A 143734-nucleotide genomic window follows, 5' to 3' on the forward strand; every position below is an offset into this window, starting at 1 on the left:
TTAAAAACAGGTTAGAGAAATACATGTCAGGGATGGTTTAGGTATACGTAGTCCTGCCTCAACATGCGGGGATGGAGTAGATGACTTCTCAAGGTCCCGTCTAGCCCTGTATTTCTAGGATTCTGTGATCCCAAATCCTGACTTTTCTAAATGCATTTTTGCCTCCTCAAAATGAAGGCTTCAATAACCCTTTCTAGGACTAATCCCCAGGAAACAGGAGACGGGTGCATAACATAAATGTGTGCACTTTATGCTGTCAGTTTGTCTTCCAAATATCTGGGAGAACGGAGACACATTTGCATCACTTTCAGCCCCACATTCTCAGTACCTGAATCCTAGAAGCCTGATTTTGTTTTGGTTACTCATCCAAACAGCCAGGATTCCAAGACCACTGTAGATGTAACTAATTTTTTTAGATCTGTCTCTCTTCACTGTTAGTTGGGAATATTGGGGAGTAGTCTTAGTGTGTGCTAGTGTCCTTTTTTATAATCAGTATTTTAGTGTTAAATTATTAATACACCTGTTTTGATCAAAACTAATTTCAGGATGTGAAACAAGAATTAATAAAGGTGGTGAGGGCAGCAGGATTTGCAGCACCTACAACTCATCATGGATGGGATGGAAACGGAACCACACAATCCCTTTCTCTTCAGGAAATAGCCCTTCTTAAAGCTGTGCTGACTGCAGGGCTATATGACAACTTGGGAAAGATAATGTATACAAAGTCTGTAGATATCACAGAGAAATTGGCATGTATGGTGGAAACTGCTCAAGGTAAAGCACAAGTGCATCCCTCCTCAGTAAACAGAGATTTGCAGACATATGGATGGCTGCTCTACCAAGAGAAGGTAAACCTCTTGTATTTGTATCAACTCTTTGGGGAAGACGTATGTTTTATCTCAGTGTAAAACATTATACAGCAATTATTTCACGTGTTTGTCATCATACCAATGGACATTTATTGCAAGGGAGCACCAAGCTACATATTGATATTTAATGCAGCACATATATATGGCACATTCCAGATAGAGCAGACAGCACTTCCTGCCTAGGGAGCTTGCAGTATAAAGCAAGGTGCAGTACAACAGCTAAAATTAGAAAGGGAATTGACAGGCTGCTGAGAACAAATTAGGAATAGTTACTGAAAGTAACAGATTTCAAGAAATGGGGAGAGAGTGCTTTGTTAATGAGAAATATAAGACTTGCCAACCCTAAAGTACAGATGAGGAGAAGAAACAAAGAGAGGGAGAAGAGGAACCAGGCATGTCAGTGGGAGTGGAATTATCAAGGGAAGAAACCTTGTTCAGTAACTGTTACCGGATACATTTTATGCAAACAAAATACTGCTCATCAGGGTTAATACATTTCAGACCTATGAATGAATAGTCCCCTCAATGGCTCAGAGATTAGAACAGTGTATATTATGATTGCTTTTATAAAAGCATTCTAAAAATCTTCTTTATTTTTTATTTATATTATGAAAATTTCAGTATGGAAAGCCTGATTGCATTAATACTAATAGGGTTTTTTTGCACTGGAAATGTTCATTGTATTAGGAAACAATTTCTGACAAGCAATATTGACCCTGGCTTGACTGAAAAGAAATCAGTAGTACAGCGTATATAGACTGCATCTCTAAGTATATATGCATTAAACTAATTTGCTGATTGTGCCAGCTGATACTTTCACACTGCAACAAATTTCCTTTTCAGACATCGTGCTTTCAGCTGTATGTTCCTGGCCCTTGTACTATCTTCTATAGGCTACCATTATCTTTTGTTTATAATCTTAACTACATAATTGTGGTCTTCCTGTTAATCCAGTGCTCTTTAAAATTCACCTCTGAAGGATCATGAAAGAAAAATGTATCCCAATGGCATAAGCCTTTTTCCCTTTCTTAAAGACTAGCAAGCAGATTTTTAGATCTCATACAAAGTATATGGCAGATAATTGGGCATAGGGTACGTTCTTTAACTGTTTACTAACACAAGTAGCAAAAGTATGAGGCCTCAAACAGAAAAAAATTGACTTCTTGCTTCATGACAGTAGCATTCAAGTTCAGCATTGTCTTTTTAAATGCTTTTGTTTGTGTGTATTTATATGCAGATAAGATATGCCAAGGTGTACTTGAGAGAGACTACTTTAATTTCCCCATTTCCAGTTTTACTTTTTGGTGGAGATATAGAAGTTCAGCACCGTGAACGCCTCCTATCTGTTGATGGCTGGATCCATTTTCAGGTACATATGTGTTCCGGTAATTTCTTGTGCCTTTAATGGCTGTGCATTTTGTACCTGAAACATATAATTGAAGTGTGAGTTTGAGATAGTTAAGGGAAATAATGGGAATTTTGTTAAATATGTGAAACTCAGGTGCTTCCAAGTGATAGTACTAAGAGTAATTTGATAGTATCCTATTTTTAAAAAACAAATGTTTGCCTTTGTTCATGGAGAAAGATTGAGGTATTTTAAGTATAGATACTATTGGAAACGCACACATTTACCTGATTTGGGGGAAGAGGAAATACTGAAATCAAGAAAGTGTCATAACTGAAAATGTGTTAAACTGGAACATTTTAAACTCATAAATCCTAATCCTGCAAACCTGCTTAACTTTAAACCCATGAGTGATCCCACTGATTTACAACTCAGATGAGATTCATCTTGTGGCTGTGAAATGAGAAACATTTAAGACTTAAAACAAACTCTCTCTCTCTCTCAATTCTAAACACATTTGCTGAATGCGTTTAATTTTAGGATGAAAATGAAAACTGGCCACTTGCTGCATTTCTTGGTAAATGCTACCAAATAACAAGGAGTATGGAAGTTGCTCACCTGCTGTCAAATTGGCTACATTTTTCTTCTAGCTGTGTTCAGCTGCACCCCATGCTACACCTTAGGAAAAGTGCATGTTACTAATTTTGTGTGAACATTCCCTGAAATACAGAAATGGCATACAAATAATGTTACATGGAAATTCCAGTTAATGACTGAAAGCACTTGCTACTCAACACACAGGATTTTTAAGATCAGCCTTCCTTTGCAGGAAGAACACATAACATAACTTTGTGGCTCTATGAATGAAAGAAATGAGAGACAACCATATGTTCTTATCAGCCAACTCAATTTGAAATCCACATTTTATTTTGCAAATCAGTTTACATTTTTTAAAACCTGCAGATGATAGTTTGAATACGGGGGGAAGGGAGTATTAAATATCTACCATATCTATTATGTCTGTAATTTATTCTCTTGCTCCCCCTGTTCACTCTATACATTTATGCTGATGGTCTATAATCTACAGGCAGAGATATTAAGTCCCTGGTCACCACTTTGAGCTACTTCAGGCCTTGATTCTAATGAAGTCAGTGAGACTGCTCACGTGTTTAACTTTAAATACATGCCTAGTCCCACTGATCTCGTTAGGATTATGCAAATATTTGAATTAAGCACGTGCAGAACTGTTTGCAGGATTGAATCCTTAGCCTCTTGTATGATGGGTAACCTTTAATCTTGGGTTTACTTAATAAGAAACTGCTTTGAGAAAAATGTAAATGTATTAATATTCTCATCTGCTTTCTACAGGCCCCTGTAAAGATTGCAGTAATTTTCAAGCAACTGAGAGTTCTCATTGAGTCTGTTTTAAAGAAAAAGCTTGAAAATCCTAAAATGTCACTTGAAGGTAATTTTATTGCTGTACTATCAGCATAAAAAATGTGTATTAAATATACATTGTGTATGTACAGTGTGTGTATAATTCTTTAAACAAATATACAGTACTAGTATGTTTCATCCTTGCTCAAGAGACCACATTGTAGCCATGGTGTGCCTAATTCAACTCTCCTGAGATGCAGAAACCCAAAAGATCTTACTGAACCTAGTTCTTCTCCATGGCATCACCCCAAAAATCTGGGGCTATTTGGGAATGTTTGAGGATGTCTTTGACATAGACTGACTTCTCTACGGTCATAACAATGGTAGCAGTAATATTGCTTAGTTTCCATTTGTCAGGGTGTTCTTGTGGGCATGAATGAATTCTAACATACTCCCCACCCCCAGAGCTGGGCCACAGCTATAAGACAATGTATAATGTACTGATAACCTTATCAGTAAATAGGGTGGGGGAGACTACATGACAACCCCTAAAATAAGGGATAAAAGAGCATACATAATCCATGCTTCTAAAACTTCAGAGAAAAGTCAAGAAATAAAGTAAATCCTAATTGGAGTGAAGCATGTTCAAATGTATCTATGGAGGTCCTCTTCTCTTGTCTTCCTCCAGCTCCCATATGAAATGCTAGTGAAATGCCAGCAGGCAATTAATTGGTAAACAACGAGCAATATAAAAATCCCCAGCATGTGTATGGATAATTTCTTATCTATGTATTTGCTGGGGAGAGGGATGGGATGTACTCTTGTCTCACCATTGAGTCTGACGCAGCTAATTCATTAAGGCTTTCCTTGTTAAATTGCTGAGAGCTACATTCCCTCTCTCTCTTTTTGGGGAGGTTAAATTTAGGTTCTTTTCCACTCACTTCTATATTTTCCTCCCTAGATGACAAGATTTTACACATCATCAAAGAATTGATAAAAACAGAGAGTGCCAACTGATCCTGGAGTTCAGTAACAAACTACAAAGCTTCAATAGTTGCAGGAAAAAAATTATGCTTAAAAAAGACTGTGTCTAAAGTATTTCTGCACTTAAAATGTGGTTGATACCAGCTATAACTTGGAAACACTGCATGAACTTAGAAGTAATTTTGTAGTCATTTTTAATTATGAGTATAAATGTATTATGTTTACAATAAATTTTGGTGCCATTTATTTGGATGTATAAATGATGGTAGTAATTCAAACCTTTTTCAACATAAAAATGAACATGACAAATTAAAATTTGCTTTGTTTCAGTTTAAGGTATTTATTAGTAATGTACTAGAAATTCAAGATTAGGTTCTGAATCTGTATGGAATAGCTTTTAACTGCTATACAAAATAGCTTGTCCTGTTTAGATATACTGCATACAAACTGAAAACAAAACAGATTTTTGTGCATTTGCCAAAACTCACTGCTTTATACCTTAAGATCTACTTTTATTCTGTAGCAGATTTAAATATTACATTTTAAGAATATTGTCATTTTTCTATATGACTCATGATGATGAGATGACAACCTGGAATCACAAACTCCAGATCAGTAATCTTTAGCTTGGGAATTTCACTGGGATTTTGAAACCCTTTCTCCTATTTACCTAACCCTGTTGAACCTGAACACAGTGTGTACAGACAGAGGACTAATGCTGAAGGTTTCTTCATTTAACAAATATCGATTCATGTTTCCGTGGGTTAATAGTGTTGCTTTTCACCTTAGAAGACAGGGTCATGAGGAAAACCCAACCTGCTCTTGAAAGATCCCACACTACAACATAGAGCAGAATATGCTAAGCCATCTAACGGACATTCATGGGTAGTAACAGCACAAATTTACAAAGCCATGTCATAAGAAAAAACACAGCTGTTCAAGACCACTAGAAGAAGAGGCAAGATCATCAGCCAAGTGTGTTAGTAAGATTTCTATAAAAGTAGCCAAATTCTCCCAGCTACACTTGCCTCTCCCTAGGTTGTAAAAAGGTTATTGATGTTCTGAGCTTCTAGGGAAGCTGGCAGTGCTGTTTTTTCCCCTTTCACCAGTATAAAGTATGCTGTTACCTTTCATAAAGAGCAACAGCTAATTCAATGTCCTATAATCAAAAGATCAGTTCTAACCATTTGTTTGCAGCCAGAATCAGTTTTCTAGGTGTATTCATACTTTTACCATCAGAGAGAGAATTCTATGCAGATCACTCTTTGTGCATGACACCACCTTTGAATACAAAAATTAAATGTGCAACCTAGCTGACCAAAGTTCAAGACCATAAAGAGTTCAGCTGAACCCTTCCTCTTGATTGCTTTGGTACAGATCTTACCTTTTTACATCTTTCTTGTTTTACATCTTGTTGAAATGCAAATAAGAAATTTATTTCAATAGTCTAATTACAGACAGGTGTGGGAGAAGCCAGTTTTTCTGTAATGTAGCATGTTACATGTAAATCATTCTTGTTTTTAAATGACTAAACTCCTACTAAAAGTCTTGGATAAACAAAGAAACAAAAATAAGGATAATGGTTTGTTAAGAATAAAAGTTTGCTAGTTATGTCTGAGAATGGTGGTGGGACTTCAAAATCCCCAGCAGTAGAAGGAGGTGGTCCTCATCCATCCTTTTATTTAACACAGTATGTTTCAAGACACAAAGTGGGTGAGATAATATCTTTCATTGGACCAACTGCAGGGGTGAGAGACAAGCTTTGGACCTTGCATTGAGAGCTCCTCTTCACCTGTGTAAGCTCCAAGGCTTGTGTCTCTCACCAGGAGCCTTTGGGCAAATAAAAAATTACCTCACCAACCTTGTTTCTAGGGCATATTGGGACCAACACTACAAGAACATTATTTATCTTATGTTTTGTCACATTTAACCAAGGGGACTTCCTTGTATTTTTTTTTTCAATGGGAGTAACTGAAATTCCTAATAGATCTTACCAATGAAAAATATTGAAAAGACTATCTACTAACAAAGATACTGAAGTCCAGAGGTACAGAAACTGCAAATGATTACAGAGGCCTTAGTCTATAAGGCCCTATAGTTTTTCTGATCCTTGATCCTTGATCCCCTGTAGACAGCCTTTGTCTGTGTGACCTTTTGATAAAAACTCTATTTCAGCCCTTTAACAGTAACTGATTTATTTAAAGCATTTAGCAGACATGAACTAAGACTGATACTAAGCCACAGGTCCAATAAAGGTTGCGATCTCACCCAGCAGTCACTGTGAGGCTCTGGAGAATATATTTTATTGGAAAGGTAGGCGTGCATTGTTCTCTGGGACCAGGAGACTCCCTGACCTTATCGCTCGACTAGGGAGAGCCTTCCTGCTGCGCTCGTTCGTTGCCTCAAGCTGTCTCCTTTTGGTTCCCCTTTCTTGAGCTGTTTTCTCCCCCACTCTCCCTCCTTTTGGAGTTATTCATTCACTGCCTGCTGCCTTTCCCGTCTCACACTAGGCGGGGTCAAATCACAAAATCCGGGTACAGTTGAGAGTAGGCGCTTGGCTCATCAGAACCTTATTGTTGGCTCTCAGTCTCCTTTCAATTGGTCCCTAAACGCAGACGCCCCCGTTTCCCTGCTCGGGCCCTTGGCTCTGATCTGGGAATAACGGTGTCAGTGGAATGTCTGGTGATATGAAAGATTTTTTTCGGAAATTCACCTGTCCTGGATATTTCTTTTGTATCCTCTGCAATAGCTTGAACTGAACTATAGGTGAGATCCCCTCGTGCAGGCTGGCAACAGGCGAACCTGAAAACCTGCCTCCCCAAAAGGTGGTGGGCGGAAGACATTTGCCTCAAAAACCTATCTCGAATAATGCCTTCACGCACAAAATCCCAGCACTTCGATTCCCCTGTGTTACAACGTTTGAAATGGTTCTCTGCTAAATGACGATGAATGAAACAGCCAGTGCGTTGTCATCAAAAATGGAGAAAACGTGAAGAAAAGTTGTCGTTTCTGGTAATCTAAATTACAATGATTCTCACGGACTATTCATCTTTTATATCGATGTGATCTATTGGAAATCTAGACTAAATATGATAAGTCATGCAGAGCCAACTGCAGCTATAAAGACTAGTTGGGGTCCCAGCTGTTAAACTCCCAGGAGTTTTTTGGTGGGCAGGAGTCATTCCCTTCCGAAACAACACAGCGGCAAAAACCCAACAACTTCAGCCGAAGGGGTTCGGAACCGGCTGTGTCTATTTCCCTGCCACTCCCGCGTGTTTAAACCACTCGCCTTTCCTCGCCGCGGACAGGCGCTGAGGTTTTGCGGGGAGTTTACCGGCGATGAGATAGACATTTTCGCCTCCTAACGCGAGACAGACCCGGATTCTCTTAACGTCCATCCTGCTGGTGGCTGCCTGCCCGCTTTGCACTGCTGTGCCGGGGGAAGGAGCGGGCCAAGCTGCAGCACCGGACCGGGGGAAAAAACTCATCCTCGTCCAACTCATTGGACATTTAGCGCCGTCGTTGTCTTCACTCTCCAGGCTTCTCTGGAGAGGTCGGGTCCTACCACACCCCCGGGCAGCCCCCCACCTCACCTCACCCCACCCCGGCTTCAACGGGCTCCCTGTCGTAAAACAGGCGCCAGCAGCTGTGTCCATCTGTCCGGCTGGCTACATAGCGTCTATTACCCAGGACGGTCACTCCCGTCATGGCCCAGCGTCAGCGCCAGACAGCGTGACCAACTCCCTGCCGAGGGGGTTTAGGTGCTCACTGACTGAGGGGGATCCATGGCCTGGGCCATGCCGCGGTGTGGTTACTAGCAGGCAGGGGCAGCCTACAGGGGCCGGCGCGGGCGCGGCTCAGCCTGGGGGCAGGCGCTGCCTGGGGGCAGGGCCTGGCCCCGCCTCGGCTGGCGGGGCGTGGGGGCCGGGGAGGCGAGTGCGCTGGCGGCTGAGCCCGCCGCCGAGCGGGTCTTTAGCCGGGAAAGCTCGGCGGCTGATGTCAGCGGGGCAGGGGCCGGGCGGCTGCTAAATAGGCGGGCGCCGCGGCCGCCGCCGCCGCACACGGCCCGGGCCCCGCAGCAGGCAGCGGGCAGCGCCATGGTCACACAGCCGCTGAGCCACGAGCGCCCCGGGCCGGGCGAGCCGCTCAGCCCCGCCAGCAAACGGCGGCGGGCGGCGGGCGCCACCCCGGAGGAGCGGGCTCGGCCCCTCTGCCGCAGCCTCCGGGCGCCGGTGAAGAAGAGCAAGTGGCCGCGCTGCCCCAGGAAGCGGCCGCTCGGGAGCGACGACTCGGGGCTCAGCTCGCCCGGCAGCCCCGAGCCCGCCGCCCGGCTAGAGCTGCAGGCCTTCCGCGACTACGGGGCCAGCTGGTACCGCTTCCGAAAGGGGCTGGAGGGCAAATTCCACCCGCGCGAGCCCCTGGCCCAGCAACCGCAGGTAGGACAGCGCGGGCTGGGCAGGGCGGCGGCCGACAGCGCCGGGCACAAGCTCAGACCCTCCCCCCGCCTCTCCCGCCCCGGGGCGCTGCCGGCTACCGCCCGGCCCAGGCCACCCGACGGGCCGCGCTCTCCGCGCTCCACTGAGCCGGGTCCGAAGCGCGATCCTGGCCATTCATGCTCTGTGCCGCCCTCCTGAATCTCCACCGACGTCGATCGCTGCCTGCCTGCAGCACAGACTCACCGCGCCGCGCGCTCCCCTTCACGCCCCGCCAGCCGTCGCCTCTCTCCGCACGCGCGGCACTCGCACCCGCGCTGGGCATTACGTGCACTCGAATCCCTTTCCATACCGTGGGCACGTCCCTCGCACGCTGTCCGCAGCCGAGCTGCCTGCCGCGGTCCGGACACGCTCATTGGCGCACTCTGTGCCGGCTGTCCTCTCCTCCTAGTCTCCCGCACCCTCATCTCACCAGACACCTTCATCTCAGTAGCTCCCGGGGCTGGATACCCATCGCTCTCACTCCCTCTCGCTCGCTCTCTCCAAACTTGCAGTGCATCACTGGGTGGCCTGTAGCTACACCTACGCTCGGTTTTGCTCTGTCTAGACTACGCCTGGTAAACTCCCTCCGGCTCTGTGCTGTGCGCCCAGATCCTTATCCTCAGCCTATAGCAATGCAGCGAAGGGTCTTGCCTGTGGCGCACTGGCAGCGAGGACGATTCATAACGCCGAGTACCACGGTCTCGCTCCTGGAGATCTGTCAGCGCTATGCTTAGCGGTCTGGACAGCATCCAGGAAACGGGCGGCAATTCCAGCCTGGCGGAGCTCACTGCCGCCTCCCCGGGTGTGGCGTCCGGCTTCCTGAGCGCTTCTCGTCCTTGCAGGTGACGGCGGAGGCCCGGTGCAAGTTGATCAGCTGGCTGATCCCAGTCCACAGTCACTTCGGCTTCTCCTTCGAGTCCCTGTGCCTGGCAGTGAACACCCTGGACCGATTCCTCGCCACCACCCCAGTGGCTGCCGACTGCTTCCAGCTGCTGGGAATCACCTCCCTCTTCATCGCTTGCAAACAGGTACTCGCAGGATGAGGCGTGGGCGGCGGGGTCCCGGTTCTCTGGGCTGCCAGTGACGGGAAGGGAGAATGAGCGCAGGACAAACGCTTCCAGGTTGGCCCTCATAACTCTAGAGGTGAACCGAGCTCTGAGAACAAGGCTGATGCCAAGAGAGATCGCTGGGGAAACCTCTCAGGCACATACCCCTGCTCGAGCCGCGCCAAGTTCCTCTGTGCTTTAAGGCTTCACGCCCACAGCGCTGGGTTCGTGTCATTTCACGTCGCTCTGTGCGGGGAAGCAGGGCGTTCAGGCAGCGGCCGTTTAGCGCTCTGATGCTGCGTGTCCTGTCTGCAGCTGATGCACTGCAAGGCGTGTGAAGGCAGGGCTGGCCTTGTCTCCTTTTGCTGGTACTCAGAGCTGCATTCTGCCCTGCTTAGAGCACGGGGGAGCTGGGTGCTCTCTGCCGGTGTAGCGATGCTGTACTGGTTTCCCGGGGTCTGCTTGCAGTGATGTTGCTGCTTGCCTGTCTTGCAGGTGGAAGTGCACCCGCCCAGAGTAAAGCAGCTTCTAGCTCTTTGCTGCGACGTCTTCTCCCGTCAGCAGCTCTGCAACTTGGAATGCATCATCCTAAACAAACTGCACTTCAACTTGGGGGCACCGACTATCAACTTCTTCTTGGAGCATTTCACCCACGTGCGTGTGGAGGCCTGCCAGGCAGATGCCAGGGAGGCAAACAATGCCAAAACTTTGGCTAAAGGGGTGGCCGAACTTAGCTTGGCCGACTATGCTTTTAACAAATACGCTCCCTCGCTTCTGGCCATATGCTCCCTGAGACTGGCAGACCAGATGTTGCACCACCAAAATCCACTGGACTTGCATATAAGTGGCTACCCGGAGGAGGTTTTACAGGACTGCACGGACAAATTGCATTTACTGGTGTCTTTAAACAGAGACTCTTTACCGCATGTGCTACCCCTGGAAATTTCTGAAAAGTGCCTGCCGCTGGGAAGTTAAGATAATTTAACAAAGTAAACAATGCACTTGAAACCCTCTTATGCCATACAAAGCAGCCGTGAATTTTAAGAGCAATTTGGTTCATTTTCATCAATGCATCATGTTGTTATAAACTAATAATTGCTATGACTCTAAAAATAACAGTATTCGCCTTATTCTCTTGCTTAGTTGACTAATCGGTGTATTATATTTGTATTTATATGTGCTCTACAGTGTTGGTTTAGAGTTTTGAAATATGACGAAAATTAAATCACATTTTGCACATTTCATTATTGTATGTTAATTGCACTGATATGGATTTTATATATCTACATTTAATGTATAAATAGTGTATACAATTTGAGTACTGTACAGTTTATTTATTTAGAAAATGGTTCAATTAGCACACTTTAACAGCAGCCACAGGAACAATAAAAGTACTATATAAATATTTCTTAATAAACTTTTTGTCACTGATCAATGATGGATTGTTTGCTTGTGATTTTGTACATGTTCCATAGAGTAAATTAATTGCCAAAGAATTATTAACTCTGACAGGTCTTAAAAAATTCCAACCTGTAGAAAATGATTCATTATTGTATTATTTTCCTTTAAAAATACATTTGCATTATATTGCTTATGTTCCATATCTGAAAAATTAGATGATGTAGCACAACAGGAAAAATAAACTTGATGCGTTATTAATTATGTCTTCCTAACATATTTATAAATCCAAATTCCTGCACTTAGATATCAAAGTGCAGATGCACTATACTAAGGGAAAAATAAGAGACAGGAAAACATAAATTATGCTATTGCAAAATATTTTATTTTCTCCTTAATTTTTATTGAATTGCTATTAGTTTAAAGTTCACAGAGATGACACCAAAATCAAAACACAGATATTTTAAATATATAATATTTATAAATTAGTAATAGTCTTCAAAATATCTGTCTTTTAAAGCAGAGCAAGATCTGTGTATCACATACTAAACAGGCATTAAACCAAAATTAAGGTTTTGTGTGACCAAACAAAAGCAGAAAAACTCCCTTGGAAGCCTCATATCTACTGTGTCCTGCAACACTTGCCAGAAACTTCAGTGAACCCAATGGCCCTACTCACATAGGTAAAGTTATTCATGTGTTTTCAGTATTTGCATGATAGAGCCCTAAGAAGTTAGGTATGGGATGTGCTTTATACCAAGTGTTGGATGACTAGGTAAATTATAAATCTCAAGGTATGCCTACACTACAGTGTAAACCTGGGCTGAGACTTGAGCTTCAACCCAGCCTCTGCTACATCTACACAGAAATCTCTCAGACTCAGGCTTGGACCTATGTCCTAGGACCCTGCAGTTATGGAAGGTCAGAGCCCTACTCAAGCCAGGACCCAGGGTTTGAGTCCTATTGCTTTGCAGTGTCGATGCTGCCCCTCTGCCTTGGGTCCTGGGAGTCTGCCAAATTATCCCACAAACTCATGGAACAACTTCCTTTGTCCTCTTGATCCCAAGAGTCTCCAATCGACTCCAGTGAAAACAGAAGTGTATTTGGGCTTTCAGAAAGCCTTTGCCCAAAGTCCCTCACCAAAGGCTCTTAAGCAAAGTAAGATTTCCCCCATAGATCCATCTTCTTTAATGTCACCTCCACTGGACACTGTGGATTTCAGTTCCCCTTTCAGCAACAGATCAGCCTTTAGCCCTTGTATTCAATGGTCACAAAACAATTCTCTTCCAAACTTGAAAAAGAAAGAAGATCCTCTCATGGATCAGTAACTGGTTAAGAGACAGGAAACAAAGTGTAGGAATAAATGGTCCATTTTCAGAATGGAGAGAAATAAATGGTGTCCCCTAGGGATCTGTACTGGGGCCAGTGCTATTCATCATAAGCATAAATGATCTGGAAAAAGAGGTTAACAGTGAAGTGCCAAAATTTGCAGATGATACAAAATTACTCAAGATAACTAAATCCGATGCAGGCTGCAAAGAGTTACAAAGGGATCTCACAAAATTGGATGACTGGACAACAAAATGGCAGATGAAATTCAGATGTTGATAAATGCAAAGTAATGCACATTGGAAAACGTAATCTTGACTATACATATAAAATGAGGGGATCTAAATTAGTTGTTACCATTCAAGAAAAAGATCTTGGAGTCATTGTGGATAGTTCTCTGAAAACATCTGCTCAATGTACAGTGGCAATCAAAAAAACCCAACCAACCAACCAACCAACGAAACAAAAAACAAAAAAACAAAACAAAAAACCCAACATCAGCCATAACAGAATGTTATCAATCATTAGTAAAGGGATAGATAATAAGATAGAAAATATAATAATGCCACTATTTAAATCCATGGTATGCCACACCTTGAATACTGTGTGCAGTCCTGGTTGTCCCATCTTAAAAAAGATATATTAGAATTGGAAAAAGTACATAGAAGGGCAATAAAATGATTAAGGGAATGGAGCAGATTCCATATGAAGAGAGATTAAAAAGACTGGGGCAGTTCAGCTTGGAAAAGAGATGACTAAGATGGGATGTGATAGAAGGCTATAAAATCATGAATGGTGTGGAGAAAGTGAATAGGGAAGAGTTTAATAAGAGTATCAGAAGTGATCATGTACACCAGCAAATAGCAAAGAAGCTGGCCGCATTGCAAAGATACTAGATAGATGACTGGCGCTGGGAGTGGAGTAAGCATCTGAAGACTGAGCACAAGAAATCCAGGGACCAGAACCACACCTCAGATAACTTGCCAATATCATGCCTATTTTATGAGGTGTTTGACTGGGTGCTGGGCACTGCACCCAGTATGGCACCAATGTTGGTTCATGATGACTGGTCAGCCAGGATGGCACCCTGTTGGCCCGACCCAGCAGAGCCATCCCTAGCTGGGACCCTGGCAGCAGCCTCCCACCCAATCCTGGTGCAAAGCCGGGACCCTGGCAGCAACCGTCCACCTCCCACCCGTTTCTGGCACACAGCCACCTCCCAGCTGGTCCTGGTACCAAGGGCGAGGCCCCCCAAAGTGTGGGCCCTGGGGCAGTTGCCGTGATTTGCCGTGCCCCAGGAACGGCTCTGCTACCCAGAATCCAGCATGGAGGGTGATGAGAGCCAGCAGTAGGCACAGAGTAAAGCTAGTGAAGTGACTGTTGCTGAAACTTGTTCTACAGGAGGCTCTTCTGCAAGAGCAGCAGCAGCACATCTGTAGAGGAGCTGTTTGATGCTACTCACCCAAGGAACAGCCTGCTCCGGAGCTTGCAACAGCCACAGATGGGCCAGAAGCCACACCAGAGCCTGGTAAGTTTCTGGTTCCATTATAATGCTTCTCAATATAAGAATAGCAGGGATTTCTCTTCTATGAACCAATTCAAAAGTTATTAGAAGCTCTGGCTAGCACCGTGTATCAGTTAATGGCACATTGTATCCCAGTGGTGTGGACTTCAAAATGGTGACTGGGAAATGCAAACAGTAAAAATGCCTTGAAAGTAATTTTGTTCTGGAAATGCACAGATTTTTATGAAGGAATTCCTATTTCTTAAAAGCAATAACCTTACATTGCCATACCTGTAAGTACGCTGCTTTGTAACCAGTCAGTGGTGTAAGGAGCTACTTGGAAGCGGTGAACTGTGGGGCGGGGGAGGTAGAAATGTGTTCCATTCAAAAATCTAGTCCATTTCAGGTACAGGTACTCCATGTAGTCCATAAGTGATGGAATCGTTTATCCCAAATTCAGCTAGAATTTGAAAATATGTCCCTAAATGTGCCAGAGAAGCGGAGGGCCATGGCTGTGAAGTTCTGGGTTTTTACATGCAATCATAACCAGCTACGCCATATAGAACCTAACACAGTATCCTGTTGATTCCCTCCTGAATTCAGACCCAATCCTAACTTCTGATAGATGCAAACTTTTCCTGAAGCAGGAACTCCAGAGAGGCAGTCACATTTGGGGAAGGGCATATTTTCCAGGGCTACCTTAGTAGTTGAGCAGACCACTCCACTCATAGATGTGCTGTTCAGCCACTTTACCTTTGAATAATTTGGCTGCATTCACTGCAGGTTTCCCAATTGGAATAACACCGACAGCTTGAAATAATATCTCCCTTTGCCAATCAGGCACCACAAGAACTGTTATGTCCTCCAAAATATAGAAGGCCTGAAACGATGAAAAAAGCTTTGTAGTAAGGCTACTGATAGCACCCCACCCCTCTTCCTCCCCGAAGTGCTTCTGCAGTTTTTAGAAAACAAAGAACAGCTTTGAATTTTTAACTCGCCATTGTCTCTGCACTTCTTTCACTGCCATTAACCAGGCTGTGTCTAGGGTGTCTTCTGTGGTCTGAAGCATCCCTCTCATTTTTTCAAACTGAACTTCAATATATTGCAACATTTTATGTCCTTTAAATTCCACAAGGATTTTTTTGTTGCTCCTGCTCTAAGCTATTTGAGACAGTAATCCTCTTTGTCTGGTCCTCTTCCAGACTCCTTGACCTCCGCCTGCTGCTGCACCTCCACAGCTCGCCCACTTTGCAGCACAAGCCTGGCCAAATGTGCCTTCACAGACCATTCCAAGAGGAAATATTTCTGTGATGAATTTATGGTTGAAGTCCTGGACAGGGCCAACAAGCAGATAAGTACCAAAAGCAGAGATACCATGGCTAGACAAAAGGCATGCTGAGAGGCAAGGCTGAAGCTGGCTGCACAGCTTAAGGATAGGATTTCAACGTGGGTGCAGGCACTTGCTCTATGGTTCCTGGAACAGGGACAGTGGCTAAGGGAGGAGGGCAGAGCTCAGCAGAAAGAACTGTTTGAGCAGCTGATATCAATAATGGCTGCAAGAGTACCTGGTCCTGCTGCATCACCCACACCACAGCCTGAATCTCCTGTATAGTAAATACCCTGGGATTCAGTCCAGAAACAGCTTGGAAAACTCCATGGCTGGGTGGCCCATGCATTCTGGCCCCATGAGTGACTTGGCAGGGCAAGTTAGCCCAGGGCAATAAAGGTCCTTGTGAGGGGCACTAGCTATGATAACACAAATAAAGACCCTATACAAATACAGTAGCTACCTGTCTGCTCTTTAAACTGTGAGGCACTTGTTAGCAAGTCCAGCTTGGTCGTTTTGCAAGACATCACATGCCTATCCATCATTACAGCTAGTTGGGTTGATTTCTGTGTACACAAGGTTGTGTACCACTCAGGGCTATTGCTGAAGTTTGTGCTATAGCGTTCAGAAAAGACTGTCTTTTCCAGATACCGGGGATTGTTTTGATCACTAACACACAAACATGTATAAGCCCAGCACTCTGCAGACCAGGGGAGGGGGGAGCCAGGAGAATACAATCTAAACGAGGGAGATAATACAAAGAACAAGACAAGGGGCCTTGGATTTAAAATTCCTTTGGAGCACGCCGTAGGACATCTACTGTAGGGCGGTATCCTGCATTGGCAGAGGGATTGTCCGATTCCTGGTGTCACCTCTGATTCCCAAGACTCTGGGATAGTGGCGTCTTTTTGTTTCGCCTTTGCCGGAGTCATCTTTTTAATGACTGCACAGGCTGAATTAGGATGTCCTGCACGGGGCCGGTCTCCAGCGATCGCCCAGGCGAGTTGTTCTATCGCTCAGCACCAGGCTGCCTGAGCCCCCCGTCTGTGACGTCCCAGCACCCCGCGCTTCTGCGCACCCTGGCGCGCTGGGACCGGAGAGCGAGGCCGAAGAGATTCCGGTTTGGGGCCGCGCTGAAGCCGGTTGGAGACGGCCCGGCGGCGGCGCCAATGTGCCCTGCAAAGGCGCAATGCTGCCTGTGCGGCGGGCTCCAGCAGATGGGGGGATGCCTGTTGCCAGGTCGGCCGTTAGCGCCTCTGCAGGGCGCAGATTGTGCCAAGGCGAAGGCGCCACCTCTGGCGCTCACTCAGCAGCCAGGCAGCCCCGCCCCGCCCCGCTCTTCATTCACCCTCCTCCTCCCCGCTCCCCCTGGACACGCTGCCCTGGAGACCGCTCAGGGCCCCTCCAACCGTGTCCAAACCAGCCCAGTGACGGCGATGTGCAGCCTCTCCGCCGGGCGCAGGACGGGTTTGCTTGCAAAGAGCCGGGCAGAGCCAGCCGATCGCCGGGACAGCAGCGCCCGAGGGAGCCGCTCCACCCCGAAAGCCGGAGCAATACCAAGCCCCCCGGGTTCAAGCCTCACCATGCAACACCGCAGCGGCCGGAAAGCCTTCGACAGCATCTGTCCCAACAGGGTGCAGGATCTGTCCGGCCGGCTCGGCAGAAAGCCCGTCAAGCTGGAGAGGAAGGTGCGTCGGGGAGATGGTTCTGCGCGGGATGCGGCGGGTTGGGCAGCTTGCTAAGCTGCTCACCCGGCTGTCTTTGCGGGGACCGGGACTGGTGGGGAGACGTTTCTTCGAGTGCCTTGTGACCACCGAGTGGTTTTTTCTTCCCTTAGCCCCTGCCGCGGAAGAGCTTCGCTAGCAGCAATCCAGTGGCCGTGTATCCGGACCAGCCTGCCGACCCAGTCGATTTAGGTGAACCGTTTTGAACGTGAATGTTAACTGGTCGAAACCTCTTTTCCGCTTGGGGTTAAAGCAGAAATCCCCGGCCCGGCTTGTTCCTCGCCACACGTCTGTGCAAGGCGCAGGGAAAGAGCCCCGCTTGTCAAAGGCGCTGCGGCGCCCCCTGCACCTGTCGCCTCCAACGAGTCCTTTTAACTCTGAGCCTGGTTGTCAATTTCTGCTTCTCTTTCCCCCTCACAGCACTTGCCACTATCGACTGGCAAGATCTAGCAGACTGCAGCTCGGTCTTTCAGCAGGAGGCTTCCAGCGTTGCAGCTGCCCAGCAGGTAACTGAGTCCTCGGCTCCCAATGGCCACCGCCTCGGGTCCCCAGCCTTCCCCTGCAGAGGACATCTACACCGCAAACCAGCTGTGTGCTGACCTCGCGTTAGCCCTGTGAGAGAAGCCCAACGGGCAGCCTGGGGCGAACCGGCACTGCTGGCCCAGGTGAAAAGCCGAGTGGCCGCGTCTTCCCTGGGGTTTTGCCCCGAGTTAAGAGCGGCCATTTGTTGCAGTGTAGACACAGTCTCCCCTCATTTAATTCCGATCCGTCTGTTAGCTTCATCTGGAGCCGGCGCTCGGAATGGAGGAGGAGACATTTCCACGCGCCGTCGAGCATCTTCTCTTACCGCCTTCCTCGCCCTTAGGCAAGCAGCGGCTATGCAGCCTTTCAATTAAGGGAAAGGTAGTTAAGCCTGCTGCTTTCTACACCCCAGGCCTTCGGAAATAAGTGATGGACAGGCTTAGTTAAACGCCCTCTGAGGAAAGATCAAGCCCTCCTTACATTCTGCTCAGTGTTTAACTTGTAATGAAAGATGCTGGGGCTCAAGCTTTTTTTTTTTTTTTTTTTTTTTTTTTTTTACATTCATAACCGACGCAGCGAGCCCAGAGATGTGGGGCTATGAGCTGCCACGCCTAGAGTTAAATTAAGCCCTGGCAGATATCAGTGCAAACTGAGGATGATCCTCTGAATATACTGAAGTACTTCTCCTTAATACAGCTGCCTTTGGTAATTCTCCTGCTGGTTTCTGGGGCAGTCCATGAAAAGTTAAGACGTAGCCATCTTCACAAAGCATCCCAAGGAGTCAGTGATTCCTTGGCTGCTGCAGGGGAAGGGAGCTGTTTAATTAGCTTGCTGTTTAATTAGCTTGCTGTTTAATTAGCTTGGAAGTCTCAAAGGCACGTCAGTTATGCCCTGAACGGCAGGCTCTGCACCGATAGCAAGGGGAGCCTGCCAAAAAACAAACAAGGACCAAGCGACCTTTGCTTTGAAAATCCGGAGTCGGACAAGACCAACTTCCTTCTGGTTCTAGCTAGGACCACCAAACTGATGGTTCCATCCCTGCATATAATGCCACTGCCTGCAAACTGGGTGTTGGTCCAGCTTCACCTCTGTGCTCTCCTATTTGTCCGACCCTCTCATGTTGTCGCGGTAGGGTTGATTTAGGAATGACTAGCAGCTGTGTAGCCTGTATAGCGAAGACAGAGGATCCAGTGCAGGAATGGGGGGGAAGGGTCGGGGGAGGGCGCACTTGGAGACGGGGGCACTCAGGGCCTGTGTTCTGGTAACAGCTGCTACTAAAGACAGAGACTGGTCTCTTTCTTACTTATCCTGGTGCTAATATAGGGCATGCGCCAAAGCCTATTGCAGTCAGTGGAAATACTCCCAGTGACTTCCGTGAGCTTTGGATCAGGCCCATACAGGCCCTCCAGAGAGTAAGGCAGAAACCTCTAACAGCAAATGAAATGCCTTGGATTTCAAAAGGGTCAGAAATCAGGGACTCCTGAAGCTGAGGATGACACTCTTCCTGAAACCCGATAAGAAATGGGTAAATTAGAATAAACATTGACTTGCATTTTGGAAGCAATCCATCAACATAGGTAGGCAGAGGTGGGAGATGGGGGGGCGGGGCGGAGGCTAATAGGGACCTCTGCTCTCTATTGTATCTGTTTATTTTGTCTTAGAATTTCTATTTTTAAGTTCACACCAAATCATTTAGCTCTGCTAGTTTATGCAACCATCTGTTTCCTCACCATTGTGCTTATGTCTCTTGCAATGTCTTACACCTCCTAGTACAATGGGGGATTTGATTGTGATTTGGGTCTCTAGATGCTATTGTAATAATATAATGGTACCTAACTCTTCCAGAACACTTTTCATCAGTAGAACTCAAGGTGCCTTACAAAGGAGGTCAGTATCATTATCCCATTTTACAGATGGGGAAACTAAGGCAGAGGGCAGGGATATGACTTGCCCAAGGGACCCAGCAGGCCAATAGCAAAGCAAGGAATATAACCCAGGTCTCCAGTCCAGTGCTCTATTCACTTAGCACTAGTCAATGAATGAAAACCCCTACCCTACTATTGCAAAGCTCCCTGCATTGGTTACACCATTTGAAACGTTTTGCAGCATGCTCTTTTTCAAAGATGAGCTGAATTACAGAGCCCTTGTGAAGAGGCATTTAGCTGAATTGCGCTTTCCCCTTTGACTTGTCAAAACACTGCATTTTGGGGGCAGGGATTGAAATGACGATAAAATGACTGTGATTCACTCCAGAAGTGCCAGAGAGCAGCAGAAGAAAACCCTCTGGTACAAATTTAGGAAAAGGGATTATTGATGGCAGTGCCTACTCATGGAGGGGGTTGGTGGTGGTGTGGTTACATCGCAGGACCACTGGGAGTCAGGAGATGTGCGTTCTGGTCTGTTATTCCCAACTGTGTGCGTTCTGGTCTGTTATTCCCAACTGTGACACAGACATCTGTTTGCAGCTCACTTACCCTGGAGGTTTCCCCATCTGTAAAATGGTCACAATGTCTGTCCAAGGCCCACCCCGTATCTATCTCTTTCTTCTTATGTTGCTCTCTTGAGTGGGGTTATTCTTATCATGTCTGTTGTGTGAACAGGGCTATTCTGCAGCCATCACTGTTGGGGCAATAGTTGCTCAGAGAGAGAGAGAGAGAGAGAGAGAGAGAGAGAGAGACTTCTTACACTATACCTTAAAGGGGACACATACTGCTTTCATCCTGATCTTCATTTCTAATGAGGGTCTCCTATCAGAAGTGTCTTTTCCCTAGGCCATATCTGTCTCTGTATTTATGATACACCCACTGACTTTGGTATCCAGATCAATAAAGCTAGGCTCTGAAAGTCATTAATAGCAGCATCCCTGTTGATCACAGTTGATGGGTGACGGAGAATGAGATGGTTTCACAGATAACTAGGCCTAACCCCATTCAGGCCTTGAAAGATTAGGATGAGGACCTTAACTGGATTCAGAACCTGATAACGAGAGCAGAGTGGTATGTCCTAGTTGCTCTGTCTTAGCTAGAAGTCTGGCTGCTGCATGTTTAAAAGATTAATACATAAGATCTGAAATAGAAATGGGAAATGTATATATGAAAGACAGATATACAACTAGTTATGTCCTCTGCAGTACCAGCAGGAACTCACTCATCCTCTGAATCTGGAAGGGAGGATGCCAGAGAACACAGGTGTGGCTTTTGTTGTGTCTTGAGCTTTATGTTGTGTAGGTGAACACACAGGTAGATGACAGATAGAATGTAGTAAGAAGACATTTTAAAAAGGTGCTGAAGTGTAACCATACTGCACAAAACCCTCTCCACCATACATTTTCCTTTTTTAAAAATCCTTAGGGAAATTCTCCATATAACATGAGTTGAATTACGGTGCACATTGTTTGCACAATTTTCTTTTTCTTGGTGTAGTCAACACCTGTGTGCAACTACGCACAAGCTAAGTTCATATTTTAAAGGACTGTTATTTGCCAGGATGCTGTTTGTCTACTCTTTGCTTCTGTCCACATTTACTGATATATTGTTCATACAAAATGCCATATGGGTTGCACAAGAACGTGTGTTTTCTTCCATCCATCCAAACTCAGAAGAAAGAGAGAGAGAGGAGGAGGAGAAGTATGCACTAATAAAGCGATCTGTAGGAAGGCTTCCAGAGGCTGTCTATGAGCAGACACCTGCCCCGGCGCACAGTGTCTGAGAGGTGTGGTGAAATGGTGTTATAGGAGAAGGGCACCGGTTAATCTTTCACTGACTTTGGAGGAATGCCCAGGCTGGACGCATATGGTTGGCTCGTGTTGCTAACCAATGAGAATAGAATAAGCACCCTATATGGGGGGGCCCGGGGCAGGCAGGTTGTAGCACAAGGCGTGCCATCGGGGTTGGCCGCATCTGAGGGTCACAGCAGCACCTGCAGAACTGGCCAAAGCTTCTAAGATGGTGAAGGGATCAGAGATTGCTCTTGTACTCAATTACTAGTCACCTCGCACGTTCACCCGCACTCACTGCTGCGCGTCACTTACCATGGCCGTACAAGCTTGTCATCTCCAGTGTCCAGCGTGGGGACCAGAGTTCCAGGTACGTGTGTGTGTGTAAACAATACAGCGTGCACACCGACAAGCAAATCACGGCAGCGCTCGGGACCCGTCACGGGCAGTTTTGATGGTCGAATCTGAACGCACTGATTCACTTGTATGTTTCCTTTACATGTTTCAGAGCCACTGCTTGCCAGCGGAACCCGAGTTCGATTTCCAGGAGTTCAGAGATGCTGTCGACAGCTTTATATCTGGCAAGTACTTTTCTTATTGACTATTAAACTCAGTTATTTATACAGAAACACGGGCTCCCTTTGGTCCTAGCTTCACACATTGCAGTTGGTCCCCTGACATGCCTTGTCTTTCCGAGGACAGGTTAATTTGCTATCAGGTTAGTCATTGGACATTACATGCAGTGAGTGACTGCACCAATCTCACATTCATTAAGAAAAGTGTGCTGCTGACATAATTGATTTTTTAAAATGTTGTCCAAGAAAAGCCAAGGAGATGCAAACGAAATACAAGTGTGTTTGGTGCATGCAAGTCCTGTGGTCTGTCAGCAGACTTACACTGCTGAATTAAAGACCAATTCAGATATTTCCGATCCATTGCGTGGGAGCAGCAAGAACTTGGGAGTCGCTGACAGGTCTAGCGGCGAAGGCGTAAAAAGTGATACGATCTCCCTCTTGTGATTTCCCCCATAGATCCATCCTCCTTAATGCCACCTCCGCTGGACACCGAGGGCTTCAGTTTTCCTCTCGGCGACGGATCAGCCTTTAGCCCTTGTATTCAACGGTCCCGAAACAATCCTCTTCCGCAGATGGGCTTGCAAAACCCTGCGGAACAGTACTGGAAAGACGTGGCAGACCAAAACCAGAAAGCGTTAGGAGATGCACTGGTGGAAAACAACCAGGTATGAAGGTAGAACGAACGCCCCTAAAATAATCCTGACCATGTATTTAATCAGACGGGGGGGGGGGGGGGGTCCTCTACGTTTCGTATTCCTTCCAAATGAACTGATCCTTGCCAGATAGCTGAGTAATTCCAAGTGTCACATATTTAGCACCATATATTGCTAGCTTGGTTGGACACAGTCGCCTCCGGAACACCCCCCCTGATCACTGATCAATACCGTGTGCAAAGGTAAAGAGGCTAATTCGGTTTGCGCACGTGGTGCGTGCACACTCGAGCGCCCGGGCACGCGAGGGAGCTGTCAATCGTGTGACTCTCTGCGGCGGAGGAAACAAACGTTCGATTTGACAACCGCTACCTTGTGGTTCCACAGCTGCACGTGACGCTAAGCCAAAAGCAGGAGGAGATCACTTCCCTGAAGGAGAGGAACGTGCAGCTGAAGGAGCTAGCCAGCCAGGCGAAGCAGCTGGCCTGCGTGCTCGATGTAAGTGCTCGGGTTTCCGCCCGCTTTGTTTTCTAAAGCGTTGCTCGCCGCTCTCCGGGTACGCCAGGGAGTGAGGATAATGGGATCGGGGGTAGCGGCGGTTCCCTTCACTGAGCGCCGGCCCTGCAGCCGGGGGACGCCCAGGGGGCGCTCTTAGGCCAGAAAGTCCCAGCCGCTGGTGAACTTCCACGCCCACGGGTGTCTTGCAACTCTCCGAGGCACCCCGTGGAGCTACCCACGGCGATCGGTTTAAAAGAGCCAGTTGCGTTTTGTTTCACCGACAGAAACTGATGATCCACCAGTCCAAGGAGGGGGCCGACGCTTTCCTTCCCTGCAACTCAGCTAAGCGGAGCCTGGAGCAGCTGTACGCGGCCAGGCAGGAGGAGCGCGCGGAAGTGGATGAAATCTTGCGGGAAATATCTGAGACGTGTAACGCCGCTCTGCAGACTATTGACGAGAACAGAGACGCGAAGCGCCCTCGGCTGCAGGCGGAGCCCGCCGGAGCCCCGGCCGGCAGGGCTATTAACATGTACGGAGCGTTCAATGGCCTGCAGGCTTGCAGCGGCCGGACTTCGGTGGATCTGAGCAACAGTGAGCTAGAGGAAGGAGGGTCTTTCAGGACCTCCATCAAAGATCACAGCACCATCCGGACACTAGCTTTCCCCCAAGGAAACGCTTTCACTTTCAGGACGGCCACCGGCGGCTACAAGTTTAGATGGGTACCCAGCTGAGCAAGGAAACGATCCGCTAACTACACTGGCCAAGGTCTCCAATGAAAACTTTGCACTGCCTGCACTTAAACCTAGCACTGTTCCGGCGACCCTAGTCATCCAAGGCGACTTCCACGTGGAGGACGCTGTCTGTTGCAGAACCTGGAAGCGATCGTGTTTGGTTTTGGTTTTTAAAAAAAATGCGTTCACCAAAATAAAGTTGTGGTGTGTTTTTTTTCTTCTTTTTAAGCCATTTTTGTTATCCTTCCTGCTTTTGAGCAGGTTCAGAGAGATACTCTGGATACTTAAAGGGACACTGTCAGTTTGGATTAAAAAAAAAACAAAACCAACAACTCTGACTCTGTAAATAGTATGCCTTGAAACTTAAAAGAAACCCATTAAAATGTGAATAAGGGGTTCTCTGCTCCCCTGTTGATGTTTACGAGGGTCTTTTCAGCACCTAACTAACTATACAGGGGAAACTGCGAAACTGACTATACACCCAACTAGTCAAATACATACCCCTCACGAGCTGGGGGGAAAAAAACCCATTTGCCTCAGCAACTTCCTTCAGTTATCGTGATGGAAGGCATTGTAACTAGAGCAGGTAGAACATTTTCAGACAGAAATGTGTCTTTCAAGTTGTTAGTGTCCCTTCAAGAACAATAATTATTTATGATCAGTAATATTACTGTTATTGAGATACCTTTGAAAGAAATGGTGTCTGGTTTCTCACACAGAAATGTATTTTACTTTACTAGAACAAATAATGATTATAGGTAGCATCTTTTGGAAATGTGCACACCCTTTGAAGGATATTAAGCATACTACACTTTACTATGACTGGAACTTTAAATCCGGAAAGTTTACACGATCACATTTTAGAAACTTACTTGTGTACAACTGTAAATACATTTTTAGACCTCCTGGAAGCACTACATGATTTTGTACATACAATTGCAATGAATTTAAAAAAATAATTTCAAGTAAACATTGTTTTGCATCAGGCATGTGTATTTACTTTGGTTTGTGTGTTGAGTAACGGTATCTTGCTTTCTGGAAGACTGGTTTTGATAAAACAGACAGCCTTGGACAAAAGAGACTGCCTGTGAACATCCAATAGAATTCTGTCTGGTAAAGAGAAGTGCAAATAGCAATTTCAAAGGTTGAATGTATACATTTAAATTGCAGCTACCTGCTCAAAGTTGTGTGTTTAGCTTCTGAACCGAACCCATAACATTGTGCTCAATATATCATGTAAGAAGTTTCCATTTCTCTGGTACTTAAGAGAAAGAAGATAACAATCAGGGACTCCTCTGCACATCCACCTGCATGGCTTAGTTGAGATTTTAAAGGCTCGAAGTCAGGAAATTCTCAGTGAAGATTAAGTATCGGCCTGCTGTACATAGCCATGCACGCTGGTAGAACTTTATAAATACATAACATGTAGGTGTGACTTGCAGATATGAAGCATTGCTCAGAGGAAGCTGTACTCTGATCTGAGTGGTAGGCTGCTTGGTAAATTTGCAATCTTGCATCCAGAGATCTTTGCAAACCACACTGCTGCTCTAAAGACTAGTCTATTGCAGTTAATTCGAATGAGTCGCGAATCGTAAGGTTAAGTGGCATTTTGGGCACTGAGGGTTTTGAATGACCTCCCAATGTAAGAGGTTCTGAGGCACCTCTAGAACTATGTGGCTCAGTGCTGGCACAATTCCAATCCGGTTCCCTCCTCAACGCATCCAAACTGAAATACCTTGTAACAGTGATGGCTCTGCTTTAGGCAGCAGAGGCAGAATCTGCTACACCCGTTTGCAATGTGTTTAAACAGCCCTCTTACCATAATTCAGCAGGGAATACATTGATAAAACACACCAAATTGCATCAAAACCTTCCTCCACCCGTCCCAAAGTGTTTATGAAAATACACATAAATATACAAGGTAAATAAATAATTTCATACTCACGTGTTTGCAAAGGCACCTTAAAGCCACCTTTTTGCCCTCCACTCCCATACAGGGATTGTCCCTAGAACAAATGAATGCATCTTTTTTATTTGGTTTTTGTCATTTGAGCAAAAGACTATCTTGTCCTACTTTTCTTATTTATTCTTGGACGGCATCTTCAGAAACCTGGACACAATATTCAACAGTTTTCTTTTCAGATGTAGCATCAACAGCACTAAGTAGGAATATATTTTTTCCTGCCTGGATGCTTGTAGCCATTATTGGTTTTTTTCTCACCTTCAGCCAAATATTTTGCATTAGTGTCAATGTGGATTTCAGTTTTTTCCTTCAAATTTCCTCTGTTTATTCACCTGTAACATCTAGTAGTGGAACTGTGAATTGAAATCTGCTTGGAGAAGCATACCAAGGAGAAAACGCTCCACTTCCTTGTTTGGATTCTTCAGTTTATGTTACATTGAAAATGATAGTGTAAGCCCGGTGGCCTGAAGCCCTACAGAATTGGGAGCTCACTATTGTCACCTGTTGGTTGAATGGGAGAAGAAAGAGGAGCTCAGAGCTGCTGAAGAACTGCAGATGGGCAGGGGCTCCATTAGCAAGGGGGCCCTCTGCCAGTACGTGTTGGAGAGCAAGGGCAATGAACTGAGTGCGCCAGGCCTCATTTGCATTTCCATTTTATGTGATGGTTTGAGGCGTTTTGCTTAAAACACAGTTATGTTTTGGATTTGGGGGGAATAAAATGCAATTGGCCCTGTTGGGATATGAAAAGGCAAAGGATCTCTACAGCACATGAACCTGGGGGTCACCCTGACCGATGCTGCAGTCAGGCACAGTTGGGTAAGGGAGACTGAACAGGTTTAAAAGAAAGAAGAAAGAAAATTCTATCTGCTGGGGGAGTGGACCTCTATTGTGAGGAAGATTCTATTCTTATCTTAAGAGTGGTGGCTGGTGACTTTTTTGACTGGTGAAACACAAACCCTAAAATAGTTTTTTTCACCCCTTGCCCCCCCACTCCCCCCCATGTATAGTTTAATAGCTATTAAAAACTTACCTGATTTATTGTGAAAAAGCAGCAGGTGGGCTCTGGAGCTGCCACCTTTGGCTATTTGTATACACGCACAAGGCTGGCTCCGTGGGGGAGGTGCAGGTTGCAGGCTCCATCCTGGCCCTCTGCAAACTTCCTGTTGCCTGGGCTTACCTGCTACAATCCTGCGGTGGCCTCACCAAGGAGTGGTTACCTCAGCGATGCCCTTATAAAGCAACTCTGGGGTGTGGTAAATTGCCAAGGCAGCCTTAGGAGGCACATTAGCTCTACCAAGATTTCAGCCTCACACAGCACTATCTATATCCTGTAACTTTTGTGCCTTTTAAAAAGTCCCATGAACCTGTGCAGATCTTCTCATGGTCCACCATCTCTGATAGAAGCATGGAGCCTGCACAACTCTTCGCTGTTGTCATGTGTTGCAAGCACAGGATGCACGATCCTTCAGTATTCGCAGAGCCACAAGAAGAACTGAATCAGTAGGGAGCATGATGATTTCTTGGAGGACAGACTACTGTGGAACACAGTGAGATCCAATTCAAGGTTGCTGGCATTCACTTTGCAGCTGCAGAGGGTGGAGTGCCACTTTTGGGCCAGAAAAAACAGCAGTGACTAGTGGAATCGCATTGTGACACAGGCTCGGGATGATGAGCAGTGGGTGCAGAACTTCTGGATGCCCAAGGCCACATTCCCAGATCTGTGTGCTGAACTCGCTCTCGCCCCCCCCCAGTGCAGGGACACCAGAATGAAAGCTGCACTGATAGCGGAGAAGCAAATGGTGATTGTACTGAGGAAACTTGCAACACCAGATTGCTAATGATCAGTGGTACATCATTTTGGAGCTACAAAAGCCACTGTTGACAGTTATTTGTCATGCAAGTGTGTGTGATCATTAATCAGCTCCTGCTACGTGGGACTGTGATGCTCAGCAACATGCAGGACTGTGGACGTGCCCCTGGAAGCAGGGAGCAGCGTCCGAGCTTCTTCCTCTGGGTCCTTCTCAGAGGGGGACCACCTCTCCCAGCTACCTCCCACCGGGAGCAGTCTTGAGCCCCTTTTCCGGGCTAGCACTCTTTCGCCCAGCCCTCCGGCAGGGCGGGCCAGGTAAGCAGTCTAGCGCCCGGCCCTCCGGCAGGGCGGGCCAGGTAAGCAGTCTAGCGCCCGGCCCTCCGGCAGGGCGGGCCAGGTAAGCAGGCCGCTCTCTGGAGCGGTATGGAGGGTGAGGCTCTCTCTCAGGGTTGTTAGGGAAGGGTGGAGGGGAACGCAGGCCCACCCATCTCCACTGTGTCCCAGCCCAGGGCCCTTGCAGTGGCAAAATGCACTTGCCACAGGGTCGGCAGGGCTCCTGCCGCAACACGCCACCTGGGTTGCCCCGAACTCAGCCACAAACTTGTGGCTACCCCTGGGCTTCTTCCTCCCTGAAACCTCCGGTACCTGCCTCCTTCAGGTCACTGGGGCGTGGTAGTCCGATGAGGCCCTCCTCATCCACGGGTGGCAGCTCTGGCAGCTCCATGGGTTGTCCTCGGGGGGCAGCTCGTCCAGGTCCTCCGGCCTCCAGGCTGCGGGCAGAGCTGGTAGGTTTTCCGGGTCCCAGGGCCTGTACTGCTCGGGTCGGCCCTCCTCCAGCTCCCAGGCAGCAGGGAACTCCGGTGGGCCCTCCTCCAGCTCCCAGGCTGGGGGTAAGACCGGCTGCTCCCTTTCAGGGTGGGTCTTTGGCCTAGCCTTAGCTGGGAGCCCAGGAGGAGCGGCATCCTTCTCTCTCAGCCATCCTCTCTTGACTGGGCTTGCAGGCCTGGGCTTTAAAGGCCTCGCTCTGCCCACCTGCTTCCGGTCAGGGGTTTTCCTTTGGGGCTCTATCAGCCAGGGTGGCTCTGGCTCCTCCTCTGGGTCCTTCTCAGAGGGGGACCACCCCTCCCGGCTACAAGGACATAGTGGACAGAATTGCAACAATGGGGTTCCTGAACTGAGGTGGAGCAATAGACGGCATGCATAGCCCTAGTTTGGCACCAGACCACCTTGTCACAGAGTACATCAAGAGAAAGGGTTACATTTCTATGGTTATGCAAGCGTTGGTAGATCACTGAGGACACTTCACCGACATCAGTGTTGGCTAGTTAGGGAAGGTGTATAATGCTCGCATCTTTAAGACTGTTCAGAAAGCTAGAAGCAGAGAAATAATACCAATAGTGATCCTGTAGGGGGGGCAGAGGCTCAGGAAGCTGTGCACTGGCCACCTGGACAGAACCAAAGAAGGAATTAACTGCCAGCTCAGTGGGTACAGAATGATAGTGGACTGGATGCTGGCATTGCTTACTCACAAGATTGAATCTCAGTGAAAAAGCAACCCAATGACTATAGCTGCTTGCTGTAACCTGCAGCAGTGAAGCAAAGGGGAAAACGTTGCTGCTGGGGTGCAGCCACTGTCTGCTGCGTTTGAACATCCAGACCCAAAGACTATTAGAAGAGCTCAGTGCAGAGCCATATGGCTCGGGGAGGCTTTGAAAGAGCACTTTCACTATTAGCCACTGTAATGCATTCTGGTATACTGGGCTCTATCTGGCTCTGGTGTTTTGGGGCCTGTTAGAAACTGCGTGGTGCTTGGTTTACATCTAAGAATTTAACACTGTCAATGCACCTATGAATTTGGCAGTGCTTGCTGTACATTTGTGATCGTTGCATTGTGTTTGTCATGATCCTATGAGCTGTGTCACACTGCCCAGTAACAGGTATGTAGGTGCTTTCAGAACTGCTAGGCACTCTGCAGCATATGTTGGGAACTAATAAAGATGAATTATTTTCCAAATAATAGAATTTTATTCAGTAGCAAAACCAGTGCAAAGAAAACTCTGTGCAATCTAAAAGCAAATACATTAATAACTTAAGAAATTAATGGAACAGAGTTTAAAGAAGAGGAAAGAACACTCATCCATTTTACCTACACATACAGCACATGTGCCTTTCACTGGTCCGTGTACGTGAAGTTGTAGCTGTCCTTAATGTCTCCGAGGGGTGGAGTGGTAGGGGGAGGGATGGAGATGCTGATGTCATATGGAATGTTGATGGCGAGGGGGAGGGGGATAGGGAAGTGCTGTAATGGAGTTTTCCATGGACTGCAAAGGCAGGTGAGCCCATGATTGTCGAAGCTGTAGATCAGGGGTGTCAAACATCTGGCCCGCGGGCCGGATACGGCCCACCAACCTTTTTGGTTTTGCCCCTGGTGGCAGCGCGCGCTGCCACGAGATCTCGCAGCATTGTGCGCTGCCACCAGAGAGTATGATGCCGTGAGATGTCGCGGCATTGTGCGCTGCCACCAGAGAGTATGACACCACACTGCTGCCGCCAGAGAGTACGACGCCATGAGATCTCGCGGTGTCGTGCACTGGCACGAGATTTGTGTACTCTGGTGGCAGCGCGTGGAACGCTGTGTGCATGAGACACAACACTCCAAAAGTGCCTAGTATTTCGATTTATGGTATGTATGGCCTACTTGAAGTACATGTAATTCAAATCTGGCCCGCCATAGCAAATGAGTTTGACACTCCTGCTGTAGATCTACAAGTCTACATCATCTACTTTTGCTTCCGGAGAAGTCGCCTTATGTCCTAGTGCATCTTCCTCTCTTTTTCCTGCTGGGCCTTTCTCCTGTCCCCTCTTTCCTTCTCTAGACAGTCTGCAGTGTTCACACTCCCAGCCCTTTGCTCCCGGTCTGATGCAGCACTGGCTTGCAGGATCTCACAGAACATGTCATCTGAGTCCTCTTCTGTCTCCTCTTCATTTGGCTCAGGTGTTCTGTAAGCCTGTAGTGCGAATACCTTCAGGTCACAGCAGCAGCAGCAGGAGATAAAAGACACAGAGGTACCATTGTCAGTGTAGTCATGACAGAGAGTGAAAGTTACGATTCAGAACTTCCCTTACTCCCCTAAAGTTTTAAACAATGCAGGCTTATAGACACTTCTGCTTCAGAATGCTTGAGCACAGTGCCACCACAGCACCAGCCATGGTGAGTCTGGCCTGCCAGAGGTGAGGGAAATGAGGAACGAATTGCTCAGTTGCATGAGACTATGAGTATAGGGCAATGAGGCTGAATACTGGCACCATTTTCCACAGGCGGTGGCGACTTTAGCGAATATCTCACTCCTGAAGGAAACTGAGACAGCACAGCTACTGCTAATGTTCTGAAGCCACCCAGGCCTGTATGCTGCTAGCCTGTTTACTGCAGTGGCGCATGCCAAAGTTATTGTTGACTGGCGTGGGAAAGTGTCCTACTGCAGAGGAAGAAATAAGGCTGCCATCCCTAGAAATCTCAGCAGAAGATTGCAAAGTACCTTCATGAAAGGAAGATTCAAGAGACATCGCTGTGTATATATAAACAAACTGCTCTCCTTCCCCCACTTGCTTACCTCTCCAGGGCAACGAAAATACTACCTCTTTGTTTCACTACTACCTCTTCTAGTATGAGTAAATTAATGCAAAGTCAATAGCTGTGTCCTGTTAAGTCGTGGGTGCCATCAGTACATTATTGTAATGGGAAATACAATTACACACCTACCTGAGTTTCCTTCCCCTGCATCAGGCTCGCCTGTCCTCGACTGCCGAGACTGAGTGGATTACGGTGGAGTCTCAAACAAGTACTGGCTTGCAGCATAGCTGAACCCCACTCAGTCACATATTCCCCATCCTCCTTCTCTTCCTCCTCCATCTCCGTGTTCTTCCTGTGAATGCCAGGGGCCTGTGGCTTGGGATCCTTGGAGATATCCATGGTGGTGTGGTCTCTACAGTATGGCATGCAGATCTTTGTACAAGTGGCAAGTCTGTGGCTTGGCATCAGATCAACTGTCGGACTACATGAGGCAATGCTTCTGGTCCCTGGTGTACCCCTTCTCCTGCATCCCCTGTGCAAGCTGCTCATAGACATCCATGTTTCTAGGGCTGGACTGTCACTGTGCTTGCACAGACCCTTCTCCCTCCAGCCCCAGGAAATCCAAGGTCTCCTGTTTACACCAAGCTGGAACATGTAGCTTGGCATGGTCAGTTGCACACAACAATGGAGAGCCGCTAGGTATGCTTGCCCCACTGGAGAATCAGGAAAAGGCATTTCAAAAATCTGCAGGGCATTGAACGGGAGTGGAGGCCTTCTGGTCTCCGTGACTTCTGGGCAGTAGAGTTCACAACTATGACCAGAGCAGTCAGTGTTTGGGCATTGTGGGACAACTCCTGGAAGACTGTTAGGGTTGAGACAAATAGCACCGCGTCTACACTCGTGCTGTATCAACCTCAGTACATCAGCCATGGCTCAGTGCTGCTTGGGGAGATGTGTTATTGTGTCACTGTACTTGGGCACTTACATGAGTGAGAGACAAATATAAATGTAGATGCATGCACAACTAAGTCAGTACAAGGCAACTTACGTCGACCTAACTCTGTAGCGTAAACCAGGCCTAAGGCCCGAATCCTCAGAGGAATTTAGGATCCTAACCTTCATTGAAATATCTAAATACCTTTGAGGGTCTGGGCCCAAGTGAAAACTGAGACTGGTCCTCAGGATTTGGTCTGATTTATTTTAAAGGAAATTACTCTTAGTAGGTGTGTATGAGTTGGCTCCGGGGCCTAAGCCTCCTTCAAGGTGCCAGGACAAGCAGGGGAATTGAGAGGATTTTAGGTGAGGGGTACAACGTTACAGCATAATAACTGGCAGATGCTTCCTTTATATGCAGTAATAACTGTCTTGGACTATGACATACTGGCCTTAGGGTTTGGAGTTCTCACCCAGGATACATTCATAACCTCACAAAGAGGAAGCACCTTCCATTTAAATAATCTAATTAGTTGTCACATATGAGTCTTTGGAATAAAATAAACCCCCTTTGTTTTGCTATTTGAGATGTTCAGTGGTATGGCAGCACTTAGTTTTACCATTATTTTCCAACCTTCATCAACTCATGTAACTACTTTTGTAACAGTATGAGATTTCCTTCTATATAGAAAGTGTTCTCCCTCCACCCCCACATTAACTGGATTGCTGTAAGGCCCTAAATTGTAACAATTAAGTCCTACTGCGGCCTTGATGTATGCATGTCAAGGCCAGCATACAGCCCAGGGAGTTGTTCTGTGTAAAGTAGCTCTTGTTGGTTTTGGCTTTTCTTCTTAACGTTACTGAAAGAAATGGAATTTTACTGACTTTTCCCCTCTTGTTTTCCTGAACGTTTTTTATGAAGTAAAATAGCGCCTAGCTCTAACATTGGAGAAAAAACAAACATTTTACAGACAGTTTAATATGACAGCAACAGCCCTCTTCATCTTTTCTAAACATTGACTTACTCCTGGTCAGTGGCCGTTATTTACATTGTGCATTGTACATTCTTGACAAACAGCTAAAGCTAGTGAGGTCAAAAGAGGCAGTGATTTACTTTGGCAGAAGTGTTTCATATGTGTACTAGAAATAGCCTTAAAGTCTCCCTTGCACCTAACACCTGTTCAAACTCTTATAGCTAATGACTATTTATTTTCAATATTTACTTTATACTTTGCAACAAAATACTAGGGGAAATCAGAATTAGTAAATGTCCTCGAGTTTATTCACATGGCTTGAGCTATTTTAGTAAAGAATCAGGATTGTTTATTAGGGATTGGCACGGGCAATGCAGTTATAATTAGAAATAATTGGTTTTAAATAACAGTGTGTGGAAGTTTTGAAACTGACTCTCTTTCAATCCAGGAAGCAGTCACTGCAATGGTGTGGTCTTTGTCCCCTAGAGTGTATAGGAGAACTTCTTCTGTGTAAATCTCTTTAAAGCACGAATAGATACATTTTGCCAGAGGATCTAGCCCTTTTCCTGGTGACTGAAGACACCAACTGTGACTGAGGATAGAATCCGAAGACAGTGGAGTATCCAAATGTCACTGGAGGCAGGAACTGAAGGCAATGGGACTTCACAAGAGCTATTAAAAGCAGAGTTTGATCTGGAGAATCTTTATTAGTGATGATGAGGCACAAGTCAGAAAAAACTCAGTTTGACTTTCCAGTCACAGAGTGAATTTGCAGGGCTAGCAATTAGAATATATTTAGAAAGTCACATTTCAGAGCCTCACTTTAAACCTCTATCACATGAGAATGAAGCCTTCCTACCCTTGCAGGAACTGAAGGACAAAACATGCATGTTGTATGTATGTTTCATGGGAAATTGTACACAGCATACAGGATCTCACATATACCTGGGTTTGTTAGACTATGGAATGATGACGTGAAGGTCACTGTTTAGAACATCTTACCTGAAATTGTTTATTGCCAGTACTAACAATCCTGGCATGTTCACTTAAAGTGGAGGGAAATTGGTAAATTTGTATGTTTGCCATGGATATAGATTCCATGAGGGCTATAGAGGAGCACTAGCTCTGTTACAGTTAAGGTGGAACATCACTTCTTTTTTAGAGGTGGACTAATCTAAAATCCATATACACTCTCAGATAGGCTTGAAATCTGTTGTATCTCCTGCTGGGTAGTGTTAGTGAACCAGATTTGGGGTCATGGAATAAGAGGGTCCTGAAATACAACTCCCTAAATAAATATCATTTTAAAAATAATTTGTTCTCCTACCTTTTTTGCACAAACCTGGGGCTCAAACTATGGCCTGATCCTCCCCAAAGAGACCTCAGTTGCTCAGGATTTACCTCCATTAGTGTCCAGCACCCACTGTCCCTTTGGAGAAGCAACATTGAAAAAGATAATCAGTTATAGTTAAGAACTCCAGGTAGGCACGTGCTAAACAGACATGCCTAAAATAATGAAATGCATATTTATATTTAAGACTAGGGCTCTGTTGAAGCAAGAGGGCTTTCTGGCAGTCTGTTGTCATAACAATGGGGTGGCTCAGTGTGACAGGCTGTGGTCAGTGAACCTGAACTACACTGTAAGGTTGAGTCCGTTAGCAGTTTTTAGAAAATGTGTGTTGTGCACATTCCTTACATTTTACACAGGCTCCTTGTGGAAGCTTTGCTCTGAGACCCAAATTTCTGGTTTAAGAATGATATTTAAAGTGTTCTAAAACCCACATGCAGACTCTGATTTTATTTGAGAAGTATTGTCAAGGAAATTAGCATTGATTAAACAGAGGGAAGATGAAAGACTGTAATAAGTAGCTAGGATAATATAATCATGTTTCCTAAGCAATGGAAATGAATGTGATCAAAGGAAAGCAAGTCTCTAGGTCATTTGATCAAGGGAGTCTTGGTACACAGACATGTACATGAGTCCATGTACAGATCTGAAAATGTTCTAATTTTTTTGGTGCAGAACTAGGGAATATGGGGGATTGGAGCAGTAGGAATTGTGTGTGTTGGAGTAATGCAGGGGGTGTGAGGGTAGGGGGAATGCAGGGAGGAGAGGGGGGATTAGGGTCTGGAGGAATGGGAGAGAAAGGAATGGAATTAATCAGAGGGGGATAAATAGGATGGGGTAGGAGGAGAGGGGATTATAGGGAGAGGAGGGCACGTGGGGTGTTTAGGACAGCAGGAAAGGATGGGAATTAGGAAGAGTGGGAGACTGGGAGGGAGGGAACATGGAGGTGGGTGGCAGGGGAAATTGGGAGGATTAGGGGTGAGGGCCCTGTCAGACTCACATTCTTTCCTCCTGTTTGAAGCTACACTTCCCTTCCCCCACTTCCATTGTCCCAGGTAGTGGTGGGAGATGCCTCCCATTCATAATCCCAACTCTCCAGGCAAAGGCTGGAGGGTGAAAAGCCTCACACAAAGAGGGAAGGGGAGTAATGAAGCAGCAGCAATCTCCAGCCTTAGGGATGGCAGAGACCCTGCATGTGTCAGCCAGGATCTAGTGGTCCCTGCCAGAGGTAGGAGGAGGTCTGAGAATATCCATTGAGATGAATGAAGCAGTTCACACCTCTTAGAGCTGTTGTTTCAGGCTGTATTCATCTCCAATGGGTGTTCTCATTCAGTTGAGATCACCACATTGAGATGAATGGGCCACTTCACCCCTCTGAGCCTCCTATGCGCCAATGGATGTATAGAGACCCTTCCCTATATGCCAGGCCCAGATTAGGGACAGGGACTCTGCATCTCCGCTCTTCTGCCTGTTTCTGCCTCCTGCTGGCACATGCATTCCTCAAGCCTCATCACCTTCCCACAGCCTGTCCAGGCTTACCAGAAGAATGGAGGGTCAAGAAAGAGGATGGAACTGGTGGGAGGGGGCACTTGAAGTGGGGACATTAGGGTGGTCATAACAATGACCACAATGGAGGGAATGTTGGAGGAGTTGGAGCAGAGTCAGGGCTGTGTGTGTGTGTGTGTGTGTGTGTAAATGATGAGGTTGAAGCAATAAGGGAGGCAGAGTTGCACAGTGGGTGATAATGGGAAGGCTTCATCTCCATCCCTCCCCCACAAATCTCCATATCCATGTCTGCCTTTGTCCATTAAAAATATGTCCACTCACTCTATGCTAGTCATTGCACTGTTTCTGGCTGTACCCTCTCTGTAGCTCCTCAATCTGTGCCCTCTGTGTAGCTCCTCATTCCCATGCCAACACCTGCCTCTCCAGGGGGAGAAGGGCTGAAGAGGTAGAACCAAGCTGAGCTGGGCAGGGGGAGAGACAGTAGGTGAGGAGATGACGCTGAGGCAGTGAAGGGGCCTGACATGCATCCTGTACATTCTGTGCCCTGGATAATCATTATCAGTGAGCCAGAGACAGTGGAAGGGCAGAGATGGACTTGATACATCAAGGTGCAGAACATATCAGAATAGCCATACTAAGTCAGACCAATGGTACATCTAGCCCAATATTCTCTCTTCTGACAGTGGCCAATGCCAAGTACTTCAGAAGGAATGAACAGAACAGGCAATCGAATGATCCATCCCCTGTCTTTCACTCCCAGATTTTGGCAATCAGAGGCTAGAGAAACTCACAGCATGGGATTACATCCACACACATCCTGGCTAATAGCCACTGATGGACCTATCCGCCATGAAATTATCAAGTTTTTTTTAACCCAGTTAGAGGCTGTGTTATGGGAGTGGTGTGTGCCTTAACTTTGTATTTCCTGGATTTCACTAGTTTAACTTTAGCTACTCTTTACATTCTGGATGGGCACAAGGCACTATGGGGCAATCTTAACTCAACTAACCAAGATCACGGACCTGTGTGCTAGACACTGTGCATGCACATTGTAGAGGACAGTTCTGAAGCTCTTGATTGTAAATAGACATGAAAGACAGAGTGATAGAAAGGGAGCATTACTGTACCCATTATACAGATGGGAAATAGAGGCACAGAGAGGTGAAGTGACTAGCCCAAGGTCACATGGGAAGTCTGTGACAAAACTAGGAACAGAACCCAGATCTTCTATGTCCCAGTCCAATGCCTTAACCACAAGATCAGCCTTCCTCTTAACCCCTCCACCAACACACACAGTTCTGGACATATTCCCTGTTGCCCTGTGATGGGGTGTGCATACCCCACACTAAGTGAGGAAGTGTTAAACACACACTATAGACGGCAGAAACCCCACATCCCAGTCTATGTTGGGCATGCTCCAACTGCTGCCTTAGCATATAAGGAAGCAGCCTAGCTGTTTCCAGGTGGACCACTGAGGAGGAAGGACACTTGGTGGAGGCTCCAAGCAGGGAGCTACTACAGCCCCCTGCAGAGGGAACCAGAGGCCCCGGAGACCATAACAGAGACCTGCTGCCCACAACTGACTGCCTGGCGTCAAGCATCCAGGGAGCTACCAGTGCCAGGGAACCTGAAGACCCCAACAAGACCCAGATGGCAGCATCAGGAGGCACAGTAGGAAATGGCCCAGGGGACGGGGTGAATGGTATCTCCCATCTGAGACAGGCCAGTGTGTTGTGGTGGGATCCCTGCTAGCCAGGGTGGGGACCACCCTCGCCACGAACAGGACCCTGAGCTGGGATGCAATGGAAATGGGTGGGCCCATGTCCCCCTACCCCAGCTGTCTTCCCCCCTTTTTTTGGGTGATGGTCACTGACTCTGACCACCAGGCCTCATAGCCCTGACCCCAGGGCCACTATCAACTCTGGTCCTTAGGCCACACCGCCTTGTCTGAGGGCCGGCCATCCCGACTCGGACTTTTGAGCCATATGGCCAGGAGGTCAAAGACACTCCAGTAGACTGTGTCTGCAGAGACACCCCGTCCATCCCCGAAGATGGGGTGTGCATACCCCATGACATGCCCCATGAGCTTTAGCTCCTCTTCACTTAGTTAGTGTAAGAGTTTGGGGACACATATGTATGTGTGTGTGTGTGAGAGAGAAAGAGCGAGAGAGCAGGCAGGGAAGGAATCAGACTGCACATAAAATTGTAGGCTTTGTAGTGGGTGGCCCAAAACACAGCTTCGGAGAACTCTAGACTTGTTTGAACTGGATCTGTATATAAGACACCGAGTCTAAAATCAATTTAAAAATTATTTGTGGACAGCTTTTTCATATTTGCTGCTAGTCAAATCATGATATTTGCCTAGATTCTCTGATTTTTTTTCAAATTTCTGTGGTATTGTATTCCAAACTGATTCTACTTGTTAGGTCATATATTTATGAACATGAACTATAATTAAAACAACATTTAGAAAAACTGAACATACTACTTTCCTATTAATAGAATCTTTTTGCAGAGGGGTATTTTTTTTCTGTACTCTATGCTGTATGTTTGTCTGATGTAACCCATCTTGTACCATAAAACACAACTCCTAGGACTCTTTAATTTTGTTCTTTTCAATAGCATTATTAAAATGACTAAGCAAAGGAACTGATAATCCAAAGGAAATGGCTGGACTTGCTGTTGTGCAGCATTACAAAACATGCAACTTCTGGAGGAAAAATATATATACGAATTAGCTTTATCTGTGAACAAGGTATCCCTGTCTGTCACACTTTCAGGAAAAAGATTATATGGGAGGTCACAAGGGCAAAGCAGACAGTATCCTCCTCCTGAACTTTACTGGAATTTCAGTTTAGCTTCATCGGAGCTTAAAGTGAGTATGTAGAGCAGAAAATAGAAGTGAGTGGGAGGAGAAGTCTTCTTATAAACCAGCTGTTTCAAAGGAATTCCCCCCCTCCCCCCCACAAGGCTGCATCATGGGGGGGCCTCTGAGCAACTTGACAGGGGAAGGATAAAGGATCTTTGCTCTTGTAGAGCTGTACAAAGGCTGCTCAAAATGATTTAAACAGGAGCAAGATCAAACCCAATAGCAGTTGCTGTACTCTGCAGTGCACTGGGGCTGCTTGCTTCAAGGCTCTGCTGAGGCATAAGACTCCAAAAATGGGTAGGTGTGAGACCAGGAAATGGCCATGTCCCCCTCACTGGGCTATGAAGTGGGACTGGTGAACTATGGAGCATTGCACTGCATCTTAACGCTCTTTTATGCTCCTAACCCTTTATCCATAAGCCACAATGTTCTGAAGGGGAAAAAAATGATTGGGCTTCATCTTCCTTATTTTTCAAGGTGTTTTAAAAGAGTGATACAAATATTTTCTTTCATAATCATTAAAGCTAGAATTAGCCTTTGAACAATATCTCTCATAGCTTTTTCTGGGGTCATGTTCTGGCCTCTGTTACCACCGTGCTGATGAATATGCCTTGGAGAAATATTGGCCCCATTGAAATCAATAGCAAAACGTCCATTCACTTCAGTGGATCAAGTGTTTAACCTGTGGTGTCTAGACATTATGGTGATGGGAGCATTAGAAATTTCTAGCTACCGCCCTTCTCTTAGACTGTATAGGCCCACAGATAAAACTCCTATTGATCCCAGAAATAATTTTATCAGAGTAATGACTTCAGGATTTGGCCCATTACACTTGCAAGATTATATGATTTATATAGTATTCGAAGTTGTCTTGTTAGTATTTATGTCTTTGAGCACCAAGCTGAGGTAGGCCAGGGGTCCTGGTTTAGATTTTACTAAAAACTAGTCATATAGTTTTGGTTTTGAAAGGCCAAAACCAAAGCCTTGGATTCATGCTCTTTAACAAGCAGGGAAAGGTCCCAGACCCCAGCTGAGGCCACTTATTTGACATCCTTAGAGCACTATTGTTATGTATTGCTTATATTGTGGTAGATCCTACATAAAGGTGGTGTACAGACCCATAGGGAGATGCAGTCACTGCCCTGAAGAGTTTATAATGTAAAAGACAAAAAACACACCAGCAGCAACATGTGATAGAGATGTAGTGTTTTGATTTAGTAAGGGTGCCCCACTGGTCATTGTGTGTTGTATCTCCTTCTGTGCCTGATCCAAAGCAGATGAGTCTGCTAAAGCTGCCAGTGAAGGGACTTAGACCCCATTTCAGCAAAGTATTTGAATGTGTACCTAACTTTAAGCACAGGAGTTGTCCCAATTACTTCAATAGGCTTTAATACCTTGGGGTCTTAGTCCCTGAGCTCATACTTTTGACTGGGGTACAAATGTTGGTGATGACCAAGATGATGGTCATTATATAAAGTATGACTAATTATGGGTGCATGGAGAGGCAATTGGGAATCGATTAGTATGGGAATATGATTCAAGGAAGAAAATGTACAGTTAAAGAGAAAAGTTCCAGAGGGGTAGCCGAGAGTCCTGTAGCACCTTAAAGACTAACACATTTCTGCGGGCATAAGCTTTCATGGGCCGCAATCCACTTCGTCAGGTTAAAGAGAGTAAATTAGTTAGTCTGAAAAGAGAAGAGTACATAGAAAGAACAGAATGGAAGTTAGTCTTATGAAAGCTGAATGACATATAAATGCTGCACTCAGCTGGAGTCTAGGTCCCGGTTGTCCCCTGAAACCTCATGCCTCACCACTCTATTAGAATCCTTTGATGGGGGTCAGCAAACGTGGATAAAGGTGATTCAGTGGATATACTGTACTCAGATTTTCAGAAAACCTTTGACAAAAATGGTCCCTCACCAAAGGCTCATAAGCAAAATAAGCAGTCATGGATAAGAGATTAAGTCTTTTCATGGATCAGTAACTGGTTAAAAGACAGAAAACAAACGGTAGGAATAAAGGGTCAGTTTTTGGAATGGAGAGAGATAAATAGTGATGTCCCCCAGGGATCTGTACTTGGACCAGTGCTGCTCATCCTATTCATAAATGATTTGGTAAGAGGGGTAAATAGTGAGGTGGCAAAATTTGCCAATAATACAAAATTACTCAAGGTAGTTAAGACCAAAGCAGACTGCAAAGAGTTACAAAAGGGATCTCACAAAACTGAGAGACTGGGCAACAAAATGGCAGATGAAATTCAATGTTGATAAATGCAACGTAATGACCATTTGAAAACATAATCAATTATATATACAAAATGATTTGGTCTAACTTTGTTGTTACCACTCAAGAAAGAGATCTTGGAGCATTGTGGATAGTTCTCTAAAAACATTCGCTCAATATACGGTGGCAGTCAAAAAAGCTAACAGAATGTTAAGAACCATTAGAAAAGGGATAGATAATAAGACAGAAAATATAATGCCACTATATAAATTCATGATATGTCCACAACTTGAATACTGTGTGCAGTTCTGGTCGCCCCATCTCAAAAATGATATACATTAGAATTGAAAAAGGTATGGAGAAGGGCAACAAAATGATTTAGGGTGTTGAACAGCTGACATCTGAGGACAGATTAAAAAGATTGGGCCTTTTCAGCTTGGAAAAGAGACAACTAAGAGGGGAAGTGATAGAGGTCTATAAAATCATGACTGTGGTGGAGAAAGTGAATAAAGAAGTGTTATTTACTCCTTCACATAACACAAGAACCAAAGGCCACCTAATTAAATTAATAGGCAGCAGGTTTAAAACAATCAATACACAGTCAGCCTGTGGAACTCATTGACAGGTGATAATATTAAGGCCAAAACTATAATTGGGTTAAAAAAAACTAGGTAAATTCAATGCCTATTAGTCAAGATGGTCAGGGATGCAACCCCATGATCTGGGTGTTCCTAGCCTCTGACTGCCAGAAGCTGGGAGTGGCTGACAGGGGTGGATAACTCAATGATTACCTGTTCTGTTCATTCCCTCTGAAGCATCTGGCATTGGCCACCATTGGAAGACAGGATGCTGGGCTAGATGGACCATTGGTCTGATCTAGGATGGCCATTCTTATGTTCTTCTTCTTATTTGTATAGTGATAACACTTAAAGGCCCCAATCGCCTAGGTGCTGTATGCACATAACAATAAGTCCTTGCCATAAAGATCTTACAATATCAGCATGAAATGAGAGACACCAGGTGATAAGACAAATTAGGATGACAAGAAACAAGTTAAACAGTTTTGAACCATACTGAATTTCCAACATGCATGACTGAAATAATCAGTACTTTCATTGGGGATTTCAATGCACTGAAACTGGAGGAAAGTATAATTGTAATGTTAGTTTTAGTTCCCGAAGTACTATACTGCCTTCTGAAATGATTAAATAGAGTAATATTTCAAGTTCTTCATATAATACAATCCTTTTTAAATTATGAATATATCCCAGAGCAGGTGGAATCTCAAATTCAGGACCAGTAGCTAAGTATTTGTTTTACATTAAATATTTGCTGTAAGTAGAATTCACACCCAACAGTGGGCACAACTTCTTAAAAAATTCTACATTTTTTACACCTCATTTGGGGGTTTTGGGCCCAGGCCAAAGTAAATCCTGGTATCAAGAGCAGTGGAAGTGCAGTGTGTATTTATAAATACTGTGCTGTTATTTTTACGTGAACTGTTTAACTCTTACACAACATGAATTTAGAAAAAAAAATTGAGCATAGCAGAACATCAGAAATAAAGGATGTAGAAATGAAGGATATCTAAGGCCTGATCTACACTGACTGGGAAATTCTGTGGCAGTCAACGAGAGATATGCAAGCTACCTGACTGCTACTTACCGCGATGTCTTCACTTTGCTGTGCTGATGCCAAATGCACTCCTGTTGACGCAGTGCTACTCTTTTTCCAGGGGTAGATTTATTAAATCGACTTCCAGATTGATTGAGCAGGTCAAATTTGCCACCATCAGTGAAGACATACTCTAAGGGGAAAAGGAGGTAAGGAGAAACTGACACTTTCTAGAAGGCAGTATGAAAAGCACAACAGCAAATTATCCAGATGCAGAGGAAAGACGGGAGGAATAGTAATCTTAGAAAATGTGGAAACCAGGACAAATGGCTAAGAATGCATATAAAATAGCACAAGCACACAGGGACAAAATCAGAAAGGCTAAGGCACAAAATAAATTACACTTAGAAAGTGTCATAAAAAGCAATTAGAAGAGGCTCTCCAAATACATTTGAAGTAAAAGATTGTCAAAGGAAAGCGTAGCATCATTATTTAATAGGGAAAGAGAGCAAATGATAGAGAAGACTGAAGTGCATAATACCTCTTTTGATTCAGTCTTCATAAAAAGATTAATTGTGACCAGATGCTTAACATAATTAATATTAACAAGGGGGAAGGATCTTGGACCAGAATAGGAAACAAGTTAAAGAATATTTAGATGAGATAGATATATTCAAGTTGGCAGGATCTAATAAAATTCACCTCAGAGTACTAAAGGAACTAGCCAAGTAATCTCTGAACCATTAGCAATTATCTTCAAGAACTCATGGAGGATGGGTGCATCTGTCTTCAAAAAGGGGGAAATTCAGATTCCAAGGCCAGAAGGGACCATTGTGATCATCTAGTCTGACCTCCTGTATAGACAGGACACAGAACTTCCCCAAAATGACTCCTAGAACATTTTTTAGAAAAACATCCTATCTTGATTTAAAAATTGTCAGTAATGGAAAATCCCACCATGACCCTTGGTAAATTGTTAATGGTTAATTACTTTCACTGTTAAAAAATTACACCTTATTTCCAGTCTGAATTTGTCTAGCTGCAACTCCCAGCCATTGGATTGTGTTATACCTTTATCTGAGAGATTGAAGAGCCCATTATTAAAGATTTATTTCCCTTGCAGGTACTTATAGACTAATCAAGTAACTCCTTAACATTCTCTTTGTTAAGATGATTAGACTGAGCTCCTTGAGTTTGTCACTGTAAAACAGGTTTTCTAATCCTTTAATCATTCTTGCCGCTCTTTTCTGAACCCTCTCCAATTTTTGAACATCCTTCTTGAATAGTGGACACCAGAACTGGACACAGTATTCCAGAAGTAGCTGTACCACACACAGAGGTAAAATAACCTCTCTGCTTCTACTTGAGATTTATGTATGAGATACTTGAGATTTATGTATCCAAGTATTGCATTAGCCCTTTTGGTCACAGTGAAACACTGTCAGCTCATGTTCAGCTCATTATTTACCACGAACCCCAAATCTTTTTCAGAGTCACTGTGCCACTCAGAGTCACTGCTTCTCAGAATAGAGTCCCCCATCCTGTAAGTATAGCCTACATTCTTTGTTCCTAGATATATACATTTACTTTTAGCTTTATTAAAATGCATATGATTTTCTTGTAACCCCGTCCATTATTTACCACTCCCCCAATTTGTGTCATCTGCAAACTTTATAAGTGATGATTGTTTTCTGCCATGTCACTGATAATGTTAACTAACGCAGGGCCGAGAAGAGATGTCCGTGAGGCCTCACTAGGAACACACCCACTCAATGATTATTCATTTACAGCTACATTTTGAGACATATCAATTAGCCAACTTGTAATCCATTTTATGTGTGCCATGTTAATTTTATATGGTTCTAGTTTTTTAATCAAAATGTTGGGCAGTACCAAGTCAAATGCCTTACAGAAGTCTATTACATCATCACAAATACCTTTAGGCACCAAATTTATAATCTCATCAAAAGAAGACATCAGGTTAGTTGGACAGGAACTATTTTCCATAAACTCAAGGTGGTTGGCATGAATTATGTTATCTTCCTTTAGTTCTTTATCAATTGAGTCCCATATCAGCTGCTCCATTATCTTTCCTGGGATTGATTTCAGACTGACAGGCCTATAATTACGCAGGTTCTCATTTACCCTTTTAAAATATTAGCACAACATTAGTTTCTCCAGTTGTATTGAACTTCCTCAGTGTGCAAAGACTTATTGAAAATCAAGATTAATGGTCCAGTGTGCTTCTCAGCCAGCTTTTAAAACTGTTGGACCTGCTGATTTAAAAATGTCTGACTTTAGTACTTGCTGTTTAACATCCTTCTGAGATACTAGTGGAATGGATTGAATGTTATTTGATGAGACTACATCATCTGTCTCCCCACCCCACCCCTCCAAGAGGACTTGGGAAATTACAGACCAGTCAGCCTTACTTAGATACCCAAAAAGATACTAGAACAAGTTTTAAACAATCAATTTGTTCAAATCTAGAGAATAATAAGATAAGTAATAACCAACATGAATTTGTCAAGAACAAATCATATTAAACCAGTCTAATTTCCTTTTTTGAGAGGGTAACTGGTCTATTAGATGGAGAGAAACAGTAGACGTGAGTAGACTTCAATAAGGCTTTTGACACAGTCTAACATGACATTCTCAGAAGCTAGCTAGGGAAACATGGTCAGGTTGAAATTATTATAAGGTGGGTGTATGACAAGTTGAAAGACCGTACTCAAAGAATATTATCAAAGGTTTCCTGTCAAATTGGGAGGATGTATCTAGTGGGGTCCTGCAGGGCTCTGTCCTGGGTCTGGTACTAGTCAATACTTTCATTAATGACTTGGTAAAGGGGTGGAGAGTATGCTTATAAAATCTGCCCATGACACCAAGCAGGGAGGTGTTGTTAGTACTTTGGAGGACACGATTAGAATTCAGAATGATTTTGATAAATTGGAGAATAGGTCTGAAATTAACAAGATGAAATTCAATAAGGACAAATGCAAAGTACTGCATTTAGGAACGAAAAAAACAAAAAACAAATGCACAATTATAAAATGGGGAATAACTATGACCACTCAGAATGACAAAATGGTAGTGGGAATTGAAAACAGAGCTTCCTGAGTCCCTCCCACTTGAACTAGAGGGAATAACACTAATGAACCATGGAGACTGAAGCGGTACTGCAGAGAAAGATCTATGGATTATAATGGATCATAAATTGATTGCTGTTGAAAAAAACCAAATCATTCTGGGATGAATTAACAGTAGTATCATATGTAAGACATGGAAAGTAATTGTTCTGCTCTACTTAGTACTGGTAAGGACTCAGCAGGAGTACTGTGTCCTACTTTGGGCATCACACGTTAAGAAAGATGCAGACTGTGATGGGATATACAAACACCACACTGGGCCAGAAGAGGTTAAAGGACAGTACTGGGCCCTGGTAGTCTGACGCCTGCAGCTCTGAAGAGCATGCTCCAACTTGAGACCGGGTTGAAAAGGGAACCACCCACCCAGCTCAGAAGGAGGAAGGAAGACAGATCTACCCAGAAGTCTTCTGACAAAGGCAGCAGAAAAGTCTCCTTGAGGGAATAGGATTATATGGCTAGGGCTGATGGTTTGTTTTCCTTTTCTTTTCCTTTGTACCTTCTCTGGGACCAGAAGTGAGGCAGGAAAGCATGGTAGGAAGTGACCTAGGGAGGTAACTCAGGGGACCAAATGGTATTAACCCTCCTAAGGCCTTGGGTTGAAGCCTGGTGGAGGGGGACTGGGTTTCCCTAGCACTGCTTCCCCACTACTGGGTGCATGCTAATCATTAGACCACCCGACCCAGCCCACAAGGACCCTATTACATGGAGAAATTAGAAAGTCTGGAGGAGAACAACACAAATGATAAAACATTTAGAAAACTTGTGAGGAAAGGTTGAAAGAACTGGATATGTTTAGCTTACAGAAGAGAAGGCTGGGGGGCGGGGAGGAAACATTATAACAATCTTCAACCATATAAAAGGTTATTTGTGAAGAAGGCAATGATGTGCAGTGAAGATAAGACAAAATGTAATTGGGTGAGTTTGTACCAAGGGAGATTTAGGTTAGATGTTAGGAAAAACTTTCTAACTATAAGGATAGTTAAGCACTGGAACAGATTACCTAGGGAGGTTGTGGAATCCCTGTCACTGGAAGCTTTTAAGAACAGGTTAGATGAATACCTGTCAGGGCTGGTCTAGGTATACGTAATCCTGTCTAAGTGTGGGGTGGGGTGGACTAAATGATCTCTGGGGGTCCTTTCCAGTCTTACATTTCAATGATTCTATGTGGAGAGCAATTATTTGTTTAGGTGAATATCTAGAATTGAAGGATTGTTTATATGCATTAATTTAAAAAGTACTCTGAAATATTGTAAGCTCTGTGTGTGCTACTTTCTTCTACTAGATGAAATAAGCACTACTCTACTATGTGTCATAGGCCCTGTACTGTTAACAGCTAAACTATTGCATCTACTCAATTGTCTATCTTCAAATGAGTTTACTACGAACTAACAGGTATACTATCCATGGTTCCTTAGAGTTATTCCCTCTGGCTCAGGTGGGAGGGACGCAGGAGGCTGTCTTAAATCTCCACTACCATCCTGTCATTCTGAATGGTTATAGTGTGATGAAAAGTGGTGTCTGTGAGGTCCTAGGCAGTCATGGGTTTGCTAAGATATTCTATTCATAATCATTTAAGGTTATGTAACCTTTATTACAATTATAAATCAAGCATGTTTAAATTAATCTTAATAAAAATATTCTTACCATTTATTGAACATTATATAGCTGTTTATTTAAAGCACTAAAAATCAGGGTACAGCCTTAAACTCTTTCTATATAAGAGAGATTCATACAAGATTAACCTGTTTACTGTACCAAAGACTCACCTCGAGTGGATTGTTACACTGTTTTCAGTCAACAATTACAACATAAGTCCTGAAAGCTTATGAATGCATTTGAATGACATTTCAACAATAGATGTATGCTTAATCAAAGTGCTGAAGTTTAAATTGCAGTTTCTGGAATGCATGAAGTTATTAAATAAAGTTCATGTCTTTTGTATTTACTTTTCTTCCTGGACGTGATATAAACACCTATAAAAGTTCAAAGGAAGACTGGATTCAAATAGCAGAATTGCTCTATATTTTTGTTTAATATCATTGTCACAGTTCAGGGCAACTGCACCTGTATTCCCACTTTGTGGTTCAGCAAAGGTACCCTAGGCCTCTAGCTCCTCAACAGTCACTGTGTGTGAGTGAAGACTGTTGGGTTAAACTCCTGGTGGCTGGTGGCAGAAGAGCCTCTTTGGGGATTTTTGGGGGTATATTGATACAACAATTTCCGTGCATTGCTGATCTCACTGTCACTGATATAAATCAGGAGTAACTCCACCTAAGTCTATTGAGTTACACTGATATTAATAAGGTCAGAATTAGGCCCATTGGGGCAGGTTCTCCACCCTTTCAGAGCTTCACTTGAATGAAGTGTAAAAAGGAGATTTCAGGCAGTTAGTTGTGGCTCTCTGATTCTCAGCTACCTATCCTTCGCAGAAGCTGGAGTTGCACAAGAGAAGTTCTAATTTATAGTGGAAAAATGGGTGTAAGAGAGCTAAGCTCCTCTGGTCCCTATTCCATCCTCTCCATCCCCATAACATGCACCCCTCCTGCCGCTTCACCTGTGGGAGGGGGATAGCTATACAGGAGACAACACAGCTGCGCCCTGGCAGAGAGTTCTCCACTGGCCATGTCTGGTTGCTTTAAAGCCACTTTATGCCACTTACACCGAGTAAAGTGTCCTTAGTGGATTGGAGAATCTGGCCCACTGTATTTAATTTATAGTGACGTTATCTACTGGCCAGGTTAGTGCAATCAGAAGGAAATGCCAGAAAATGATTGTTGTATGAGTGAGGTGAACACTAAGAAGGGGGCTGTGGTAAAGCACATGCTAGAAAAGTACCTAAGTATCCAGTGAATGTTTTCAGCAGAGAGATGCAAACAAACAGTATGACTGACATAGTTCACCTTCAGTGCCGTGAGAACCAGCTTAAAAATAAGATGCATGTGTCATTTCAATACTATTGCACTTATAGATGGACTGGTCCAAGGACAGCAACTCTGAGCCACCTGATCTGTGGGAAATATTGATCTGATTCAGCTCATCTCTACTCTAGTTTAAAGTCTTTAGCCCTCCTTTCCCTTCCATTCTGTGCATGTGCATGCGTGCACACGGAGGACAGTCTCTCTCTGTCTCTTCAGGATTATTCAGCAAAAAGCAAAAATATGTATATTAGATCTGAGTTGGTTTTTTGCCAACCAGAAGGATCAGTTAAAGAGATGCCTAGAACTGTTACTAAATCTTGCAGACTCTTTATACTCTCGGATAGTCAGCCCAAGTCTCCACTATTTTGGAGAGTGATATTCTCCCATTTGCTACCACATTAGGAGTCTGATTGTCCTCTTGCTTGCATTGATTTTACATGTCTGACACTCCATTGACTTCAACGGACTTACTCATGTTCTATGTCAACATCAGTAAGAGAAGAATCAGGCCCTACATCTCACAATGTGCGGCTTCTCCCAGTCTTTCAGTGTGGTGTGGCAGGAACGCGTGAACGGACACAGTCTTACAATGGCAAATGCTTTTATAAACTAGTTCATAATCTAATCAAGTCACCATGTTTAAATGAAACACGTCCAAGTCTGCTTTATCTAAAAGCAAACATACCTGTGTAAATACGGGGGCATTTTGCTAACATTCAGTACAGTACAAATTAGCAAGTGGGTCATAATTTCAACATAATGGATATTTGTCAATTATGTTTGCATTACAGTAATTCACAAAGGCTAGAGTTAGGAGTGAATACAACAGCAAGCAAAAGCTTTTAAGTAAAACCCAAGGATAGGAGACAAAGCAACATGCAGAGAAAAATATTGAGGCATCACCACTGATTTTTTTTAAAATATGTTCAATTCTTTTCAAGAATAAAACAGTAAAATAACAAGACAAAGAAGAAACAGTGCAGGGAGCCAATACCCAGTGTAAGCACAGAAGTGCAGCAGGGTTACTTGTCATCATGGCAAACAGAATGAAAGCAGAAGATGTTAGAGACAAATGGGAGATCCACCAGTTGTCACGAGAAGAATGCACTTGTATTATAATAAAGAGAAAGTAATAGTCTTTATCCAGGCTATAGGCTGGTTTAGAAGGATTACTGTGCACCACATGCCATTAAAGGGGCACGCCATGTTGCAGCAAGACTGTGCTTAGAAGCGTAAATCCCCTGACCACTTGTGCTGAGAACAGATTCCATGGAACTGTTGGCAAGAGTAGATGGTTGGAAAAGTTTGATTTTGTTTTGCATTTCTAAGTTCATTATGAAATCCTAATGGCAAAAGACATGATACAAGGAAACATTCTGTAAATACCAAAATATCCACTCTTGCTGCAGGTCGATGGGTAAGTCCATTGCTTAAAGGTATTTGAATTACTGCCTTGAACTGCTAACTATAAATGAATCCTAGAACATATACACACGTGGGAGGCTTGGTTTGCTTTTAGATAACATACTGCAGCAAAGCATCTGCTATGCTCTTGATCTGCAAAAATGTGTAGCTATCAAGGGCATTATACGTGGAATTAATGTGACCCTATTTCTGTTCAACTCAGATTGGTTTTGGAAAGGATTTCTAGAGTCAAAACAAGAAATTGATTGGATCAGGGAGTGTTATTTGTCTGCAAACAGATCTCTCTTTAAACCGATATATCTTGTTACATATTCCTGGGACAAACTGACCAACAGTGTGTGGCAATAGGGAAGCAAATTCAGAATTCACTAACTCATGTAGGTGGCTTTTTTGGAGCTTGTCAGTTTTTCATGGCCAGACTGTTCTAACTTGCAACATTCCATCTGACAGGTGATGGTAGATCTGAATTGTTTCATTCTTCCACATTGACAGCTCTGGCTGCAAGTGGAAGCTGCTCCAGTAACTTTTCTTATGGGTCGTTTTCCACCTTGTAGTTTCAATGAACTTTAATTTTTCCCTCTTCTGGGCCTCTAACTCTTTTGTAGTCCCTCTTACTTGGCCTCTTCCAGTAAGTTTTTTAACTCCCTGTCACGTGGCTTTACCTCACACCTTTTCATTCCATTGCTGCACCTCTTATGAATCAGACAAACAAAAGCTGTACCTGGCCTCATGCTTACATTGCTATGCAGCTCACTGATGCCTTTTTCCCATCCAGAAGTTACTCCATGCACTTGCAACATTGTCATTTTCTGCAGAGGTAGAACAGATTAACCACATGTAACTTCATTCATAGTTCACAATCCTTTCAAAAGGAAGGACTTAGTTTTCATTTTTGCAAAGGTTAAATAAATGTGAAGGTTACTCAGGCCCATCCTTCCCACCCACTGCATTCTTCTTATAGCTCCTCTTAGAGACCTCTCTCTCATCACTTATTCTTTCTACCCAGGCTTCCTCAAACTCAGCCTTGATCTCCACTGCTGGTGTATATGGACTATGACTCAAACCACTTAATTTGAGTATATACTCTTATAATTTGGTATCTTTAGAACCTTCCAATCTTAAATGCAAATATGTCTTGTTTTCAGTTTAGGGACAAAGGAACCCAAGGGTCCACTTCTCTTCTAATTATTGGAACACCTGCAAGTTCTTTAATTAGCTATATTTTCTGCAGCATTCTCAGACGTGTATTTTTATGTTTTGGAGGCAGCAGAGTTTATTCTGAGGGCACAGACATGACCTGTTCACTTTAAAAAGTGTTTTTCTGAAATCCATTTTATTTATATATCCCATGACTTTCATAAATGGGCACATCAGTCTAAAAAAACAAACCACCACCAAAAACCAAAAACCTACTGAGTAAATGCCCATACTAAAGTATTACTAAAGTCATTATAGATGACACATATGGAGAGAGGTAATGCTGTGTCATGGTTATATTAGGAAACTAGAAGTCTGTTCACAGCTCTGCCACTGACTCACTTTGCACAGCATAAGCACAGCACAGGCAGCCACATATTCAAGAGTGTCCATTGATGTTGGGTGCCACCACTTTGAAGTGCCCAACTTTAGATAAACTGGCCCGTTATTTTTGAAATACATGAGATGGATCTAAGTTTTCTTCATGTTTCTCATTCCTGTCCTTCTCGTTCTGTCCTTTCCCTGTTCCTGGTTCCTATAAAATCTGATCATAACAGTAATTAACACAAAAAATGGGTGCTGTTAATTAATATCCAAAGCTAAATCCAACATGAAAAATGCCTTTTATCTCTCTATGGTGCCTGTTCTTTGTGTTGTTATGATCTATAAAGTGATAGGACATGAATCACCCAGCATCACTCCTCCATCAAGAGGAGGAGGAAGAGGATGGGGGCTTGACTGTAGGATCATTTCTGCATTTCTCTCACCAGAATTTAAAAAGGTGACAGCTGCCGCTATCATAAAATATTTTCCTGAAATTAACATAGCTACTGTAAGAAATAGACGTGGCGTAAGAGGTTCAGCTCCTTTGAAATCAATGTTCCATAGTCCTCACTGTTCCATTTAAGCTATCAACCTGTGAAGGCAAATACCCACGAAAAGTGAAGTGGAAAGGCATTCCTTTCTTACCATATAGTCTCTCACGTGTAGCAGAGTAAGGTACAGCACACATTCCACAGGTAGGTAATCTGTAGGATGAGGGTGGGTGTGTACTAAAGAACAGAATCGAGAGCTCTGGCTGCAATTCAAAAACTGCAGTCCTGTGTGCTATTACTCTAAAATCAGCCCACCAATAGATTATGGTGTTGGAAGAACCGCAGCAATTTTGCCTGGAGAACAGTTTTTTAGCAGCAACACAATGGGTCAAGTTCACCCCCAGCGTAGCTCCACTAACTTCAGTGCCGTTACATCAGGGCTGAATCTAGCCTTTATATTGGGCCAAATTCTGCCACCATTCCCTCTTTGCTGGCTAAACTGGAGACAATTTTTTTTGGATTAACCTGAAACTACATGTTTTGGTTTTCTCAGAGAAAAAAGGGAGGGAAAAAACAGTTTGGACAATTATCTATTTAGATTTCAGACATTTTTTAACTTTTTTTTTACTACAAGCAAAGGAAATTTGGAAAAGCCATTTACCAAACCACCAGAAGAAGAGGTGGTGGTTCATTGGGCCTGAGAAACAAAGTGAGAATGACTCTGTAGGGCGGTGGTTTGGGGACTCACCTAGGAGGTGGGATACTCACATTCTAATGCCTGCTCCAATGAATAGTTAATTATTTATACAAACACCTTCAACAGAAAAGACTGAGAGAGACCCACCCCAGACAACCCAATAACCAATTAGGGCACTTACCTGCAATATGGGAGACCCAGGGCTTGTTTACATGGCGACTTAAGATATGTCTACACTATAATGAGACACCCGTGGCTGACCTGTGCCAGCTGACTTGGGCTTGCAGGGCTCAGTCTCCAGGGCTGTTTAATTGCTGTGTAGTTGTTTTGGCTTGGGCTGCGGCCCAGGCTCTGGGACCCTCCCATCTTGCATGGTTCTAAAGCCCAGGCTCCAGCCGGAACTCAGACATCTACACTGCAATTAAACAGCCCCTTAGTCCAAGCCGCATGAGCCGAGTCAGCTGTCACAGGCCGGCTGTGGGTTTTTAATTGCAGTGTAGACATACCCGGAGTAGGCAGCAAGCCAGGTTGTGAAAGCACAGTGCACTAGCCTGCTGTGCAGTAGAGTGTGGACCCTGCTACAGCATTGTAAAAAGGTCCATAGCGTGCTCTGATGTATTGGCATGTCAAATAGCACTATGTCAAAGTGCATTATGGAGATATTATCATGCAGTAGCAGGGACGACACAGTAACTTAGGGTATGTCTTCACTGACGGCGGCAAATTTGCCGCCATTAGATCGATTTATCCAGATTGATTGAGCGGAAGTGAAGACCCGCTCAATCAGTCTGAAAGTGGATTTAGTAAAACCACCTCCACAAAAAGCGTAGTGCTGCGTTGAAGGGGAAGCATTTCCCATTGGCGTAGCGTAGTGGAGACGGCGTACAGATCAGACTTTAGCGAATCAACTGCCGCCGAATTTGCTGGTAAGTATAGACCAGGCCTTAGTGTGCGGCAGGCTAATGCACTGTACATTCATACCCTGTCTTGCCACATACTAAGTCACCATGTACACAAACCCCCAAGGTCAAATCCATGCTCCAAATTAGAATGGGGACTAGAACAAGAATCTCTCACCTCCCAGGTGAGTGCTCTAACCACAGGATGTAACGGGGGTGAAGACACTTCTTCCTCCAGTGGTTTTGTGAATTGTTCCTAAGTCCCTTTGTGATGTTAGCCTAAAACAATTTTTTTTGGCTGAAACTAGTTGGTGAATTCTCACATAGTTTCAGTCAACCTGAAACTGCATCTTCCAGCAAATAAATTATGGGCTGATTTTTTTTTTTTTTGCCCAGCTCTAATTAGGAGCTCGATTCTGCAAAAACCTGAGTACCTCATCCCACTGGAATTTGAAGGAGCTTAGTACTCTGCCGGAGCAGACTCCAAGGGCCAGATTCTGGGCCTTCTTAAAATTGCTCCAGTGGTGCCTAGCAAACTTAAAGCCAATTTAACCACCTTCTTGAGGATTCTTCTGGCAGAGGGACTGTATTGGGGGTGGATGTGGCCAGGGAAAAGGGAAGTGGCATGTATCTCCAGATGCTGGAATGATCCAAGAGATCCAAAATCTTTGGAAAGATCCAAATTGTGCTGGGGACCAGCCTAGGGGCCAACAGCCACCCTGGGCAATGAATCCTCTTCCAAACGCTCCAGAAATGCATTTACTTTAGGCCATACCCTACCATTCTTACTCTGGCAAAATCCTCCTTGACTTGCATTGGTGTAGCAGAGAATGTAATTTTCCTTAAGAACTATAATATAATGTGTATTAGTCAAATTTAACTTGGGATCAATTACACGACAAAATGATCTGTCACACAAAGAGCTCTGCTAATTTTGTGGAGTGTTCCTAGGAAATAGTTGCTTACACTGATGCTGTGCAAACAGTGAAATGTTTAAAGCACACATGCTATCACTGCACTCTCTAGTTAAAGTGATAAGAACCCTATCAATTGGGCATGAAGTGCTGTTAACATACTGAACACATTTTATTTATAGATAGAAATATGCTAACCAGATTACTGTATCTGTATGACACAATCCATAGACCTGACCGCTCCAAGTCTTTTCTGTTACAATACAGTGAAAGAATGAAGATACTTATTTGGGATGGAAGGTGTCTATAAAAGTTTTTAAAGTACTGAATTAATTGTGACCTTCAAGAGAAATCTCAAGGTTTCTTGAAATAGCGAGAACCTTTGAATCTTTTAAAATTGAAGTCATTGGGAGTTTTGCTTGCATAGGTGCAGTGCTTACATGGGAGAATCTCTTAATTAATTAATGAGAGTAAGCTCAGTATGTCAAAGTGCAAATCTTTTAAAATAGATTCCCGATTTTAATGCCAGAAATGACTACTATGAGAACCTCGTCTGACCACCTGCATGAAACAAACAGGCCATAGAAACTTCATCCAGTAATTTTTGCAACAAGCCCATAGCTTCTTGTTGAACAACATCATAGCTTTAAGAAAGACATCCTGGTTTGATTTAAAGACTTCAAGACTTTGTATCCACTCTGGCAATTGTGACCTCACAAGCCTCAGCACTAGGTCTTTTCATGAAGTCAGGATCAGATTACAGGGAAACAAATTGAAAGTGAAGTGAAGTGAGGAGCCATTAGTGGCTTCTCTCACCTGCTGCTCATGTGATGGATGGGACTGATCTGCAGACACTACCATACATTCATTTCCTCATGATGCAATAAAGGGATTTCTAGTTTGGAGAATTCCTATTTTTCAGTGAAATACAGAATCTTTTTTTACTCTGCCCATCCAAATACTTCTCTGTTCCAAGGTTTTCAATGACTTTTCCCCCCACTAATTTCCCCTATCTATTTATATCTTTCAAGCATTGGCAGATATAAATGAAGGTTTCTATCTATGGAAGGTTTTTTGGGGACACTTATTGCTGTAAAGGCTCTGATCCTACAAATGCATGTGTGCGAATGGACCCTGTGAGAAGCCAGTGGGAGTTTTGCTTGCATACATGCAGTGCCTATATGGGAGAATCCTTGGTTAATTAATGAGAAAGAAACATGCAGTTGCAGGAGGAGGGCCTCAGAGCTAATAACCTTTGATTATGTGAAAGATATTTTTCTTTGTTTGAAGAAATTAGTTTTCACTGCTGAATTTGGGACTTTGAAGATGCAAAGAACTATATGGATCTGTCAGCTGCTCTTGTGGCAGTGTCCCTATAGGTCTCAGATTTTTCCTAACTGGTCTCTCTCTATTCATCTCCCATTAGCCCAGTCGATCAACTTGACCTAAAATGAGTCAATTAGCCCTTAAACTCTGGGGCTTGCTGTCATCCTTTATCTCCCTGCCAGTTTCTTAGGGTATGTCTATACTGCATTAAAACACCTGTGGCTGGCCCATGTCAGCTGACTCAGGCTAGCAGGGCTCAGGCTGCTGGGCTATAAAATTGCAGCATAGACATTTGCACTCAGCTCTGGAACCATATAAGAGTGAAGAGTAGAACACAGAATGTAGAACATTCTATATAAGTGTTTCTGGATTGGTTACATATTATTCTACAGAGAGAATGTAACTGTAGCAACCGAACTGCACTTTTTGGAAACAATTTCATACTCCTAGATTTCTTTTCTGATTGTGTACTATAGTAATGGCAAATAGCTACAATACAAATAGATATTGGTGATAAGAGGTTTCCTTATACAAATTTCAGTCTGCTTTCCCACAGCTCTTTGTACCCTTGGGGCATTTTATATCATTTTGAATGGTGGGAGGTTAACACAGATCTATGATGAAAATCTCTAAACCGTGACACATCAGAGCTTGTGCTTTTAAAAACCCTGATGCAGGCCTTTTTACTTTGGGATACTCCTTCCTATCTCTCATATTACAATTAACTGGATTTCCAGCATGACTGCATATCTGAAGGAGAATTATACCTGGTATATGTGCAATGGATTCTTCTGGATCATTTTAAGAAAAACTTTCAGATATGCTCTCAGCTTAAATTATTATGGTCATATGTTATGTGTATTCCAGTAATGTGCACAATGCACAAGGCACTGTACAAACACACACAACAAGTCCCTGCTACAAAGAGTTTACAGTCTAAGGACTCAAGCAAAATGTGAAGGGGGAGGGAGACAATAAAAATATATAAATATTTTACATATATTTTAATAGTATTCATTTCTCTGGCCCTGTGTATGTTGCTTGTCTTCTTAGGTCCACACCCCACAATCAGCTTCATGCAGAGCCCCATTTTCTTCAGTGCACCACTGTGTAGGTGCAAAGATTCACTTGTGCAGAGCTCATCTGTTTGGGACCTCAGACTGTAAGTTCTTCAGGGCAGGGACTGAAAGGGTTTATATCTTCCTCTGTGTGTATGCAAAGTACTTAGCACATTGTGAGTGGATACAAATAATTTAATATAGTGCTGTGTGTAGAATATTATGGAAGGATTATTAGAAACACTAAACATTGTAAAATAGAAGCACGTCTATTCCATAGTTAAATTTGAATTATGTGCTATAACTACCTTACTAACCAAATGTGACACCTGATATTTAAATGTTAGTCTAATGTATTGTTTCCATTTATAAGTTAACCTATCATTAACTTCTAGGTGTATTTACATTAAAACACCACCACAATACATCAGCTAACTAATGTTACTTAATGTCACCTAATACTAACCACATAACTCCTCTACCAATACAAACCAAAAATCTCCACTCAAACCATGCTCCCCCATCAGCAAAATCCTGTATTGTTAGACAGGCCTTGCAGTTCTAAAAGTCAATAAACTTCAGATTTGTTGGACCTGTGGCTAGATGAATGCCAGGAATATAAGATTTATGGAAAATTAAATAAATACCATTTGATTATTGAAGTTCTCAGACAAGGTTGAACAATGGTGCGTTTGAGATGAATGTATCAGGCAGTTGTTTAACCTCAGTCTAGCTATTTTACAGGTACTGTTTTTAAATTTGTCCCAAACTTTCATAATTAAACCAAAGTTTTGGGCCTGATCCTGTAAGCCTCCACTGTGCAAGGCATAGTGCAAGTCAATGAAAATTCTATGGTAGGGCTCTTAAACTGAAACCCAGAATCACCAAAATCTAGTCCTATGATTCCAGCTTGCGTGGTTAGAAAAAACATCATTTTATCTTTAAACTGAGCAAATCTGATACAGAGTCCCTGACAGGATATAAACAGTAAATACTACCATGCAACATTTTTTTTTTACATTGCTGTCGCAGTTAGTTCCCTGAATTGACCAGGGGAGAATTCCCCCTGATGCAGATTTTGCGTGAAAGCCTTCTGCCAGACATTGTCAGCAGCAACAAGGGCTGGGTTCAAATGTTTAAGGGGTTACTCTGAAAATTAACAATCCCCACGGGCTTTGAGCCCCCACCTAGAAACTAAATACCTTCTCTCAGTGTTCTTAACGTAGTATTCTCCACTCTAGAGATTTTAACTGGGGCTGGAACCAATCTTGCATGGCATGCCAAGCTCCAGCCTTCATGCCTGGGGGAAGACCCCTCTGATTGGCTGCCTGTCTCATTTCCCTGCCTGCTGGGGAAGAGAAACCAGTGAAAGCTGCTATAGGAAGAGCTCTCTCCTCATACCCTTCCTCTCAACCATTCTCATAGGAGAGGTGGGAAAGGAGGGTAGGGAGCTGGAAGAGCCAGAAGCTCAGGACAGCTCTGTCCTTCCTCCTCTTCCCTTCCCCCCTTTCTGTAAGCAATGGGGATGGTTCCTCTGCTCCTCCCCTTTCTTTTCCTCCCTGCAGCACGTGGCCTAGGAAGGGGCAGAGTGGGGTGAAGAACCCGTGGAGGAGTCAAGATGAGGCTGATGGGCTGAACTGATGGGGTGAACGAGGAACAGGATTGATGTGGAGGTTGGGGCAGAATTAATTGCTGGGCAGAGGATGGACAGATGTGTGTGTGTGGGGGGGGGAGGTGAAAACTCTAGCAGCCGGGGCCCAAATGACCTTACTCAACACATTTTGGACAATGGGCAACACTAACTATGATATACACACTGGGGATGGGCAGGGAGGGTCAAAAATCAAATGATAGCACCCCTCCCCCACAGTCTAATCTTCTAAAAAAGTCTCCTGATTTTTGAAGTCTTGAGGTTGGCAATACTGTTAGCAGGCAATCCCTTCTTGCTCAGAAGAACTGATTATCAAACAAGGAAGGAGGACTGTGAATTTGTGATAAACAAATGTCCCTTTAACACATCTCTCTTCCCCCTCTGTTTCACCCCAGTCATGGTTTGGTGTCAGTGTATTTCCAGAGTCCATCCACACAAGGCCTGAAGGGTTAAGGTGGCTAAGTGGACCAATCAACTGCCCAGGCTGCACCTGGAGGAATAGCCAAGGAGCAGGGATTAATTAGATGAGGCTCAGCTGCACAGGAACAGGTGTGGCCAGTATAAAGCCCAAGAGCTGAGTGCAGAAAGGGGCTGCAGGGAAGTGATCTGCAGTCACTCTCTGGGGGAAAGGAGGTATGTTTAGGAGCTGTAGAGAAAAGTAGCTTGTAGTTAGTCCCTTGGAGCAGGGAGTTGTGGTGGACTGGCAAACCCAGCATAGGGGGAGAATCAGAAAGGCTTAGAGGAGGAGAAGCAGCAAGGCATGGGATAGTGCAGACCTTGCTGAAGAGAGGGCTTCTGAGAGGGAACCTGGTGCCACTGGGGAAATGGCACAGACTAGACCATGGAGAGTGGACTGCCTGGGACTGTTTCCCCCAAAAGACTTTGATACCCTGGAAGGGGAGGACCATAGCGACCTGACTGGAGGGCCAAGTCATGGAGAGGAAGCTGCAGCTCCTGGGGCAAGATGGGCCTCAGCGTGAGAGGATGCTGGGTGGAGAGGAGATACTGCCAGAGAAGGATACAGCACTTGGAAAGACCTAATTGCCAAAGTGGTCAGAAGGAGGTGCCTTTAGTTGTGAGTGCACTACATGACAGCTTGTCTTTGGCCCTGTGGTAAGTACTGCCTGCTGTGGTCCTCAGGCTCCACCATCTAACTATCTTATAGTGAGTTCAGCTTTATTGGTGCCTCTGTCTGCAGTAGGGCCCTCACCAGAATTCCCTCAGTTTAGTGCTGTACTCTGCAGCTTAAGTGATGAGCCATCACTTCATGGAGTCTTTGGCAAAGAAGAAATTAGTGGCATAAAAGGCCCTTACGCAGAATCCTTTTCACAGAGATAGACTCTCCTCTCTTTCTTCTCAGCTGAGTCTCACTACCCCACCAATTCAAAGTTGTTGCTTAGTTCTCGTAAGAATCCCAAGTCTCACTTGGGGTTGGAAGATTTCTGGGTAGAAAGCTTATGCAAACAAACTCTCTCTGTAGCCATACTTTGCCCTGTTTATCAATAGATGGTGGCAGAGAGTACTTCCCCTGTGGATCTGCTGCTTGCTCTTTCCCCTATTTGCTAATCTCCGGCCGGGAGATGCAATTTTACCAAATGCGTCAGGAGCAGGTGCAGAGGTGGGGTGTGGCCCCTCTCTGCCCTGCCCCCTCCCTTTATGGCACCCCTGCATAATGCCATGCCGCTCATGGATAGCAGGTAACAGGCTACAATAATTTAGTCAGTAGCCCGGAACTGGGATGACACGAAGGTGGCTTAAACTATTTTAGCCCTGCCCACCCTCTGGGCTGTATGTTTTGTGGCCTCTAAGGAGCGCAGCCCAAAGTTGCATTCTAGGTATGTGCTTTAAGGTGCCTATGTTTGAAAACAAAGCTCCCTCCTTTGAAAGGTTTGTAAATGTATGTTCTGAGAAATAATAATGGTTCAGAGTTGAATTTTTTGGGTCAGTTTATTTTATGCTGTGTGATAAGAGTGTGTTCCGTCCTGGTATGCTCCCCATGTTAGAAAGTGACTCCAGTGAACGATCGAAACTGCTTTTCCCTCGTTGCACCCTTTCAGTGGCCATAGTTTTAACTGTCATAAAATACCAATGTGTCATACCTTATTTGACATCACATGAGCGCACATGAATAATTTAGTGATAACAAGTAGACACAGAGAAAAATACTCCCCTTTAAAAGTGAAGGATAAATGTTAATGTTGTTAATCTGTAATAAGCCATTTTGACCTCTGACTTTCCACACTCCAACTTGACCTTCTTTTAGGCTCGGTCATGAGAGCAAAAGTGACCATTATGCTCCCACAGTAGATATACATATGTTTACTTGGAGCTGATTCTGGTAGTGATTAACCAATTTAAATCTATTTGATATGAGAGCTGAATATTAACTGTAAACTGGATACTATTTTTAGATTACTTTTGTTTTTAAAAATTGGACTGGGCTCAGTACAATGGGGGCTCTGATCTCAATTAGGGGCCCTGGGTGCTCCTATAATACAAATAATAATAGTTGCTTGTAATACAGATTTACAGAGGAAAATCCCTTGTACAATTCCACTGACACAAGCAGTCTGGTGGAAGAAACCTGATTCACAAACTGATGGATAATTTTATGCAGCTGTGGAGGAAGGGAGAGAGCTGCAGGTGGAGTTCTAAGTACCCACTCGCCTCTCTTGCAGTCAGCCCCAGCATATTGGTCAGGAGCTCAGCATAATAATATTTATGTTTGTTGTGGCTCACGTTCTATAATGGCTCTGCATGCCCACCTTCTGATGCTAATTATGTACCATCAAAAGTAATCTGTACAATCAACAATTATTTGTTAAAAGAGAAAGATTAGAGATGCTGTATGGATTCCTGCACATGGAGTATGTGCAGCCAGTGGTTTCTTAATGCACACAATCTGATGTTCAGCAACAAATACCATGATAAGAGAGTAGTACTAGAATGTATGGAATATCAGTCATTAATGGCTAAGTTTTCAAAAATTAGTGTCTCACTTGTGTCAGCAAATATGCTATAACAGTGGAAGCATGAGGGTCTGTGGCCTCCTGAGCTGCAGGCCATTAATGAATTGAGTGTGTGTGTCCTGAGCCAAGGGGAGTCTTTGGGGGACCCTGAGCCATGGCTTCCTTAACTGGTAGGCTGTGGAAGCATCCCTTGAGCCAGAGTGTTGACCTGGTAGGATGTGGAGGTCCTCTGAGCTGTATGCCATTGGGAGACGACCTGAACCATAGAGCATTTAGTCTAGAGGGCCATGTTCCCTGAACTGAAAGTCATGGGAGATGGGGAGCCAGGGGTTACGCTGAATGAGCCAATGGGTTATATTCTGTTGAGTTGCATACTGTGGACAGCACTCTCAGCAAAGGGCCATATGATCTCCAGCAGCAAGAGTGATAAATGAGTGGGGCGTTGGCTAGATATCTTGAGCTGTGGGTTGAATGGGGTAAGGCCCCAGAGACTGAGTCTTCTACAGGCATAAATTGCTCATGTGCTAGAGACCCAGTTTGCCTTAATCTTGCTACCTCTTGCCCCTCCCTCAAAATATCATACAACTCCAATCCTTCAGAGCTACAGGGATGGGGCATTTGTGGGATCTGGAGGCAGGAAACGATGCAGGTGAGAAAGTTCCTCCTTGCTACTCTATGATCTTTCTGCCGCATTCATTAGCTCGACTCAAAGTGCAGGGAGCAATCTGACCCTAAAGAATGTTAGAATTTATTCATTTTGTCATTGCTATAGCCTGATGAGATATACATCTTGTTTCTGAGTAGTTCCCAGTGTGGCAGCTGTCATACTTCAGTAGAGTATAAACACATCTGTATGTTACAATTGCACACTCGATATGAAATGCCAGAGGACATGAAACAGTGACTAATTCACTTCTTTTTCCACTGGCAAGGCTTCTTAAGATTAAAAGTATCTTAAAACCAGACCCTGTTTCATGGGTGCAGTCACACGGGGATGCAGCCTCAGAAATCAGCCTCTGAGTCAGTTTTGGCTCTAGACTGTTTATTGCTCATACACTGATATGAGTGAAAGGAATATTTTCAGTCTTCATCAAAATCTAGCTGTTCTCCCCACAATGCACCTTTCAAGATCCATGGGTCCTACACGTGCCTGTCACACCATGTATGGACCTCATCCAGTGCATTAAATGCTCCAATAACCATTATGTGGGTGAAACCAGACCGTCGCTACACTTTTGAATGAACTCACATGAAAATGATAAACAACCAAAACACCATATCACCTGTGGATGAACAATTTTCACAAAGTGGTCACTCCATATCTGACCTCTTAGTCCTCATCCTCAAAGGAAACCTGCACAATACCTTCAAAAAGATGAGCCTTGGGGCTTAAATTCATAATTTTGATAGACACTAAAGATCAAGGACTTTATAAAGAACTGGATTTATGGTTTATTGCAGCAATTTGTAACCCACTAATCCCTCTTTCTTCCAGTGACTGCAGAGGTGGCTACTTCATCTTGAATGGTCTCTTGCAATATGTGTTAACTACTTTTGCTAAACAATCTATTCCACCTTGTATTTAGCTGTGGCGCTCTAAGTACCTTTCCCAGACCTGAAGAAGAGCTTTGCATAAGCTAAAGAGCTTGTCTCTTTCAGCAACAGAAGTTGGTCCAATAAAAGATACTACCTCACTCACCTTGTCTCTAATATCCTGGGATCAACATGGCTACAACATTGCAGCGAAGACATTAACACTTAAACCTTTTTTGTTGTTGTTGACCATAGCTTTACCTAGTGGCTTGAATGGCTCATTTATCTATTTTATTTGGTACTGTATTAATAACCTGAATTGGGAATGGTTTAATAGGGTTTATTATCCAAACTCTGGTCAAAATTCTCCCTTCAGTTTCATCTGGTGGATCTCAAGTCTGATATTCTGCTTGGTGTGTGAAAAGAGAGCAGAATGCCATAGCTAAGATTTGCCATGCTGAGCACAGCAAAACTAGCAACAAGGACCTAAATCCATTAAATCTGCAGATTTTTCTGGCATGCAGATTTAAATCTTTTCTGACTATATACATTGAGAGGTAGAATGATTGATCCAGAATTTGGCAGAGTGCCCCAAATTATCAATGTACAACAGAGAAAGGAGTTTCTGCCTAGCATAGGACACTGCAGTTTCAGATTTATCCTCTTTTTATGGGAGGGTTACGCTTGAGTATCCAGATTTTGTGTAGTGTAGACTAGTTAATTTTATTTTAGTAACTGATTGCAGGGGATACCTAGAGCCCTGAATAGTGCCCATTCTTAATCTTTGTATAAATCTAAATTAACAATAATTAACAAATATTCTGCCTATGCTTAAGAGGCTGTGGAGAGACAGTATGATACTTTTGTGTGTAGTTGTGGCTACTAATTAATTCAGGAGCTCTAGATTCCAGTATGAAATATTATTGACAAGGTAACTGGGATATCTCTGGCAATGAACCCAGAGGTTTTGTTGTGGTGGAGTCACCAGGTTAATTCTTTTAAACAGGGTGGAATTCTTATATTGTATATTAGTCCACAAAATTGGCATATGATTGTTTTGTTTTTGAAACATTATGCAAGAAGGATTTATTGATAAAACAATTAACACTACTGGTTTGGAAAGCTGATTATCAATGTGCACAGGAAAAAAAACAGATGATGAACATTGTGATTAATTGGAGAACACAGGAAAGGATCATCCACTATTAGAATTTTTGTCCTAGAGACTGAAAGGTCTAAGGATCAGCCCAAGAGAGGGAAATCAGGCATTGGGTTTGGAAACATAGATCTTCCTTCTTTAGAAGAGTTTCTAACTCATTGCTTTCATTGTAATGTGCTGTGTAAGCAACTGTATTGTAAATTGCAACCTTTACCTTTCAATAAAGCAGTAAATTAAAAACCCACAACAATTGTGAGCTAGCAATACAGTGTATGTAACACTGAAATACTCAGACTGTTTGTTTACATACTAAGTGATAGTTCTCTGAGGTAGGGGTTTTAAGTCGAGTAACAATTTGTTTTGTTTTTTCCTTGTTTTACTTTTTTATTCTATAAAATAAGCCACCATTTATGAATTACAGACTGACAGCTGACGCAAATCCTGTCCCATGCCAAAGAATGTCTTAGTCTACTTAAACACACCTGCCAACTATATTAGTCATTATTGCTAAATTTAACATGAAAAATAAAAGGAGATTAAGCAATGTTAAGGTATGGTGCAAACTGACAAAAGCCTGAAAAAGTTAAGGATGAAACTCTTTCATGTGTCAGTTTGCGCCTACATAATGCAGCACATATACTTGAGGTTAGCCATTTCTTGCAATGTCTGTAAAACCTCTGCACAATGGAGCACATGCAGAACAGAGTTCCAGCCTCAGCTTTGTATTTCCTGGTTTGTATCCATTTGTGTAACAAATGTCATGCTTAACCTCTCAGCTGCTGCCTGGACTTAATGGACATCCACCTTCAGTTTTTGCTGCTACAAGAAGGATACCTGGAATGAAAGGTTGTCCAGGGGGTAGGCCACTGGATGGGAATTGAATTGACTTGAAAGATCTGTCGCTTTACCCGTGATCTGCTGTATGATGTTGGGCAAGTCATTTTACCTCTCTGAACTCTGTTTCCCTTCCTATTCTTTGTCTGTCTTGCCCATTTAGACAGCAAGCTCTTTGGGGTAGGGACTGTCTTTTACAATGTGTTTTGTACCATGCCTATCTCTATGGGGCTCTGATAATGGCTGGGGCTTCTAGTTCCAATTGTAATAAAAATAATAAACGTTAGTTCCCATGGAGAAATGGTGGAAATAAAAGGAGGTTATCCCCTTCTTCCATGGTCCTAAACCAGATAGATCAGACTGCATCACATTCAACTCGAAGCACTGTGTCCAGCAGCTGTGCCATTTGTGTTTGTTTATATTATAGGAATCCCCAAAGATGCCAATCATGATCTGGACTACTTTGTGCTGATCACTATTACAATTTCTTACTTTTTTTTTAAATCTCCCCCAAAGAACCCATATTTTAAAGACAGGATGTTAGCAGTGGGTGCAGCACACAACAAAGGGGACTGGACTAGAAGACCACTTGAGATCTCTTCGAGTCCTATGATTTTATACTTCTATGTTTCTTACTGGGCTACAAGTCTTTAGCTGCTTCTAGTTCTGCACAGAATGGAGGCAACCTAGAAGTCAGGACTAGTAGTAATGTTGTTGTTCTGAGGAAACTTTAAGTGTCTTTGTAATTAGATAACAAATTTTATATTCCACACACAATTCATGCAAAACTTCAATTAAATTCAATAGCCTTGATTTTCATTTGTGCTCAGGTAACTATTGCCAAAGTGGTATACATTGCTATTGCCAAAAGCAGTGTAATCAGGCCTTTGTGTAAATGGAAATCAGGTCTAATGGGATTTTTGCCTGAGTGAGGACTCAGGATTGGGCCTTCTGACTATAAAATTAATTGAGATGGGAAATAATTGCATTTAGTTATATGACAAACTGTGATGTTTTCATGCTATTGTACCTTAATGAATTAGACTTCCTCCAACAAATTAATTTTGCAGAAAAGATAAGATTTATGCTTTTTTTGAATTAAAAAAAGTCTTAAGATAATGGGTTTTAAAAAAACTTGATTTTTCTCAACATTTATGGTACCTGCAACCTGAATGGATGGGTCTTTCCTCTCTAAGGATAATTTGACATCTCTGTATTGAAGAGACAAGGTGGGTGAGATATTATATCAGCTCCACCTAGAGCCAGTAGAAGCAAATTGCACTATTTCCATTGATACCCCCTATGTTGTAGGGGTTTATTCCGTGCTGCAAAAACTTACTGCAGATTGAAAACTGGAAGACCATGTTTTTAGCATATAGGTGAAATATTTTTATTTTGCAAATCAGTAGTAGTTTTGTTAAATTAATTGAGTCACTAAAATGCCTTTTCTGTTTAACTCTGAAGAAACTTCAGTTTAAAAATACCCTGGATTGATTCCTCAAATGTGCCAAATAAGCATGGAGGACAACAGAAGCTGTCTGTATCTCCCTGATCTTTAGATCAGTTTTGCGCTAGCCCCATCCCCAGAGAAATTTAAAGCAGCCTCAGGGCAGCTTAAAACTACACCTGCTTGTGGCAGGCCCCATGGGCCATTACAACAGGCAGTGCACGACATGAACCGAGAGCAATTCACAGAGACCGGAGTGGGATCAAAGATCTGACTCTACCTGTGTCAAGTGAAAGCCCACAATCCAATTGATTCTAAGCTGTTATAAATGGATGTTATAAGAGTTGCTCTTTAACTTTAATAAAACTGCTTTCAAAAATACAATGGTTATTGAGACGCAAACAATGTGTGTGTAATGTATTGTACAAAGGAAAAACTCCAACCTGCCTATTGATCAGCCAGCTCCAGGTGTGGGGAATATGCTCACACCTGGGCTCTAGTGTCTGGCCTGGTCAGGGTGCAGGGCCTCAGGGGAAAGAGGAGGAGCAGGGCGGGTGGGCCTCCAGGAGAGAGGAGAGGGAGCAGGGATGAGGCCCGAGTTTGGCGCTTAGGCGGGGCCCCCAAATTGGCTGGGGCTCCTGGGCATGAGACCTGTTGGCTTGTACCACCACTGTTTAGGTGCTCTGAGAACACCAGGGCCCATAGGCACGTGCCTACTATGCCTAATTGGAAATCTGGCCTTGGACCTCAAACCACTTTATAAAGGTGCATGAGCAGCCACATCCCTATTTGATACACAGGGAACATGGGTCTCAGAAAATTTAAGGCCAAAGGGCTCAGACTGAGGTGCCTCAAGTTAGGAAGCTAAATTGCCTGCCTTTGAGAGGTACTGAGCATTCACAGTTTTCACTGACTTCAAGAATGAAAGGATGGGAGGAGGGCGGAGGAAGGAGCAATAGCAATGGGAAAGGTATCTTTTCTTGGTAGAGAATCCTGACTGTTTAAATGTGGTAATGGCTGTCTGCCTATCGGAACTGTCTCTCTATCTCTTGGGCAGTCAGAGGAGGCCTGGAATTGCTCACCTAACCTACCTGTAATTGCAGGAAGTGTGTGTATGTGGGGCAAACTTCTCTCAAATCCTCAGGCAGAAGGAAATGCCCAATGGAAAATATAGGTTGAATAATGCAAAGGAAGGCATTTTTTAGTGAATTTTATGCCTGTGTCAGCAGGTGCTCAGCCCTTACTGCCATTCTAAAAACAAAACACTTTTTGTTTCAAAATTCAGTTACGGTTCCTAAGCAACAACATTGTACTTAACTGTCACATTGTTTACAAACCCCCACGCACTTAAAACAGGGAAATGAGTATTAAGTCTTACCATATTCATCAATAAACAAATACTTTTTTCTGACCAAGTACAAATAAATCCATATTTCACAACAGCCCTAACTCTAATCTATGGATTTTTTTCTATGTGGTGGGTGGTTTGTAAATGGGTAATATTTTATCATGCTTTCTCATTTGCTGTCCAGTGGGCATGAGAACTTTTTGTAAAACTCCTAAATCCACTATTATCTAAATTTCTATTTCTATTCTAAATTTCTCCTTAAAAATCACACCCGGTGCCTACACTTAACAACGACTAGAAAACTGGTGTGCTGTGATCACGGCTTAGTATACCAGTCATAATCATCTCACTGTTACCCTGGGCTTCCCCTCTCTGCTTTTTGTGTCCACTGCTTTTCTCTTGTCCTATATTTAACTGGAAGCTCCCTGGGCATATTTTCATTATATGGGGGTAGAGTGGTTAGCATTACGGGTACCTGATTGGAGTCTATAGTCAAATGTTATCATTTATCAACCGACAATGGATGTTTGGCAATGTATTTAGTTTTAGTTTAGTATTTGGTTTGTTGAGAATGAAATTCTATATGTAGTTTAATAGGAACGTGCATAAATATATATATATCCTTGGGAAATTTTGTTACAACTGTGGCCTTGCATTTGAGGCAGATGAATGTATATCATTAATGTATACATATTTAGTTTTTGTTTCTTCTTCCAAAGGGTTTTTATTGCATTTATATTTTGAGATGACGGTTCAATGAACATTATTTATTTTGGATTGCTCTTACCATTGTTGTGTTGTGATGAAATACATATTTTCAAAATCTTAAAATAGCAAAGAAAAGTAGGATCAAGTTAGGCTAAAGCTAAGCACTTTTGAAAATCCGACACATTACATTTTAATAGATCATAATTCAACTTGACAAACAAAGGCCAGTAATATTACTTTAGGTTTTTACTGAATTTCAGCTTGAAATTCACTGAAGAAAGTGCTCACAAAAGACCAAATTGTGAACCTCTTGCTCACGCTGTGGACCACTTCCTCACACGACAAGTCCCATTCCATTCATTTTAAATGAGGCTACTAAGGTAAATAACTGCCCACTAGTTTGTGCAAGAGATTCACAATCTGGTCCAAAATGACAATTTCATATACATAATAGCTGTTAATTCTTGCCTGGTTATTGCATATTCGTGTAGTATTCATCTACCATATTGGTGGTGGCACATGCTGTAATGCCTACCAGTATTTACAACTGTCCAATTATTCTGCCTTGTAACATTATATGACAATGTTTATTGAAAGATATTATTGTAAGAGGAATTCATATTCAGTTAAACGACCATCTGAAGTGTTGCAAATGGAACCTTTTGTGGGTTAAAGGCTTACAAAACCTACTGTATTTGTTTTTAAATTAAGCATTTGAAACAGCCTTAAGTGACTCAGACTCTTTGCATTTCACAAATTGTGGGATTATGAAATGACACTTTTGAAATAACTTAAGGAGAAAGTATATTGTACTTGTATTATGTGGTATTCATTTAAGCATTACCGAAAGCTAAAGTGTTAGCAAACGTTCTCCTCCATGACCTTGCTTTCTCAGTGCCTCACTCTAGGAGTTGTGTGTACAGCCATGCACCCATAAAACTAGAGCTGGTTGTGAAACTGGGATTTTTTTCCTGCAAAAAAATTAAAGAAAAATTTCCTTTAAAAAATATTTCCCATCAGAACAGTCCAGCCTTTCTATAGGAAGCTTAGATAATAAGAGAAAATATCTCCCCTGCTCCACTTTTCCAAATGGTGCACCAGGCGAGGAGCATCTTTGGCACCCCCCTCCATTTGTTAAATGTTTAAATACCTTATTCTTTATTGCATTTGTAGCCCATTTCATGACTTTGATGCACAATTTGCATACATGATTTATCCCTGTCATCTAAGATGATACGTTTGCACACCAGGGTCTGTAAATCTATATTTATTCATTATATTCATGAATCCACATATGGAATGCCTGAAACATTTTACTTAAGACAGTCTATTTTCCCTTTGGTTGCTAACAACAAAAACAGCACCCTGAGCCTGGTGCCCTCAAGCCCAGCACCCCACGCAGTCGCCTGGGTCTCTTGTCCCTAAATCCGGCCCTGGTGGTAGTGGCTCATCTGTGTTATTCAATACATACACTTTGGTCTTGTCCCTGAAACTGCTCCCATAAATGAGAATATTCCCACTGAGTTCAATTCAAATCGGAGAGACTTGTTTATGTGGTGTGTTTAATGCTGTTGGACTGCAGTGTTTCTAACACTGCTCTCCATATAGGATACACAAAACATTAATGACATATCCTTTTTTTAACAAAATATCCATCCGTTTGTTACAGCTGTAGAGATATCACATATAGTGTAGTGCTTGCAAAGTGACATCACACTAGTGACAGCACAGATTATGTCAATAAGAGCCCACATAGATTTCCATGGAAATCAATATATCAAAGATTAATTAGGTGACTAGGACCATTTCGTAGGAGGAGAGGGGTGCACTTGTCTGTGCCCCTGATTTTTGGAGTGAAACACACATCCGTGTCCCCTGGTGCCTCCATTTTAGAGACTAGCCAGGCCTGTCTCTGAGTGATGCCAGCTTTGCATCCAAGGCAGACCAAGACTCCTGCTTCCAAAGGGAAAACGGGTGTTTGCTAAAAATGTGGCATAAAATATTTCTTTGGTTCGTCATTTAATTTCATGCCCTTTTCCTTGGTCTGTCCCGCACGCCCCAGAAGTTTGGCATAAAACGAAAGGTGGGGAGGGGTGGAAGGAAAGGAAGAAAGAGGCCCAAGAAACATCGGATTAAAGCAGGCGTTTGGCTTTCGACTCCTCTGCTCTGTAGCTGCAGGCTCGGGCTGGGCGATTCAGTCTTGGCGCCTGCAGCTGGGATGGCTTGTTGCCGCCGAGCGATCCGCAGCGCTGCCACTCGGCGGCAGCTAAGGCGCCCGAGGATGTGGTTGGGGCGGCGGCAGGCTGGGATGGGGGCAGGGCAACTCTACCAAGCCCGTTAGGGGGACTGGCGAGCCAAGCCCCGCTTCTTTGCCCGCCATCGGTGGCAGCAGGGATCCCCGCGAACCTTGGCGCTGCTGCCAGCAGCCCCGCCCGCCCAGCACCACTGCAGACAATGGGGAGGCTCGAGCCGCCCAGCCACCGCGGGCCCGGGAGCAGGCGCCTCCAGGGAGGGAAGGAGCGAGGGAGGGAGCGGGCAGCCCCGCCGCCTGCCAGCGTTCCGCGCCCTCAGCTTTCCAAAGAAGGGAATCCCCTCCAGTCACAGAGCCGGGCGGCCAATCAGCTGCCGGAACAGGGGATTCCCGCGTCGCCTGCCGCGTGTGCGGTCTGTTTAAATGGCAGGCCGGTCCCTCTGGGAGATCTCATCGGGGACAGGCAGGAGGAGAGTGGGGAGGAGCGGAGCCGACAGGAGAAGCGCTGGGGAGGCACGGGGTAGACAGGGGTGGGGGGTGGGGCTGGAGGGCAGAATGTAGGGCAGGCAGAAGGCGCAGGGGCGATCAAAGGACCATGGGGAGTAGAAACCAGAAGGGTGGCTGTTAGGGGCATCTAGCCCATCCTTCTCTCCTCGAGGAAGGGCAAAGAGCCAGGTTGGCTCAAGACACTGGAGTCCCACAAGTCGGCGATATTTATTCGCATGGGTGCACATAGGTTAATAGAGCGACATTAGAAACAAGCAGCTTTTAAGGTAGATAATCGTGGCAGGAGCTTATCCTCAGAGATGGAATGGAAGTTAGAAAGATCTGCTTCTAAGAAGGTCAAGACAGATGAAGACATGTTGTGGGTAAATGTCACTTGTTTTTCTCTTTAGCCTAACGCACCAGTGCTTTGCTGGAGTCACTTAAAGTCATGTATCTTCTCACAGTTACATATTACAGTAATTGTGGAACAAGTCATATAGATCATGCTCTTTTCTTACTCAGGCAAAACTTATGAAGGCAGCTGAGAGTTTTATCTTAGCACGAGTGCGGCAGGGCTATCGACGTCAATAATTTTGCTGCAAGAGGGGGATGGACTTCAGGATTTGATCTTCCACAAACGTCTGGTTTGATGCGACCAGTGATTTAGACTGGGGATAAATGTTGTTGTGCAAATGATACTTGAAAATGTAATAGTATTGTTTGTACTTCTGTATTTTTTTAAGGAGAAAGTCATGAAAACACTTGGGAAAGACCTTAAACATATCAGAAAACAAGGCTTACAGAAGCTCACTAAGGTAAGTACACATACAGCCATATTATATATATATATAGGCAGTCATTTGTTTTCCTTCTTTGTGTGAATTGTACCTTCAGAACGAAAGTTCTGCTTTGTATACTTTTAGGGACAGGGAGGAAGGGACAGAAAAAGTAGCAAATCTGAATAATTTTGAAGACAAAAAAAGTTGAGATTTTTTTCCTGTGTTATTGGAGTCACTACAAATGAAGCTGTGGAAAAATGTACATAAGATACTCAAGTGGCAAAGTGCCAGTGATATAGTGAAAACTTCAGAAGTAAATCCTGAAATTCTTTCTTCATGGGGGTAATGGGGACTGATTACTGAATAAAAGCTACTTGATCTGGTTGAAATGGGTACAGGCACATGTTCAGACAGCATCACCAGCCAGCTGGCACATACTTGTGTGGTTGCATGGTAAGGAACAAAAGAAACAATGAAGAGTGAGAACATAATGGATAGATGTAAACTTATAGTTTATTATTTGTTAATCACCAACAGTGTGTTTGGCAATGTACAAGATGAAAAATACAGACAGCCCCTTGCCTCAAATGTTTACAATGTAAATCTGGTGAATTACTTTAGTAGAATCCTAGATGAGATTCAGGTACACTTAGAGATGGGAGTAATGTAAAAGAAGACTTTTAGACTGGAAATTTTAGAGCAGAAAATGAGAAGCGTGCATTAAAGTCAGACTATAGTACAGAAGTGTTGTAACTGACATACGAGTATATTCCTTTACTGTTAACATTCATACAAGAAGGCACAGTGCTAGACTGAACCTGTTGTATAGCTAAACTATAGAAAGCTGTCTGTGGGACAAAACAAATGGTCAAGAAGCACTGATTGAGCACAAGGATGTGACAGTTTGGCAGTGCATTGCTAGCTGGCTGTTGAGTACTTGATATATGGACAGTTGCTAGCTGCACTCCAGATTGCTGCATTCAAAAGCATCATGGAAGTCATGGAAATGACACCCTCTTGTGGACTGTGATGGAGAACAGGTGCATATTCACCACTTCATTCATCTGGCTGCTGCCTAGTGGTGGCAACTGCACAAGTAATTGTTTATATTGATTTTTTTATGTGTGGCGAATTCAGAAGTATTGCAAGATGAAATTCTTTTTTAATAGTATAAAAGCCTGGTTTTGAAAAGCAAAGAAAGAGGCCCACAGTCTGTCCTTATATACATTTATGCAATCCCTTTGCATTAGAACATCAGAACATAAGAATAGCCATACTGGATCAGATCAGTGGTCAATCTAGCCCAGTATCCTGTCTTCCAACAGTGGCCAATGCCAGGTACTTCAGAGGGAATGAATAGAACAGGTAATCATCAAGTGAGCCAATCCATCCACCATTCCCAGCCTCTGGCAAGCAGCAATCACTGCCTATCCTGGCTAATAGCCATTGATGGAGCTATCCTTCATGAATTTAATTAGTTCTTTTTTGAAATCCGACATAATCAGCCTTCACAACCTCCTCTGGCAAGCAGTACCACAGATTGACAGTGCACTGTGTGAAGAAACACTTCCTTTTGTTTGTTTTAAACCTGCTGCCTATTAATTTCACTTGGTGACCCCTAGTTTTTGTGTTCTGAGAAGGAGTAAATAACACTTCCTTTTTTTATTTTCTCCACACTGGTCATGATTTTTTAGACCTCTATTATGTCCCCCCCTTAGTCATTTCTTTTCCAAGCTGAAAAGTCTCAGTCGTATTAAGCTCTCCTCATATGGAGACTATGAGTAACATCCATGCAGCTTGCTACCCATACAAGTCCTAAGATCCAAACTTACTATTAAACATTGTGAAGGTGAATTTTTACCTGCAAAATCCATTTTCCTCATTAAGGGCCTGATACAAAGCCCACTGACGTCAATGAGACTATTCACATGCTTAAAGTTAGCCACATGCTTAAATGCCTTGCTGAATCAGGGTCTGAGCTAGAATTGCTACAAAAAAGGGCAGAATTTGGCTTGATTCTGGTGTAAGCTACAATAGTGTTAGTCAGGAGTAATTCCAATTAAGTCAGTGGAGTTACACCACTGTAAAACAGGTATGAATGACAAGAGAATCTAGTTTAACGCTTTCTGAAGTTTTTGGTTGACAATTTAGGGCCTGATTCAGGTACTTTACACTGCTTTGCACTGTTATAACTCCATTGACTTCCTTGGAATTAGTCCATATTTCCAGCAATGTAACTAAGATCAGAATCATGCCCTTGATATTTATTGCATCTAAGTATTTATATTTTGGGTTGAAATACATAGAGTTAATTTTGAAAGAGATTAGCAACATTGAAATTAGATGGAAAATGGAGTGATTGCTTAAATGGACCTTTAACTTTTCCACCACTCTACTTTGCAAAGTTTCTGTTATGAGTAAAATTCAGTCACAGAGTCCTTAAAATAGGAAATATGTTGCCTTGCTTAGACTCCCCGTGTCTGGTAGGCAGTGTACTGTTATCTGGCTGCTTTGTGTGAATCTAGCAGTCTCTACTACACTGTCACCCGCTGCAGGGCCAGCTCCCTGTTATTTTGATGAGATGAAGTAGGAAGGCATCAGGACACCAACTTTCGAGAACATTGGTGGTAACTGTATCTGTGTGCTGGGAAGGCAGTGTATTGTTAGCTGGTTGATAATCTGACATCAGCTAATTTACAGCTGCTATCTTATTGCACATACTGTGATCATCCAACTGCAACAAACCTAGTTTTGCATAGTGCATCTTTTTATTTTTCTGCTATAAAGGGTACAATAAAAATAGTTAAACTAATATTTACTATTATCACTATTTCACACACTCTTGTTATCCAAAGTACAGAGAGAAAACTTTAGCTTAGCTTTTATAAAGCTTCTTAATTTTGATCAGCATTTAGATACCAATGTGATAGGAGGCCTTATAAATACTCAAGACAGATAACAGAATTCAAACCATCGCAAACAATAACAAATGAACTGACAAGCTTTCTTATAATAAGACAAGCAATGACTTTCCTAAATCCTTTTCTTTGAAATTGTCTTGATGTTTTATATAGATTGTGTCAATACATTAATAGAACATTAGGCAAAAATTACATTTTTTTCAATGAGCTGATGGTGTTTAAACAGATAGAGTTTAAAAACTAACAAACCCAAAATGTTCGATCAAATGTTCCACCAAATACCCCAAAAATATATCCTAGTGTCATCATGACATTTCCACCATTGTATTATGGGGGGCAAGGGTGAAAGAGAGTCTTGAAAATGTTTCCCCTCTTCTTCAAATGCCTTCAAATTTGTCAACATCTTTGTGGTCCTGAAGTACTAAAAATGACGTGTGTAGTGTTTTCTAGGGGTTCTCACCAGTTCCACAGAGAGAAGAACTCTAAACTGAATGTTATGCTCCTGTATAATGAAGATGATAACATGAAAAAAATCAGTCATTTTAACACATGTATCTAATATGCTGTCTACAATCAACACATTACCACTTTGCAAGTATCTGCCTCATACTGAATATCGCTTATTTTTTTCCCTATCCCTATATTAATTCCCCTTGATGGGTACAATTCCACTAGGTTCTGAAAACCTCTCAGTTCCCACTGACTTTTGTGGGTGTAGAACGTGCTCAGAAAATTGCAGGGACTGGTCCCTTTATCCTTTTGTATAATTTCTCTATTCTCAGTGAATTTTGCAACATCTAATGTAGCATTACTTGTCAATATTATTAATGTACAGTTTACTCCCCTTCTGGATCATTAATTCAGATGCTCAGGAAAACTGGGGTTATTGTCTTCTGCAGCACGCTTATTGGATACCTCCCTCAGATCAATGCACTGCTATTTATCATTCACATTGTTAGGCACACCATCAGTTTTCATTTCAAGGGAAATGGGTCCTAGCCAGCTAATTTAAATTAATTTTTAAATAGGAGAACATTGACATAAAAATAAAAACTCTAAAGTTTGTTTCTTGATAGGAGTATTTCAATATTAGCTTAAGGCATCTATCACCATGGTGGCTAACTGCTGGTGTTCATTTGGTGATATCCATGCCTTGTATCTAGGCAGTTCTTATTTGCGAGTTGAAAAACACTATTTCATTATATGAGCTCCCCAGATAAGCCAAGTATCATGTGGCCCATTCTTACAAACTCTCCAGGTGAAGACTTCCCCATGAAGGCAGCACGTGTGTATATATTGCAGCATTTAGGCCCATAATAGAACTTTTTTGTGTGTGTGTGTGCAGATTAGGCAGTGTATTGTTAGTTAGCTGTTGTTCACATACCAGCAACTAACTACACTTCCACATTAGCACATGATCTTGCATCAATATTTAGACAAGTGGATAACAAATAGGTTATTATAAACCTCTCTCTGTAAAAATAGTGGGCCAGATCCTCAGCGGACATAAACGTGTTGATATAGCTCCATTGATTTCAGTGGGGCTAAGTCAAATGATATCAGTTGGTAAGGTGGCTTATAGATATTGTAGTTTGTTTGACATTAGGAGTTAATATGTTTGGGTCTGATCCTACAAAATGTTACTTATATGAATAATCACATTGACATAATAGAGACTACTTGCATATATGAGTAGTGCTTTCAGGTTTTGGTTCCATATGCAATGTGCATTTCTTACAATATTACGTAATGTAACTTCATAAACATAAAATATTCTGGGATGAGATCAAAAGATTCCTAAGGGGACCAGAGAGTTCTGGAATTGTTTGGCTTTGATTGACACTACTTCTGTTGGTCTTTTGAGATCAGAACATCCAGCGGAGAGGAGGTGAGGTACTCCACCTCAAATCAGATTGGTTGAAATGTATTTGGAAAATTTGTATTCCTGGTGGCTCTTTGGGAAGGAAAGCAGTTCCTGGTTAAACCATTCCTGCTGTAGATTATGGGGAAGAAATGAAGATCTGTGGAAATGGGTAATTGTTTGATTTTCAAGATACCACCAGACATAGTTGAAGGACTCAGGACACAAATTTCAAAGTCTACAGTCAGTGAAGACAATGGGCTAAACCTTGTTCACTTTACTCATGAGAGCAGTCTTAACTGAAATTAATGGGACTACTCCTATGACTCAAATGAACAGGATGACTCAGTTTCTAGTCTGTTTATAGATTAAATAGTATAAGGACAAATTGGCTTTTATGTTATTTATTATAGATGAATATAGATAGTTAAGAGTGTTCTAATTTGCTTTTTATTCATTGTGTTTACTAAGCCTGTGCAGATCTGTTTATTAAAGAACCTTTTCCTTTTACTCATGAGACTGGTAACCTTTAGTTATAAGGAGAAAGTGGTTAGCTTAACAGTGATCTGCCCTCAATATTACACTATAAATTATCCTTCTGTGGTAAATCATTAATACAAGCTCAAGAATGTTTATAAGGAAGAGTAGTTGAGTAAATCTCTTAGAAAAACACAAACCTTGTAATTGGGTAGATTCAGATAGCTATGACAAAACAACATACAGAAGTGGAAGATTTAATTAGTGCACAACTCTGCAGAATATTCAGATATTTCAAATTGTGACCAAATAGTGAAGATGGCATTCAAAAGTGTTCTTTCAGACAAGAGTTGAAAGTAAAAACATTTCAGCAAACAGTCAGTTAAGTAAATCTGTACAGCCACAATATCCCAAGCTATTTCTAAGCATCATTAAAGACTTTTAGGCTTAATGCAAACCCAGTGAGTTAGAGATGACAGCATAACTCATGAGGCAGAACTAGAGCTATTTATAAGCAAAGCCACAATCAAGTCCAGTTGTCTGTTACCCCTCTCTCCTGGATACTCCAAAACTAAAAAGTGTATTACACTGTTAATCTTTCATATTTTACTTAGAAACTGGACTGAGATTACCAATTCAGTTCACACAATGTTCTGCAAAACTGTGAAATAAGACCGGCACAGATTTTCAAAACGATTTCACTGAACGGTGCCTATAACATTTTTGTATCTGCCTTTTGCATTGAGAGAACCGCCACCTGAACACACAAATAGAGCATGGCAAAGCAGCTAGTTGTGCATTTGAGTATAGTTAAATGTTTCCACAAAATGTTCAAGTATAAAACACGTAGGTAGCCATGGAACAAAACATATGTAACAAAACTCACTGTCCCAAAGCACCTGTTCATGACATAGTGGTGCATTGCAACAGGTTTGCCTCAGTTTTCTTTTCGTCTTCCATGACTCTGCCCAGCCTCCAGTGGTGTCTGGGCTGCTTCAGTGATTTAACCTTTCAATTAAAACACCTTTAGTCCCTTTCAGGGATACCAATATCCACAAGCCTTACACAGGGTCCATGTAGTAGGTTCATGCAGGGCATGTGCTTCTAAAGACCACTTGCAGACTTTGGCTTTGTGCACTCACCAGTGCTCTTTATTTACAGGTTGTCACCCCACCCCTCACCATCTATCAATACACAGTCTAACAGCCCCAAGGGCCTCACTACTTCAACCCTTGTTCAAGGGAAGCTCACCCTTCTGCCCACTGCCTTCCTGGGAGCCTTTATAGAGCCTGGCTAACAAGCCCAGCAGCTGTTCCTCATTGGCCCGCTCCATGCAGGCTTACTCAGCTGGCTCCAATTCCCCTCAATTAGGGCTCCAGTACTATTTGAGCTCCAGGGTGTGGGCGGGTAACAAGCATCACAGTTTAATCATACATTATGTGAAAAAGTGTTTCCTTTTGTTGGCTTTGAATTTCTGGCCTTTTCATTTTATTGACTGTCCCCTTGTTCTTGTGTTATGAAAAAGGAGACAGAATTCCCAATCTACCTTCTTTGTACTATTCATTATTGTATATAATTTTATCATGTTCCTTCTTAGTCATCTCAGTTCGAAGGGAAACAATCTCACTGTTTTCAATCTTTCTTCATATGAGAGCTTTTCCATGCACTTGCTCATTCTTCTCTCAATCCCCCCTAATAGACTTCAAAAATACCCCCAAACATTTGAAAGTTTGGAAAAGCACAATTAATATCTTCTCCCCTGCCCAGCTCATCCATATGTTATCAGGCCATGGGACTAGGACACAACAGTATTCCTGCCTGTTCCCCTCCCTAGCAGAGAGAACCTGCTATCTGATACTAACTGTGTGAATATCTGGCCTACTTTGTTTGCATGAAATAAACAGGCACAAAAATATAATGGTTCTATAATATAATATGTTTTTGATAGTTCCCTGAGAATGGCAGTGGAATTGAACAACCAGTTTGATTCAACTACAAAATTATATTAAAATAAACTTATGGCTTTCACTTAGACACAGGAAAATGACAGAAATTCACAGTTAAGGATTCAAGTCCCAATCCTGCTTCCATTGAAGTCAATAATAAAACTATTGACTTGAATGGGAGCAGAATTACACCTTCTTTTCCAACATAGGTTTACAATGAACACCAATCTCAACTGCACCCAGTTGGACTGCAGTCTGGCACCTATGTTCAGGTGGGAAGATTGAGAGTTCCAGTGTAACAGCAGGAATTGAGCTCATGCCCCATGCAGAAGCTACAGTGCAAAAGTATAGGGGTGTCTTGTACTCCTCCAGCAGCTGTTATCCCAATGAAACCTTAAGCAGACATCTTTACTGCTTGTCTCTAGTGGAAGATATAAACCCCCAGGTATTTTTGAAAAGGCTTGTGGATAACTCCAGTACTGTGGGCAACATCACGGGGCAACATCCTCCTTCTCAATGAAACAAAATGGTTTTAGTAGCTAAAGCTACTCATTAATGATTGCTGTTTACTTGTATCTACATTGCACAAACAGAACAAAGGCCAAATTCATCCCTCTTTGGACCAGCTTGATCCCATGTACGTTGGGGGATTCATTCCTAGTGTTTCCAGTGTTGCTGTCCCTCCAGGATTCTGGCATTGGGAACAGCTTTACCTTCCACTTCCAGTTTTGGCCATGTCCCTTCCCTTCCCAGCAATGCCTTCCTTTGACTTGGGGGCTCCTCAGTGAAGCCACAGCCTCCAACCAGATTCAGTTTCAAGATCCTCATAGTTCTTTCCCTACCACCAATGGTGAGAAAGTGTGAATACTTTACTAATCTTGGTTTGAGAATGTCACACATAATCAGCCATGCTTATTCATCATTACACTTTAGCTGTTTCAGATGTGATATTTACTATAGCACATCAGCTCTTAGAATTATTCTAGTAATTTATCCTTCTTTGTCTCAAATGGTAAAATACAGACACGATGCCTGAGGAATCCCTAGTTGCAATCTAGGTTTGCCGAGCTCCAAATAAAATAGGGGTTAATCTTATCATCACTTCAGTGTTAGATTCTGCAGAATGCTCTCAGCATGTATGACTGCACAGTGTCATAGAATATTTTGTGAAATGTATCAATATACACACAATGTCAGCTAGGAGCCATTTTGTAAGTTTTCTCTTTTTTAATAAACAATCTTCATAGAACTATCTATTTACAATTTTTTTAACACTTAGTTTGTAATTTTCACAATTCATCAACCTTCCTCTGTTAATGTTGCAAAGCTGATCTTTTCAGTGGCATTCAGTTTTAACTACTCTGATATGATGCTTCTGGATTGACACATTGGCCCTAAAGTAATTCACTCACAGACGTTTCATGTTTGGCAACCAAATATAAAAAAACCCTAACACTTGTTACCAGTAGCTGGGAAACAAAGCTCTTGGCTTGATAAATTATTCAGCTTCATATTCACACAAAGCCTCTGTCTTTTTTTTTAAAATCATCTTCATGTTGCAATATTAACCATTGGTAGCAGTGTGAACTTACAGAGAACATTAGCAACTTTATTCCAAATTAAGGACCTGATCCTGTAAAGTGCTGAGTGCCTGGCTATTCCCATTGACTTTATTGACACTCAGCAAGTCACGGGATTGGCCCTATATTAGCTGTCAGAATTATTGTCATTACTGCCATTAAAATCAAAGAGAAATTAAAACACTTGATGGTCTAGCTTCTAGCATCATTTAACAGGAATGTATTAAGATTGTCTATACATGCGGTAAAATGGATTCACAGACTAAATGGCCTTTTCAGAGATCTTCTTTCTTTTTCATGATGATCTGCCTGATCAGGGATGCTACTTCTGGCTTGATGCTTTCTATGGGCTCTTCAGGTCTCCAAAATTTCACAACTTGACCTTCTGGGCTGACAAGATACTTCCAGAAATTCCACCTAGGTTCTTTCTTTGAAGAATCTGCAGAAAAGGCATCAGATAATTTTAACGGCCTCAAATACTGATATCCTTGCAATTGCTTAGCCAGAGAGTAGTTCTTTAATAGTCTTTTGAAAGAAAGAAAGAAAGAAAGAAAGAAAGAAAACCTCCCATTCTGTGTTAAGTCTCAAGATATGGACTTTTGGATGGTTCTGTTGATCTAAAATGGTGAAATGAAAGAATTTTTTTCCTCTCTTTGAAGTAGTTTAAGAGCTAAATGCTCTTCTCTATTTCCTGGAGACGATGACATAGAAGCGTGCTGTCACTGCCATGGTTAAATTTTTTATCCATACCCTGCAGATGTCCCTCAATAGGGACTCCATAGTATTTCCAGCTCTGTGGGCTGGCAGGGGGCAGGTGGGTACAGGAGATAGGGATATTGGGGGTGATGGTGGGGATTAATTTCTATTTGATTCTACCCCCTCAGTCTCATGGGACAGAGCCTCAGTCACAGGGTAATCTGTAGTTCCTGATAGAGGAGGTTTCTGGGGATAACTGGCTGCTAGGAAACACCTGGCAGCATAGCTCCCACAGGTAGCTGCAGTGCCTTTGCCATGTTCCTGGAGACCCTCACAGATCTTGCAGGTTTCGTTGGTGGAGCCCCTAGCCCTTTCTTGGGGGAACCCATACCCTGATGGAAGAATTTAAAGAAAACTGTGAGTTCAAAATTGTCACTTCTACAGGGGAATAAGCCAGGTAGTAGAAACCGGGCCCTACAGTAATTTATTAAAAATAGGCTTAGCAGAATTTGATTTCATTTATCATTCCGATAGATAAAATCAATGTTTATTTTTAAGTGGTTTTTTTCAATTTTCATCAGTTGAAATTTTCACAGTTGTACAAAATTATGTGTTTTAAGCATTTTTTTCCTATTTTTATCAATCTACATTTTTACAGTTGCGGGAACGTAGGGGAGGTATCAGACAATGGAAGGTCAGACAGTATTTATTTAATGATGGAAGACATTGAGATTAAAAAAGTTAAAGCTTCATAACTGTTAAAACACAAATTCTCACATTGCATGTCAAAATATACAAAGTAAATATCCTTAAATCAACTCTAATAAGTTCTCAAGCTGCACTTTTTTTACTTTGCTTATCTGTTAATTTCAAATAGTATCTACGGAAATATGTTTTCATTGTTTGTCTATTTGCATACTGTGAAATAGATGTTTATTGACATTTACAGATAAAAATCTAAACTTTCCAAGCCTAATAGAAAGCTATGGGTACAAGCCTGCTACTAAACCGTATTAAGAATTTCCATAGCCTTAACAGGACTTTTCCATGCTACGGGATGTGGGATATGTTTCATGCCATGTGGATCCTTTTCTGTTTAATAATTGTATCTTAATTTAATTGTTATATCTAGGATCAAGCTAAACTGCACACAGTGCAAGTCAGAAGAGTGGGTCTCGAGGTGGTATAAACTCACCACCGCTCTCCCTTGATTTTGGAGCCACTGAATGGAGGGCTAGACTCCCAGTGTAAGTTAGAGCAGCTTGATGGCTGCTCTAATTTAAAACAGCTGCAATAGCTTCCATGATCGAAAACTACTGATGGGGGTCAATGGGCCTTAAGAGTGTCCTACTCCTAAGCACAACCCCTTCGCACTAGCCAAGCCCCTCTTTTGCTGTTACATTGGGCTCAAGGAGTGATATGGCATAACAGTCTCTGCACCATCTCTATGTGATCCTCCTTGCACTAGGAAATTGCTCTGGGGCTGAATATGCTAGTTGTATGGTCCGAATCAGCTGGTGGTGTAGTGCAAAGGTGTCCCACTATGGCTGAGAATTTGACCCATAAAGAATTAAATGTATAGGAGAGTGAAAATATGATCGCCTTTGGGCAGAAGCTGCACAATGAGCTCCTCTGAGGCTGGGCACTGCAGAAAGGAACCCTATCTTTAAAAGTACTTCGCTGGCTTCCATCACCATAGCACTCCATGGTCTTTCATGATCATGGCACCCTGTGAGGCTAGGAAACATTGCTATCTCTGTTTCGCAGATGAGGAACTGAGGGTAAGTGACTTACTCAAAGTCACAGAGGAAAACTGTGGCAAAGCATGGAATTGAATGTATCTCTCCCAAGTTATAGGCTAGTTCCCTAACCACTGGACCATCCTTCCTCCATTATATAAAAGTTCAGTGTAACCAAAGACCTGATCCAAAGCACATTGAAGGCAGTGGGGTGTCTTTTCAACTGGCTTCATTGAGCTTTGAGTTAAGCCCTAAGTAAATACAGCCTCATTCTTATTTGTGAGAATACAGGGCCCAACTCCATAACCCCTACTCATGTGGGTAGTTCCAGTGGCTTCTCACATGAGTGAGGCATAGTTGTGTGAGTAGGTTTTGCAGATTGGATTCCAAAGTTTACAAAATGAATTAATGTAGACCAGTGATTATTTCCTACTGGGCATGCATAACTTGCATCTGAGTCAATAAGATATATATGTCAGGTAAGAGGGGAATTTGCTGATCTACATGTTTGTATTAACTGTTGAAGTATTAAGAAATATAAGACAATAATGGTAATATTTCTCTATTAAATTCTCTAAGAACAGTTGTAGCTAATACAGTGTTTTGAGCAACTTTTCAAATAAAATATTTTTCTAATGTCAATAAAAATAGACAACAACAGTTAAATCAGGCCATTACATGTTTGCTTTAAAAATAATATTTCAAAAAGCAGGTAACATATTGGAGAAGACGAATCTCATATACATTTGAAAAGATTTGGCTTAACATTTTAGAAACTTTTGATTAATTCCTAGCAGATGGAAACTGAGATATCTTCTGCCCCTGTTCCTTCTCCACTCTTCCCTCCCATACATTTACTTTTCTGTTCTTCTGCCTTTTTTCTGTTCTTCCCTTATTTTAGGGGGGAAATTAATAAAATATAAATGAAAAAAATATTGTAGTTAGATGCAGCATAATATATAAGAGGCAAATATTTACCTATCAGAAATTTAAATGCAGGTTCTTTTTCAGATCCTAGAATCTTAATTTTGTGGAAAATGGGGAAAGTTGCTCCATAGTTTCCCTTGACAAAAGATTCTATTTCCTGGCTTGAGCTAGGCTCCGATTCTCCAAACTGATTGCACGGAAAGGCCAGCACAGTGAAGTGGGATGGACCAAACTCTCTGTGTAATTCCTGCAGCGCGATGTAATTTTTGTCTGTGTGCTGGCAGTAACTGGCCACGTTTACAACCAAAGACGCCTTCAGAGAAATATAAGGTGGAACATTTAGAAAGAAACTGCAAGTTTATAAATTACTTCAAGTTTTAAAGATATAACTTCCAATAGTACAATCTCTCCTCTTTGCATACTATATGTGACCATCTGAGCATAATCTCATTAAAAATAGTAAGAATATCAGAAGCTGAAAGCATGAACTCTTTGAGACACATTCTTTTAATAAAAAATCATTAGATCCTTGGAAAGGATCAAATGTTTTTTAATTACAGTTTTGTTTTAAAACACACACACGCACAAAGTCAGATGTTTAAGGCTTGTGCATAATAAATAGTCTTACATTATATTTTTTTAGATCAGCCTCTAAAATATAATAACAATTTGCTGACATTCTCAGCTACTGTGATTAAAATACATTAGTTCCATTGTTAGAGCATTTCAGTTATAATAACAAATCATATTAAATGACCATTTTACATGATTTATTGTCACTAAACTTTTATGCTTAAAATATAGCAAGTTAAAATTAATCTGTACTGGTAGCTTAGTTAAACATTGAAGGAATGGGAAATTAAGCAAACATCTCTATCTTCCCATAATGCTACAGTGTATTTACCATATGTAAATTGAATATATCACTTGTTGTCTAATGATTTAGTAAACAAAGAAATAATGCTTTGAAGATGCAACTTACTTTGCCTCTGTATTTCTCCAGAGAAATGATCCTCCCTTTGGAATCCTTCACTTCAAAAGAATAAAAATCTTTGATTTTAGGTTTTAAGAATTTGAGCTGCAACAGGCAGAGCATCACTGTACACAAAACCATCGACAGGAAAACGACAAACACCCTAGCTTTGGGCACTGAACATTTTAAAGGATAAGTTGTGAGAGGCTCCATTTTGGAGAATTTTGAGGGAAGCCTCAGCAGGCCTAGAATGTGAGGAGGAGCTGAAACATGAAACCTATGCAGGACAAAAAGGACCAGCTGCCTGTTTTGCCTCAAACTTAGCAGAAATGTTTCAGGGTTTGAAAGCTGCTGCTGCATCCCCAATACATAAACCAATATGAAACACTAGTTTGGTAATACACATAAATGTCTCTCAGTGAGATAGAGATAAATTAAAACTCTGTGCCAATTACACAAAAAAACCCAATAGTTCCTCTTAACTGACCCACACATATAGACACAGAGAGCTTGTTCTCCTGTCATCTACATTAATTTTACCCTCCCTTTAATGTCATTGACTTCAAAGGAGTTGAAGCCTGAGACAAGCCCATTGAAATCAATTAACTTATTTTCATTTAACCAAAAAGGGGAATTATCAGAATGGGTGGTATGTGCACTGTCCCCTTTGGAGAGGCTAGCCCCCTGCCCCACCCTTCCACCTGAGGCCCCTTCTACCTGGCCTTCCCCCCACTCAGCCCTTTCTGCCCCCATTCCTCCCTTCCCCCCTGCTTTTGCTGGCCAGTGCCTGAAGCAGCCCCGAATTCCAGCTGGTGCCCAGAGTAGTCCTGAATCCTGGCTGGCCTGTGGTGCCTGGAGCAGCCCTGAACCCCGGCCAGCACCCAGCGTAGCCCCATATCCCAGCCAGTGCTTGTTGCAGCCCTGAACCTTGTCTGGCCCGCTGGTGCTCGGCGCAGCCCTGGCCGGCCTGCTAGCCCCAAACCCCGGGGAGCAAAAGGAGCAACATGGCCTGTGGTTTGGGGACTTGGGGAATGGGCTTAGCTTCCCCTGGCCTGTTATACCCACCTCCCATGATTATTACCATCATTAATACCATCTAAAAGACTATTGAACTGAGGGATGTCCATATACAACTTTAAAGTGAAAGGGAATAAGGGATATATTTAAAATCCTTAATTAGTACTTTACATTTCAAATGCTTTTGTTTTTTTTCCTTTTCTGTATGTTTAATGAATGGTTAAAAAGATTTTTAATGATGTTTGTCATGGCACTAAACAGACTGAGGTCTCTGTCCAAAATCCTGAATGCTTTTTAACTGTTCAGTGTTGTGCAGTGATAGGATCATATCAAATGGGCTCTCTGAGCCCATTTTTTCCATTGAATTTAACACAACAGGTCTCAGTGAGCTTTGGGTCCTATTGACTTCAATGGGTTTTGATCAGGACATTACTCCATATTTACCTTTGAGAGAGAGCCAAGCTCCAACCATTTTTTTGGAGGGTGGATGGGAAGTGAGGAAAGCTAGCACAGAAGATGGGTGTATTTTTGCTACTGTGTATTTGTCTTCTTATTCAGACTGAGATAGAGGACTGGAGAAGAAGAAGGGAATGCGTAATAAAGAAGTGAAGTTGCTGTAGGTTTAGAATCCCAAATATAGGCAGGGGAATTCCAGGGGGCTCCTATAGAAAAATGTGAAAGATGCTCTACAAGTATTTTAATGACACAAATTTGACACCCTCCCACTTTGCCTTTATTTTATTTTTTTTATAAGTCTTCCTTGGTGTCAAGTGACTGAGCCATTTTGGATCACACCTGTCAATTCCCAATGCCTGAACTGACATTTTTGAAGGCAGCATGTTGTATCTTTGACAAAAGTTGCAATTACTGGATTATCTTTTCTTTGTTCCTCCATCGCCTCTGACCTCATGTCCCACAAATTGCCTGTCCCCTCTCCTCTTCTTTCTCTCTTCTCTCTCATCTCCCCATTTTCTTTCTCCTTTGCACACTCCCATTTTCAGCCTTCTTGAAACTATCATTTGTCTTTCACCTCACTCCAGCTTCCAATCTTCCCTTACTCCCCTGCCAGTCCTTAAATTCCATTCAAAATGTATTCCTTTCTTGGTCATTTCTCACCTCTCCATCTGCCTGTCTCTCTAATTCTCGCAAAAAACTTGCTACATCACCTGCTCAAGATGCTGCAGCTATTTGTGAAGGGATGATCAGAATGTTACACAGTGCTCCAGGAGTGAAATCGTGGCCCCACTGAAGTCAATGGGAGTTATGCCATTGGCTTAAGTGGGCAAGAATTTCATCCCCAGTGAGGGCATAACATGGATTTAGATAAGAGCATAATAGTAATTCCAGTATTTTCTATTATATTTTTTATACAGCTACACATCTGAGTTGCTGTTTTTGAGTGCCACTACACAATGAACATGTTTACATCAAGCTGTTGAGATGACATGAGATCTTTTCATGAAAGATTACAATTTACTTTGCATTTGTTGACACTGATTTTCATCTGCAATTGTGCTACTCATTCACTTAGCTTTATTAGGCCCCTCTGAATTTACTCACAGAATTCCCTAGTTTTAGCTATTTTAAATAATTTTGTATCGTTTGAATTTTTTGCACAGTTAGCTCCTTTATTTTCCAGATTATTAATGAATATGTAAAACACCAGTCACAGTACAGATCCATATGGTACCCAACTGAAAAGCCTGTGCCCTATGAAAAATTGACCATTTATTCTTAGACCATTTTATTTTCTATTTTTAGCTTGTTTTTGATCTATGCGAGGACTTTACCTTTCATCCTGCAGCTACTTAGTTCCTTAAGAGTCTCTTGTGAAGGTCTTTGTCAAAGGTATTTTGAAAGGCTAAATAAATTGTTATCTTGTTCTCTTTCATCTACTATTTTGATGACATGCTCAAAGAATTCTAGTAGATCAGAGAGGTGTGATTTTCCTTTACATAAGCTATGCTGGTTTCACCTTATCCTCTCATGTTCTTCTAGGTGTTCTGTAACTATTTTTATGTATTATTCAATAAATTTAACTGGGACTGAAGTGAGGCTGATAGGTCTGTAATAACCAGAATCATATATGGCACCTATGTAAAGGAGAGATACAGTATTTGCATACTTTTGTTAACAGTGTAGCCTTTTCTTTTTTATGTTCCTTCCGAACCTTTGGATGAATCTTATCTGGTCCTGTTAACTGTTTTGAAACTTATCATGCCTGTTTCTCTAGAAATGCCTCATCTTTATTGCCTAAAAAGGGAAGAGATCTCCCCAACGTTCTCTATAGTGAAAACTAATGAAATGAAATCATTTGCTTTCTCTGTAATGTCCTTATCCTCCTTTGCTGCTCCTTCTTGATCCTGATAGTCCAGTGGACCCTGGCCATTTGCCATGGGGAGGTGGCACTACCTTCCCAAGTGCATCCTATCATATACCCTGCAGATTTAAGTTTTGCTGCAGCTGCTCAGCAGTTAGCTCGTTGCCTGCTTCTGATATCTCAAAGGAAAGGACGGGAAGATGCAAAATCTACTCTGATGTGGAGAGAAGCTGCCGGACCAGTGCTGCATTAATTTTGCCTGAGCACAGCTGGAGAGACAATCACCCTGTCTTATCTGCTCCTGTGGCAGCTGTGTTTCCTCCTCAGAGTTACAAGAGCAGATAAGACAGGGAGATGCTGTAACAATCCACTCCTCCCACAGTTTGGAAAACAATTCTGCAAGCATACTGGGAGGTATGCAGGGGCACAGGATCAATTTGCTGGGGTCAGTGGAGTAGAATCAATTTGATATGGGGAAAGGCTCAGGGGACAGGCTCAATCAACTGCGGTGTGAGAGGGAAGGTGCAGATGGCATGATCAATTTGCTGGGGCAGCTGGTGTGAAGCAGAGGGTCACAGGATTAATAAACTAGGAATATTGGGGAATAGAATATTTTTGTGAGGGAATATGCAGTTAGCTGGGGTGGAGGGAAGGTGTGAGGGCTAAGGATGAATTAACTGGAGTTGGTTGTGGGGACAAAGGATGGTGGTTGACTGGAGGTGCTTACAGGGCAACAAATGGATTGTGTGGTGGATTGAGGGGATCACAGAGGATGGCTGGTGGGAGGTAGAGGCAGAGATTGGGTCAAGTGGGGACACAGTATGCATTGACTGAAATTAGGGTGTGGTGGGAAGGATTGTGGTCTGATAATTGACTGGGTAGGTGTGATGGAAGGGCAGAGGATGGACTGGGACAGAGTTCATTGGGAAGGTGGGATGGAGAGGCAGGGGACAGAGTGTGGACAGAGGCTTGGGATGATGGACTTGGAAGGGGGAAGAATGGATTCGGGCAGGTGGATGTTTGATAGACAGGGAGACAAAGTGTGGACTGAAGGGTTGTGGTGTGCAGAGGGTAGATTTTGGCAGAGGCTGGACTGATGGGGCATGTGAAGAATGAGAAGGAAATGAAGCAGGGACATGAAATATATGGGAACCCCAAATATAAGAGAGGAAAAATGTCAGGGAGTCTTTGAGAGAGCGAGTGAACAGAATGGGGGAATGGGAAGGCAGAACATGAGTGGATAGGAGGGGCCTGGAGTGAAGAGACCATGGGACAGTAAACAGGGAAAAGAGAGCAGGGGGAACAAATGTTAATATAACATGGAAGGAGTGAGGAAAGAGCTGTCAGTGAGGGCTAAGAGTGAAAGCTGTGAGGAAGTGAGGACAGGCATGAGAACAATAAAAGGGGAAAGTTTGGGGAAGGTGGAATCCAAAATGTTAGGGAAGGAGAAACAGGGGGAAGAAAGTAAACAGTTAAGACAAAACAGGCAAACGAAGAGAGACAGGGAAGAAAGACAAGTGAATAAAGAGATCTGAGGAAGAATTAAAAACAAGGGGCCATGGTAATTTCCCCATTGTTATAGTTTAACAGAAGGATTGAGAGTAAAACATTAAGTGAAATCTATTTATGTGTGTGGCTCCTCTTGGTGTGTGGGTAAATGGAGCTTGGGAGTGCTGGCCAGGAGCAGGTGTTCCAGCAGCGTGTATGGAGCAGGGGGTCATGTGCGTCATTGAAAACAAACAAAATTACAATCAAAAGGAAACATATAAAACCAATGTTGACTTAAGAAAAGTTTGAATTTGGCTTTTGAGTCTAGGAAATCCATGAAGGAGTTTGAGGCCCAGGGTACAAAGTTGATGTCTTAAGTAATCACTTATTTCTGACAGGTGATGTTTGAGTTCCAGATAAATAGCAAGGAGGCTTACTGGGGTTTGCCTTGCTTGGTTACTATTATTACTAAAATCTTGTTCTAAAACTCTCTAAAATGCAGGAAATCACATCTGAAATTTTAAAAATGTCTAGGGGAGGAGTTCTAGATTCTTTCTTTTAAATGTTGTTGCTTGCCTATTCTCCCCTCAGCTTCCCCATTCTTGTTTGCATAGCTCATATGTGAGTGCAGCCACAGGGTCTCTCATAGTTTCCTGCTTCTAATATAGTGAGGGACTTTCTTGGAGCAAAGGAGGTCTAGGGGTTCTGGGTGCTAGCCTAGAACTTGGGTGGCAGATTTAATTACCTGCTCTATCACAGACCACCTGTATCAACTTGAGCAAGTCATTTAGCTTCTCTGTGCCTCAGTTCCCCAACTGTGAAATGGGAGTAATAGTTCTGCCCTCCCTCGCAATGCTAAATAAGTTAACGAGTGTGAGGAGCTCAGATACATTCTTATATGGTCCCCATTACTGTAGTAAGATAGATGTTCTTTGTTACTATGTCTTTGACTAATTGCTCTTCAAAGTCCCTCTTAGTCTTACTCATTCCCACCTTATATTTTACCTGTCATAGTTTATGCTTCTATCTGTGGACTTTCCTTGGGTTAGATTTCCATTTTTTGTAGGATAATTGTTTGACTTGAAAAACCTCCGTACCTTGCCATTTAACCATACTTTTTTATTTTGCCGACTGCGTCCTTTTGTGTTTAGTGCTATCTGTATCTTCTCTGACTCTGTAGTTTCCACGCAGAGTTTAAGGATTTTAATTTCCTTATTTCAGATTTTTTTAAAGTAACATAATCACTTTTAAAATCTCCCTGCTGAAAATTAAATACGAGTGCTAGGTTTTGGTACTATCTTTTCCCACAAGGGTGTTGAACTTAATTATACTGTGGTTGCTATTACTTGGTAGCTCAATTATAGTTATACCCTGAACCAACACCTGTGTGTTAGTACCATGATGAGGGTAGCTGCTCCTCTTCTATGCTCCAGAACTAGTTGATCCTGGCAAGCTATGCTTCAGTGACTCAAGAGGGTGCATAGCAATTTCAGGTCAGACTGTTAAGAAGCAGGGCACAAACCCCAGATTGGTTGTGAGTTCTATACTTAAATTTCACCTGCCAATTATCAGGTGTAAATGCCTCAATTGCTATAAGAGCCTTAACAGGGAGTCACAGATATATCTTGCCACCCAGGTAAGCTTTGCTTTGTAGTAGATGGTCCCTCGCAACAATATACAAGTTATGCCCAGTTCCAAAAGGTCGATCATTTATCCCAAGTCAACTGCACCTTAGATCTCACACCAAAAACAATATTTGTAGCCAATAATCTAGCTAAAGGTTTATTAGGTAGGAAAAGGAAATAAGAGTTATTCATAAGGTTAAAGCAGATAAACCTACAAATGAGTTAATCCTAAGTTTCAAAAGGTAATAGAAGCTTCTATAATGAGCAAGTTCTATATGTCCCCTAGGGTAACCCAGGCTAAATACTGGGGCTCACTTGCTTATTCCTAGAAAATCTTGCCCTCAAGAGTCTAAGCAGCACAGAGATAAAGTTTCTCCTTGTTAGAGATTTTTATTCCTTATCCCCCTTCTCTGAGCTGCCTGTTCCACTGATGGGAGGAATTCATTTGCATGTTTCCTTTTCGTGTATGGGGAGAACAACCAACAAGTCTTTTGTCCTCTGATGTTCCACAATAGTTTGTCTTGTGTTGATGGGCCTTCTCTGTTGGGCAGGACATAACACCTCTTTTTGTAGGCCAGCATTTCACACCAATTAATGTCTTGCTCCTATTTGATGATTTCCACAACTACAGAGGCTTACAATGCAAATACTCAAATATTAACTTACAATATGGCAGTGGTCTCCCAACGTTTCCTCCTGCATCCCCCCATTATCAGTAACAGAATGTGTCCGCCTAGCCCCTTCTGGCTGGGAGTGGAATCATGGCTGGGCCAGGGGCCAGCAGCTCAGAGCAGGGGCCAGGGCCGGTGGCTGAGCAACAGCCAGGGGCAAGGCCACGGCTAGGGCCACAGCTGCGGCTGTGGCCTGGAGCTTGGGGTGGGGCCAGGGCTGGATTAACTCTCCTGTGGGCCCAGGCCTATTAATTTTGTGGGGTCCCTTACGGCAGTGCTGCGGGCTGGGAGCTCTCAGGCTGGCCTGGGGCAGGCCGGCACTGTGGCCTGTCACGGGCCAGCAGCGCTCTGGGGGCTGGGAACGTTCAGGCCAGAGGCGCTCCAGGACCTGGGGTAGACCGGCCAGCCCGGGGAAGGGGTGGACTGGTTGGGGCGCTCCGGCACTGGGGCCAACCAGCTTGCCTGGCTGGTGCTCGGGCCACCGAGGGTGGGGCTCTGATGGGAGAGGCGTGGAAGGGGCAAGGCTTCGGGCAGAAGGGGCGGGGCCAGGGGCTCATCAGCCTCCCAGATTTATTTTTGAGGGGCCCCCTTAGCCCAAGGCCCTGGGCTGCAGACCCTAAAGCCCCTGCATTAATCTGACCCTCTTTGGGGTCAGAGTGGAACTGGGGACAAAGCAGGGCTGGGTGGCATTCCCTCCCTGCTTCCTCTTGGGGCCTGGCTTGGGCCTTGCCATGTGCCTCCAGACGTACTTCTGTGCTCCCTCCCTCCCCCCAGAAGGGCATGCCCCACAATTTGGGGACCACTGCAATAGGGGATACAGATGTGTTAAGTGAGATTAATGCATGCAGCAATTTACAAGCATTCAATAAAGTCTAAACACTCAGCACATTTTTATAACCCAAATATTTTAACAACTGTCATACACCGGTGAGCCTGACTAATTCTAGCTATGTATTTATCAGTATCCAAGTGAGGCATGGGAACCTTGGCATAAAGAGGCACCTGGTTTGCCAGTGTCACAGTTCCATGAGCCATTCATTTAAGGTGCCAAGACCCTGTCTCTAAACCTGTCCTGAAATGACCAGTTTATGTGTAAGAAGTTGAAATTACCCTTCATTACTGCTTGCTTAGTTGTAGTTGCCTCTTTGGTCTCTCTTAGCATTGCACACCCAATGTTTTTCTCTTGATCTGGATGTCAGTAGTATTCTTTATATTCCTATAGCTTTGGAGTTGCATCCAGTGGTGCTGTATTCTCCTGTGGGGAAAAATCTTGCTCCTTTAACGTGGGCGTGGAGGACCCCATTAGCTGTGGCAGTGATGTGCACCCACATGCCACTAGCCATAGGAGTTCTTAGAGAGGTTGAGGGAGCAGCCGGGGCAGGACACTTAGATTTGTGACCATCTGGATCCACTAGCCTTTCCTCTTCAGAGAACAGAGGTACAGGCACTGCAGAGGCTGCAGTTGTGTTCACGGAGCTGTTATGCTGCTACTCTGCAGATTTCCAGGTTGTGGGGAGGTAGATTCGTTCCAGGCAGCTCCTAGAGACATCACCCGCTTAACGTGCAGTGACATGGGCTGCATGGTGGGGGACAGGATTGCCCATATGCATTACAGTGAAAAGCCTTGTCTAAAGACATATAAAGTCATATAAGCTGCCACCATTATATTAAGTCACAAAATCTTGTTTCAGTCATTTGAATTGTTTGACAATCTATGGGTTTAATAACAGTTTGACCTTCATATTACATAATTATTACAGCTAAAGTCTCTACTCTTCTTCTAAATAGACACCTGATTCAGGAAAGACCACATATTCAAGATTTAAAAGTTGCATTGTGAAGAAACTGACGTCCAATGTTCCTGTTGCTAGTAGCCCTATTGTCACAAGATGGCAGCAGACACACACAAGAAATCACGCAGAGCACACTTTCATGGAGTGTCAGCCTATTGATCTCTTTACAGCTGATGGATCTGAGCTAATAAGGACTCCGGAGAAGATCTCAACAATTCCAGGTCAGTCAGCAGCTGGAAGAACAATATGGGGACTGGATCACTCAGGAGATTCACAAAGGACTCTAAAGCCACTTATTAGTCTGAATCCAGCCAAAGCTGGTATTGACCAAAAGCATTGGATTCAGGTCCTATGTGAGATGTGTCCTATGTGAGACGTCAGTCCAGTTCCCAGTGGATAAGTATTATTATTATTATTATTAGAGAGACAATGTGGGTGAGGTAAAATATTTGTTTGGACCCAGCTTCTCTTGGTAAGACAGACAAGGTTTCAAGCCACACAGAGTTCTTCTTCCAGTCTGGGAAAGGTACTCCCAGCATCGCAGCAAAACACAAAGTATTATTATTATTATCATTTGTATGAAGCTGCATAAGTATGTAGGTGCTTTAGAGGGAGAATAAAAGGACAGGGCCTGATTCACCTTAGTAGAATTACACTGCTGTTAAACTGGTGTGAGCAGAGAACTGGGCCCAGGACCCCATCCTGAGGAATGTACAAGCTAGTATACATAGGATATGACATGTTGGTAATGCAGGGAGAGGTGACATCAGGGAAGGCAAAGGATAAAAAGAGCAAGATCCTTGTGTCCAGACAAGCTGCTCTCAGTGCAGGACCACTTTGGGTCCCTGATGCTTGGGTAGATGGGGGCTGAGTGCTCTAAGAAGCACTGGTTTGTAACAGTGCCCTAGGTGGTGGTACACTAGATGAGATTGTCTGGAATGCTGCTGGTTTCTTGGTAGGGAAGGTGATAGAGGCCTCACTTCCCCACTGTAAGTTGCTGATTCAGACATCTGTCAGGTCATTTCATGGCCTGGCCTGGCCCAGCCCTGTCAGCCTGGATGTTGTGTGGTGTGCAGAGGGACTTGGGAGGAGACCCAAGCTTGTGTCCGCCCTTGTGTGTGTTGGCAGAGAGGAGATGTGTGGAAGCAGGCAACAAACTGGCTGAGCTTGTGGTAGCTTTAACTGAGAACCTGAAGCTGTGTGGGTCAGCTGAGCACAATGCTGGCTCCTTGAAAGAACAACCATGAAAAGTGGACATTGTTTCCTTGCCTCTTCTGAGATGCTTGAGATTTGGTTCCCAAGCACAGCAATACTAGGACAGATGGGGAAATACTTCACTCATTGCATGCACATAGTTGACCGAGTTATGAGACAAAGTGGGATCCATATTTACTTGATTCAGGGTGCAAATCTTTAGACACCTAATAAAGGTTGCTCCTTAAAATAGAGGATGGGTTGTCACCTTATTCCTACCAGTTAAAGACTGTTAGGGACACTTGCAATGTGTACCACTTTCCTCTATTGAATTCCTCTTTTGAATCTGTGTGATGCAGAAATTCCTGAGTTCTGTTTCTGATGGCAGTGGTGAAGTCCTGTGTAGCCATGGAATTCTCTCCAATATTCTTAGGAGGCATTTCCTCTGGGGCTGAGTGCAGGGCCCAGCTCCAACCAGCCGAGAAGCTTAGGACCGAGCTATTGACATAAAATCTGGGGTCTCTGTGTGATAGTGAATTGTTCTGCTGACAAAGCATCAGGCCAACCCTCAGGATTAGTGTTACCAAAGAATCTGCTCTACAGTGGAAAGGAAAAATACAAGCAGTGGGCAAACATACTCGTACTTTTTAAAGGAAATTAAGTTAAAACCTTTTTTGCAGTATCCTTTCAGGTGCCTATCAAAAACTCTACCGAGGAACCTGATATAATAACTAATGCCACAGCCAGGCATCACGAGACAACTTACTTACAAGGAAGAAATAAAAGAAGCGCTGAAATTACAAAGAAGCGGGTGAGTAATGTAACATTCCATATGTGCTGAGAGGATTTATATTAAGCCCTTTTCTGATATTGGCACCTTTAGTATATTTTGTTACCTTGTCCTCTTCTCAGAATCTCCTACTCATATTCTACCTTTCTAACATGTAAAATAGTGACTAGAATAGCTGGCTCCAGATCAACCTTCTTGAGAAATTTAATTAAATTTGCTCTATCACTTGTGGTTAACTTACATTCATGTGTCTCTGCTTCTCCAGACTATAATAGAGAGACAAACTTTCGAACTGCATAGGCCTCTTCTTCAGCTCTGTCGCTCAAAATCTTGTCTCTCTCACCAACAGAAGTTGGTCCAATAAAAGATACTGTCTTACCAACCTTGTCTGTCTAATATCCTGGAACTGGCACGGCTACAACTACACTGCATATCTCTAATCTATTTTCTTGTTAACTAAAAAACCAAACCAAACCAATATAACCCACAAGATGTGTGCATCACTCTTCCAAGGAAGTGCATGGTGTCTTTGCCTTTCTCTTTGCACTCCTTGACTGTACCCTGTGTTGGCCTCGTTTCCTGTTTTTTTCACATTCACTTAAGGCCTGGTTCTACAACCTGTGCTCATGCCCTTTAGTATTTATAGAAGTTATACTATTGACGTCAATGGGACTATTCAAAATGAATAAGTGCTGCTCAAGGTGAGTAGGCATTGCAGAGATGGGTTTGTAGGCCCTAATTGAGCAAAGCACATGATAGATGCATCACATAAGCATGTGGGGGTACTCCCACTTAAATCAATGGGACTACTCAAGTGCTTAAAGTGAAACACCTCTTAATTGCTTTGCTTGATTGGGGGTCTTCGATTATAAAATCTTCAGGCAGGGATTCTGGCCCAGAGCCTCAAAGATATTTAGGCCCCTAACTCCCACTGAAATATCTTTGAAGCTCTGGGCCTCTGTCTTTCCTGTTTCTGTAAAACATCATGGACAACTGTGGGACTGTAAAAGTAATACTATCAATAACAGCACAGCCAATCTCCTTATTATTCACTCCCATAATTCCTTCCCTAAAAAGAAATCCTATTTAAAATAAATAAATAAATAAATAAAAGCATGGTCCCAATTCTTTAAAAAATTATTTTAATTAGAAAAATAATGTTCCTATAACCAATTGCATTATTTCAGTCCCCTACCTATCTCAGCTGGTTCATGGTTGAATGATAAATGCTGATTACATAGACTCTTATTAATTATTTTGCATATTTATAATCTCTTATTACAGTTGTTATAATAATAGCAGTAGAGGCTTCATATACTGCAACCTTCCTTTGAAAATATGGCCTATAATATTTTGGTCCTGAAACCTGTTTAAACATTTATATGAGGAGCAATAGCTTATGCAGAAAATCTACTTTATTAGTTTAGGAGCTGTATCTTCTAGGCCATTTCGCACTCAAAAGTTGTATCTGAACTTTATTGACATTAATGGCACCACACCATCTTGGACTCTGGCCTGGGATCTGAAGAGTAATCTGAGTTCTTTCAGGTGTGTGCATCAACGCCTGTAATAAAAATTTGGCAACTGGAATTTAATTAACATTTCTGTTCATAATGTGTAAGTCAGAATAAAATCCAACTCACTCTTCCATAGCTCAGTTGTCTGTTGTGCAGACAGGAGTAAACTACAAATTCTAAAAAAAACTTATTTTAGTTAGTAAAGAAAGTAGTTATGACTATGAATATCCTCTCATGGTTCAGCCCTGCTGTGCAAGAATTTTCTGTCTTGCCGCAGTTATTCAAACTCAGTTCGCATCGATTCCCATTGAACTCTCCATTGGTCCATCCAAATATGGTGGTGATAATCATCTTTCTTGTCTGCTGCTAGGACCATGTCACACTCCTCAAATACCTCCACTGTCACCTTCCTATCACCTTTCATTTCAAATTCATGCTTCAGAACTCTCCCCCCCCAGTCTTTGCTATTGTTTCTTATCATTAACTGCTTCATCCCTTCTCTCTAATGAGGCCTACCTTACCCTTTCTTTCTAGTCTTGTCTTTGAGCCTTTTTTAAATGTCCTCCGTATATGTATGAATCAGGTATTCACTCCCCCTCTTCATTCAAAAGCTATATTGAAAACTCACTTCTCCCATGAAGCACATGGTACTGATCTATGTCAGTAAAAATTGTAACCACGTCATTAAACATAAACTACACTTTCTCCTTCTCTTCTATCTTAGTACTATCTGCTTGGACTCTCAGAACAATCTTATATTGTTTGTTTGTTCAGTCTGTAAGCTGTTTGGGTCAGTGACTTTGTGACGACCACCATCTTGGCTGACACACCGAGGTTTGAACCGGGGACTTCCAGAGCTAAAAGCATGAGCTAAAGCGCTATAACTAGGGGCTGGAACAGCTGTATCTCCCTTTGACTTGTACAGCACCAATCACATGGCCAATACTGTCATAGTGTATCTTGCCCTCTGAGGGGGGCAGGTACCCAGCCTACCTGTGACAGGTTGTGCTAAGGAGAATGAGCCAACACAGATCCACCAGTGAGTAATTTATTGCCTAGGGCAGTAGTTAATTACTTAAGGAACCCTTGAGCCTAATAAGGATCGTGAGGGCTCAGTCAGGAAGTCTGGGAAAACAAGAAGCTTCTGAGGAGAGGAAATTCTCAGGGGAGCTGGTTAGAGAGTTCATCAGGAAAAGAGACCCGCTAGGGTTGCCACCTCTGAGGAACAAACAACTGAGACCATAAAACTGGACAGCTCGCAGTGTATACTGAGCACTCTTACAGGTTTCCCAGGACAGCTACCTCAAAAAAGGAATGATTCTGGGAAAAGCTGGAGGGATGTTAACTCTAGACATAGGGAAGATGATCCTAGGAGGAAGACATTCCAAAAGGGAAGAGCTACAAGCATCAAGCCCTAGGAAGACCTGGTCACAGAGCAAGGGCCTTTCCAGACAGTGGCAGAAGGTTCAGACTGCAGAGGAACTATACTCTGCTCTGGAAAAGAGTTTCAGTAGCTTGACCTCTGGGGTGACCCTGAGCCCAGAGAAAGAACCCTTCCCCCAGGTCATGGCAAGAGGCCTGACTCCAGACGGAGTCTTGGGTCAAGAGGACCACACTGGTAAGGAGCCTTGATGTAGGAGATTGATGGACCTAGATGGGCACAGGTAGATTAAAACAAACTTGCCCCCCTGGTTAGCACGTTTGGAGTGAAGACTTGCTTGTGTGTCTGCTTGACCTTTGGTTAAATAAATTAGACCCCTGAAGGGGCACTGTTCTCTACATAAAAGCCTTATTTAATTCACTGAAAGTCCATTAAGGGAATCTGATACAGGTATGTACCCACGGCTTGGCATTGGGCTATCAGGAGGTGCTCCAATGTTGAGTGTCCACCTTAATAAATAATACATATGAATAATAATAAAGAATAATGATGTGCCATTTTCACATGGTCTTTTTTCTGACCATGACCACACTTTAAGGAGAGAATATATTTGTAAACTCTGAATGTCTTTGTTTCTATCTTTGTGTCACATTATTAACATTATTTAAACATAAACGTTTAATTATATTGTGTGCAGTGTGTCAGTCTAAGCGACTGGGTGGGTATTGGATACGTGATCTGACAAGCTGCTGGTTGGTATTCTCTACTACTTGACCTCCCTAGGAGTGCATCAGATTTGTGGGAAGACTATGATCATCTTATCATTTAGGAAGTGTGGTCCCTGAAAGCTATCTTCCTGTTAGCTAATCAGAGGTACCCGTTCTGGAAATAACACATTTTGAGCGCAGTGATGTTTTTCATGACTCATGGTAGAGGCTACTGATTTTGAGGTACATGTGGCAGTGAAAATGTACAAGCTATGTGACTTCAGGAATTTTGTTTGATCCACCCCTATAGAGAAATACAAATATTTTTAATTATATGTTGTAGGTACTTTTTAATGAAATAATACTACTACTTGTATTGTACTATCCATCCTTAGATCTCAAAGGACTTCACAAGGGTGGATTAATATTGTTCTCTTCACTTTACAAATGGAGCTCTAATGCACAGAAAAGTGAAGTGACTTGCTTTGAATCACATTGCAAGTCAGTATCAGAGCTTAAACTAGAACTCAGGGGGTTTGACGAATAGTCTAGTAGCCTATCTTCTGGATCACAGAGCCACCTACATGCCCCAGTTATGGACCAGGACTGCAGGCATTGTACGGAGACAGAGCCCAAAGATTGCCCTTGTCCTAAAGGTCTTACAATCTAAGTATAAGGCAAGAGAAAACAGATGGAGACAGACAGGCCAATGTGGGGAGTACAAGGAAATAGTGAGACAATATTGGTCAGCATGGTAGGCTCTGGTCTCAGCACACCAGCAGTCTACCAGTTGTCATTTTTTTTGTAGGCATTACGGCAAAGGAGAGATACTGTGGGTAGGTGTCTTTTATATAACACTGAAAGATGCTGCCTAAAACTGTATTGGAAGATGCTCTAATAATTTTCCACGGGTACAGTAATGAATGACCATTTAATGTGATAAATAGAGCTCATTCTGCCTGGTAGCATAAGGGGATGGTGCAGATCAAGAATGAAGTCTCCTAGACATTCCAATGGATGTGTGGTCCTCTTATGGTCCAAAAGGTTATTTCCCTAGGTATACAGTATGTTTTCCATATAAATGTGTGCACTAGTTTCAGAGACATTCAAATCAAAGTAATCTGATTAACTTTTTGCCAAGTTGTCTCTATAAAGCATTAATAAAATGCCTCTCAAAGAGGGCCTGGTTTAGAACAGCCTCTGGGACATGCAAAGAAGAGATTATTTTCACAGTGATGTTTTTGTGAGGCATTTCTTGTAATTATTAAAAGAGGATTTAGAAGAAGAGCAACATTTGGAGAGACTGGATTTCATAAACATTATTTAACTAACATACTATTAATCCTGAGTGGTTGGTGAAAGCATCAACTATATTTCCACCTGTCTGAAAAAAACTATTACAGACCAAACTGACATTTCATTGACCTCACGACAAGCCTACAGAGAAGCTGTCATAATACTATTCAGCGCAATATAAATAAACATTTTGGCCTCATGTTACCATCGCATAGTAAGAAGAAATATATTGTTGTTAGGGTTGGGTGAAGAGGTTCAGATCAAATAAGAATTGACCTGCCCTTTTGCCCAAAACTTGACCATAATCCCGAACAGGTCTTTTCTGAAGACTGAAGAAATTCCAGTAACAGTTTGCTTTTCCCCCTTACTTTTCATTATCACATGTTTAGCATTTTCTGGTGACCCCTGAGACTCCAAGCAGGGAATATCAGAAATCTCATTAAAGACCCTATTCCTATGAGATTTTCAGCCCTGATTTTTCAGCACCAGGAGATTCAGATAGTTTTGACAAGGTTTGGATAAGCACCTGAACTTTTGGGTGGCCAGTAGGTGTTCTATGGAGGGAGGATGGTGCTGTGATCAAGGCACGTGGTTGGGAGACTGGTGACTGATGCTTTATGCATCGCTATGGTACAGACCCTCCTGTGTAACAGTAACCAAGTTGCTCAACCTCTTTGAACCTCAGTTCCCTCATATGTATAATGGAGATGATGATAGAGGGATATCATAAGGCTTAATTCATGAGTGTTTGTACAGTGTATTTAGTTCCTTAGATGGAAGGGACTATGGAAGTGCATACGAAGATGTCATGCATAATACCTATAAATTCCTTCTCAATTATGTTTTCATTTGAATATTTTTGTAGAAATGTCTCACTCAGCTGTTAATGCTCCAAGAGGCTGGCTATGGAATTCCGGACAATGATGGTATAAAGATCTGTGGAAACACTGAGTGTATTTGGAAAGGTATGATACTGGTACAGTATAGTACAGTGATCCCCAAAATTTTTACCCCGTGGGGTCCTGGTGGCTGAGGCGGAGGACTGAGGCGTCGTGACTGGGGGCCAAGGCTGAGCCAGGGACAGAGCAGGGCTGGGTGGTGCTCCATCCCTGGTCCCCCATGGGGGCTGGCCTGGGTCTGGCCATGCCCTCCTGAACGTTCCTCTGGGTGCACCCCATAGTTTGGGGACCTCTGGTATAGTATGTTACTTGGTCACCAAGAGGATTCTTTGATTATCATATGAGTCTTGTTTTATGTACTGGGGTGAAAGACGTTAATTTGTTTTGTGGGTCTAGTTATTTCTGTGCACTTCAAGTTCTCAGCAGTTAGGTCCTGCTCCAAACCCCTGTCATCAATGGGAATCTTTCCATTGACTTCAGTGGACTTTAGCACCTGACTGCACAGATACTAACAGCCATGCTGATCAGCTGAATGCTCCTTTGCTGCCGACTTTAATTTATGAATCAAAGCTACAAAAAGATCTCTCAAGAGTTCTTCTGGACTAGCCAGATAGAAGATTTCCTCCTTTCTGTGATTTTTGCTTCACTAATTTTAACTAGTTAGAGGGTCACATAACTCATTTTTGTTTCACGGGCCCTCAATATGGAAGCTTAAAAAGGTGGGATGCAGCGTGTCATTTAGGTAGACAGCAGTGGGCAATTACTTCCCCCAGATTTTGGTAATCATCCTTGGTATTCTGATTGTCTGAGAGAAATTTTCAAACTTGGTCACATATGTTTAGCTGCAGAAAAAGAACAAGAAACCCTGCCCGCCCCTACAATTTTACATGTCATTACAGAACTTTGGTAATTGCCCACAAAAATGGCCACTTATGTCTGCAATAACCTCATGTGCCTGCAAAAATATAGGCTTGTGAGCAACCTGTGTGCGCATGTGTGATTTTGAATCCACAATTTAGGCAGCCACATGTGAATACTTAGCTTACTGGATCAAATTGTAGAGGAGGGTAGGACAGTCAAAGGCTCATCCTTCTCAGGGTCCTCCAGCTTTCCTCTATTGTGTGTCTATAGCCAAAACCTTTAGGCATTAGGCCCAATAGTGATTGGTGAGAGATTTTGAAAGGCATAAATGGCAGCTAGCAAACTGAAGTTCCCATTCAATTTGAGGTAGGTGCCTAACTGCCATGTGTGCCTCTGAGAATCTGCCCCTGAGAGCCTGATTCTGGTTTCAGTTACACTGGTGTAAATAAGGAGTGACTCCAATGAAGTCAATAGTGTGAGAACAAATTAGGCCCAGGGGATTAATAACAGTGTTGTCTAGTGGATGGAACAGGGGACTAAGTGTCAGGAATACTGGGTTTTATTACTGTCACAAACACTCACTATGCATCTTGAATAAGTCACTTAGGATAACATTTACAAAGGTGTCTAAATCCCGTTTTCAGAAATGACATAGGTAGTTGGGCCCAGATTTTTAAAGGTATTTAGGAGTTCTCTGCTCAGTTTTGCAAAGCCTAAAACCCAGATCCTAATCCCCCCAGATTAGGCACCTAACTCCTACTGGGCCTAAGTGATTGAGATGGCTGAAGTTCCATTTTTAAAAATGATAAATCTCACTACAAGTCGTTGTTAATCTCTTAATACATCTGTAAAATAACATAAAGCGGTGCGATGAGGCTTGATACAGCTGCATTATGTAGAAAAACCACACAGAGAATATATTAGAATGCTGTGGTTCTATCAGCATGTACTTAGGGTGGGTAAATGACACATAAGAGGAGAAACCACAAGTGTGTTCTGTAGATCATCCTATCCTTTATAATAGACTGTGCCCTACTAATATAGTCTGTATATTCTACATATGTTAGAGAAGAACTGTTTTAGGAATGCTTTAAAGAGCTTTTCAATATTTATTGTGACTATCTTATTATATTCCTCCTTCTGTAAAACCAGGTGTCTTAATTGCCACTAGTTCAACTGTACAGGTCCCTAAAATAACCTAAAATAACTTTTCTGTACCAATATATGGCACACCTGTATAGTCAGTTATTTTGGCCTTTCCAGAACTAGAAATGAGTTCTCTGTGTCCCACTGGGCACTTGAGAATTTCCTTTATCCAGTGATTTCTGCAGGACTACAAGATATCAGATTTCAAAGTCCCAAAATGTTTATGCATGGATCAAGTTGTCACTGGCCGAAGGCTGACTTCTGCTCATCTTCAGTCTAAGACAGTCACTTTCTGGGGGCAAATTCCATATTTGAGAGAGGAGAAAATGTTTCTCTACCAGTCTGATTTTATGACATCCATTTGAACCTGCTCAGTGATGCTATGATAAATCTGGTGAGAGGAATATGAGATAGAGCAGGGCATTGTGAACAGAGTTATTTAAGAGACAGCTGATTTGTCCTAAGTGGCATCAAGCTCTCATCACAGACACATTGTTTAGGAAATTCTCTGGTAAGAGTTTAGGGCTGTTAATTCTTAAAACCCCGTAGGCTGCATCTAAATTGGGGAAATGTACAACCTAATCCTGCAATGAGATCTGCTCATGTGAGCCCCACTGGTGTTCTTCAGAAAGATCACTGCAGGAGCACTGGCTTACTCTTAACTTCATATGTAAGTTTAAAAAAATGAAGAAAACATAATGCCTGGAGCATTATGTTATTCTGAATATTTTTATCTAAAGAATTTTACAAAAATGTTGCTTGTAAATGGGGGTTTCAAAATGAAACAAGGAAGGTGCACAGATGCGAATGCCTGTCATGTTGCTGCAAGATAATTTCTGAAGTGTAACAAGAAAAGAAAATCGCGTTGCTAATTACATAGCTCTTTTCTGCAATACTTGGGGTCTTTGCATCAGAAAGCAGTGACCACAAGTCTGACTGTTCTGCTTGCTCATACTTGTATTTTACTGCTGTTGTTTTCTGTTTCTCGCTTCTTCCTCATCACATACCTAAAATAGAGCGATCAAAGGCAAGCGTGACGTGAAAAGTCTTTTCTGTGGTTTTGTATTGGGGGGACTCTTTTGATGGGAACTTGAAACCATATAGCAGCATTTATTTAGAGAACAAGTTAACTGCTTCATTTGGGGGTTTTGAGGTGACCGAGTATCTAAGAAACCTTTGAATGTTAAAGATCTTCTAACAGAGAATGAAAGCAGGAGAAAAAGGCAAAGCTAAATTTGTTCCATATCGGCCTATGATATCATTGAAATGGAATATAATGGAACTGATGCTCTGTTCTGGCTGAGATGCACTTCATGTGGGGATGAATGTGGTGGAAGAGTTGCTCTATACTTCATATTTGTATCTAATACTTTAGACCTGACAGGGTGTGTGGCCAGCCCGCAGTGTAAATTAGAGCACCCTCAGGGCTGCTGTAATTTATGCTTGGGTTGCCTGTTAGCCTCTTAGGAGCCATGAATAAAACAGGTATTATGTGAGGAGAACTGGTGGCATTTTTTATGAGTGAATCATATACTTGAATCTTTACATGCAGGCTGCCAGACTGGAATGCATAATGAATTTACTGCACACAGAGTTTCCCCTAACACTGAACCTTTCATACCATGGGAGCCAGAGATCGGGCTTCATATTACTGGCTTACGTGATGATTACTGTAAGTTTTTATTCTCTTTCATTGCTTGGAAGGTTTAATTTGTAGCAGAGAGTGGGAACTTTTGTATCTCATGTCTTAAGATGGGTAGCCAAAGTGTGGCCCTTGTACCAAATGTGGCCCACAGAGTTCTACAATGAGACATATGGCTAATCTCATTTTTCTTACAGGAGTGTAGCCTGTGAAAACTATAGGTCCTAATATGGAATTCCAGGCTGCTCGGATGGAAATGGAGCAGATTGCATGCTGGGAATTATAGTCTCCATGGGTAACACTGCTGTAATTGTAGTAATAATAATAATACCTAGTCTTTATTTACTGCTTTTCATCTGTAAATCTCAAAGGGGGTAAGTATCATAATCCCCACTTAATAAAGTCATGTGCAGAATAGATGTTATTTTTGGGCTCATAGCAATTTACCAATGTGCCAGTCCCTCTATTGGGCAAAACGTGAAATCTGATTGTATTCTGAGATGTAAGAGATGTAGTTTGCTGTTCATATGATATATACATTTTGGGCCAAAATTCCCCCAGGCTTTTAGCCAATCTTCAGTAGTGCACATGCAAAATTACACATGCATGTACATGTGCTTGTTCTCTGAAACTGCAAATACTTGGGTAATCACTTAAAACATTCTACAATCATAAACATGCAAGTGTTAGATCTTGCACTTGCAAAACTAACTTGTCGCTGAGGTTTTTTTTTTTTTTGTGTGTGTGTGGATGAAAACATTTGCATTTGGCCATTAGACTAGTTCACTTATATCTGTGAACGTGCACAATGCATAAATCTAGTTTGGGAGTCTACCCTGGTGATTTACACCTATTTCACTCAAGCTGCACTCTCTCTGAGGGTGACAGCATAAGCACAGCTCTGTTCCTGGAAATGATTCCTTATAAGTGTTGGTTCATATTTATTTGTGATTGCAGTAATTTGGTTTATAGGCAAAGTAAAGGAAAGACAGATTTAATAATTCTAAAGGGTAACAGCTTTGTTGTGGAAATATTAAGCAAGCTCCTGCCCCTCAGTAAAGTCACTCCATGCTGCTGGAGTGATGTAAAATGACCTTAGAGCTGTGTTCTAAACAGGCAGCTGAGAATTCCCCAGTGAGTGGAGGAAATCCTTGGTTGGTGTAGCCAGCTGTAGAAAATAATATCACAGAGTGTAGCCAATTCTACATCAGCCCGTTCTGGTACAGGTAATGTTTTGGGAGTCCGGCCAAGCTATATAGTGATCTGACTTGTCAGTATACAAGTCACTGCAAGTTAGAGGAGCCGCTAGCCATCACAGCATCACGAGAAGTGGAAATATTACCTAGAACCATCTTTGCCTGCCTGCTCCTTTGCTGACCCGAGCTCTGTAGCTGAAGACGGAGCTCTTTGTCTGATTCTTTCTTGCTTCTTTTTTTGTAGTGCGTGCAGGGTAAACTTCAGGATTAACCTGATCCCTACAAAACAGGGGAGGGATTATAATCCCTTCAAGTAGGGATTTTCTTTTTCTGTGCTTGTACAATACCCAGCACAGTGGTGCCTTTGGGTATTACTGTAATATACATATTTAATAATAATAATAATAATAGTGTGCAAACAAAGGGCTTACATGGAATCAGGTTTGGTGTACTAACTATGAATCTGGGAAAATAACATCTTATACTCATTCACAAAGGTTGACAAGGGATGGATCCTTATACTGTTAGAGTAACTTGATTCATTTGGTTCTTTCTCTTTAGCGTCTCAGTTGAATAATAACCTGACAAAGCTGCATAATTAAAAACTATCCCCATCCCCTTACAAGCTTATTAGTAATTTGAAGTAGTTTTCTTCTAGATCTAAACATACTGGACTGGAACCAGGAAAATCTCATTGCTGTTGCTCTAGGATCTGCTGCACACATTTGGAATGGGGAAACCCACCGAAGCATTGAAAGAATTCATTTAAATTCCAGTTCAAAATATATTTCTGCTGTAGCCTGGATAAACGAGGGCACTTGCCTTGCAGTTGGCACCAGTGATGGAGAAGTGCAAGTACTGGACACTTTACTTTCAGATCCTTTTTCCTGTTTAGATAAAGTGGCCACAAGACAATTCACATCACATAGATTCTTTTTATGAATAAAAACAGTTACGAGAAGTAAACTGTATAAAATTCAGAAAATCTCTGTTGGAGACAGATTTATAGCATTTCCTAAAGCTGTTCTACACCTCACTAAATGCCTTGATATTAGCCACCATTACCTAAACATAATGGAGCTCCTGGAGCCCCTTAAGAACTAATAACTGGGAAATGATTCAGTCAACCAGGGGCATATAGAGGTTTTGCAACCATGAGGTTGAACCTCTCTACACGATTATTTTCTCCAAGATGCATAATTTTTATACCATGACTTTCTAATAGACTGCCACATGATGTCTGCTATAATGACATTTGCTATTAGAATCCAGGGTAAAATTCTCATATCAGTTCCACCAAGCAGAACTTGCCCTCAATATTCTGCTGTCCCAATATGTATAGAACTCCTAGTACAGTACAATTCAATTATCCAAAGATCCTGGGGGACACCTCGCTGAGGCTGTCAGACAATTGGGGCGGCAGCTCTACAAGCTTGGAAGTCATGAATTGAGAGAGCCCCTAAGACACCATTTTCAAATGTGGATTTCTAGATATAGGCACCTAAATGAATGGCTGTATTTCAAGAGGTGGTGAGTACCTGCAGCTCCTATTGTCTTTGGTAGTTGTGATTTAGGAGCCCAAGTTTGGAAGTGTGGGCCACAGAGCCCAAAACTGAAGTCTTTATGTGAATAACTGTTTTCTAGATTGGGCTCTTGGCTGTTAGTATCATGTCAAATTAAAAGTGAATGGTGGACAAGGTTTGGCAGTAAAAAAAATATATTTTTTACTTGATTTAGAATTGTCTTGTTTTGTTTTGTTTTTTTTGTCAGTTATGGGACATTGAAACCAAAAAGAGGTTGAGAAATATGTTTGGCCACCTGTCAGTGGTGGGAGCCATGAGCTGGAATTATATCCTTAGCAGGTGAGCGGTTCAATATATTCATGGGAGGCTTTGTCTCACAGCTTTTACCCAGGCAAAACTCCCACTGACATCAGTTGATTTCTTTGGCCCTGTTCAAAAAGGCAGACAGCATAGAACATGCCTATCTGCCTACCTATCATCTCAGATGGTGGAAGGTGCTTTTCTAACACTCTGGATATCTATCCACCTGTGGTATCATGAGGTGAAAATCACCATTATGCAGAAGGCCAGCACAGTGCCCATCTACCAGCTAGGCCCCATTCTCAAGTGAAACATAATGATTATTAGGCATTTTGCTGGCCCTCGACAGAGGGGTAAATTTCATCCCATGTACCTAACACTTTGTATCTAAGCACTATTTCTGTACAGGGGTTGAGCGAAGACAAGCATATTTTCCTCAGACATTTTGGATTTACAGTCTGCTTCAGATTATGTTCCCAGTTCATTCTCTCAAAGACTTGTAGGGCTGAGGAGAAACCAGCCAAAAATTGTAATTATATTTAATGTGATATTCTGTGCTAGGTAAAGCTTCCATTTCAAAGTCATGTGAAATTCTGATAATTTGGGTTAAAAACAGAAATGAAAGCTGTGTTTCATTCACACTTGGTTGAGAGCCTTGAGTCTTACATTAAAACTTAAAATGAAACTTTTTGCTATCTCTGGACATGCACACATTTTTGGAGAGTTTTGTGGTTTCATTTCGATTTGACAACAAAACTTTGTGACAGTTGATTGTAGTACTTTTGCTGGGTCCCTCAAACCCACAGGGATAGTCTACATACACAATATTCACTAGTTTCAGTTTGCATTTGAATTTTGCCATATGAGTTCAGATAAAACAGAAATTTATAGGTTACAAATCTATCTGAACGGAAAATGACGATGAGATTCAACAATGCCCATTTAAAATCAAAACTTAACATTTTGGTCCATTTCTGTGGGTTAAAATTCTTCTAAGAGTGCTCTCTCTGTTTATCATTTTTTAGGAAATTCTCCATTTCACTGCAGTTCCTCATGTATAAGAAGATCCTTGTGCATGATGACCTATACCCTGCAAACCATGTAATGAGGCTTGACATATGCTACCCAAATTTTCCCTGTAGAAACTGTATCATTCCCTAGAATATTAATGAATTAGGGGTCTTCTAATTCCCCTTAAAGTATCCAGAAGAAGATATCACCCCAAAGCCATGATACACAGGAAAATATGTACTTACTAACTATGTACGTAAGCTAAACTGGTGACCTGTCTTGTTGGAATCTATTCAGGCACTTGAGGGCTTCATTTAATTCCAAAACAGCTGAATACAACTACAGGCTAATGAAACACACTCTCTATCTTACAAATCAGTTGTTTCCTTTTGCACTTAAGTTAACAGGAGGCTACAAGTTAGTGATACTTGACTTGCATATGAAAAACCTAAGAATAAAAGCCTGCCTTGAAAAGCTCAACACGAAGCAGCTATGACTGTAAACTCTATGGGAAAGTTTGTAATTATTATATTAACCAAACCCTCCTTGTTTTGGTTTACCAAGTAAGGAAAGTTATTATTAATCTAGATGGTAGTTTTCCTATTTTGGTCAGAAAGAATTTATGAATTTCCTGTGGAAGGCTCTCTCATTTTCCCACTGATTTGATGTAGATGGAATCCTTTGATGGATAGAACTAGGATATCTGCAGTAAGGTATTTTTAAACATTAATAATTTGACTGTTATTTTTTGTGCTGTATATTAACCATGCTACCAAGAGCCAGACTGTGACCTTGGCTGTGCTTCCATGCAGGATAGTAAGGGAGCCCCCTTAGTCCCTGGGGGCCATTACTTGCTCTCCGATAGGTGGATATATCAGGGTTCAGGAGAGGACAGGGCCCGCGCATGGGGGGGGGGGGGGAAGGATACACTTTACTGGGACCCAGAGTCCCTGGGGGGCCCAGCCCAGGCTGCAAGCCCCATTACCAAGAGGAAAATAATTTTCATGGCTCATGAGATTGTATGTATGGGATGAGGGATTGTGGTATGTGTGTGGGAGGAGGCACGTGTTACATGTTTGTACTGGGCCCAAAAAAATTATGCTTGGGCCCTGAGAGAGAGTGCAGCCTTGGATCCATTCCCCAAAGTGCCAGCCAGCACAGCTGCACCAGCATGCCAGGGAAAGTAAATGGAGCCTGGTATGGGGTAGGTACAGAATATTTCCCACCCTGGAGAATCTGGGGAACCAGCAACCTGATGGTGACTCTCCAAGTCACCATCTGGTTCCTGATCTGTTCCCAGGGCTATGCAACTATGCACTGCTCCTTAGCTGGGAGTCATGGCAGAGTCAAAACTGATCTTGGCAACATTTTGAATACAGAAAAAAATCACTGAATGCTTTTCTTAGGTGAAAATGGAAGTGATTAAATTTAATTGTTTATAGGGAGACATGCATTAGATTATCTCTTCAGGTAAGCGCAATGTGTAATGGAGACCAATTCATCTTCCTGACCTGGGCTGGGCATCCACTTTTTTTGTGGCAGTACCAAAACTTGAGTATGCTTTTGACACTGGTTTATTTGGTCTTTTATTTAACATCCTGTTATTCGACATACATGATCCCCATTGCTGTGTTTTGCTTCTGAAACCACAGAAGACTTGTGAATTTGCAAAGATATCTGAGTTCTATCTTATTAAATGATGCTGTCTCCTCCCGTCTACAGTGGTTCAAGACTAGGATTAATTCATCATCATGATGTTCGGATTGCTCAGCACCATGTTGGCACTCTTTGCTATAACAAGCAGAGCATTTGCAGCCTGAAATGGTCCCCAAACAACAAGCTCCTGGCAAGTGGGTCCAGTGATGGTCTATTGAATATCTGGCCTAATGATCCTGGTGTGACACTGCATCACAAGCCATTGAAAGCCATACCCCATGCCTCAGCAGTAAAGGTACAAAGGGAAAATGCTCTATTATTTTATTTCACATATAGCGCATTTAACAGAGAGAACAGATATTTTTCTAAACTTATTTACATGCAATATTATTGTTGATGTGGTACAACTATGACTTGAATAAAAGGCCATCAAGATAAAATAGTATTTCTTCCATTGCTGTACATAGTCTTTTAATCTTTTAGGATTGTCCCAATAGTCCTGTTTAATTTCTGCTATTCAGAAGGCACTGAAGTTAATTTCAGACACCAGTTTGCCTAATTCTGGACTACAACTAACTTTTTAGCAGTTTTTTGTGGTGCTTTGGTTTCTCAGGTGTTTTTCTCCATTTTGGAGCTATTTTAACTATGATATCAAATAAAAATAAAATGTACAGCAACAAAATCAGTAGCTCAGCATCAGAGGCTTGATCCAAAACTTTCTGCTATTTCCAGAAGAGAAGCACTGGAATAAAATTGTAACTATTGCTTCTGGAATTTTGAAAAAATAAGGTGTTTTCCTTCAATTCATAACCTTGCTTTCCTTCCCGAATGTGAGTGACATCTGGTGACAATGGTTATGATGGGATGAGTAATGAGGGGAAGCACCAGGTGATTGAAAGTAGGGAACCTAGATTTTATGGGCTCCTTCATCTTTAAAATGTCTGAATCTGTGGAAGAGGAGAGATGGCAGAAAGCAGCAATAAGAGTTTGAGGAACCCAGGTTTTAAGGGCTGGGGATTCCTGAAAAGAGTTTGAGGCTGCAGTGGAAGAGCAGCAGTAAAAGGTCCTGGAAAGCAGCTGAAATTGATGGAATCTGGGTTTTATTGGCTTTCCACCAGGTATAGTCTGCACCTCAGGAGTAGCCCAGAAGCAGTCTGAAGAAGTTCTGCTTCCAGAAGCAGTCTTGAAGCATATGGGTCATATAGAGAGAGGTGTATGGTCCTGTCTGGCCTTAAAATCTATGGATCTATGAAACAAACAGTAAAAGCAACAACTGTAGCCAAGACAACCTGAATTTTATGGGCTTACATGGAAGCAGTGAGGCCACACTGAAGCAGTGGCAATGGGAGCCTGAAGCAGTGGCTGTGCCTATTTCTCCGATCTATTTTATAGGCAAAATCTATTACATTCCCCATTTCCCCTCTTCCAACTAACCACCTTCTGACCCAGCATCTTATCTACTTACTTTCCTTTAGGCTATGAGCTGGTGTCCATGGCAGTCAGAAATCCTTGCCACAGGAGGTGGAATGAAAGATGGATTTTTACGTGTCTGGGACATAAGCGATGGGAAAATTTTCAAAACCACAGACACAAAATCTCAGGTGAACTCATAAAACATCTTCACTCTTAAACTCTGTGAGCTGCACTCATCTCCTTCAGCTATATTCTTCTGGCCAAACTCTCATTGACTTCAATGGGAGTTCTGTGTACAGAGTGGTTGCAGGATTGTCTATCTGTATATGCATTTAGAATATACGCTGCGCTGTGTTATCTCGTTGAGCTCAGGATCAGTTTATTCATGTTCCAGTCACCACCTCTGTTTCCTCACAACTTTTGATTTGGTCAGAGAGGAGGCAACAAGGAGGTGGTCTCATAGCAAGGTCATGTGCTGTCCATCAACCCTGGAACTGACCAAACGCTTAATGAGGAGAGGAAAATGTGAGGGAAGCAGTTTTCCCAGGAAGCATGAGAGCACTAGAGCAGGCAGAGGATGATGAGTCAGAGAACAGCAATCCATCTCTATAGGTTGAATATTAGGAGACAGAAGGCCAGATTCTCAACTGTTGTAAACCTTCATAGCTCCATTGATTTCACTGAAGCTATGCGGATTTCCACTAGTTGAGGCTGTAGCTAAGGATTTTATTTTTAGATCTGGCAGAAGGCCATCTTTTTTAGAAATGATGATAATGCAGCTGCACTCAACAACAGTTGCCATTGAGGGAAATCAAATAATCCTCATGAATATATAACCATTTTTCTGTTGTTGCTCAGAAACTTGTACATTTTGAGCATTTACTAAAAACGTTGTTAGTCTAAAAACAATTGAATGGTATATGTAGATCCTTTTACAAAATTAAAATGATTTTTTTAAACTATGCTAGATTTGCTCCCTGTTCTGGTTACCCAAAACCAACGAATTAATGACTGGACAAGGTCTCCCTAAAAATCAGATGAAAATATGGAAGTATCCCACACTTACAAATTCAACTGAGCTTTATGGTAAGTATTTGAGTAAGCCCTAGTTATCTCCCTAGTTGCACATTCTCTCTCTATGTATTTATACACGCATTCATATAAACCCCCCCCATGATATATAAGTTAAATGAAACAAGCTCAAAAAGCAGTCTTTTCAGTCACACACACATACTGGTGTGATTAAATATACTTTGAATATTGTATATTGAATATACACATGCTCTGTGTTCATGAATGTATATTTATATACTTTGTATATACACACTGTGTATGCATATCTATCTATCCACGTGCATGCATACACAATGGGTGTCTGTGTATGTGATTGGGAAGACTGCTTTTTTTAACTTATTTAACTTAACGATGAACTGTCTCTCTAAAAATACTTTTTTAGCAATGGGATCCCTTTATATCAGCATCTATTATGCTGGAGGCCATCTAAGACTCAATCTGAGGGTGCCCACCATTTCTCCCAAGTAAGATCTCTTCTGTAGGTCCCACAGTACAATTTCATAGAGGATGGATAAACTCTTATTCCATCATTGTCTCTCCAGAATTAGCTGGACACTACAAAGCTTTCCAAGGCTTATCCCTTCTACCTTCCCTGGGGTTGTGCGTGTTAATACAAGACTGCTCCCATCCTGTTCTGGTCTGGAAGACATAGTCCACAATCTGAATGTGGGTATTGAGTCTAGCAGTTCAGCGTGCTATCTGTGGAACACTGGGCCAGCTGCTTCCAAAATAATCTTTGAAATAATTTTTTCCATGTGTGCATTTGCTAATTAGTTTTTTCTTTGTTTTACTGAATGACTTTGGCCTAACAGTGCAATGGAGTATGTGTCAGGTACCATAGTGATTACTAGAATGAATGTATTTTCCTTTCTGCTATGTGAATGGTATTCCATGGGGCTGCTGTGCAGGAATATGTCATATTACAATCTTTTCTTGCAATTTGTGTTTGTTTTAGCTGTAACTTCTATATGTCAAATTACAGACCGTCACTTGTTTCAGGATAATCTGAAACAATTCAGCACAAGCATCCAAAATTAATTTAAAACATATGACCATTTAATGCACAAAACTACACATATCTTTTATGTACCTAATTATGTGAGCATTTACCGCAGTTCCATTTGTGTGTCAACTTGTCACTGAGCATACAAATACTTATTTGTAACATGGTTTTCTATTTTTCATATAATAAAAGTGTCTGTTCATTTACAAATACTTTTTCTGGCATCTTTTTGGTGCTTTTCTGTGCAATCTTTTAATCACCGATACATATTGGCTACTTTCGTACCACTCTGTGCCTTCCTACCATGGCACTGGTAATAAATCTTAATCCATTTTCATCCATTAGGATTGCACTGGGTGAAATTAAATCCTAAAGTGAGATTCACCCTCATGAAGAGTCCGCATAAGGCCTGTGCAATGCCTGGATCCCTCTTTAGATCTATTTTGAGGGCTTAAGAAGGACTCTCCCAGTGTATACTTCAGAGAATCTCTGTGAGGATCCAGGCAAACAAATGGCTGCACAGAAATGGCTACTTCACTTGTTTGCCAATGACTTAATCTCAACACCAGCCTATGGGGGACTGGCATCAATGGTCAAATTAAGGGTAAAATGGGAGAGGAAATTGATACACATTTATGCATATGTTATGGCCACAGTATTCTTGTGCAATAACTTGTTACATTTACAAATTAAACTTCGGTTTTACGTTTAGTCTCAGCAAGTACAATCTGAGATTTTGAGAGTTTGAATCGTATATGTGTAAAAAGCCTGAATGCAACTGCGAATTAAACTTGTTTTTGCATTTGCACCCATTTCATGACTTGAATGCACGAACTGTATACAGGATTTATCCTTGTCATATAAGATGATAAATTTTCATGCTAGGATCTGTAAATCTGTATTTTTTTCATGCCATATATAAGCAAATAAAAAAAATCATTTCCTCTAAGCTTATAGAAACTTTTAAATTTTAAAAATAACTGAAATGTACTAACATCAAGAAATTGAACTGTGCATCAAGATTGGGTGGACTAGTATTAAATAGTGTTGCAGTAGGTGATAACCTTAGAACATTAACCCTAGTCTTGTAGGTCAAAAGGTCACTTTTCTCACCTTTGCCATTGTGAACTGAAGCATTGCGCCAGAGAGAGCCAAAAACTGGCCAATGGCATTTTCAAGCAATAAAATAGCAAGTGAAGCCCGTCTCTTGTTGGCCATTGTCGATCGACAATACATTTGAATGAGTCTGAGCTTTGAAAAGCTGTGCTCACACTCTTGACTGTGACTGGCAGTGTGAGCAGAATCCTCAAAGCTATCCACACATTAGGATAAGTGTGCTTCAGATCTGCATCATGAAGAACTTGGAATGGAGAATGCTTCCCCACCGCCCAGGTCTTTTCATAGTGTTTTCATTTGTCCGAATCTTCTTCGATGGTTGACACTTGAGCAGTGTCAATGAACAAGCAAATGAATTCCCCCTTTAATTTTTCTTCTGTGTTTCCTATCATCTGATCTCTGCCCTCGTAACCAAACTTTCTCTTCTTCCGATGAATATGAGTTTCCTTGAAGACAGGCTCAACTCCTAAGTTTTCTGCCATTTTTTTGGCACTAATGATGGCATCTTCAAATTTGTAATCTCTGCAGGCCACAGCAAAATCACGCCAACTTCTAATCAAAGTAGTAGTGGTCAAGGTGTCCATGGGATGAGTTTGTAATGCCTTGCTTACAGCGTTTACTTGGAACAGGATATCGTGCCAAACCACAACTGAAATCAGAAATTTGAAGTCCGTGTTCTGGTTTGCCAGGGTTTGCGCCACTTGTTGGACTCCAGCCTCAGCTTTACTCGACTGTGCCAGTTCCATGAGGACCCAGTCACTTGGTACCTCACTGGCCTTACACTGTCAATGCAGCTCTCCCAATGAGTGTCACTTAGTGGCTTCACGGTCAGATTTGTAACATTGTCCGTGAGGATCTTCCACCTGATAGTTAATGCTTAAAAGCAGGACATATGTCCTTTTTAGTACTCTGGAGAGAGCTACTGAATCTAAAGAAGATGACACTGCATCTGACACAACCAGGCTGAGGGAATGGCAGCCACAAGGCATGAAGAAAGCTCTTAGATTCAGCACAAGTATCTTTGCCTGAATGCCACTGTTTCTTCCTTTCATGTTCGCACCATTGCCATAGCCTTGGCTGTGGCAGTCCTGAAGCTTTATTTCATTCTCATTCAAAATGTTCATAAGTAGTTCTGTTAGGCCTTTTCCAGTAGAGTCATCCAGAGACTGGAAACAGATAAAATGTTTCTTTACTTGGATACAGCCATCCTCGTCATCAACAAATCTTACTGTAAATGACATCTTTTCACTGTGACTAATGTTGGGAGTGCAGTCCATTATTAAGGTGTAGTACTTTGCTTTGCCGAACTGCATCAATATGTTATCAAGCACCTTCCTTGCCATAACGTCAATCAATTCATTTGGAATTGTTTTGCTGCAGTAATGGTCCATTTTAGAAACTACTCAACGTAGGTGCTCACACATGATAATTGAGCTTTTTGCTTTCTATACTGAGCTCCTGAAGGCTTCTTCAGGGACAGCTTTTATTTTCTACATGGGAAAACAGACAGTAAGGCAAAAGTCTATGTTCTGCAGTCTTAGAAAGTCATCAAAAATTACGTGTTAATCATGGCAAAAGAAGTAACAGTATTTCTTTTATACTGTTTCCTAGATAGGGGTTCAATAGATATCTCTGGTGTCTCATTAAATATGTCCTATATTAATCACTGCTTACACTCTTGAAGTCTTAACATACAAGTACACTTTTACAATTAAACAATAAAAAAAGTTCACAATATTGCAGTGGGGCTCTCACTTCACTTCAGTTCATTCTTATATCTCACTAACTGACTGGTGAAGGTCCACCTCTTCATGGCCATGAGGGCCTGGTTGACAACATTCTAGCAGGTTCAAGGAAGATGTAGTTCGCAGACAGTCTGGCCAGTTCCATGAGATTCTACAAAGATCCAGCATATTCTAGCAGGTTAATGAAAAATGAATCCCCATACAGAATAGCTGAAACATTTTACTTTAAACATTCTATTTTCCTTTTTATTGCTAACAACAAAAACAATACCCTGAGCCCGGTGCCTCCTAAATACCAGATGGTTGTCTGGGTCGTCTACCCCTAAATCTGGCCCGGATGGAAGATTTTGGACATAATTGCTATGTGTCTCTAGATTATCACAGAAACCCTTAGCCACACGGGTCTCACAAAAAAGAAAGTAACAGATGCGTCATAGTTGGGTTTCTGTTTTTAGAGGCTTGTCCTGCATGGTATTGAGCACCTCCTCTGAGAGGCTAAGCTCCTTCAACTACCATTGAATTCAATAGGAGTTGAGGTTGCTCAGAACCCTGCAGGTTCAGAATACAACCATAACTGTAATAGAACCATCTTTTTAAAAACGTTGGGTCCATTCTTTGGATATGTCTGATAAGTCTCTGACTATTTTCCTGCTGTGTTTATTATAGACACACAGAGGAGCCTGTGTGGAACTCCCTGCAATGCAGACTCATTCCCACTCACATGCACTCAGCATCAGAGCGCCCATGCTGCACTCTCGTTTATTAACCCAATAAGGAAGCAAAGCCTGAAAACTAATCCATAGTGGAAATAAATGAGTGACAGGGTCACACTTTAATATTAAGCCTTGAGCAAAATTCCAGCTTAAGGGTATGTCTACACTGCAATTAAACACCTGCGGCTGGTCTGTGTCAGCTGACTCAAGCTAAGGGGCTTGGACTGAGGGGCTGTTCAGTTGTGGTGTGGACATTGGGGCTTGGGCTGGAGGACTGAGCTCTGGGACCCTCCCCCCTCATGGAGTCCCACAACCCAGGCTCCAGCCTGAGCCTGAACATTTACACTGCAATTAAACAGCCCCTTAGCCTGAGTCCCAAGAGCCTGAGTTAGCTGACATGGGCCAGCTATGGGTTTTAATTGAAGTGTAGACATACCTGTAGAGTTTTTGGCAAGTGACACATTAATCAGCATCAGTACTGCTCTAATTTGCTCTAAGTCACAGTGGCTGGAAGGGGCATTCCAGTAGTCTGGCAGTACTAAGGCACTCTATCTAAGAGACTCATAGGGCCCCCATGGTGTCTGAGCACCTTGCCTTTTTAATGTATGTATCCTTATAACATACCTGCGAGGCAGGGAAGTGCTATTATTCCCATAATACAGATGGAAACTTAGGCAACTTGCTCAACACACCGAAAGTCTGTGCAGATCGGGAACTGAACCAGCTCTCTTGAGTCCCAGCCTCATACTAGGCCATCTTTCTGTTATGGCTCTGTCTGAATTTTCTCAGCTATGCCTCCATGCTTGGGGGAATCCTTGCATAATAAGATAAACCAGTTTTGCAGCTACTTTGTGCTGGTGGACCAGGGCAAAGTGGCCACAGCAGGCAGCCAGAATCTTGCCTCTAATTTTTTTCTGTAATCATGGGTCACTCAACATGCAACTCCAATAAGTTATTGTGTAGGATCTTCTTAATAACTCAAAAGTTAGAGACACTATCTCATAACAGCTGGATCAGTGGAATATGTCTGAGAAGTATATGCAGACACAGAAGAAAGGTCAGTATTGAGACACCATTACCAGTCATAGATAAGACGTATTTTGACTGCAGCGGAGAATCAAGAGTTCAGGTTTAAGACAAAATGGGAAACTATTCTCCTTTGACTGAAAAGCCTTGCAGAGCTTTTGTAAAGTCCTGATAATTAAAACCTGGCCACTAGTAAGAGGAAAATTTTGCTTTCAGATTTTTCTTAATGTAAAACTGCTGTAAAGTTTAAGCTTTCCCAAACCAAACAGCACATCTTATGCAACATATTGTGCAGCTGTAGTTCCAGTAAACCAGGCCTTACAATGGGTGAGCAATTTGCAAAATAGCAGAGTTCTCATTTTAAAATCCTGGCATGTTCTTGATCTTTGTTATAAATATTGTGTTTTTGTTTTGTAGGTCATAAAGGAAGAGTCTTGCACATAGCACTGAGCCCAGATCATAGCAGGATCTTTTCTGTTGCAGCCGATGGAATGGCTTGTGTGTGGAAATACTGCTAATCTGGTGAAAGCAACACAGAAGCAAGGACTTTCAGGAGAATTATTCTAGTTAATTGTGGCACTTTTTTTTCCATTGACTTTTGAAAGTGAGCAGTTTAAAGGTTTTTGGCAACGACAGTAATACAAAAAATCTGCATTCTTTTTAAATGAAACATGGAAAAGATAACCCCTTTAGTTCACGAGAAAGCAATATTCCAGTTAGTTCATTGTCATGCGGAATGCTGGTGAGCCTGCACTGCCTATGGTTTAGATGAAAAACATTGTAAGTCTGATTAATAATATCAAATTGTTTTCCTTAAACCAGTAACCATGGGTGGCATTCACACATGCACAGAGAGTCAGCACAAGGACTATGCACCAGTTAACTCTCACTTAATCCCTGTTTTGAGCCATAGGCCTAGTGGAAAGTTTTACAATGGCCAATTCTCAAGAGTATGGTCCCTTAGGGTATGTCTACACAGCCCACAGAAGCAAGCTTCCCAGCCTGGGTTGATAGACTTGGGTTAGCAGGGACTGTGCTAGCATAATAAAAATAGCTGTGTAAGCAGCCCTTTGAAGTTGGAGTTCAGACTCTGAAAACTAGGGAGGCTTTAATTGAACCCCACCCCACTGTATTTCAAAAAGTTTTTAACATCTAAAATAATAAATACATAACAATCATAATAATCATATGCAAAATGATGTGGTCTTTATGTAACTTACTGGTCAGTTACTTGTCTGTGCCCAATAAACAGAGGCTGTGAGTCTGTTACAGCCAGGGTGTGTGCCTTTTGGCTGTAGCTGTAGATACTCATGTCTTTAGCTTAAGAGGCCATCAGTTTCATCCTCTGCATTAGCAAAGATGGTAGCTATCATAGTTACATGGGTTTTATTTAGTACTTGCTGGGGCAAACTCTCTTTGAGTTTAGTAAGACTTTGCCTGAATAAGGACTGAATACTGGCAAAAGCTAAATAAGGACTGCAGGATTTGGCCCAGTGATCAGCAAGCTCTCATTCAAAGCATTTTAAAGCTTTTGCAACTCCACGAATGTCTCTGGTGTTCTCCTTCCATCATCTGAAAGCAGGAGAAGCAATGGACTGGGAATGGGCTAATGAGAGACAAGACAGAAGGAAAGGCTTGCCCCTGTTCCCAAAAAGACCCCAGAAATATTTTTTGTGCGAAAAGAGCCCTAGGGGAATAGAAACTCATGGCCCTTTCTTTCTGAAAAATATTATAGCGGTTCCTGTAACTCAGCTGAGAACGTGAGAGATGAGTGGTATAAAGTCAGCCCAGCATTTTCAGAAAGGAAAATTTGGCTGTGGCTGAATGGGTGAGGAAGAGCAAACAACCTTAAAAGGGGCTGCAAAATCATCTGGAAATGAATCTATGACAGTCACATCTGTGGTTCTCATTCATTATTTAAAACCGTCTCTGATGTTTATAAATCACGTAAGAACTGTCTTTAAGGCTGGAGAGCAGACACCACTAGGTTGTCTTTTCTCAGATGTCACAAGCACATCAAAAGTTGTTCATTTACAGTAAGTGTGATATAGCTTAAAGTCTCTGGTTTTAGCGGCCATCTATTGTGGTCTACTTCAAAGCAGGTAGGAAAATAAGAACTCTTTGGTGGTGCATATAGAAATAACTACAAAAAAACTGATGTCTAAGAACAGGAAATTATTAATTCAGAGTTTGTCTTCCAGTATGAACAAGGCTGTTGCAGCTGAATTTATCAAGCAATTAAAATCTGTTCCCAGAATAGTGACTTTTTTCCATTAATTTGCTGGGGGAAGCTGAGGGAATAGTAAATTTTGAATTCATTTATTTTATCCTATTTATTTCTGGAATTTCTTTCCTTTTCTGTTGCAGAATTTTTAACATCATAACCTCACCAACTAGAGTTGGGGAGGGGTTTGATTGAATTTGATCATACTTTGCTTGATAAATTGGAAGCGAATGCTCAGAAAATACAGTGCTGTGGCACTAATCCTTTCACCTTCTTACAATTGCAGAGGTCCTTAAAATGTGAAATCTTGGTACAAAGTGAAATCTTGATTCATTCTAATTTTGCCATTGGCATTATGTTTAATGATGAGGTTGGAGCTTGCTCCTTTCCTTGGGCTGTGAGAGTTAGTATTTGTTAAGCTTCTGAGTGCACAGCAAAGCCTATCTTTTTCCCCCTCTTTGCTAAGGCTGTTGAGGATGAGCTAGATTGAGATGGATATATTTATGGGCAGTCCTTTTCCTATGTGTATGTTGTATTTTTCATTTATAGGATAGGTGCCCAGAGCACTGGATGGGCACCTAGAGATGTATTTTTAAAATCTGAAGAAATAAATACAATTAATAATTAGATCAAATGAAATTAATGCACTAATGAATGTCTCCACCTTAAGTATTCATGTATTAAAAAGAGAGTATTAAAGACTGTGGAATATTAATTTTTCACTGCCTTTTGTGACATAGTCGTGACGTGATTTAGCACTTTTCCTGCCATATATGGAGCACTGTAGCATGAGTATTAGAATAAAGAACTTCTGCACAAAAATAATTTCTACAAATAGCAGTCTCTTGAACCTTTGAATAATCTCTTCAAGGAATGCATCCTCCTGGGCTCTCTACAATATAACAAGGTTGTTCTCGGATTGCTGCGTGACTGAAGAGATTAGAAAATTTAGATCCATGGAGCTCTTCTGTTAACTTACAGTATGATCTACTGAAATGTCCACTAAAAACATACCAGGGACTTGCTTGCTTGACCTCATCACCTTATTTTACAGGCATCAGGCCTTCACTGCTACAAGATGGTCTGCTCTGATGCACAATGGAAAACATTAAATGATTATGCGTGTTCATTTTCTACTGGGTACCTCATGTGGAATCAAAGAATTAATCATAACATTGATTAATAAAATGCCTGGTCTGAAACTGGTCATGGAAGGCCTGGCCTGAAGTTGTAGCCTGAAACTGAAATAGAAGCCCCAGGCTAAACCATTAACAGAATGCCTCAACTGAAATTAGGGTAAAGATGTTAAAATCCCACACGAGGTCTCTGAACCACACCCGAGGGGCAAGTCTCTGTTATGAGCCTTAAGCCTTATTGAAGTCTAAAAAGACATCACCTGTTTTGATAAGTACCAGTACCTGCCCCCTTTGTCTTACCGGCCCCATAGAAACTCACTCCATACAAATTAGCATTTGAACAAGTATTGTGTCACCACCCATCTTCAGGAGTTAACTAGGGTCCCTGAAAACTACATTGTATACTCAAGTGACTCATTGGGTGTTCCTGTGAGGGCGTCTGGTGTGCCCCACTCTGCATTGTGATTCTCTTTCCTCTTAATCCTTAATTCCTGTTAATCAATTCCACTATACGATCAACATGTAAATGAACCTAAGCAACCCCTATATAAGTCTTTTGTATCTGGTAGCCAGGGGAAGTACATTTGCCCAGCATCCAGACATGCTGCTTGACTTCCCTATAGCCACCTGGGTTTTCCCTATGGCTATAGTATTCCCCATAGCTATGGTTATGTGATTGTGTGTGTCACAGTTAAAGCTGCACCCGATCCAACTCTAAAATATAGCAGTGTGATTCTTTTCCACAACACTCATTAGCCTGTAGTAAGTGTAAACCATTGCATTCTAGATGACAAGATGTCATTAGCTCATCATGGTCACTCTTCCCTATCTATCCAATAAACTTTTACTGGCCATTCCCTATTGGGGAAGATCTGATGGGAATGGGTGCTGATTTCTTGATTTTCTGATATTTCCAGTTTAGGTGAAAGGGCATTTCAGGTGTCCGGGCTCACTAGTGTCTTTGCTGTAAATGCCATAAGCTAAATAGTGACAGAGGTTTTTTAGGTTATTTTTACTATGTGAGTCCTAAGCCACTAGGAATGATGCTGAGCCCAACTCATCTTACAGAAGCCATCAAACAACATTCAGCTAAAATAATTGCTTTCCACCAGAATCAAACTGGGCCAGATTCAAGACACTGACCTAGAGAAGGAAGGCTTCATATTTTGTGCATGCTTGTCACATCTTTTCTAGCCCAGCATATCTCTTAGACTTTTATTTTGCCAGACCCACTCTTTCCCAGTGTCTTGGGTTCTGTTGTTCTAGGAGGACTTTGAACATTGTCTGACCATGAAATGGAGGATGGATCTTTGGTTCTGAGCAAATTGTTGTTTTTAACTGACAAGAATGGTGTCTGTAACATCCAAAATGAAGGTGAAGAGAAACAGATTAGAAGAAAAGAAGATGGAGAAAATGCTACAATAAGGTGAAAACAAGACAACGACAACACAGAGAGTGGATAGGGAGGACAAAGAGGGAATTAAGAGGAGTTTGTGTGGAGAGAGAAACAGAAGATAGAAATGGTCCCATAGGGCAAGTGTCTTTGAATATCAGCTACATATTTTCCATTAGATTTTACTTTAAAAACCTCTATATCTTTCTTTCTGTCTACTTGGGTTTTTAGAATAATTTCCTCATTAGGCACAGGCTTTGTGCTGTTAAGAGAAAAAGAAATTGTTCAGACTTTTTTTTAGTTGAGAAAAATTAATTTTATTCCCTCTGCTTAGAAAGACAATATTTTGGGTGTAAATTCCAGTCACTGGGCCAAATTCGTCTCTGCATTACACTGGTATAATCCCATTTGGCCTGGTATCCTTCTATCCTCTCTTATTTACCCACTATATTATAATGAGTGGTTCTCCTTACAGAAAAAAAAAGTTAAATAAGTTATAGCAGGAAATATGCAAAACTATTTTTATGAAGAAAAATACTGAATACTGCAAATATTGACCAGGTGACTAGAAACACTCATGAAATATTGAACATTGATTTTTGTCTTTGGAAGTTTTAGTAAGAAATATAGTAGTTTGGGCTCCAGGAGTTTAAAGTCTTCTGTCTTTTCTACCCACATCAGATGCTACTGGTATGGCAAAGCTTTTTGTTTAACTCCAGCAGTATGTGAGGTGAATCTATATGCACACCCTGGTTTTAGTCCATGTTTTCCTATTTTGTATATCATATGCAATGTTTAATGGCTCACAAAGAATGGAACAGAGTGATTTTTTAAATCAAAATCATATACAATATATCTCCACCCATTAAATACTCTTTTCCATCTCATTAATCTATTAGCTATTTCCTACTTCTGGAGAAAAATCTCTTGAGATATTTATGGAACAGGAAATGGCTGAGTTTATCAATATGCACATGACAGTACATCATTTTGGATCACAATCCTGTTGCCGAAAATGTTGGAAAAGTGGTCTGATCATTTCATGTCTCAGATATCACTGAAATCTACTCAACCACTGACGTAGTTATGAAATAGGACTTTTATATTTTACCAGTTAGTATTTATTATACTGATATTTTATCTAACCAGAGAAATCTTCTATCATTTCACTTGAGGGTTTCATGTAGGGTTTTCAACTGATATTTTTAACCATAATGTATGTTATAAACAAGTATATACCCTGATTTGGTTTGCAAACATATTACATGTTCAAAAATGCACATAGTATCTTTACTGCAGGAGACTGAGTCTTCCAGATAATTGCAAATTTCAAGCCCACAAACTTTATTGCCTTTTTTGTTTATTAAATGCAAAATATTATAATACAATGAAATGGTTGAAGTTTTGAAATACACAGAAGTTAAAAATTCAAAATTATTTGATCTCACAGTCAAATAAACTTCCCAACAAAGTATGCAGTCTTTGAAACTACATGTCCTCAGGCTGCCAGACCTAACAGCCCTCCTTAGATGGATTTCAGAAGGTGGGGTGTAAATCATGGGATTTGCAGAGGCAGGAAAAGAGTCAACAGTATTTCCAGGATCTGAGATCATTCCTAGAATCTCAGTGACTCTGGAATTTTTACAGAAATCCAGATATGGATATGTGCAGTTGTTCTCAATATGCAATTAGAACCAAATACTATTGATTTCAATGAGAGTTGGAATGGACGTTTAGACTGAAATGTTCATTGCTTATGTAAAGATCAAATAAATGTGCTTTGTAAAGGTGGAGGAATACTCGTCTTCTTAGTCATGAAGCACCTATGTAGCCCCTCTATGGCTGATCCTACAGGGCATATACTGTTATAGGAGAATGCTATGTTCACCTTGTGCTGGTGTTATTTGCTGAAACACATTAATTTTTGCCCCAAAGTGAATTCTGATGGGAAAGTTACAAGCTATTAAAGGGGCTCAGAGTGAAATTACCACTTCAACCACAGTTTTTATATGAAGCTACTGCATAATACTCTGATCATACTGACTGCATCATTCAAAAATAGATTTTGTTACAAATAAAGGTGTATCAGAGCAACAGAAAATCAGTCACAGAATGACTCAATCTATAAGTCACCCCCTATGGTTTTCTTTATCCAGAGAAGATGTGACTTTGTAAGACGAGTGTAGACACCAGGGCTTTGGACAGCACCGCACTTGTTTGGCTTGCCAAAGGAAGTAATGCCTCTCAGTTCACCATCACATATCAAAGGACCACCAGAATCCCCCTGAAGAAGAGGAAGACAAACTTGACATTAGAAGTTACAAAGGCTTGAAAACATGCCGCTAATTAAACTAGTGCGTGTGTATTTGTGTAGACAAGGTCTGAGGAAAGCTTTCAGAAATTAATTCTTGCTTCTATTGGCCTTTCTTAAGAATATATGTTTTGTATTTAAAAAAAGGAAAGCTTAAAATCTGATCCATTCATTTGTGAATTAAATAGAGAATAAATCTAATTTAGTAGTAATAGTAATGAACACATACATTTTTTATCATCTGAAACAAATTGGAAACCTTACCCTTTGAATGCAGAAAGTTTCTGGAAATAATTAGTAAATCTAATCAAAAGTAAATTGATTGGAAAATTAATCATCTAGTAATGTACTCACTGGGGTGTGCATAAAACAGATAGTACAGCGTGTTAACTCTTTTATTGCTGGACAGAAAGACTTCTATGACAATGGACAAATGGACAAATCCTTTAAAATCAGCAACAAGTCAAGGCATAATGTACTAGACAAATTTGCCAAGAGGTGTGATTTCCCTCTGTACCTCCAGTGTATATAAATGGATGGAATATTGAGCAACGGACAATAGTTAACCCCTTGTCTTTTTCTCCTCGTTCTCCTGATTTAGATTATAAGTAAATTGGATTTGAAGATCTATCTAATGTTAGGAATTTCTACAGTGCCCAGCAAAGTAGCATCTAATCCCTTGATCCTGCAAACCCTCACTGGGACTACTCATGTGCTTAAAGTTATAAATTGCTTAAGTATATTCAGGATCGGAGAATAAGAGGTCATAAACTAAATCAGTCTTGGTTAAATCCTGAAAATGCATGACCTAAACTAGGATCAATTTAGTAAATCGATGTGATGTAGAATAAAATTCTTAGAACAATAGCCTGGGATCATTCCTGATGACAGACCTTATGAGAGAAAGATGCTGGACATGAAACCAAAGAATTGGTGTGAGTTGTTAGTGCACTGCAAAGTTTAAGAAGCTGTTACTTCTGTACAGGGTGGACTACCTCCTTTTTGACTCCACCAAATGCACTTGGGTACCACTTTATAGGATCAGAAATGAAATGATACAAGGCCATGGAACAACTCAGGGTAAATGCAAGCAGGTCTTGGGTCTTGACTCTGCTTCCATTGAATTTAATGAGAGTTATACAAATTACTTTAATAACCAGAATCAGACTATAGGGGCCTGATCTTGAAAGGTCTTGAGCACCCTCAGCTCTTCAGAGGAGAATACTCACTGTTCCACAGGATTGGGCAAAGGGACCTCACTGTAAATTTGTACTTATTGTTTGTTGGTGTGCGAGTATTTTCAGTTCTTAATTATTAAATGCATGTTTCCGCATTACATTTTCAGGTAACTCGTTGCTTTTACTGTTAGACGTTATAAGGCTAGTCATGAGCTACTGAGGTGGGATCTGCAGTGGGTACTCATTTATTACTAGCCAGAGAATGTGAGTACTAACACTTTTGTAAAAGTCTACTCCTTAGTGGATGATTCCACTTATAGCAAAAAACATGATATAATTTGGCATAATACTAGACTCCCATGTGTAGGTTTATGAACCATCACAGAGGGAAAATAGAGCTAACCATCACTTGTTAACCTGACCAATTAAATATTAAAATATTTTAAAAATATTGTTGTTTATATATAGGTATCAACACTTTATATGGCTGAAATTAGTTTTATCACTTGACTCGCGTACATGTGAAATGCTTTAAACCGCGTAAAGCCTATTCCAAAGTTTAATGGAGTCAATGGAAGTCTTTCCACTGATTTCACTGTCTTTTAGAATAGGCCCATATAATTTAATCTGGATTACCATGGCAAAGACTGGACATTTCCACTGTTCTTTTTCCACTAAAGACCATTTGACTGCAGAAAAGGAAAAATATTTTCCTGTTTTCCCTGCTCATAAAAACATACAAGTCCAATGTCCCTCAGTCAGATGCTTTGAGTTTAAATCTTAGAAAATCAGATCAGCATAATCCTTTATAACTCTGAGACGTACTTAGTACACTTGTTTTACAGCTGAACTAAAGATCTGAGCACTCTGATGTGTCCATCATACCCATTGTTCTACATTTTACTTCTAAGAGCCTGTAGATGGGTATAACAAATATATGTACTTACAGTACATGAGTCTTTTCCTCCTTTTTTCTCATCGCCAGCACACACCATGTTCATTGTTATAATGGGATTATAATTATAGTGCTTCTGATCATTGCAGATTCTTCTGTCGATGATGGTGATGTTTACTTCTCTCAGGGTATTAGAAAGCTCACGCTGTCTATTATTAGTTATTCCCCATCCTGCTACATGACACTTTGTTCCTGGTTTGAGATCGGTGTCTGTGTTAGGTAGCTTAATGGTTTTCACAGCTTTATTAATTTTTGCTCTCTTTTGAAGCTATAGGATGATAAGAAGACATAGTTATTGCAGGGAGAGCTGGTAGTAACCGCTATCTTTAAGTTGCTCAACACTCTCCATTATGATTATAAAGTATTTTTGTGACCTTTTCTTTGAGACGCTCGCATGCCTTTGGTATTCAGCTCAAAACACTCTTGAGCTAGGGAAGTGCCTTTCCTTTGTCCCATGCAATTCCATTCAGCTTTTGATGAAAAATCATAACTTCCTTTCTCTGGCTTATGTTCATCAGAAAAGTTTTGGCAACTTGCCAAAATAACTGAACACAGAAACTTTCCAAAGTGCTGGGCTTCTGCCCCTGCCAAAGCAGCAACAACCACTGTATTGGGAACATCTGGGAGTCTAGCTGGTCAAAAATTTTCTCATGAAACTGTTTTTTGACCGAAAATTGGGTTTTCATTACAATAGTTTTTTTGTGTGAAATGTGTCTGCTTTCTGCAGAAATTTTTGTTATTTCATTGAAAAACTGAAATCTTTTGTCTAAAATCAGAAATATTTCTATTCAGAGTGGCTCTGTGGTGCCTCATGGGAATTGTAGGTCGGGTGTTTTATGCACCAAATCTCTGTGGTTGGGCTTTCTGGCAGGCTTACATTTCCTATGATGCATCATAGCCCGGGACTTCTATGATGCAACTTCTTCCGATACCAAAAGGGGAGAAAGTGATGCATTATGGGAGATGTAGTCTGCTTGGAGAGCTGGACCCATAGAAGAGTGTGAACTAGAGCCCATGAACTAGAATTAAAGCCCATGAACTAGAATTCCCATGAAGGACCACAGTACCATTTTGAATAGAAATATTTTGGTTTTTGGCTGAAAAATGTTGCCAAAAACTTGAACATTTTCACAGAAAACCAACAGATGAAAAAGATTTTTGTTTAATTTGTCCATGGAACCACCCCCACTGTATTTTCCAACCAGCTCCACCTAGGTGATGTCAGAGAAGCTGAGGTTAGGAGGAAGAGAACTGGGCTGGGCTCAGCTCCCATTCCCTAGCTGTGGACCTAGCACATGGTTCCAGTGGCTCATTCTCCCACCCATAGGGGTATATGGGACTGGAGCTCCCCTATCTCCCAAGAGTGAGGCAGAAGAGAAAGAATTAGGCCAGGTTTCTGGTGACTACTCCATAGACCCCGGACATTTTTTTTGTGGCCCACTGCCCTCCCCCTCCCCTTTTTGGAATAGTAGCCTTTCCTTTAGCCAGCTAAGGTTGTTAGTCTTGTAGCTCATGTGGTAGCAATCTATACTACAGCACTCAAGATTCAGGGCTTTAACCCTACTGATGCATGATAGAGGGCTTTTTGTAGCTGCATATAACAGAACATATTTTTGCTTTTTTCCTTTTAAAAACGTAGGAAACTTTAGGTACCAAAAATTACATTAAAAAAATGTTATTTAGATTAAAAAGTCAAGTGCTTGAAATTTAGGAAATGGCAGATTTACAGTTTCTCTTGCATTTCATTATCACCTGCTCCTTATTTATATGATGATATACTATTATTTCCACTGGTCCCCTGCCTCATTCAGTGGAAGGATGCACTGTCAGGCAACTGTAAGTTTTCGTAATTTTCAAGTGCTTGACAATGCGATGTAAATAACTTTCTTTTAATGGAATTTTTTAAATGTAACATATAGCTTAAGAGGAGTAAAAATATTAAATAGAGTCAGATGTTTGACTAATAACACTCCCTATACCATTAGGTTACGCAATACTTTGCACAATAGCTATTTAACCTATTCCGATGTCTTGGATAGCAGTTGTTCCCAACCTTTTTGGGGAAAGCCCCACTAGTTAACATTAGCTAAAACACGCGCCCCTCCCCCACCTCATCACTGGCCATAAATACATATAACCTCTATAAATACATATAATGATGATGATAATAATAATAATAATTACACTAAATTACATAAATAGTAATAATAATAAATTACTCTTACCTGCGTAAGAAGTTAAGCCTTCCCTGGCGCAGCCAACACTGCACACCCCATGTGGCCCCACCCCTACCTGTCCCTCATGGACTAAGGATAATGGAGGCAGGCCCTGGCAGGTTGGCCGGGGCTGCTCCTCTCTGACCAGGAGCCCAGCCGGTGTGGGTCTGGAGCGGCTGCTCCTCTGCTCTGGCCAGTGAGGATCTTGGAGGGCTAAATGACCTCAGTATTACTGAAGCCTCATGGACCCCCTGTAATCTTTGGTGCCCCCCCAAGGGGATCCCCACCCAAGGTTGTATACAAAAATGACCTCAGTGTGTACAAAAATATTTCCCACAGGCAGTGCTCCTTATAAGAAGTCAGAAACCTGCACAGAAAGTTTGGGAAAGTATAAAATGACAAATGAGTGTATGTATAACAGAATAATAAAGTCAGAAATATTAAAGAACTAAAGATTTTGTCTTGAATCTTACTAAGGCAGGGGTCGTGGAGAGTTGCATATTCTAAAAGTATGGTTAATAAAAATTCTATACCTGCAGAAGCATAATGTCATTTTCTTTTGCCTGATGATCAAAGCATGGGTAGGGAATTGATCTTGCAATTTTAAAACTCTGTTGTTCTTTCTCTTTTTTTGAAGATGAATGAGCTCCAAGAATAACTGTGCCTTTATCACTGTAAAGAAGAATAACATCAACTGGATTCATCATACAAAATGATACATGTGTGCAGTAGTATTCTTTTCTAGTAGTAGTAGTTCACTCTCTTGCTGAGATACGCTGCTGTAACTGGTTCTATGGTGTTCAGTTGCTTAACTACAAAGTTGATCAATTTCTTTTCTTATGCCAAAGCAACAAATAATAATTAACCAAATAATAATAAACAGCACATTTGTATTAATAATTCATAACTCTAAATAATTCGATGAACTAAAATTATACAGCCATATCTGTACCTTTTCAAACTTCACAGAGTCTTGGAAGGGTTTCATATCTCAGGATACAAACCTGCCCCTACAGTTTTGATTCTGGGATTGACACAAAAGTGGAAGAGATCTATTTTCTGGTTCCAGTTTGGATGCATCAAAAATTTGATGAAGACAGCTATCCTGAGAACAGAACTCTTATAAAAACTGACTGATTTTTGCTGTTGTGGGCTGAAATCTCATGAGAACAGCTCATGAAATCTGGATGCTGTTTGATCTGAAATCAAATCTGACCTGTATCATTGCTTTGGCCTTGAACCTGAATCCCAAACGTATGATACATGTCTAATCAGGATCCCTGTCTCCTCAGCCCACATCTAATTCAGCTCAATTACATCTCCCCCTTAAATGTCCTGCTTCCTCACAGACTCACCAGACAATGGAGTTGTGGCTTGCTGGGGGTTCCTTGAATGGATGCCAGAGATGCCTTGTCTCTCTTGCCAATCAAGGACCAGTTTTATATCAGATTATGCAACTAATTGCTCCAGTGGCTCTAAAGTACACAGTGATTGCATGGGAAGAATTTGCACATGCATTTAAGTTGAGCTGGGATATAGAATTGGACGGCATTTGATCTCTCTTCCAGCCTCAGCAAGATTTATCCTCCCATCCATTCATGCACTGGGTTATGGGGAAATGATCCTCTTTCCTTAGGACATTATATTGGTGTTTAATTGCTGACTGAAATCTGTTTGCTTTGTTAGCTATTGCATTTTCTCTTTGTTCAGGTCAAGCCAGAATTGCTTTCTGTTTTCTATATGTCCTTGCATGCTAATATTGCAAATGTTGGGCCGCATGTAGTCTTTACAAGAAGCTAAATATATTCACTTGCTTGGGCTGTGACACTAGGAATGAATATGTATCCCTCTGAACTGTAGGATCCAATGCTTCATTGGGACTGAGAGACTCACCAGCAGATACTGTGTGCGGGGGTCTGGCTCAGTGGCAGTTCTAATCCTATTGATGGAAGTAGAAGGTGGGACTTGTGGTTTCAATCTCACATTCGGGCCAGATAGTTTATTTAGCTAGATAGCCATTTTCACCTTGGGGGCCTGTCAATCAGGAGAAAGGCTGGCTCACACACTAAGTTATTAAGGCCATCCTTAGCTGGAAAGAGTCTTTTCATTCTCATCTTCATTTGCTTACACTGTCGCTATTTCATAAAGTTATTTAACAAAGAAAACAATTTAATAAATAAATAAATATATAAATTAACACATAAACTAAAGAGCTATTTTAGCATATCCTCAGGTGATGAACTGCATTCATCTTATACAATAAAATTATGCAAATTTCTTTCCACTTTTGTGCACAGCTATTTTGGACTGGTTTGTACTTTGTTCAGCAAAATTGTGATTGACTAAGAAAACAGTCAGTACATCTTTCCTCTGAGCTAACTGCTGCTATTCTATGCATGTGTCCAAATAGTAGTTAACAAAAAATCTCTGCATCTAAATTGAAGGTTAGGGCACCATGTTATGGCCTTTATTATTCATGAAAGTGTTGAAATGGAGAACACAGTTGCTTGCTTGCCAGTGTTAAAATGCAGTAATAAGATTATGATCACAATTACACTAGCAATACAAAAATTTAGAGATACTAATTTTTATGCTTCAGGAAATAAGCTACTAATTGCCTGGATTGGAAAGAAACTTCCCTCAAAGGCACATTATTGCATAATTGTCTAGATACCAGACTAGATGGAACATTAGTTTTATTTGTTATGGGAATTTCTAAAGCATACTAGATCTACAGTATCAAGCATTAACTTTGGTTCATAGTGTGTGTAAAAACATTCTGTGAGATAGAAATCTCTAGAAGAACTTACATTTTACAATGGGCTGCAGTTAACACCCAATTTTCTTTGATCAAAGTTCCTCCACAATATTCTTTCCCTTTGAGTAGGGCCATATATGGTCTTGAATGTGCAGTCACTTCATACCCTCCAATTATATCCACACATGAATCTAAAAATAAAAATAAATCATGCTGCACACAGTTGGGATAGCATATAATTAATATAAAAAAATTCCATTCATAAAGAAAGGGTTAGAGTAATTTTAAGATATAAAGCATATAAATATATACACAGACTTATAGTGCTAGCTGTAGCTGTTTTAGGGGTGGGATTTTTAAAATTGGTCTGTGTTGCCAAATCTGCTTCCACTGAGATCAGTGGGAATGGAGTTAGGCCTGGTTTTGAAAATCCCATCCTAAAATACAAACGGTCTTGTGGAACTTTACTTGCATGAACTGCAGTTGTTTCCATTGCCAGGTTCATCAGCTGTCATTATGCCAAAGAACCCAGGATCTGCCACTGTATAAACATTGTGCAGTATATTTATAAGTGTACCTCTAAAAAAACTGGATATGCAACTCACTACATAAATCAGATAAAGCATTAAATGAAAATATTTTTTTTTAAAGTTGGAAATTAGGAGATTTATGCCAATTGCAGCTTAATTTCAGATGGAATTTTCTGACTGCATAGATATACAGTACATCCTTTGAGAAGGGAACCAGGTACGGCTAATATAACTCTTCTAGACTGCAGTCACCTCCCCTTCTGCAAGTTGAGTGAAAATTTTCCCTTCATATATTATTTTTAGAAGTGTAATAAGGCCTAGCTTTTACAATCAATGGAAAATCAATAAAAATGTTTTCTTTTACTTACTGATAACTTCATTATTTTAGTATAGCTAGCTGCTTCTTGCTCTACATATGTCATGAGTTACAATGACAATGGATAAAAGCAGCACTTACCTCCAGGAATCATCAGGAGAATAATGGCAGCAAAAGCAGACAAAGTGAAGAGAAGCCCCATTATTGCTGCAGTGTGTTCTCCCACAGTAATCGTCTGATATATATTGAAAATGAAAAGGATGTGGGCTTTCTCCCTCCCCCGCCACTTAAGGACACCTGATATTTTGTAACTGAAACAACAACAAAAAAACACAGTATAACTTCTATGATGTCTCGAGGAAGGTGCATTTCTAGGTATAGTGCTCGTGTCCTATAGTTGATGAGTCATGAAGCTAGGAGCTCCTGAATAGGGGCTGACTGGAAAAACAAATTTAGAGTTCAACAAATTGGCATTTTCAGATAAAAAAATGTTTGTTTAAAAATTTTCTGACCAGGTTTATCTCTGAGGTCAAATCCCTGCTCTAATGTTAACTTACTGTGTCTCCTTGGGCTAGCCACTTAACACTGCAAGCCAGTGAATCTCAGTTTCCTCATGATTAAAATACCTCACGTATTGTGAAATGTGTAAGCATTTCTTGAAAAGGTGAAGTGCAAACTACTATTATTCTAAGACAAGTGTCAGATCTTGTGCAGTATGATCATTCCTGCTGAGGCAGAGTACAGCTGGTTTTGAATCAGTGTGGATCTGGAGACAGAAAAAGAGACTAAAATATATTAGGAAAGTGAGAAGATACAAAGATTAAATATCTAAGGAAACTGCTTTAAAAAGTATTTTATTTCATCTTATGTTTATTTAAAGAGGAATGTGCTTAACTGAGGACAGCTGATGTTTAAAAAACTCTTGAGTATGGAATGACCACTATGCATTTGCTGCATCTCCACACTAACTAGAATGAGTGAGCAAAATTTTCTTATACTGATTTTTCTGAACCATTCTGAATGTACAGTGTGCCTAAGATTTTGGGTGATAGGAACAGGAAAAGGCCATCCAGCCTAAGCTATGTGGCATTTTTTGGTTGATTTTAAGCCTACATTTGGGCTTCCACCCTCCAGCTCTGTCCCTTTACCAAAAGGAATTGAGATGTCTTTTGAACCCTCTTTGTTTCACTTAATTTCTCTAATACCAATCTTATTCCATATGTTTAGTATCCTTTCTGCCCAAGTTCTCTGTTTGTTCCCTGATTTCTTATTTTTCATGTCCCTTAATTTTTTAAGATATTTCCTGTGTGATTTCTTAAGTTTGGTGGGATTGTTTGGGGAATTGATTAAGGTAAAAATATAATACATCTAATGCAATTAAAGAACCCAAAGACATTGTAATGAATCTGTGGCCATCTACATTCAGACAGCACCTTTGCCAACTAAGTCACAAACATCTGACAAAGAATAAAATGTTAAACACTGTGTTCTAAAAAACATAGGCCTCTTCTACTTGTGCAGAAAGTGAATCTGCCATTAGTTTTTTCATTAGCATTAAGACATATAGTCTTTGCAGGCCAGCCACTGGAAAAGAGCTATCAGATCCGACCATGGAATACATGAAGAATAGCGTTGCCTTTACGGCCCTATTTGACAAAGCACTTACGTGCATGTTTAACTTTAAGCCCATGAATAGTTCCACTGAGAGAGAGAGTTTTGATGAGAGAAAGCTATTTTGGGGGAAATAACTTGTTGTGCTCTCTCCCCTTGCATAGCTGCTGATTGGATGTAACAGAAGTGTGCTTTTGTTTAAAGAGTGCTTTAGGTATTTTCTCTGAAAGTAAAGCTACCGATACAATTTGAAGTTCCATCTAAAGAGAGGCTATAGTGTCAAAGATCTGCTGATATTGAATATACAGATACATATATTTTCAAAATGGACCATAGCTAGTTATAATGCTCTAGTCCCCCTGCCACAGAAAAACATTTCAGTACTGAAACCTCATTCAGCAGAGCTGCAGTTCTCTAAGCCATTATTAAAAATAAGAACTACATGGTGTAGGAGGGGTTATATTTCAGTTTCCTTACACTGGTGTTTTAAGGTCACTATAGGCTTTCTACATTTTTCGTACCAGGGTCAGGCCATTTCTTTGTAGTGGTTTGGCAGATGACGTGCCCAAGATCAGTGGAAATACAAGTGGTTTGAAATACAGATTCATATCTCTAACTGCTGGGCTTGCTTTAATGGTGCAGTGGTTTTTTAGATTGATGGCTACTCACGCTGACCTCCATTAGCTATTTTGTTTGCATATGATGCACTTATACTTAGGGTTCCTGATTCTGAATCTGGATCCTTCCTACACCGTCAGACATCACTTAGGGCATGAATAAAGCTCTGCCATCCCTGCCTCCCCTGGGCTGCTCTTTGCATGGCATCTACGTTGTTAAGTCCCATAAGTTTTCCCTCTCTGACTAGTGTTTGACTGAGGGATTCTTTAGTTGGACACTTTTGTGTGTTCTTTAGCTGCCCAGTGCCACACTTGCCATAGAATCATAGAATTGTATGACTGGAAGGGACCTCAAGAGGTCCTCTAGTCCAGTCCCCTGCACTCATGGCAGAACTGACTAAGTATTATCTAGATCATCCCTGACAGGTGTTTGTCTAACCTGCCCTTAAAAACCCCCAATGATGGAAATTCCACAACCTCCCTAGACAATTTATTCCAATGTTTAACCACCCTAACTTTTCCTAATGTCCAACCTAAATCACCCTTGCTGCAATTTAAACCCATTGCTCCTTGTCCTATCCTGTCCTTGTTAAGGAGAAGAATTTTTCTCCCTCCTCCTTGTAACAACTTTTTATGTACTTGAAAGCTGTCATTATGTGTCTTCTCCACACTAAACAAACCCAATTTTTTTCAATCTTCCCTCATAGGTCATGTTTTCTTGACCTTCAATCGCTTTTGTTGCTCTTCTCTGGACTTTCTCCAATTTGTCCACAGCTTTCTTGAAATGTGGCACCCAGAACTGGTGCCAATACTCCAGCCAAGGCCTAAACAACTTGGACTAGAGCAGAAGAATTACTTTTCGTTTCTTGCTTACAACATTCTGGCTAATACACTCCAGAATGAGGTTTGCTTTTTTTTGCAACCGCGTTACACAATTCACTCCTATTTAGCTTGTGATCTGCTGTGACCCCCAGATCCCAATCCACAGTACTCCTTCCTAGGCAGTCATTTCCCATTTTGTAGCTGTGCAATTGATTGTTCCTTCCCAAGTGGACTACTTTGAATTTGTCCTTATTGAATTTCATCCTATTTACTTCAGACCATTTATCCAGTTTGTCCAGATCATTCTGAATTTTAATCTGAGCTTCCAAAGTACTTACAACCCTTCCCAGGTTGGTATCGACTGCAAATTTTATAAGTGTATTTTCTATGTCATTATCAAAATAATTGATTAAATTATTGAACAAAACCGGACCCAGAACTGATCCCTGCGGGATCCTACTTGATATGTCTGTCCAGCTTGACTGTGAACCACTGATAATGGCTCTCTGGGAATGGTTTTCCAACCAGGTATGCACCCAGCTTCTAGTAGCTCCATCTAGGTTGTATTTTCCTAGTTTGTTTATGAGATGTTCATGTTAGGCAGTATCAAAAGCCTTACTGAAGTCAAGATGTATCACATCTACTGCTTCCCCCCATCCACAAGGCTTGTTACCCTGTCAAAGAAAGTTATTAGGTTGATTTGACACGATTTGGTTTTGACAAATCTTTGCTGAGTGTTACCACCATGGCAGATGCTCCGACTTCATTCTTAACATATATCTCTGTCGCAGTTTCAGGCTAACTGCACTTGTATCCCTCCTCCCACGGTTTTTAGTTCCTGTAGGAGCTGCAGTAACCCACTCCCATGGAGTAGAACACAATCATACATAAACCATTCATAAATTTAATACTGTGGCCCCCCCAAAGATACTGCATATGGTGGCAATATCTGTCACATCACCCACAAAGAAGTGGGTGTAACTAGAGTGCTTGACTGGCAGCCTACGGGAATCCACAGGTTTATTTCCAACTGGTGTGACAGCCAATACCTTTTATAATTTCAGATTACAACAGCTCACATAATAAACATTCTTCCTCATAGCCCAATTCCTTTCTCTGTCCCACCTCCTTGGAGGTCAGGGTCATGGGATCTCTGTGGTATAACTTCAGCTTTTCAGGGGGAGGAGGAAAAGTATTGAACCTCCTAACATACACACACACACTGGCTTGGCCTTTTGTTCCCTACATACTAAGTAAAGGTGAGCGGTAGTTTTCCCCCACCCAGCTCAGGGTCCTTTACATTTTCACAGATCATTGCACCATCAGACTGGAGGGAGACATTTCTCTGTCTTCCTTGCTGACTAATGTGTCAATTTCTTTGTGACCTGCAGGGGAATCCAACCCCACTTCTCACTGTCAGCTACTCCATTTGCATTCTGGCAGCCTTTTCCACTCCAGTTGCCATGTCTCTGGATCTCTCACCATCACTGCCACCTCTGCTGGACACTCTGTTGTACCATCTCCTTAGTTCCCAGCAGGCCCTGTAGGAGAAGGGAGCTCTCCTGACCCCTGTATGAAGGAGGTACCCCATCTTGCCTCAGATCAAGTGACTGCAACTTGGCTTATCACCTCCGATCTTTTCAGATCATCAACAGACAAATCTTGTGGCTCATACAAGGTCAACAACTGCTTTCTCTTCAGTGGCTCCTAACTTCTGCTCCTTTCTCTCTTTTTGCTATTCTTTTCCCAAAAAGACTATGAGAACCTTTTTCTCTGTGCTTTTTCCTTCTGTAATATTTGCTTTCACTGCTGTTAGCACTTATGGCAATTCACATTGTCACGTGTTAAGATGGAAAAACCTTTGAGTTGAAGATTCATAGTTTGTTCTTTAAGTTGTAGATTTTTGATAACCAAATCCTGTTTAAGCTGATGAATGCACCTGACATCGCTTTGCCAGTTGGTAACATTACAGGCCCATTTGCTTGCACCCTACTGCCAAGGTATGTGAATTGACTCACCTCTTGTATTCCTTTGCCTTCTGAAGTAATGCTTGAACTGGGAGTTGCAGGGGTTCTTATTAGATCAGTGGTTTTCAACCTGTGGTCCACGGACCCCTGGGGGTCCAGAGACTATGTCTAAGATTTCCAAAGGGGCCTGCAAATGAAAAAAGGTTGAAAACCACTGCATTAGATTAAACTACTAAATTCCTTAAAAGATGCAGGGGATTCATTTAAGGGGCTGATTTAAATGGTGTGTTAGAACAGCTGTAAGAGTAATATGTGTCGATGGCCTCATCTTTGACCACTCTCCTGACAAACCACAAGGGAGGGTGATGCTCAGAAACACTCAGCTTTTTCAAAAAATGCAGCCAAACCACATCTTCCTGTAGCAGGTATTTAAATATCAAAGGTTATATATCACAATTTACAGCCATTGCTCTCATCTGGAAATTATGTCAATCATGGTGAGATGGTTGTTGGTTTTACTGTTCTTTGAAACAGTTGCTAATCTACCTCTGAGATGTTAGCAGCCTTTCCAGGATAAATACAACCCTTCCTTCTTAACATGGATTATGCGTATATGACATGATTGTGCTTTTTCTGTTTTATTTCAGATGGCTGCACTGAGATCACACAGCATTTCCACATTCTCAGCCTTTCATGACTGTGACACAGGCAGACAACTTAACTAAGCGTGGAGGAGCTCTCATTAAAAACCCCTAGGTTTTGACAGTACACGCTGTAGAAAGTACAATTTGAGATGCCTTTTATACTGTGGCAGTTGAGAATTAATAAAATATGGTATGCCAGCCTGTTAATAAAGAAAACTTGAGCACTTCATTTTTTTAGTATTTTTAGCATTTTTTTAGTGATAAAAACAGTTGATCAATAAGTAGCTGATATAGGACCTTTAAATTCTGCTGTAAGGTATTTTTTTTTAATTCCAAGATTGCCTTACATACAGTAATCACTATGGGGCAGATTCTGCCACCCTTACTCATGTTGAGGCATATCCTCTGTCACAAGTAGACTCTGTGAAATCAACAAGAGTCCCTGAGGAGTAAGATACTCCTTAGCAAGAGTAAGAATGGCAGAGTCTACCCTAATGCAAAAATAAATTCCCTAGGTAGTTCAATGGATTGATAGCTGACAAAGTCAATTGGAGTTTTACCCCAAATAAAGAATATGGACGTCAAGATCTGGCTCACTGATTATACTTTGCAATTATTGCACCTTCCATCTGCAGGTCCCCTGCATCTGAGGTCTCAAAGTGCTTTGTAAACTGTAATGAATTAATCCTCAAGATACCCTGGTGAGAAAGAGGAGTTTATTATCCCCATATTACAGAAAGGGAAACTGTGATGAACTTTAGCATCCTTCACCAAAACTGCTTCATATGGCCGCAGAGTGAAGAAGTCCCTGTAAATAGAATAGGTGCCTATATAGTTAGGACAACTGGCTCAAGGTAGATGAGGCATCTACTGTCTGTGTCAGGGGCTGAAATTTTCACCTTCTACTCTTGGTTCAGATGTTCTTTTTTGCAGGAGGGAAGCTCCTGTATTAATTTTTCTACTTGTATAGTAAATTTTAAAATAAAAATAATTGTAAGCAATTTTAGTATTGATCCTGACTAGCCTGTAGGCCAGAGTCCTTCTCAGACAAAAGCATGAGCAGCTGCTATGCAAGCTCCTGCATGCTGTGCCTTCCTTACTAACCTAAGGAATAAAGTGAAGGGGGAATACAACTCCTGCCAAAGCAGAAGGAGACCCCTGAATGCGTCTAGCTTGGATTTTTGTATCTACTGTATGAAATATTCACATACAGCATGTTTATTTTTAGACAGCTTAAAAAATATGCTGCTTTGGGGATTAGATGGTTTAGGGATTTGCTAACAGGATCTGAAGCCTTTCACCTCTAGATTACCACAGCTGATCTGTCCATAGTCAGTTGTCATTGAAAGCATTCATATCTGACAGCTGTTCAATGAGCTATGTGAAAAGATGGATTGGGGGAGGGTGGGGGAGAGGATGTGGTGCCTACTTCATACAAGGCCTGAGTAGACCGGAGCCCAATAAGACAAGGCCTGACTAGAAGAAAAGGGCCAATTAACCCTGTGATAGGCTGCAACTGTGGGATAGTCAGAGCTGATAAGCTTCTAATTGATGATGAAGCCCAGCTGGACAAGAGGCAGGTTGAACTGCTATAAAACCAGGAACAAGCACATAAGAAAGAGGCTGTAGTCATTCTTGGGGGGGCTTAGCATGTGAAAGAAGGAATCAGCGGGAGCATAGAGGCCTTGAGGGAAGGACATGCTTAGAAGACAGTGGAGAAGGAGCCTGATAGAAGCAAAGTAGGAAACAGTCAAGGAAAACTGCAGTAAGGTTTGGGACAGTGCAAACCTTGGCCACTAGTTGTAGGGTCATTGGCCTGGAATCCAGAGAAGTGGGTGGGCCCAGGTTTCCCTGTCAGCCACTGGGGAAAAGGCAGTGTCTGGGCAGTGTAATGGAAAATTGCCTGAGACAGATCACCCAGTAGTACTTTGATACCTCAGAAGGGGAGGACCATAGTGACATGGCCAGAGAGCCAAGCCATGACAAGGGAGCACCCCGGGTGATGAACAGAAAGAGGGTGAGTGACTGAAGGAGGGGACATCAGATAGGTGATGAGCCACTAGGAGAGGCACCACCATTCAGTAGCGAACCCTGGGACATAGGTTCAGTCTAAATTTTAATGGAAAAGGAAGACTTCATGTCAAAAGCCACAAGCACTATTGGAACTAATGGGTACCTTGTAGCTGACTGAATGGGTATATAATTATTCTCCGACCCCAGAGGTAGTACTTGTTTGTTGCTTTTGGTAAAATCAGAACAAAGAAAAAAAGACAGCAGAGGGATAGGGCAGGAGAAAGAACTAGCTATGGAATTGTGTGATGAAACTTGCATCACTACTACTTATGCTGTGCCTGCTCTGGAGATCAATAGAGGATTGCAGATTCCAGTGCTGTTTGGCTAGCAACTTCCACAAGCGTTACGTTCACTTGAAAATAAACTGTGTCTTAGTGAAGACTTGCTGCTGGAACAAAGAGTGGTGTGGGGTTTTTTTTTGTTTTTTTGTGGTTTTTTGTGGGTTTTTTTTTTTTTTTTTTTTTTTGACTCTACGGACTCTTCACTTTGGCATAAATAAAATATCCTGGATGTAGTGAGGTTGGGGTCTGGAGGTGAAACACAGGAAACCAACAATTTCTACTGGCAACTTATTTTCACAAGGGTGGATTAAGTTTAGATGAGAGAACATGGAGAAAGAAAAACTTTAATGAGTATGTTTCTGGCTATGAATTTTTTACCAGAACTCTCAGGGGGAGATTTTCAAAGGCAGGAAGGTCAGTTAGGTGCACAGCTTCCATGGACTATCAATGGGAATTGGGTACATAATTCCCCTTTGTGCTTTTGAAAATCAACCCCCCTCTTTGATAGTCATTATAGACATACACTGAAGCTGGCGATGTCTTTTTTTCTTCATTCCACTCATTAAGGGCTTGATCCTACACTCATTGGAACTAATGGCAAAGATCTATTGACTTCAGTAATGCAAGATCAGATTCTAAGGCCCCCAGTTCAGCAAGGTGCTTAAGCATGTGCCTAGCTTTAAGCATATGTGAAGTCCTAGTGATTTCAATTATGCTACTCAGGTGCTTAAATTTAGGCATGTTTAAGGCTGAACTGGGATCTCAGGCCTGATCCAAAGCAAACTTAAGATAATGGAAAGATTCCCATTGACTTCAGTACATTTTATATCAATCCCTGAAAGACAGATTCAGCAGTCCTTACGCAGGCAATCCTCCCAGTGGAGTCAGAGGAAATTTTGCCAGAGGAAGGACCAGACTCTATGTGTATAATTACCTGAATGTCAATCATTAAAGTTTATTAGGAAAATAAGTTTTCATGTAAAAATTAATAATAGCATTGTGCTAATTGTGACT

General features: G+C 42.0%; 6 protein-coding genes and 1 long non-coding RNA gene across 10 annotated transcripts in view; 4 read left to right on the forward strand and 3 right to left on the reverse strand.

Annotated features, from left to right (window-relative positions):
- DHX29 (DExH-box helicase 29) overlaps nucleotides 1-5438 on the forward strand; it is a 32919-nt gene extending 27481 nt beyond the window's left edge. The window contains exons 24-27 of one of the 3 annotated variants that reach the window (XM_067568593.1): nucleotides 546-848; nucleotides 2107-2254; nucleotides 3583-3679; nucleotides 4553-5438. In XM_067568593.1, the coding sequence (XP_067424694.1) occupies nucleotides 546-848; nucleotides 2107-2254; nucleotides 3583-3632 (501 nt within the window). In that variant the 3' untranslated portion in view covers nucleotides 3633-3679; nucleotides 4553-5438. Of the gene's footprint in view, nucleotides 1-545; nucleotides 849-2106; nucleotides 2255-3582; nucleotides 3680-4552 lie in introns of those variants that run through there. The other 2 variants (XM_067568592.1, XR_010923780.1) reach the window with 2 other exon arrangements.
- A 3234-nt stretch (nucleotides 5439-8672) lies between these two features.
- On the forward strand, nucleotides 8673-11071 carry CCNO (cyclin O). The gene is made up of 3 exons (XM_067568982.1): nucleotides 8673-9011; nucleotides 9893-10078; nucleotides 10592-11071. The coding sequence occupies exons 1-3, from the start codon at nucleotides 8673-8675 to the stop codon at nucleotides 11069-11071; spliced, it is 1005 nt and encodes a 334-aa protein (XP_067425083.1).
- A 6055-nt stretch (nucleotides 11072-17126) lies between these two features.
- Nucleotides 17127-24230, forward strand: MCIDAS (multiciliate differentiation and DNA synthesis associated cell cycle protein). Its single transcript, XM_067569014.1, has 6 exons — nucleotides 17127-17379; nucleotides 17799-17884; nucleotides 22124-22196; nucleotides 22647-22855; nucleotides 23228-23338; nucleotides 23623-24230. Exons 1-6 carry the CDS (start codon nucleotides 17238-17240, stop codon nucleotides 24067-24069), a joined length of 1068 nt encoding a protein of 355 aa, XP_067425115.1. The 5' UTR covers nucleotides 17127-17237; the 3' UTR covers nucleotides 24070-24230.
- A 47756-nt stretch (nucleotides 24231-71986) lies between these two features.
- Nucleotides 71987-120313, forward strand: CDC20B (cell division cycle 20B). The gene is made up of 12 exons (XM_067568770.1): nucleotides 71987-72049; nucleotides 72410-72481; nucleotides 94475-94700; nucleotides 96354-96484; nucleotides 102230-102329; nucleotides 105823-105942; nucleotides 107767-107963; nucleotides 108879-108970; nucleotides 111665-111893; nucleotides 113074-113199; nucleotides 113980-114097; nucleotides 120106-120313. Exons 1-12 carry the CDS (start codon nucleotides 71987-71989, stop codon nucleotides 120204-120206), a joined length of 1575 nt encoding a protein of 524 aa, XP_067424871.1. The 3' UTR covers nucleotides 120207-120313.
- Nucleotides 75195-78930, reverse strand: LOC137166869 (uncharacterized). Its single transcript, XR_010923851.1, has 2 exons — nucleotides 78591-78930; nucleotides 75195-75868 (listed from the first exon to the last, which is right to left on the reverse strand). It is a non-coding gene; the product is annotated as an uncharacterized lncRNA (long non-coding RNA).
- GPX8 (glutathione peroxidase 8 (putative)) lies at nucleotides 80880-85778 on the reverse strand. Of its 2 annotated transcripts, XM_067568612.1 has the most exons (3): nucleotides 85575-85778; nucleotides 84644-84905; nucleotides 80880-81669 (listed from the first exon to the last, which is right to left on the reverse strand). In XM_067568612.1, exons 1-3 carry the CDS (start codon nucleotides 85776-85778, stop codon nucleotides 81506-81508), a joined length of 630 nt encoding a protein of 209 aa, XP_067424713.1. In that variant the 3' UTR covers nucleotides 80880-81505. The 2 variants fall into 2 exon arrangements, with proteins under 2 accessions (XP_067424713.1, XP_067424715.1); XM_067568614.1 differs by lacking the exon at nucleotides 84644-84905 and having other exon boundaries at nucleotides 81509-81669.
- A 5482-nt stretch (nucleotides 120314-125795) lies between the features above and the next one.
- Nucleotides 125796-134935, reverse strand: GZMA (granzyme A). Its single transcript, XM_067568655.1, has 5 exons — nucleotides 134847-134935; nucleotides 133912-134050; nucleotides 131635-131773; nucleotides 128878-129153; nucleotides 125796-126725 (listed from the first exon to the last, which is right to left on the reverse strand). Exons 1-5 carry the CDS (start codon nucleotides 134905-134907, stop codon nucleotides 126564-126566), a joined length of 777 nt encoding a protein of 258 aa, XP_067424756.1. The 5' UTR covers nucleotides 134908-134935; the 3' UTR covers nucleotides 125796-126563.
- Between the last annotated feature and the right edge of the window lie 8799 nt (nucleotides 134936-143734).

Source organism: Emydura macquarii, unplaced genomic scaffold (assembly GCF_026122565.2).
Source record: "Emydura macquarii macquarii isolate MOO-44397 ecotype Brisbane River unplaced genomic scaffold, CSIRO-AGI_Emac_v2 contig_2897, whole genome shotgun sequence".
NCBI lineage: Eukaryota > Metazoa > Chordata > Testudines > Chelidae > Emydura > Emydura macquarii.

What these genes read in the sequence shown, in the direction of transcription:
- CCNO (XM_067568982.1), top strand. Translation starts at nt 8,673, where the DNA reads ATGGTCACACAGCCGCTGAGCCACGAGCGCCCCGGGCCGGGCGAGCCG. An exon ending in CCCTGGCCCAGCAACCGCAG is followed by an intron (nt 9,012 to 9,892) that starts GTAGGACAGCGC and finishes TCGTCCTTGCAG; the next exon opens with GTGACGGCGGAGGCCCGGTG. An exon ending in TCTTCATCGCTTGCAAACAG is followed by an intron (nt 10,079 to 10,591) that starts GTACTCGCAGGA and finishes CCTGTCTTGCAG; the next exon opens with GTGGAAGTGCACCCGCCCAG.
- MCIDAS (XM_067569014.1), top strand. Translation starts at nt 17,238, where the DNA reads ATGCAACACCGCAGCGGCCGGAAAGCCTTCGACAGCATCTGTCCCAAC. An exon ending in GCGTTGCAGCTGCCCAGCAG is followed by an intron (nt 17,885 to 22,123) that starts GTAACTGAGTCC and finishes TACATGTTTCAG; the next exon opens with AGCCACTGCTTGCCAGCGGA. An exon ending in TGTCGACAGCTTTATATCTG is followed by an intron (nt 22,197 to 22,646) that starts GCAAGTACTTTT and finishes TTTCCCCCATAG; the next exon opens with ATCCATCCTCCTTAATGCCA.
- CDC20B (XM_067568770.1), top strand. Translation starts at nt 71,987, where the DNA reads ATGGAATGGAAGTTAGAAAGATCTGCTTCTAAGAAGGTCAAGACAGAT. An exon ending in GCTTACAGAAGCTCACTAAG is followed by an intron (nt 72,482 to 94,474) that starts GTAAGTACACAT and finishes TCTTCTAAATAG; the next exon opens with ACACCTGATTCAGGAAAGAC. An exon ending in CCCATGCCTCAGCAGTAAAG is followed by an intron (nt 111,894 to 113,073) that starts GTACAAAGGGAA and finishes ACTTTCCTTTAG; the next exon opens with GCTATGAGCTGGTGTCCATG.
- GPX8 (XM_067568612.1), bottom strand. Translation starts at nt 85,778, where the DNA reads ATGGAGCCTCTCACAACTTATCCTTTAAAATGTTCAGTGCCCAAAGCT. An exon ending in TGGAGAAATACAGAGGCAAA is followed by an intron (nt 84,906 to 85,574) that starts GTAAGTTGCATC and finishes ATTTCTCTGAAG; the next exon opens with GCGTCTTTGGTTGTAAACGT. An exon ending in TGCATTTAAATTTCTGATAG is followed by an intron (nt 81,670 to 84,643) that starts GTAAATATTTGC and finishes CCTTTTCTGCAG; the next exon opens with ATTCTTCAAAGAAAGAACCT.
- GZMA (XM_067568655.1), bottom strand. Translation starts at nt 134,907, where the DNA reads ATGGGGCTTCTCTTCACTTTGTCTGCTTTTGCTGCCATTATTCTCCTG. An exon ending in ACTGCAGCCCATTGTAAAAT is followed by an intron (nt 131,774 to 133,911) that starts GTAAGTTCTTCT and finishes TCTTCTTTACAG; the next exon opens with TGATAAAGGCACAGTTATTC. An exon ending in GAGGAAAAGACTCATGTACT is followed by an intron (nt 126,726 to 128,877) that starts GTAAGTACATAT and finishes CCTCTTCTTCAG; the next exon opens with GGGGATTCTGGTGGTCCTTT.